Source organism: Elgaria multicarinata, chromosome 2 (genome assembly GCF_023053635.1).
Source record: "Elgaria multicarinata webbii isolate HBS135686 ecotype San Diego chromosome 2, rElgMul1.1.pri, whole genome shotgun sequence".
Lineage (NCBI taxonomy): Eukaryota > Metazoa > Chordata > Lepidosauria > Squamata > Anguidae > Elgaria > Elgaria multicarinata.
The window spans coordinates 80,899,419-81,043,597 of NC_086172.1; the positions used below are offsets into that span (position 1 = coordinate 80,899,419).

Consider the following 144,179-nt stretch of genomic DNA (forward strand, 5'->3'; position numbering starts at 1 on the left):
CACAATCTGCTGGACTTGGATTAGGAATCTGTCTGGCATATCTTACAGAACAGTATATTTTTAAAACGAAAGAAGGGTGACACAAGATGTTATCTAGTTTTACCACATATATGGCCAAAGGGTTTGAGAAAAAGAAATTGCTTTGTGTGGGCAGTGCTTAATTGGGTCTAACTGGTGATGGGCCCAGAAGAAATAGACACACAGGCATAGCTGGGATAATAAATTGGCCACGATCTTATTGACTCACTTGAATTGGCTTGGCAGCAGCATGGATGCTGTGATCACCCGCCTGCTGACTGATTCCTCTGGCCCGCATGCCAGGAGCTCTGATGGTGGTTGGAAGAGCCAGGGACACACCATGGTGCAGACAGCTAATGTGAACCCCTGGCCGCCACCACCACCATGGACAAGGTCAGCTCGCAACCCCCATGTTGGTCTGGTCTTACTGTCACGTCCCTGAGATCCCTTATGGGAATCCTCACCATGGGGGAGCAGGGAGCCCAATCCTGCTACCCCTTACCAAGGGGTCCAACCCAGTGCCTATCCCGCCTACATAAGTTGTGACAAATGTTATCAAATGAAGCATCCACAAAGAATTTACTGATAGTCCAGATCACCAATCGGTGTGCAGGTAAAATTGCTTCCCAGCCCTGTTAACTGGCGACTACTTCTGCCACAGTAAGGCATCTTGGTACCAGGAGTGGGTGAGTGGGGAAGTCAGCAACTGCAATCCTGGAGCTGCCTGGGAGGTCTGCCTTTGGGAGCCTCAGGTTGAACTGGAGGCAGAAGAAAGGAGAGATCTCACTCTGCTGGGTCCTCCTCTTTGGCCCCACCCCCATCATGACACTGATTGGCTCAGCAGTCCCCTCCTAGGAAGGAGAGGCTGCCGCTGGGCCTGTGCTGCTTCGGCTGCACAGCCATTCTTTACCAGACTTTCTGGCTTTGCTGCCGGCATGCTCACCTCCACAATTCATCGCTCCCCATTAAAGGGGAGGGGGAACTTGACTTCCACCTTTAAGGCCTAACTGTTCTTCATGGTGCCCACTTTTCAGAGGGGTGTGTGAACTTGCTGAAAGTGGGGCTTAATTAGGGTGACCATGGAAAGGAGGACAGGGCTCCTGTATCTTTAACAATTGTATTGAAAAGGGAATTTCAGCAGGTGTCATTTGTATGCATTCAGCACCTGGTGAAATTCCCTCTTCATCACAACAGTTAAAGCTGCAGGAGCCCTGCCCATTTTTGTATCTGGTCAGTCTAGCTATACTAGACTGACATTTTTCTGGCGCTGCCCACCACAACCCCAGGGTCTCTTTCTTGGTAGGTCAACAGCAGCTGACATCAGGTTATACTTGAAGTTGGGATTTTTTTGCCCCAACATGCATGGGAGAGGGGTGCATTGGCTTTTGTGTTGGTTGCAGAAAGAATTGGAGTTGTTGTTTTGGCGGAGGGGGAGACGGGGGTGTAAAGGTGGGCTTTATGTATTTGCTATGTAATCCCCCCCCCCCAGTTAAAATAATGTGGACCTCCATCAAAAAAAGTAAAAACAAAAAGAAGCACAGAGGCAGCAGAACTGAATTTACAACCATCCCTCCTACTTCTACCATGACACAAGTGCTACAAAGCAACATGTGGCACAAATCCATGTTACAAAGGCTGCACTACACCAGTACTTTTTTTAAAATAAGTATTGAAGTGCACTGATAACTCCTGAACTTAGAGTCTATTATTATCATGATGCCAATAGTCCAGATGCTACTAATGCATTTCAATAGCCCTGCTGTTTAGTGATTAAAACATTTTCTTCAGACTTGCAATCAAATACATTCTTTACCAGTTGATGGGAATTCCTGTGATTATATACTTCACAATGTGAAAAGGGAGTGTTTGAAGAGAGATTAACTCTGCATGCTTTGTGTTTGGATGCATGATTTACATCTATATTTGTGTTAAGATTCTATTAGGGAAGGAGGAGGAAGAGGTATTTTGAAATTGTTAAATAAACTTTGCATGGACGTCTCTGTGGACTTCTAGATAAGGTTGTAGAATCAGACCCGAACAGAGAATAGAAGGGGATACAAGTTTGTAACATGCTTATGCTCATATGGATTGTTTTATATGAGGTGTTTTAATATGCTGGGGGAGGGATTAAAGCATTTATTTGCTGCTTATTGATTCCAGCTTATATCCTGCTGAAACGGTTAGAATGTCACACAATACCACATAGGAACGGTAGTGCAAAGGCAGGCAGCAGCACATTATGCAGTACCTGTATAAAGTGCGGCCACCTGCCTCTGCACTACTAGTGGCATTGTGAGAAAGTTCATTATGAGCCAATTTAAAATGGAAAGATCGTAATCTTTCAATAATTTTTTTGCAGGGGAACATAATTAGTGGCCCAAATACAGTTGGAGAAGAGTGGAATCACAAATTTCCATGGAATTTACTTTCAATGGAATTCCTCTGAGCTTCTCTACGTTAAGCAAAAAAACCCACCAGGGCTTTCTGGTTTTAGTTTCTTTGTAGGATTCCGATGGGCTTCTTTACATGGCGAACACATGGTTTGAACTGAGGAAAGTCCTTCCTTGGGAAGTTCTATATGTTTGTGTTTCAATTTACAGCCACTAGATGGCACTGTTAGTGTAGAGCTACACTGGCATTTCACACAGCCAATATAGTAGAATCATGGGCCTTTTCATGTTATCTCTGATCTTTATGAAAACAGAATAAAGAGGGGAAGAGTGGGAGATGTCCTGGAGGTTGACAATGTCATGTAAGGGACCTAGTAACCTCCGTGAGTGACCAATAAATTGCAATAAATCGTTTATGCAGAAAAGCCCTAAGATATGAGTTTCAAGTTACTATCTTGGCAGCCATCCGTGTAGCTACATTTTTGATGTGACCCCATCTCATGGTTAATGAGGCAAGTGTCATGCCTCCCCCAGACTCCTCCTCATTAGAGGATGAAGGGGAAGGGCAAGCTCCAGCAGATCCTGGGGAAGGAACTAGCAGCAAGGTGGGACAAAACCCCTTACTTCCAGGGGGCAGGCAAGACTCGGCTGAAACCCCTTTAACAGAGACTGACAGTGATGATGGGGATCACAAGGGTCCTCCAACCCCAGTTGAGCACAGGCTAATGAGAGTCAGGGATCTGTGCTGCCAGGCTGCCAGAGCTTGGAAACTACCGGGCTAATTACCAGCGCCTGGTGTCAGGTTGTTTAGCGTTAAAAGGTTCTAAGCAGCCCAGGGAAGACACTGAAAACAACATGCAACCCCCAGTGTTTGGGCCATCCAACTTTCCTTCTGTCTGGATGCCCTGGTGAACCTAAACCCCTTGGACTGTGACCCCAACTCAGCCTGCATCTAAAGTCCTACTCTGTGACTGTGTTATTCAACTCTGCCGACGTCCCAACCAAGGAATTCCAGGTGCACTTTCTCTAGCTCGGCCTCCACATTTGATAAGGACAGCCATAAATCTCCGCTTGTAGCGGCAAACGCTGACAGTAAGCATGAATTAAAAATAAGTCACTTTCAGGGTCAGGTCTTGATAATCCCTCCCCCCCCCCAACTCCTGCCTCAGAAAGACAGGCACTGAGGTAAACTGGAGAAAGCTGTAGCTTTATTAAGGATGGGACTGTCTATGTTGTGGAGCGATTGGTCCAACACTCTGCTTGATGCAGGAAATCCTGCCGTGGCTTCGTGCTGCCCCAGAACGTGTCCAGGGTTCTTTGAAGAGCTCTCTCTTCAACTAAGATCTCATCCAAGCACAGCTGGTGCTCCTTCTCTCCAGTCCTATTTCTTCCCAGTAGCTCTGCCTGAATGCTTCCTTTGCCATCAACACAGGTGAAGGTAGGAAAGCAGATGGGAGCTCAGCAGGGGCTGCAACGGAATCTAATCTCTTGCTGTCAAGAAGGGTTGAAATGTGACCTGCAGGGATGACAAGGTGTGAATGGAGGGAAAGGCAAACTATGGGATAGGTACTCTTCTAGGCTCTATGTAGAGAATGGTTTCAGACCATTTAGATCTGGGGTGTGTGTGTGGGGAATCTACCAGTTTCATTGTACCTTTTCACTGCATGTACACACCTGAGTGCCACTCCATATATATCGCATAGGGGTATCTGTGAATTACAGTGCTAAATGCGTGAAGCGAGAGTGAAAACAGTGCTTTAGCCCAAGGCCCTTGGCTTTCATTCCCTGGTCAGTTCTGTAATACCCTGATGCATAATGCAGAACCCTCCACTTGCCCCATTCTGTCCTGAAATTGCATCTGGTTTCCAGAGACAAAACCATTGTAAGGCGATAGTTTTCATTAGGCCAGCTGGTTTTCAGATATGCAGTGTTCATTATTGGGCTTCTAGGCGTGTTTTTTTTTTACAGATAGACAGTATTCATTATTGGGACGCTGTGCATGCATGTTCAAATGGAATAGCCATACTATACAGAACAACAGAGGAGTTAAGTACACTGTAATCTACGAATTCCACCCCCACCCCACCCCCGAACACCATTTCCTATTGAAGAAGACAGGTTTTTATATAAAAATAATAATTTCTGAAAGGAGAACAGTGAAATTTCCTGGAATCCTTATAAAAAAGGCCCTAGTCTTTGTTGTGACCTGAAGAATGTCACATCATGGTAGTCCCCTTAGCCGAGCCTCCTTAGATGATATTAAAGCACAGGAGAGAACTTACGGGAGATGGTGCTCCTCCAAGCACTCAGGGCCTAGGCTATACAGGTTTTAACAAAACCATGACTTGCAATTCTGCCTAGTAACAAGTGCAGCTCTTATGATTATATTTTGGTCCCTTTGACTAGACTGCACATGAATCAGGAGGTCCAGCCCTACCATTAGGCAGAAGGAAGCAGCTGCCACAGGAACCTGATTTCAAGTGCCCTGAAAGAGCAGCAAATAGTTAATTATTTTGATTTAGCATTATTGTATATTTACTGCACAATTGTATATATTTACTGCCATGAAAGGAGAGAGTTGCTTGTGGGATTTTCTGTCTCAGGTGTCAACATAACCTGGGTGCTGTGCACAATGACTTAGGAGTGTGCGCGCCATTTTACTGCACTGTCTTTGGCAGCAAAAATATCTTGGCAGCAGCCTGGACGACTCTCAAGTGATCCATTCAGTCCAAGTAATCCCTCCTATTTCACTTGCCCACTTACATAACATGTTATTCCTGTTATCAGGCACTGCCTCAGCCAGAGTTAAGTCACATCAGGGCAGGGGTGGGTGGGAAGCTGCGTTCTGAACCAACTGTAGTTTTCAAACAGTTTTTTTTTAAGAGACAGGCTTTTACAGCAATATTACAGCAATCTTGATTAGAATGTAAGTGGCCTTCATTAAATCAAAGGTGTGGTTATCAATGCATTCCTGTACATGTTTCCTCAGAAGAAGCCGATCTTGTGAGTTCAATGGGGTTTACTCTTGGTATTACTGTATGACTTTTCTATTTCCTATCAATATCCACCTGGGTTCACATTCAGCCTTTCTCTTGAATTAGTATTATTTTTATCACTTACATAAGATTTCCAGTTTGAAAAGTGATATACAGTCTTTCGCTTGCTCAATTTCATAACTGCTCCTCTGAGCTGAGCCACTGCTGCACTACCGTATTTCTTCGATTGTAAGATGCCATCGATTTTAAGACGCACACTAATTTCAGTACCACCAACAGAAAAAACACCCTAAGACACACCTGTGATTCTAAGATGCACTCCGTTTTTAGAGATGTTTATATGGGGGGGGGAAGTGCATCTTAGAATTGAAGAAATACGGTATTTCCACATTATTTTTTCTATCCAGGGAAGGGTGAACAAGGCAGCAGCCTGTCCACATATATGAGGGTGCACACAGAACATGGTCTGAAAGTGTGTGGAGCCAGGACTTTGCTGAAGCTGAGCAGGCCTGGATCCAGTCAGTGCCTGGATGGGATACTGACTGGGAACCCTTTGTTGTCTTAAATGGAGGAAAGGCAAAGTAGACAAAATAATTACAAATTATTATGTTTGTGAGGCTGCCTTGCATCCTCTGAAGAAACCTACAATTTGGGACAGATAAATCAATCTATTTCCAGTTCAAGTCACTCTCAGATGTATGCACTTACAAGTCATTTCCATTCCATCCTGTTTCCACATTATTCCATAATTTAAAAAGAGAAAAACACTTCAAAATGTATATTTGAACATGTATTTTTAAACATATTTCCCTCAAAATAGGCATAGTAAATGCACTTTTATACATGTTTGAGCTACAAACTGCGTTGGAAAATTGGGCAGTGCAAAAACTGGTGAATTACCAAGTTATTATCTCGACATCAGCAAACCAGGAAGGGTGGAGCTGAGTGGGAACTCACAGGGCATAGCTCAGTGGTAGAGCATGTGTTTTGCATGCAGAAGGGCCCAGGTTCAGTGCCCAGCATCTCCAGGTAGGGCTGGAAAAACTCCTGCCTGAAACCCTGGAGAGCTGCTGCCAGTCAGTGTTGACAATACTGGGCTAGGTGGACCAAGGCGCTGACTCAGTATATGGCAGCTTGATAACCCTTTTTAGAGTACAATTTAGCACTGGCAGCAGCAGTCCTGCCCTGATATAGTGGAGAACCTGTTGTGGAGATGGGAAGGGACGTGGACTGGATGGAGGACAAGTACTGCCTTCCTCCTCACACTGCCTGGCAGGATCTACACTACTGCTTTAAAACAGTTTATAAGAGTAGTGACACTATTGGGCCCCAGGACATACTCCATATACTGCTTTCAAACCATTTTCAAAAGTGTCATATCCTGTTATTGAAAGTTATAAGGAATGGATAGAAGCCACACAATCACTCATTGCCTGAAATGGAGTAGACATGCTTAAGCTTGCTCATATTTGTCAATAAGGTGACCATACGGAAAGGAGGACAGGGCTCCTGTATCTTTAACAGCTGAATAGAAAAGGGAATTTTTCAGCCCTCTTGACCAGATACAAAAGAAGGCAGGGCTCCTGCAGCTTTAATTGTTGTGCTGAAGAGAGAATTTCCCAGGTGCTATACACGTACAAATAACACCTGCTGAAACTGTTAAAGATACAAAGCCCTGCCCTTTTCATATGGTCACCCTATCAAAACCTTTCAAGAGCAATGCTATAGATAATTGAATGGCTCCATCCTGGCAAATTGCCAGGTGAATGGCACAAAGCCCTTGGAGTTATTTCAGGGGGAAATATAATCACTAGTGCTGTGACTTTTTTGTCTGCTTATTTAGCCTGTCCAGTACTGCAGAGTCAAAATTCTCACGTGATAACTTAATGGCTCAGCTTTTCAGGGCAAAATATGGTCATGTTGCCTTTTGACTTCTAAAAGTTTAGCTTTGCTGAACCAAGCTGCTCAGGGTTTAAAAATCATTCAGTTTATTAACCAGCTCAACACACACACACACACACACACACACACACACCTTTTGTTGGGGAAAAGTATTGCTCTTCTACTCTTTCATTGTAGCCATGTCCAAATTTTTGTCAGAGAACAAAATGTCAATTTTGTTTTTAAAATTGTAAATTTTATAGCATTTTGGCATGACAAATTGAAAGATGATCTATCCCTTACTATGGTTTATACTGATGGGATGAATACATGTATGGGTGTATGTATTATATTACACACTTTCATACTTTTATGTTTTCCCCCTCACCTTAACTAATACATTTTATAACAGACTGTTCTTCTATTAACAACAACAACTCCTCAGGTAGTTCCTCAAAACTAGTTCTTCAACTCCATCAGCAAAAAGTGCAAAATGAGAGGCAAATGGGACGAAGAACCCATTCAAACAAGAAACTCCACTGAGCATGTGCAATGTTATTGTACTTTTCCCTTCTGTAACTGAAAGGCCCAAATATACCAAGGTTACATACAATTTATCCATTGTGCCTGAATACAAAAGAAGGAATATATTGATCACAGCTACCTGTTACGATATGTGTTTGTATTTGAATCAAAATTATATCCAAGTGCCAGACCTACACCAATCAGGATATAACACTTTGAAAATGGTTTGTTAACAAAATATGAAATGTGTCCTGGGCCCCAACAGTTGTCAATACCATTATAAACCATTTTAAACCAGTAGTGTAGATCCTGCCAAGAGCTGAATTTCAACTGGTGCCATGAATCTTTGCCTGCCCTCTCCCGCAGCAACATCTGAAACTTGAGATCATCATGCAATGTCATTTTGAATTCATATCAATTTAATTATTTTGGGTAGAGCAAAAGGCAAACTTCCTTTTATCACCCTCCAAACAAGCAAGTGCTTGTGTGTGTGCGTGCGTGCGTGCGTGCATAAAACCAATGTGTGCAAAGAGCACAGAAATTACTTATGAATCAATCCCTCCATTCACTCATGAACTGAACCCGCCTTTAGGGGTTCAATTTCACTAGTGTGAGCACTAACATATATGGGAGGGGCTTTGTAATATTTTGCCAAGAGTTCATTTCCTTGGATTTTTCTTCCCCAGTCATCTCAGCTATGACGACAGTGATGTTCATCCCCCCCAATGGAGGCCACTAAATCCAAACAATTCAAGGTATCCCTGCTACTGTTATTCAACCACCAGGGATGGTGCAATATGTCCAGTATGGAAGTCAGCAGTTTACAAGCCCCAGCAACCCATGAGAAAGGATGTTGGAGAAACTCCGTCGGGCAGAAAGACTCTGGGGGTAAGTGTGTTTTGATACCTGGTTACATTGCAGCCTTTGGGTCAAAAGGTACCCAGCAAATGATCATCTAGAATCAAAGTCATTCTCTGACTTCTCTCTCTCTCTCTCTCTCTCTCTCTCTCTCTCTCTCTCTCTCTCTCTCTCTCTCACTCACACACACACACACACACACACACACACACACACACCCCACTGATTGACTCACTTGTTGGGCTAAATTATTTGGGTACCCATTGATGAGCTGGAGCCCTGATACTTGGCAGTCTGAGACAGTCTGGTTATTAGAAGGATCTGAAAATGGTTTTCCTCTCCCTTGCCTCAAAGAATGCACCTCAAAATGTTTAAGTTGCCCTCACACTAGCTGGGAAGTTGAGGTTTGATATATACATAGCCCAAGAAGATACTCAGTGTATTCAAAGCCTGACAACTATATTTGTACATCTATTCATCAGAAGAAGGGAGAAATGGTTAAACTACTTCCAGACTACCCAAAATGCTTTAAATAATTAAGCAATTATTACCATAACAACCTAAAAGAATACAGACACCTGTCAATCTCTCCCTAGAAATGGTGGTGAGACAATTGTACCCCCAAATGTTTATGGCATGTCCACTCAGAAAGCTGACCATTTTGTACATACATATATACCCATGAGATTCTCATTGTTATACAGTCTGAAAAAGGGATATATTTATACTTGACAGTCAAAACTTGGGGGGTAAAGCCAAGCCTCATGTGGGAAGAATTCTGGCCTTTGAGGATTGTGTTCACTCACTTCAGTTCAAGCCTTGCTCTACATGACTCTTATCTTGTGGAAGCTTTAGATGTTGAGGATTCTGAACAGTCCCTTACCGACAAGCAAAGAAAGGTGAAGGGGACGGAAATCGCTCCCATGATGACTGTATTCTCTTGCCAACCATTTTCACTCTCCCCTGATTCTAGCTAGAGCTGACATTTTACTATTCGCCATATCCATCATGTATCCAACAATGATGATGTATATATTGTACTGGAACTGTGGAGGGGAAGACTTGCTCTGGGTAACATATGTGACACTGCGTGGGGTGTGAGACTCTGGCCCTAAGAGTTACTAGCCTGAAGACGTGAGGAGAGAATGCATTCCCTTGATCTCTGCTGGCCCTTGTCTGGGTCCCAGGCAGGTTGGTGTTGCTCCAGCTGGAGGAGGTGGAAGTTACCACTTAGCTAGGCAGACTGCCAGGCTGGCTGGCTGCACTCAAATCCCACCAGAGTGCCTCATTCCAGCTTCACAGTATCTGTTGCAGGCATCGAGGGACGGAGGGAAATCAAATGAGCTAAGAGTGCAGGCTGAAGCAAAGACTTCTCCTTCCCTTGTCCTCTGCCCAAAGGAGCAGCCAAACATTCCAGCGCTATTGCACACAGTTTTAGTAGGAAGAAAGTCCCGCTGACTCCAGCTAAATGTGCATAGGAATTGAGATAATAGTTTTTATTCATCATACATTTATGATACCCTTTCTCCAAGGAGCAGCAGAAGTTCCATTCGCACCTTCAATAGTTAAGTAATTAATTAATTAAAAAATTAATTAAATGCCTCATAAAATAATTTTTTCTCAGCATTTTACAAACTACCGCTTTGAGGTAGTTTAGTCCAGGGGTAGTTTAGTCCAACCTTTTTGGGCCCAAATGCCACCTGCTGGGAAACTGGGGGCTGCATATGTGCATAGACACATTGCCACTAGTTGGGCGGGGAACCTTTTTCTACACGCAAGTCAGCAGGCCTGAATCCCTCAGCAGTACTTTCAAACAGCATCCCATATATCAAGCCCCTGAATATCTACTCAGGAATAAACAGGACTGATTTGTCCATCTCCACTGAGTGATAGTATCTGATCCAGAATCGCCCCTTGGGCTTCATGGCTGAGTAGGAATTTGCAGCCAGCTCTTCACAAAGTCTGACACTTTATCTTCTATACCCTTGTGGGTACGGAAATAATATGAGCAATTGTTGTCATCTGTATGCTTCAGGTAGATTCTCTCACTTTAGGGCTCTGGTTTTTGTTTGTTAGAGATAAGGATGGAGTCTCTTATCACCATACACTTTATCAGCAGCAACAATTTCTCTCTCCCTGCAAATTCTCCCTCAAATAATAATGCTTGAATGCCCACACTTGCTCTGAAGCCTCAGCCCTCAGAGAAGGGTGCACCATTTTCTTTCTGTGTTCTGTTTTCCTGTGTGTGTATGGACAAATGAGCAGCCCCTTTCTCCGTGCTCAAAGAAACGTGTATGAATGATGTGTGTCTTGTAAGAGACAGACAGACGGACAGACAGACAGACAGACAGACAGACAGACAGACAGGGTTCAGATGATTGGGGGGAGGGAGTGAAGAAGCCACCGTGTCTTCTCTGCCCTGCCCTGCACCTGTGTCAGTGATTTAGACAATCACCTCTGCTGCAGTTCAGGTTGGTGAGTTGTTCAAACCCAGTGTGGGGCATGGGGGGTGGGGTGGGGTTCATGCCCACCCTACAACTCATGATGTGCAGTAGGATAGGTAGGGTGGGTATGAAGCCACCACTGCTGCTGGGTTTGGACCCCACTGAAATTGTCCAAACACAGAGTGAGAGAAATCTTCTATCTCTCTCTGCCCCCACCTGTTGCTGTTATTCTGGAACAGAACCTGGCCTTTCCAACCAAAAAATGTCTCCCATCCTTATTTCAGAGTGACTGTATGACAGTGTCACCAATGGGTCAGACATCCTTTTACGCTCAGAATATTTATTCTCAGAATGGATAATCATAGAATCATTATGGGGATAATCAGGCCTCCCAAAGTTTTCTTTGGTGGGTGGGTTGGTCATTTTTCAGCTATTCTATTTCACCTGTGTGAGGAGGATTAAAATGTGTTCTGGGTAAATCAAAGATTTTCCTTCAGTTTTCTATTGATCAAAGGCAATGGACCATATTAATTCGCTGGTAGTTTCTGAGTTTTAGTTTCTGACTGGTCAGAAAATCGAATATTTTGTCAGGATAGAGGGAATTGTTTTATCTTTGCTGTATTTTCTTTCCACAGGCCATCCAGATCATGATTGGACTGACACACATTGGCTTGGCCTTTCTGGGGAGGAATATTTTTGAATAGCAAATTCCTGTTCAGCTGTTGACTTTCCATATGTGAATAAGTATTGGCTAGTAAACAAGCCATGAGCTCTTTCACCCTCTGTTTCTATTCTGTAAAATGGAACCAGAATAAGTTTATTGTGCTGATGTCAGCAGCCTGTATCTGCACTAGTGCAACAAGCATCCATTCAGTAAACATGTACTTAAGAACATAACAGCCCTGCTGGATCAGACCAAGGGTCCATCTAGTCCAGCATTCTGTACACACAGTGGCCAACCAGCTGTCAACTGGGAACCCACAAGCATGACACGAGTGCAACAGCACCCTCCTGCCCATGTTCCCCAGCAACTATTGTACATAGGCATACTGCCTCTCTGATACAGGACTAGTAGCCATTGATAGCCTTGCACAGGACTGGCTTAGGACTTCCCTTATTACTGTTGCCTGGCACAGGAATGATGACCCTCTCCTTCATCTATTGCCAGTCCACGATCACCAATGGTTTCATCTAGCAAACTGCCTTTCTGGCTACTGCTGCTGCACCACTGGTAGTCTGATGGAAGTCAAACATCCCGAAACCTTTTGAACTTGTCAAAAGGAGGGGAAAGATTGGAGAGGTGTTTGCCAGAGGGACAGACTTCAATGTAAAATGATATTACATGTGCATGTCTGTGCACAAGCATGCAGACATACATGCACACATGTCCAAGCAAAAAGTCTCTCTCTCTCTCTCTCTTATACAAATACAAGGTCCATGCAATGTATGACTCTTTCCTCTACCTGCACCAGGGTTCCCCAACCTCTTGCCTTCCAGATTATTTGGACTGCAGCCTCAGTCAGCATCGTCAATGGCCAGTTATGATAGGAGTTTCAGGGCTTCTTCACACGAGTGGAGTAAGGCACTCTCGTGACTGGCCACTCATGGAAGTTTGTGGGTCCTTTTGATTATGTCAGCAACCTCCTGCACATCTCATGCACCTTCCCCAACAATTCCGTTTTTTTTTTAAAAAAAAAACTTGTGATATTCTGATTCTGCTGAAATATCTCGGGATTTCCTACTGTACAGGGGAAGTTGTGTTCCAAATCACCCACTATATGGCAATGTTCTATTCAGGGTGATGAGCAGTGAGTGGAGGAGAAGTTTTCCATTATACAGCACATCATCCCCCCTCTTCAGCCATGTAATGCATCCCCATTACAATTGTGCAAGAAAAGTGGGAAGTAAAACCCCAGTAAAGAAATGCGATTTCCCCTTATCTAAAGAAGCCCTCAGTCAAAAACTTCTGGAGGGTACCAGGTTGGGGAAGACTGGTCTTCATTTTACCCATCATGACAAGCAGTTTACCACTTCTAAATAAGCAAGCAGATTAACTAAAACTGGAAGCATCTTTCAAATGATGCCAGATCCAGACTGAATCCTCCATAGCTCAGTAGAGGCTGGTGGCTCTGATTTCACTGCGCTTGTGAATCCATTCAGTCAGAACAAGCCAGGACTCTAAAGGAGCTATCCAATGTGCTGAACACTATCCCTAGAATCAGCTCAGCACCTTTCAAGGTCCTTTAGCATTCTGGCTGGTTCTGATTGAAACCCAGAATGGATTTACAGCCCCAGTGAAATCAGAGCCACCAGCCTCCACTGCCACAGCTTTCTCAAAGAATGCAGAAATAAGTGCTTTGAATTTCACTTGTCCCCAGTGACAATTCATTTGCTGGAGAGAAACAAGCCCCCATTGAGGAGAGCCCAAGCAACACACTTCTGAACACACTTCTGTTGGAGAGAGGTAGAGGTAGAAGAAACGAAGGTCAATATTTCTCTTTCTTTAAGGATACATGACACTGTGGCGTTACACCCCGCAAGTCAGTTTGTAAGTCTGTGGGTTTTAGAATTTTGGCCTGAGTGGGTAGAGTTAGAACGTCTGAGGAGAGGGGAGGAGTGATATATAAGAGAAGGACTGATAGGATTGGGAGTTTTTAGTTAGGGCTCTCGGTTAGTTGGCACTCTCTGTATGTTAGCTCTTGGTGTTTAGAGTACTTGGGTCTGGAGAATTTGAGGTTCAGTGTAGAGAGTGGTGTCTTTGGAGTGTGGTGTGCACATAGTTGGTGTATATTAAACAATACTGATAATAAAGAAAGCTCAAGAGTGATTGTGTGAGAGAAAGGAAAGCGTGTATGTGAATGGGTGAAAGGATTGGATGAAAGGTTTCAAAAAAGTTTTTTTAATGTTTTAGTTTGAAACAAAACTTGTGAACTTTTTAAAATAAATTTTAATTATTTTGTTTTAACTACCACAAAAATCCCACGTGTCTGTTTGGCATATATTATCTGAAGATTATACATTTAGCACCCACTCTGACAATAATTCACCTCAGCACATATAACTCACAGTGTATTATTTTATTATTGAAATCTTTCTCCATTTAACTCCTTTCTCCACATAGTTTGGAAGAAGGCGGTGTTTGTCCCTCGCCTCAGGCATATCAAGCGGTGGTGCTTGGCTTGAGCAGGGAGTAGCCAAGGCCGGGTCTGTTGTTCAGAACCTGTGTCGTGGCAGACACCACTTGTCCTTCAAGGGGAAAAAATACGGTACTACTTGTCATCGCTCAAATTGCACCCAATTTTTCAGAGCACAGAGAATATTTCTGGACATTTTAAATGAATTGCAGTCAAATGTATTTTCCTCCTTGTTTTGGACAGTTCATTATTTCAGGATCCCTTACAGTTAGCTCAGAGAAACATCAAGGCGCCTCCTTGGTAAGACAGCGAATATTTCCTCCTCTTCTCTGCTATTCAGATCAGATCAGATCTATCTGTCTATCTATCTATCTATCTATCTATCTATCTATCTATCTATCTATCTGTCTATCTATCTATATCTCAATCAAAGCTACAACAACCTACAGAATGTCTGTCTATACAGTTGAAACATTTCTTAACCTCCTTGTATTCTTGAACCATTCATTTGAGGCTTGTCTCATATTGGAAGTCTTTCTAAGATTGTGGCCATGACATATGCATCATAATGCTACTTGCCTGTGAGTCTTTACCCCTACCCTCGTATGCCTGGGCATGAGAACAGGATTTGAAGAAGAACAATGGGAGGAATTTTGGAGGGCTTTGCTGAAAATCATGATCTGGATCAACATGCTTGCAACTCAATATAAGAGTTCAGATATAACAATACCAGGGTAAAGCCCTTGTCAATGTGGGCTCAAGCAGTCCTGCTCCTTTCCTGCTTTTTTGCCCCTTAGTCCCCTCACCACAGAGAGGCTCATGAATAATGCAGATGTGGCTCATGCATAGTGAATCCCCCTCCAAAATTTGCATGTGGCACAGCCCCGCCCCCTCCCTCACCTGCCCCGATTGGTTGCCTCCATCCTCTTCCTCTTCCCTGCTGGTGGTGACAGCCTGTGCGGCTGTGCTCTTCGCCCCGCTTTCATGCCACACTGATTGGCTGAGCAGGGCTGACTGTCATCCTGCTGGCAAAATGGCTGCCCTGCCTGTTTGGCATGGAGGAAATGAATTGCTATTAAAGCTCAAGCTTTGAACTTTTTCAAAGTTCCAAAATTTTCTGCAACTCTACACTGCTCAAGCTTCAGTTTAAAACAGAAAGGAGCAAAATTGGTCTGGTAGCTCTCGAGTAATAAGCTTACTGCCATGAAGGACATTGATGACACACAGAGTTTGCAGCATTGGAGCATTGCATTATTATTTCCTCTTCCCATATGTCTTTTTGGCAGTAGCACAGCAGTTCTTGTTGCTTCATTATTGCTTTTAAGCTTCTTTGTCATTACACTAATGTCATTTTACTTACATGGAAAAATCATTGCCCTAACAAACATAATGTGTGTTTTAAGCTAATGCTTATATCAGGCGTGTTGCAACTAGACAGTCTTTTTAGTGTAATTCTAAGGGTTGCTTTATTTCTTTAGAATTTTTTTTAAAAATTATTTGAAGCAAATCTGTGCAAAGGTATTTAACATCCTAATGTTAATGTTAACATTACTTATAAGACAAACAAGAATGTGAAGGTGTTAAGAAACCACCCAGACAGCTGGCCTTCGAGTTGTATTAGTCCTCCATCAGATGAAATGTAAATCCAAAGACAGAGAACAGGAAGCTGCAGATTTACAGATCCCTCCATGGTGCCCTGAGCTGCTTCAGATTTGTCTTTTGATTTACATCCCCCCTGAATATTGATTGAAATGTGGACTTCTTACCAAACATGTATTTTCTTTCACATTGATTGGGTGTGACGCCTAGGTCTTCAATTGCCAGGTGTTTGTATTCCACCTGGGGAACAAGGAGAGGCAGGTAGCCCTACCAAATCCATTTGTAGTGTAGCCAGAATGCAGCATGGCCTGCGGCCATGTGGCAGATGGGGTATAGTTCAATCAGTGATGCTGGTTGGTTTCTAGGAGTTGGCCTCTAAGGCACAGACCCAAGAGAGGAACCTCCCTTGTCTGGTCAACTCCTTGGCATATAACAAAGCCTCTCACATAGCTTTGGCCAATGGCATTGCTGGCTTCCTCTCCCTCCCTCCCAATATTCATTGTATTTTCTATTGCTATGGATGAAGGTGGCCACTAGTTACTGGGGCCTGTGGGATTGGGCTTATTACAGTGGGGGTTTGCCTTCCTTTTATAGGACTATTTTCTTTCGAGGGGACCTATGTGCTCTGTGTAATTTTTGCTAGCCTGAATTGCAGTGTGGTAATGAACATCACAAGTGCTGTAATATCATTAATTGGCATTATCCTATACTTCACACAGCTGAGTAGAAATGTATCTTATTATTACTATTATTTACATTATAACTATTTGATAAGTGAAAAAATCAACACAGAATGTTGAGTTTAGGGGGCAGGATCCATAGAACAAGGCTACATATGAATGGCAAGAAGCCTGCAAACTCCTTGATTATTATTTTTTGCTCCTTTTACTTCATCAGTTTCTAGTGTCAAAGAGACTAGCCATGTTTAGTTTGGAAGGTGGGTTATCTCTGAGAGCTCCATCACACCAGCGATTTATTGCACTCCCACCATGCCTGGTATGTGTTTTTGCAGCACGGTACTCACATGATGTTGTCCCTGTCCTGCGCTAATCTTGCCTCTTCCCCTTCTTTTTTCATCTTATTTTGCAGTGGGGAAAGTCTGTCCCCCCCCCCTCCCTGTGCAATAAAGCCGTTCCTCTGTCCTGTGTATTGTTGTCCTTGTGCTATATTGGACCATCCCCTTTTTGTTGGGGGCTGTGTGTTGGAGGGCGGTCTCACTGACAAAAGAGGCGGGGTGGTTCGCTGCTCAACTGTGAAGGGAGAGGGAGAGAGGGCGCCAGAACACCCAGCAGAAAAGGTGAGCCAGGCCACTGCCACCTGTGCCAGGACTAGGTCCCATTCGACTCTATGGTTCTTACTCCTGAGTAGGCATGTCTAGGTTTTCTGACCAGAACAATGTCAGCTTCCCTTTGCCATGCCAACATTGACCAGAAGCTTCAGCAAAAATTAATTGTAATATTTTCTCTTCACATATTATTTAATAGGGGTATGCGGAGTGGGTCCCCTCCACTCTGAAATTTGAAATAGAGCTCCGTTAACTGGCTTCTCTACTCTGGTTTTTGGAGTGGGGACCTTTGAAAAACCACTCTATTTTAGGATAACTGTTAAATTATGCCCATGGAAATTAACAAAAATGCTGGTTCCCTCAGGTCCCAAAAGGGTCCTCAGGGAATCAACAGATCTCTATTTTTCTGAACTGAAGATGCACATCTGCACATTATCAAAGTAAAGGAAAACAGATATTCCACAAATGCAAACAGGTGGAATTTCTCATTGGTGGAATATCAGGAGAATGGTTTGAGGGGGTATGGCTCTTAAGGAAGGATATAGGCATGCCAAGTCTGAAGCAGATCCTTTCATGCCTTGAGTTTTTAGGATTTTTAAAAAAGTTTGACAGCTCAGCAGTCAAAAGTTTGATAGTCAGCTGTTCCATTATAGTCTATGGAAATTAACAAAAATGCTTACATTTCCATCATTTTTAAAGATAAAGAGATGAAACAAGGCACCATGATAGCTCTTAAGTAGGGTTTTAGCCATGCCAAGTTTGAATCAGATTCCTTTATCCCTTGATTTTTAGGTTTTTTTTCTAATCCCCCCCTCAAACCATCCCCCCAATACACACCCCTACCACTCTGATTCTGTGTTAATTCACCTCTGCATTTATGAAGGGAGCTTTTATCCTTTACTTTGCTGATGCAAATGATCTGCCGCGTTCCCTGACCATTTGCTCTAATGGGGTGAAATTGGGATGAGGGTGCTCTTGACAGTGCTGGCATTGGGTATCCTGGTTGATCTTGTCAAATTTGTAAATCTGACATCTCCCAGACTATTGACACATTTATTTTATTTCATTTCATTTTTAAATGCCTATTTCAAAAAAGAACATTTACTCCCAGCTGCTCTCTTCATCTGCTTCCTTTGCACTGCTCCCAAGGTTCTAAAAGGACATGCTACAAATGACCCAGGAAGATTAATAATGAGGATACAAGGTTAAATTAGTTTTTTGTTGAATTGGTCTATCATACTGACATAAAAATCATCATCTAGAATGTATGTTTGACCATTCTTCTTTATTTATTATTTATTTATTTTATTACATTTATATACCGCCCCCCAGCCGAAGCTCTCTGGGCGGTTTACAACAATTCTGTGTTCTATTTGATATTGGGCCATGGTTAGGCCATGCAAAGGGTTAGTGAGGGCAGGGCCGGATTAAGGCCAGCTCATGACCTAAGCACAGCCCAATAATGGTGCCCCCTTGGCCCTTCCATTGTTTAGCCAGCAAGACATTAAGACTCAATAAGTGCTGAAGGTGAAATAAGACATTAAAAACTCAGTTTACTTCAAGGCCACCCCCCACGCCAGAACATACAACTACACTAAATATAAACTGTTTTTTATGATATTTATTTAACACTAAATATCAGCAAGCAATATAAGCCAATTACTTATAACTAGGGCAACAGAAAAAAATACAAATTTTCATCACTGTTTTAAGATTTTTTTAAAATAAAACTGTTATAAGAGAAAAATGGAAATGCAAAAATATATTGAAAATAGTTTTTAATCTGGAATTCCTTAAAATTAGATGGTTACAGCTATGGCACCGGTACTCCGTGGTGCCCCCTTCCCTTGGTGCACCAAGCACGAGCTTATATTGCTTAAAGGTTAATCCAGGGTTGAGTGAGCGTGTTTAAATCATGGTTATGTAGCCAACATGGTTAGGAACATTCACACATGACATGCTAAGCCATAATGTTTAGCTCAAAATGCTAAACCACCATGGCTCAGCATGTCATCTGAACAGGGTCATAAACAGCCTTCAGATTGGCAAAAAAAAAAAAAAAAAAACCATGAAAAAGATAGCCTTTTTGATGCATTCCAAGTATCATTGTCTATTAAATAATGTCAGTGATCCTTGCCTCGTAGTGCTCTGTTTCTGTGTCTAGCAGACCCCTTGACCAAATGATTCAAAATGGCAACGTTGCATCCAGCTCTTCCCAAGGAGAATTTTCCATTGATGTTTACACCCACAAGGGGGTTCTTGGAACTCTTTTCAATATGTTGTGATGCAACTGCTCAACTAATTTGCCAATACAATGAGGAATATAAGATTTCACCTGATTCTGTCATTCTGTCACCTGTCATTTCACCTGATTCTGACCCAATCAAGGGAGTCCTCTTTTGCTTATAAATACGTTTGAGTGTTGGCAACCTACACTGATAAGGACGGAGATTGCAACTGGCTCCCATCTAAAGGGCAACTGACCCCCATCTAAAAAGCCTAAAGAAATGGTGATGCCTTATAAACACCTGGGATCTTTCCATGGATAAATGTACACTGTCCAATAACAATAAACTTACACCATCCAATAAAAGTAAACTTGCACTGTCCAATAACAAGAGTTCTCTTCCCAACATACAAATTAAAAATCGCAATTGCAATGAGAAAATTAAGACAGAGAAAATCAGACAGCTATGAATTAGTTACGGCCGGGGTGTGTGTGTGGATAGTATTTTCTAAATGGTTTCAGCTTAATGGTTCTGGTAATAAGCAACATTTTTCCTTTTCCCAGACTGTGGAGACCATAATAGTGAAGGGATTGACAGATTGCATTAAAAGAGTTCTGCTTCAGAAGAACTTGGGAGCAATTACTATGATGATGGTGATCTTTAGAGAGAAGATGGCACTGAAATAGATCACCATGATGCGTCTGCCGTTCTTGCAGTGAATCATTTCTTCTGTATTTCAGGTCTCAAGTTTTGTGTCATATGGTGTGACTGTTGCAAATGTGGCTCCTCCTGTTGTAAGTGTGGGTCCTCCTCCAGACTGTAATAATGTGTCTCCTTCTCCCAAGACAGAGGCTTATTAGTGAAGAACTGAAGACATAAGTTATGGGTGGTGTCCCACCAGCCATCTCAGCAATCCCGCATCTCAGTTTTGGCAAATACACCCATCCTCCAAGGCCATCTGTGATGGAGCTGCAAATGTTAGTAGATCAATCAGATAGAAATAATCATTATGAAAACTGATCTACCTCAAAACAGAGGGAGGGTTGCATGGCAAGATGTGATTATTCTGCCCTCTCAGTTGGTTGATGAGAAGGGTATTTTTTTTGGCAAATCCATGCAGTAATCATCACAATTTTTTATACTTACATTTGAATAATAAAAAAGATCTTCTGCCTCCTTCTGTTCTTTTTATACTACCTGTTTTCTCCATCAGACCCATATATCTACATCTTAATCTTAATAAAAGCTTTTACATTTAGAGCAGAGGAGCATTTAAATTTGGAATTGGGCTAATTACTTGACTGCACCTTCAAATGATATGCTCTGACCAAGGGGTGGTAAAGGGGAAAGAGGATGAATTTGCACAGCAGTGGCTAGGCTTGCAGTGGAAACAGTGGACTGATAATATAGGAGCCAAGGCCCCTCCGTGCTTCACCCAGTGTCTGACAACTCCTACCAGCCACAAATCCTGTACTCCTGAAAAACTGGCACCCTCAATGCTGACAATCAAATAGTGGATCACTGAGGGTTCTACCCTTTGCATGTTTACACAGAAAAAAATTCACACAGCTTCCAGTATTCCCCCGCCAGCATGGCTGGCAGGGGAATCCTGGTTGTTGTAGGACTTCTGTCTGTATGAATATGCACAGGATTGCATCCTAAAAATATGAGCATGCAGCTGAGTTTTTGGAATTAACTGAAAAGGAATGGTTAGAGTTGGGCAAGGAACAGCTCCATCAGAGAAGTGCCCACTTGCGGATTTCAGCAGCTCCCTCTCACGTCATCGTCTGCCTCCTGCCCCTTCTAGCCTTCTTTGCCCAACAGAAAAACACCCCAGTAAGTCTGACTTATTTGTAAAGGCAGAAGTTGTCACTATCTCCTCCTGTATGCAGGAGAAGCAACGGGATCAAACCGGCCCACTGAATGGGCCACATGCACGTTGTTTACTTCCTCTTTTGAAGGAGACAAACATGCACAGCGCCAAGGATCGCTCCAGCCACCCTGCATTGGATAAGCAGCAGCCTCTAACTTTGGAGGCTGTCGACTATCTCCATAGTATTACATCCTTAATGTAATTCATACTTAATTAAATCTAAAGACTGTGCAACAATATATGAACCTTAAATTATTGCATTAGTCATAAAGTGCAAGTTTAAAAAATAAGTTCAGTTTTATATCTATAGTATATTAGAAGTTTAAACCCCCCAAAATTAAGATGTAGTGAGGTGCATTTTGAAAAGCAAAGCCAGGGTGAGTAGATGTTAGAAATAGGACTGGAGTGTTCTAGTGTCTCTTTTCTATTTTTATTTCTGCATACTATTTAAAATGTTCCCCTTCTTTTTTTAGCTATTCTCTCTGAAAAGCTAAGCCACTGTGTGCTCACTGAGTGAAATTTGTCCTTCTTAATTCTCTTCATACTTAGCTGTTCAGTTTCTCTCTGTTATTAAAAAATAAAAATAAAAAGCTATTTATCATTGTGTGTTCTGTCCTGTCCATGCCCAAATTGTGGTTAGTATAATATTGGAGGAACACATCCCAGATGAGTGAAGAAACACTTCTGATACTGGTGAAAGACTTGTGGTCCATACTGCAGTGAACGGGACAGTGACATGTGGAAGGCAGGGCCCGTTGATAAATGGGTAGCACCAACACCAAGGAAACAGACACACAAAAATAAATATGATACTCTTAAGACTGCTATCCTATATACACTCACCTGTGAGCATGTATATAGCATTCCTGCATTGAGCAGGGGGTTGGACTCGATGGCCTTGTAGGCCCCTTCCAACTCTGCTATTCTATGATTCTATTCTATGTCCTATTGAACTCAAAAGGGCTTACTTATGAGCAGACATTTGTAGAATTGCCCTGTTAGTGATTTGTTTAAATATTTTATAGCTTTAAAATGTTAAAATATATACACATAAAAATGTTTAAAACGTGAAACATTTTGGTATAAAACACCAGCTTAGGTCACAAACAAGACTGTTTGCAACTGCAGGTGATGTTTTATACCAAAATGTTTCACATTTTAAAATCTGTTTATATACGTATATGTTTAAAAAATTAAAGCTATAACATACATATATATATATATATATATATATATATATATATATATATATATATAGGATGTGCTACTAGTGGACATTTGTTTTCTATTTGGAGTGCTGTTTCATTTTGCGTCACAGGTTAGACCAAAATCCCCGAGCCCTTTCCAAGGAAAATTAAGGATCTCTGCTCATAAAAGCCAATCCTGAGTCAGAACTCGAACTGGAAGTAAAGATACAGAAGGTCATAGTACCATTGGGTGTACAGGAACCAAAGTCTGATCTTCATAAACCACCTGCATTGTTTTCACTTGTATTATTTCCTGGTGAGGTTGAAAAATACTTTTGGACGCAGAGAACAAGCAAATCAAGAGGTTATAATGTAAGTACTTTGGGAGTGAATTATGTTAATTTGGGGACAGTTCTTAATTGATCCATGGCTTAGCCCTAAAGGGATAACAGAGTGCTAGGGTGACCATATGAAAAGCAGGACAGAGTTTCTGTTTAACAGTTGTAAAGAAAAGGGAACGTCAGCAGGTGCCATTTGTATGCATGCCGAACCTGGTGAAATTTGGTCACCACTGAAACCTGGGCATCTAGGCTCAGGGCTGAATCCAGAAGTACACCCAAGTTGTGAACCTGTGTGGTAGAGGGAGTGGTAACCCATCCAGTATAAGGTGAATCCCTGTTCCCTGATCTGCCTTTCATCTGGCCAGGAGCACCTCTGTCTTGTCTAGATTAAGCTTCAATTTGTATGCCCTCATCCAGTCCATTACTGCCAACAGACACCAGTTTAGCACCAAAACAGCATCCTTGGAATTGGGTGGAAAGGAGAAGTAGAGTTGGGTGTCATCAGCATACTGGTGGCACTGCATCCCCAAACTCCGGACAACCTCTCCTAACAGTTTCAGGTATATGTTAAATAGCATGTGTGGGGGGGACAAAACAGAACCCCGGGGGACTCCACAGGCCAATGGCCAAGGAGTCGAACAGGAGTCCCTCTGCACCACTTTCTGGGTCCACCCCTTCAGGAAGGAATGGAGCCAATGTAAAACAGTGCCTCCAAGTCCCATCCCAGCAAGGCAGCCCAGAAGGATACCATGATCGATGGTATCAAAAACCGCTGAGAGGTCCATGAGGGAAGTGTCTGTCTATTCCTCCTTGTCTGTGCTTTCACTAAACACCTCAATGTGTATGAGCAGGGGCTTTATTGATTTGGGTGTGGAACCTACCTACCCCCTCTGTACTCCAACCGCGGACCTAGGAGTCTGAGTTCCCTGCCACTTCCTCCTCCCCCTCCTTGCTGGCATGGAGAGAACTATGCCATCTGCCTCTTCAAGGTCACAATAGTGCCTTCAGAGAGGAAGGAAAGGGGGCATGCCAGTGGGTGGGGAGGGGAGGGGATGGCTTATGCCTTATTCCCAGGCCTCCTCACCTTCCATCCTCCCCTTTTCCCAACACCTCATGCACAGTCGAGGTGAGGATCACTTCCGCCATGCCACTGGATATGAGTATTAAGGCCAGACCCGATAAGACTGCACCCATAGACGCTACCATTTATTTATTGATTCATTTATTACATTTCTATACCACCCAATAGCTGAAGCTCTCTAGGTGGATCACAACAATATGCCTGAAAGCTAGGCATTATTCACATCCATTTATTTCTCTTTGGGACAAGATGAGGAAAACTCTCTTGTCAACTCCCCTTTTCCTGTGTATGTGTGTGTAACTCCTACATTCAAAGAGCAGCACAGGAATTACTCACCAAGTGAATAATTACACCTTGAGGGGCTCTTGAGTCTTACGCCTTGAGGGTCTGCATGTCAAATTTCATTATGTGAGAGAGCCATTATAATATTCATCCCGATCTGAGGGTGGGTTGTTCATTACTGATTTGCTGTTCCAGAATACTTAGCTATGGAAAGGAATCCAGTGATTCTGGCAAATGGAACAATGTTTTTCATACAACCAAATGGTGCCAACACAGTTCAGGCAGGCCAGGTAATCCCTGGCATGGTACAAGCTGTTCAATATGGAGGTCAGCAGCCTGGGAACCCCAGCAACTATCCTCAACAGAACCGTCAAGTTTCAGAAATGGAGAAATTAATCATGGCGGAGACCAAAACTCTGGGGGTAAGTATATTTGATATCTCAGTTCGCATTCATAGGAAGTAGCTGCCTAATTCCAGGTCAAGTATTTGTCCAACTGGCCCAATATTCTCTACTCCAACAAGTACTCCTACTCTCTAGGGCAGCTTTCCCCAACTGATGCCTTCCAGGTGTTTTGAACTTCCATTTCCATTGATCATGCTGGCAGAGGCTTCTGGGAGTTGAAGTCCAAACTTCTGGAGGGTACCAGGTTGGGGACATCTGTTCTAGGGTCTCAGGCACAGTTCTTTCCCGTCACCTTCGGTCAGATTTTTTTTAACTGGAGATGACAGGGATTGAACCTGGGGCCTTCTGCAAGCAGTGTGTGTGCTTAACCACTGAGCAACGGTCCCTCTCCAGGCCCTCAAAGGTGCTTTCAATACTTTCCCTGCAGTGGACAGTGCTGTCAGGAAAGAAAGAAGATATCTGATCAACAGGGATTGGTTCAACTAAATTATTCTCTGATCTGAGGTGGATTCATATAAATATAGGTCACTAGCTAGGCTGAGCAAGCTTCTGAATAGAGAGATATGGAGGTGTTGAAATACAGGGAAAGAAACATGTGTTAAAGTTTATATCCTGCATGACAAATTGAAAATCAACTCTTTGAAAGTCAGTAACAATTACCTTATTCATCCTCCTCCTCCTATATTGTAGGCTAGCGAGTTGTCCTTTATGACTTCGAATGAGGTATAGAGGACAACCTTGTCTAGTGTTACTTCATGGAGTTGTTGTCCTATAAATGGCATCGCCTCCTGGATTTCATGCTTTGGGTCCTATGGATATTGACTGCAGCACAGCTAGTGGTTTGTTTGTTTTTGAGTTGGGGGGGGGTTACTTTGGTATTAATGTGTTTTAAACTTTAGGTTTTCCTGTATGTTTTAGTATGTTTTCAGTGTGGTTTGAAGTTTTATTTTGTAAACCTTAAAGTTATTGGTCGATATAGAAATGTAATAAGCAAAATATTGTAAGATTACTCGTGTCTAACATTTCTGATCTAGAGTGAAACGTGAATTTTCATAATCCTAGTCAAGTAAAACCATCGCAATTGTGATCTCTACATTCTGTTGCAGTGGGTGCTCCTCCACAGGGCCAAAGGAGATTCTCCCCACCATACAGAAAAAGAAAAGAAAAAAGAAGTGAAAATGCATTTAAAGATTTGATTTTTAACCAGGGTGGTGGTGGTGGTGGTGGTGGTGGAAATGGACTAAACAACTTTGCTTAATGTTCATGGGGATTTCTAGTGATGGTCCCAGATTTGGAACATGGCTCAAAATACATTTTAGAGGATGCAGGGAAGAACTGTTTTATGTTTATTTATATTGCATTTTATTCTTTAACCGTTTGTAACCTGCTCAGAGAACACCTGTCATTAGGGGGATTCAAAATACAATAAATAAGTAATCAATAAATCTTATTCTTGCAATTCCTCCCACAGGCCATCCAGATCATAATTGGACTGATAATCATTGGCTTTGGGGCTGTCCCAATTTACCTTTATGGAACTACCTATTTTTCTTTGACCGGCGCTATGTGTTACCAACTCTGGGCTGGGCTATTTGTAAGTAATTATTTATCTTTAAGAGCCAGGGTGTTTTAGGATCTATAGTTTTGAATTTAGATGTTGGAGATTTACATTTGAGATCCTGTTCAGCTGTTGCCTTTCTGCATGCAGAGAACTATCTCTGGCATGCACGCATGTCCCCCCCCCCATTTTATTCTAGCAAAATGTGGCTTTTTATGACGATGAAGGGAATAAACTACTTTGGCTTCCCCAGAGTTTTAAGAGTTGGCCATTTCTATTTGATAAAACAATTCTCTCTCCCCTCCACCCACCAACATTCCGTGACCTCCTAGCCTGATCAAGTCTGCAATTGCATACATACATATGTGGGAGTATATCCCATATTATTTCCACCATGCTTTTTTTAGTAGAGAAATCTTCTTCTGCAAATTTAAAGTGAATTGCAGTCAAAATTTTCTTCTTTGTATTTGGACAGTTTATTGCTTCTGGATCCCTGTCTGTGACTGCTGAGAAGTCCTTGAAAGATATTGTGGTGAGATATACGTATAAATGCATATAATGCTGGCTGTACCAACAAGTGGCCTTATTATACATCCAGGGCCATATCAAAAGTCTGCACCAGGGGTACTGTACCTCCTGGGGTCTCAGTCCAGCCCTCCCGAGTTCCCAGGTGGCCATGTCTCCTTTCTCCTGCCCTCCCTCATTTGTATCTGGTCAAGGGCGCAGGACTCCTGCAGCTTTAACTGTTGTGAAGTGGGAATTTCACCAGGGGCTGCATGTATACAAACGACACCTGCTGAAATTTTCTCCCCCTCCCCCCACGCAACTCTTAAAGATACAAGAGCCCTGTCTTCGTTTTCATATGGTCACCCTACTTATATGTCTGGTGCTCAGCCAATCTTGCAACCAGCTTAGAGCAGGGGGCACTCATGGTCCCATCACTCTTAGCTCCCAAACCCAGTGACATCCACTCCTGAGTCTCTGTGTCAAATTAAGTGTTTCCTTGAACAACCTGGCCTGGTACCTGACGTTACCTTCACGGAATGGGAGCTGCTGCCAAGCTGTGGCTTCTTCTCATTCGATACTAAAGATTTTCATCTGCCTGGAATCACGTGGGAAGAGTCCATAATGTGGCTCCTTTTCATGCTAGTGGTGCTCCAATTTCCAGCATGGGTTGCATTACTATGTTGTGTATCAGTGTAATGTTGCAGTATGGGAAGGAGCCAGGTTGAAGAGATTTGCATGCTGTGGAAGTAACGTCACAAGGAGTTTGCTGTTACAAAACTTTTTTCCTTAAGAAAGATGGTGAGACAGAAGTGGGTGTGCAAATCAGACTAGGGCAGGATCTACTACTGCTTTATAACAGTTTATGGTGGCATTGATACCTTTTGAGGACCACGACACATTCCATTTACCATTTTCAAACCACTTTCAAGTGTGCTCCACTGTTGTTGTTTTTAAAAATGGCAGCCGCAACGTCCTCCCAGACATTGTCATCCTCAGGTGCCTTTCCCAGTGTTTTTGAAGTTTATTCTGCTGAGATTTAACTCCTGTACCAAGTACTCCTGAAAAAAACCTGTAACAAATGTACACTGCTATGAAAGAGCTGGTGGTGTATTTCCTGAATAGCACAATGTTCCAGTACATTGCAGCAGGATCTGCTGGCTGTTTAAATGGAACTTATGGAACTTCCCCACCATGGGAACTGCCAAAAGGGGGGCAGAAAGGGGGAGGCATGTTTATTGTAACCATTGTAATCCCAGAATGACTGTGCAAGAAGAAAGTATTTGTTTTTTGCTTAATGTAGAGATGCCCCCCCCCTCTCTCTTTCAGGTGAAATGCAGTTTAGGAATGAACATCACAAGTGCTGTAATAGCATTCATTGGCACCATACTATATATAACAGAGCTGATTCTAAACAGTGTGTTTTATTATTATGATCTTCTAATTAGCTATCCTGATCAAAAAGGAAGGGTAAGTGAGGATACCATTTTGACTTTATGGGGCAGGATCGTAAGAAGAGGATACGTATCAATGGGAGAGAAATCTACACAATCCTAGAATTGGTTCCTGGTTTTACCGCAGTGCACTTTCCAATGGCAAAAAGACTAGGGAGGGACAGAGCAGTCCATTTCAGGTCCATGCCAGTTTCACGTGTGTTCATTCCCAAGTCTGTCCCATCCAGTTTTTGCATTAATCTGTAATTATTATTTTTTTAAAAAAATATTGCATGAAAATGCATATTTAAGTACTCATTTTTTAATGCTACATTGGAATGTTCTCACAAAATATACATTTTTAAACATACTTTCTTCCAAGGTACACTTTGCTAAATATATTTCATCCAAACTTATACATTTTAATACATATTTTGGAACATTTTTTGAACTCAGAACTGCATTGCAAAATTCAGAAAAGTGTACAATTGAAAGTGTAGAAGTCCAGGAGTTGCAGATCTAGGAGGTCTACTTCTAAATGTGGATTATATTAAATTCTTGAGCAACCCACTAGCCACTGACCGGTTCACACATAATGGTTGCAAATTGTGGGTTAATTAATTTGCTATGGCATGTGTACCACAGCTATTTTACAAATGCAACCTCCAATCATGTTGATTGCAAGTTGCTACATGATGTCCAAAACTAGACAGTATAGGTTAATTATGGGTTAAACAGCCTACAGTTAACCCACAATTATTTCTTAGGTCAACTGTGGGTTGTTTAACCCATGATTATCCTATAGTGTCTGGTTTCAGATGATATATAGAAAACTCCAATCAGCTGGAATGGAGGCTGCATAGGGGAAATAGCAGCTGCACTCTAGCAAAATGTGAGTTGATTAACCCACAATTTGCAGCTGTTAAATGTGAATGGGGCCACTGTTTAGTTGGAAAGATGGTTCGTCTCTTAGATGATGGGAAGTGCTGTGGTGAAAATGGGAAGCAAAACTTGTTGTACTCGTGGTTGTCCTAACTGGGATGGGACTCTAGCTCAGTAGTAGAACATGTGCTTTGCATGCAGTTGGTCTCAGGACCAATCGTTGGCAGCTCCAAGTGAAAGAAAGGGGCTGGAAGCAGGTGATGGAAAAGCCCTCTGCCTGAGATCTAGAGGCAATTCTGAGTCTGCAGTACTGACCTGGTACAAGGGAGCTTCCTATAGCCCTTATTTGTATATTGGTTCAGGGCTTTAAAAAAACTGGAATTCTGACAAACTCCAAAAGAAAAAAATTCTAGTCATTTGGTACAATCTTGGAATATATTGTAAAATGGCTTAATATCTGAATGATTTGAGTGCTATTTTTGGTAGAAAGGTGGGATATAAATCAAATGAATAAATAAATGAGGCATCGAAGCACATTTAGGCCTTAGCTAGACCCACCTGTTAGCCCGCGACGGTGGAGGGAAGTTCTTGCATTGTGTTTAACGCGAGATCCCTCCTCTGTTTACACGCGACAACCTCAGAAGGAGAGGCGTTACACCCACCATTTTTTTTATTAAAGGGCCAGCAGTGCATGAACGCTCATGCGTAAAAGGTCAGTAATTTTTAAAATTTAAATTATTTCCCCCACTCCCCCCCCACCCAACCCACGAAGAGCGGCTCCCAGCTCTTCGCGAGGAATTGCATGGAGCCGGTTCAACCCGCGGCGCCTGGCCACACGTTCCACGGTCTTGAGCTTAGCTTGAGACCGTGGAAAAACCAGGACTAAAGGGGAGGGTGAGATCCTGGGGCAAGGGAGGGATCATCCCTCCCTGATCCCGGGATCTGCTGTGCGTCATGTGGATGCACAGGGACGATCCTGGGGATCACCTCAGGATTTCGCCCCGTCTAGCTATGGCCTTAATTTCTGTGCTTCAGCCTTTCTTCATCATGATGCCAGTGTTGACTTGGTTGGAAGGGTGTCAGATATCTTTAAGTTGCTGCAGTGTCAAAACCAACATTTGAGCAGCCTGTACTCTTGCAAAACCCTTCTAGGGATTCTTAAGGGAAGTTGAAGCATTTTGTTTGCCACACTTATTCTATTGTAGTTTTAGCAAAGATTATATACATGAAAGAAGATAACCAAAGTAAGACAGTAGACCAGTTCAAAGGCTTGCGGAGGTCACAGGCCTGATCCTGGAGCACCTCAGGTGAATAGAGGAGTTTTGAGTCTGGCACATCCAAGGACACCTCCACCCTGCCTCTATCTGTGGGATGCCTCGTTTTGGGGGCTTCCATTGGTTACCACTGGTGGCAAACACACTGGTGGTAGATTCACACCCACAAAGTTCTCCCCAGGCATAGCAGAGGCTTCTGCAGCAGTGGAGATCCTGTTCGCCAGCATGTGTCAGTGGAGGAGTATCTCCATCCCTTTCAGCAAACTATATCTGGGGAATTACGATTGCTCCATAATTCTTTTCCAAACTGGATGCCTGAAGCCTTGTACTTCCTCCCAGCTCCATCACAGCTGACTGGAAGTACTGTGCTTCTGATTACACCCTTTCCTGCACCTGCCTCTGAGCCCTTCTGAACAATGTTTTTATGTTAGTGTGCTTTAGATCAGTGGTTCCCAATTAGCTAAGTACTGTGGACCCCTTGTTTTTCAAATGTCAAGCCATGGACCCCCTAACTTTTGAAAAAAAATGTTATCTCTATGGTAGTTACCTGTGCAAAGCATTTTTTTGGAGAAAATAAGGGGTAGCCCCTAATAAGCAAAGGATTTTAGGTAAAAAACAGACCATAAAATTTGTGATATTACTATGCAAAAATGACAATGATTTAGATAGGAATATAAAGACAAATTTAACTTTACTAACATCTAGTTTACAATTGAACAAATTATGACATGTCTAGCAGCTACTAAACCTAAATGTGATGGGAGAAAGCATACCTCTTTTGTCCCGAACAATCCCTTCCACATCTGGTTCAATATTTCCTACTTTTAATCTCAAATCTGGATCAACATCGAGCCGATTTCTATGCTTGTTCTTCATATAAGAAAATGTCGAAAATGTTTGTTCACAAAGATATGTGGAACAAAAGGGAACTAGATGTTTCAAAGCTTTTTCACCTAACTTCTTATAATGAAGAAAAACCTTCACCCAGAATTGGTCCAGTCTATATTCTTTGAAAAATGATTTCAATGAACCATCACAAGTCACGTCAACAAGTGCATCTTGCTCTTCCACAGATAGAGTTGTTAGTTGTACATCACCACATTCAAAAGGATTCCTTCTTCATGAGTTTTCAGGATTAGGTGCAGGGAAGTAATCTCTGAAGCTAGTCGCTAAATCACGCAGGTGCTCAGTGACGTTATATTTTACTTCTGGTAGGAATTCATCGTCAGTGGACTCCAGAAATGAATGGTGAATATGTGAATGGTGCCACAGACCCCCTGGGTGGGTTACGCGGACTCCCTGGGGTCCACGGACCCCCAATTGGGAACCACTGCTTTAGATGGTACCCATGAATGATTCTGAAGGACAGCTCCTTGGGATTCAGAGAAAAAGACTGAATTAGTTGAAAGGATTTAGATACAATTGGCAACGTTCACGTTAAAAGAAAAATAATGAAAATATTTATGCTTGTACCCCAATACATTTCTCTGATAAGGAAAGGAAGCAGCAGAGGCCTCCGTTGAAATGCAAACAGCAGCTTCTGACAGGCAATTTTCGTTGTGCCTGTGGCAGGCAGAGAAAGAATCAAATGCTTGCTCTCACATTCAAATGTTTAAATCACAAACTCTTCCTCTCCCGAATATGAAGAATATTGCAAATTTGGGAAATTCTAACCAAACTGAAATGATATTTTCACCCATCTGCACAAGCCAAATTCAAGAGCTACAGCTACTCCTAGCATGGAAAGGACCATCTTTGTCCTGCCCATCAGGACAAAGATGGGCAAACTGAACTTGTTTAAATACACAGGGATTCACACCTAGGCTTCTGAAGCCGTGGGCCAGGATGAACTAATCTGTCTATTTTGGTTTCTCTCGGTTTCATGTTTTTAAAATCTCAAGTTCTTTCTGTCCCAAATATAGAGAACTTTGCAAATGTTGGTAAATCCTTATCAAAAACAACCTGAAACAAAATTCTCACCCTTCCCTACTCCACATCAATCACAGACTCTTTGACCAAACAATTTAAAATTGTCACCACTGCCCTAACAGCGCATTTTGGGCTGATTCTGTTGTTACTTATTTCCTGATGTTTTTGATTCAGTCGCAATTAGAAGGTGACTACTGGGTAGGGTGACCACATGAAAAGGAGGACAGGGCTCCTGTATCTTAATAGTTGCATAGAAAAGGGAATTTCAGCAGGTGTCATTTGTATATATGGAGATCCTGATGAAATCCCCTCCATCACAACAGTTAAAGGTGCAGGTGGCCTGCCCTCTTTTAAATCTGGTCACTTGAGTATAGCTCCTACAGCTTTAACTGTTGTGATGAAGAGGGAGTTCCACCAGGTGCTGCATGCATACAAATGACAGCTGCTGAAATTCCCTTTTCTATGCAACTGTTAAAGATACAGGAGCCCTGTCCTCCTTTTCATATGGTCACCCTACTATTGGGACATTTTAAATGTTGAAATTAAACTAATTTGCCAGTACTGAGGGAGAGAGGGGAGAAGGAGAAGGAGAAAGAGAAGGAGAAGGAGAAGGAGACTTCTTTCTAAATGCCTCTGTGTTCTCCAGTCTGTAGGTATTGGGTTCAGTGTCCTGTTACTCCTTTTCAACATTCTGGAGTTCTGCATCACCATTTCAATAGCATATTTCAGGAGACACGGTGGCTGCTGCTGCTGCTGTAACAATGAACAGGTAAGCATTTGTTCCCTGGTTGCAGATCAGCCCAAGGAGAAGAAGGAAGGGGAGATGTTTCTTTCTAAGAGGAAAATAGTAAGGCTGTGCTCCGCTTCTCTTCAGTTTGGAGAAGCAATAGCGAAGCGGGGTGCTTTGCCTCTGTTATAGGTGGAGGAGAAGCGAGTTGGGGGCTAGCAAAGCATTGCAAAGAGAAGCAACCACAAGCGAATCGATTCGCTTTTTGCGAAGCACTCCACCCGCCATTTTGGATATTTTTCCCCATAGGATTGCATTGCGGAAAAGATTAGCGTATAACTTTTTTGATTTGAAACCCACATGAGTGAAACTTGCTGTGCTTAGAGAGTGGTGGTTGGGGTCATTTGTGGAGATGTTTAGACTTTGTCGTCCTGCTGTTTGCTTGCTATTAATTTGTTTAGAATGTTAAAAGCGGGAGGGGTAAGGGTTTTTTTAAGCGATGACAGGCAGATTCAACTCCCAATCGTGATGAGAAGTGATCACCTCATGTGAAGCATCCTCCAATCCCAATGTGGGAGGGGGGACTAAGGCAGAGCCAAGTCCCAAAGAGACCCTTTCCCTTTCTGTCTCTTTGTGGGATTGGTCTTAGTGGAGAGAGGACATAGTTCTGTGCTGCAGCTGTGTTTTGGAAGAGATATAGGATTAGGATTAGGATTTAGCTTGGGTTGTGTTTGTTTCTGACTGTTTGCTTAGTTTGCTCTGTGTTTTTCCCCTTACTTTGATTTATATAAACTTTAAATTTTTCATTTTTGGAGTGTTTGTTTGTTTTCCCACCCCCACCCCTTCCTCCTCTTTTAAACCCCTGTTCTGTGACTGTGTTTCATCTTCCTTCATTCTTCTATATATAAAAAAAAAACTTTACAAAAAATACCAAAAAAATATTATCTCTCTTTCTTCTGTTTCTTACTCTGTTTGTGTGTGTGTATTTCTTTGGACTGTGTGTTATTGTGTGAGTGTGTTTGCCGTGCACTGCTTGTTAAGTGTAAAAAGCAAATAAAGTTTGACCATTCAAATCCAGTTTGGGCAAAGCATACACACTTGTCCCATTTCCCCAAATAATAAATGCATTTTTTAAAATTATTATTATTATTATTATTATTATTATTATTATTAATAATAATAATAATAATAATAATTCATGAGAAAAGGGAGCAGGCGAACATCTGTGGCTGGGCGTGCTGAAAGCAGTAGTGGGCAAGGCAAGGCTGACACCAGTAAGCAGGCAGCCTCTCCTGCTGTGAAAATCAAACGGGCAAGTCCTTGTCTGGCTGCTCCTCAACGGAAGCAGGAGAAGAAGCAGGCAGACACACCCGCTTCTCCGACTTGCGCCCCGCATTCTCCAACTTGCGTCAGGCGTTCTCTTTTTGAGGGTGGGAAAAGTGCCCCTTTGCAAGAGGCAGGCGGCAGCAGCATTAATGCCATTGTAGGAGGAGGAGGAGTATCCCCAACTCCTTCATTATTTCTTGAGCCTGCAAGCCCGCTGATGGACCTGTCTCCAGACCTCATAGACGAGGTCCTCAGCACAGTAAAGGGGCAGGAGGAGGCGGTGGTGGTCCTCCAGGATGTGGGTGCTGAGGAGTAGCAGCAGGCCGAGGCTCTCTCCCCAGTCTCATAGAACCCCTCTTCCTCTGTAACCCCTGTTTCTGTGGCGACACCAGAGAGCTCAGGCGGGCAATTGGTGTCACCACGGAAGTGAAAGACAAGCATCGTGTGGGACCACTTTGAGGTGGGAGTGGATCCCCGCTTTGCTGTCTATCGCCACTGTAAGGTCACCTTAAGCAGGGGTTCAGCTACAGGGCATTATGGAACCAGCAGCCTGAACATGCATCTGCAGAGGCAGCACCATTCGGTCTTGCTGGGGAAAGAGGTGGGCACTTCCAAGGCGACTGGTTCCAGGGGAAAGCAGAAGGCTGCTGCTGCTGCTGCTGCTGCTGCTGCTGCTGCTGCTGGCACTGCCACTCTAAGCTCTCCATCTTCCATCCCCACGAGGGGTAGGCAGGCAACCCTCGAGGATGTGGGGTGGGGGAAGTATGGATCCACAAGATGGCGTTTCCAATGCCCACCCATCTCACCTGCATCGGTGAGATGGTGGCGTTGGACGACCAGCCATTCAGCCTCGTTGACAACGCAGGCTTCAAGAGGCTGATGGTGCTTGTAGTTCCATACTACAAGCTGCCGTGTCACACCACCATTAGCAGGCGGGTGGTGCCTTCCCTGTACCATTCCTGTAGGGAGTTAGTGCTGGGTCATCTGTGCCAGGCAGAGGCACGGATGGTGCACTTCACCTCGGACATTTGGTCCAGCGAGGGCGGAGAGCACACTTACCTGTCCCTGATGGCTCACTGGTGGGCAGCTGTGGGGCAGGAAGCATCCAGCACTAACTGGACTGGCAAGAAGGGCTACTGCTGGGCCCTCCTCCATTTGCAAGTGATGGACCAGTCCCACACGGCAGCGGACATTACGGAAGCCATGAACCGCATGGTGGATGGGTGGCTAGCTGGGCAACAGCTCACCCATGGTTACATGGTCATGGACGGGGAAGCCAACATGGTGAAGGCGGTGCGCGATGGCAGATTTGAGGGCGTCCGCTGCATCGCGCACATCTTGAACCTGGTGGTGAGGGATGGCCTTGGAACGGGCAGCAAGGCCAACCTCGGTCCCCTGGCCGGTATCCGTAACCTCCTGGAGAGCTGCAGAAAGGTGGCAGGGCATTTCCACCACAGCGTCAAGGGCAGTCGATTGCTGTGGGAGAAGCAGGAGGAGTTGAATCTCCCGCAGCACAGGCTAGTGCAAGACGTGGTGACACGCTGGAACTCCACCTACCTCATGCTGGAGCGTATGGTGGAGCAACAGCGTGCCATCCACGAGATGTTCAGGGTCAGGGACATTGGCATCCAGGTAGCAGTGGGCAAGCAGCAGTGGGCAAGCAGCAGTGGGACGCCATGTCCCAGCTGGTGGTGGTCGTCAAGCCGTTCCTTGAAGCTACCGAGACCCTGAGCACCAGCTCTGCCCTCCTCAGTCAGGTGATCCCTGGATGCAGGCATCTCCAGAAATAGACGGGCAAGTTTCTGGAGGCCAGGGATCCCGTCATCGGCAAGCGCTTTGAGCCCGAGGAACGCGAAGCGGTGACTAGGCTGAGGGATGGCCTGATGCGGAGGGTGGAGCCCATCCAGACAGACAGGGTCTACATGTTGGCCACTATGTGCGACCCTCATGTGAAGGATGGGCTTTGTGGGCCAAATACCAGGCAGCTCTGGGTGGAAATGCTCATGGGCCAAGTGCGGGCTCTTGGAACAGGCCACCACTCCCCGCAGCACCACCTGCAGCAGCCTCACCTGCATCCCTCCCAGCAGGAGCACAGGCCAGGGGTATTGGGCACAGGCTCTGCACGCCGTGGATGGGCAGAGACCCGCCCCAGGCACCGGCCAGGATGACGCTGCAACCACCATGCAGTGTTACCTGGCAGAGCCCATGGAGGACTGCTCCATGGACCCCCTGGCCTACTGGTCATCTCGCTGCCAGATTTGGCCAGACCTGGCGTGGGTGGCCAGTGGTCGACTCAGCTGCCCACCCACCAGTGTTCCAAGCGAGAGGGTGTTCTCTATGGCGGGCGACATAGTGACCCCTCACCGCTCTTGCTTGGAGCCGGACATGGTGGAGCAGATGGTCTTTCTCAAGGGCAATCTGCCCCTGCTGGGATACCCCACCCTCAAGCCCTCGGGGGAGTGACAGGCAGGCTCCCCTCCCTTTAATTCCACCCCTTCTTCGGTTGGCAGGCAGACTACAGTTCAGGCAAGCAGGCTTTTTCTTTTTAAAAGTTGTTGTTGTTGTTATTATTGTTATTATTACGATCATTATCCTTAGCATTTTTATTATTTAGTGGCTGCGTTTCAGTTCACAAAATCAACTCTGAATCATTCAATTCTTCTTTCAGAAAGGTGATGCCTTGCATCCCTCCCTTCTTCTTCTTACATACAGGCAGGCTGTTATAGTAACTAATCAGGCTGACTTTTCATTACTACTACCACAAGAGTCATAGGCAGGCTGAATCTTCCCCTAAAGCAGCACACTTCGTGCCTGGGAGGGCATCAGCATCATGAACCTCTGCAGAAGCTGTAGGCAGAGTTTGGGACTGTGTGTGTCTGTGTCTGTGTGACTGTGTTTGCTTTGCTCACACTGCAGAAGCATACAAAAAGTGAGGGCAAAGCACCACACTACACGCCCGTCACAACACAAACGTCATGTTTCTCATGGTCAGCTCTGTTGGGTGCTCCTGTCTGGGTCCTGGCTTTGAGAAGCTGCCTCACAATGCAACTCGTGCCAGTTATTGACTTCACCATTACTTTTGCTTTGCCACGTTGTTCAGCAATGGGAACAGGAGGTAGACTCCCACAGTCCACTGGTTTTCCTTTGGAAGTTTTGCAAGCTCTCTTGACACAAGACGAATGGCACGTCCACTGTCCACCATAGGCCTTGTGGCTGCTGCATCGCTGAGTGTAGTTCCTGACGGTCAGTTCAGTTGGGTGCTCCTGTCTGGGATCATGGCTTTGAGAAGCCACCTCACACTTCAATTCATGCAACTCATTGACTTCACCTGCGCTTTGGCATTGGGCTGCTGTTCTCCAGTGGGAACGGGACTTAGACTCCAGCAGTCCACCTTTGGATGGTGCTAGTTGAGGATCGATTTCACCAGATCATCCGACACTTCCACTTTGCAGTACTGGAATGCTATACAGGTGGATCATCCAGCAACGTTAATGCTCCAAGCCACAGTGTGGTAGATGGCTGCATCATCTTCCACACTCAAAGTAACTGCTTCAATAACCTGTGCAAGGTACCAGCTCCTTTGTGCCTGCCTCTGCCCGCCTGCCTGCCAATGCCCGCCTGTGCCCACCTGCCTGCCTGCCTGGAAGCCGTCCTTGTGGGGTAGCTGGATCTGCTGGGACTGACTTCCCCAGAGATCTTTGGCTTACCTGTGCAAAGTACCAGCTCCTTTGTGCCTGCCTGCCATTTTATAACATTAGTGAATATTTCCTTCTCTAAATTTAAAAATACTTTGGAAGTTGTGCAATACCTGTGTGGGAGCATACTTCTAGAGATTTTTTTAAAGTGGCATTGTCCAGAAACCCTGGATGACAGCCACTGTGTGAACAGAGTGCTGGACTAGATGAACCCTTGGTCTGATCCAGTATGGCTTTTATGTCTCCCCCCGCCCCCCAGCAGTGAGCACTTTTGAATAAACATGCATAGGATAGGGATTGCATTGAGAGATGGATTGAATCATAACCTGGTATATAATTGCTCCAGATGGATTGTGGCTGGGTGAGAGGGAATAGCACCCACCACAGGGCCATCTACCATCAACTGTCCCTTTTTTCTTCTTCTTTTTAAAACATACATACATGAATTTGTATATATCCGTTAACAACAAATACATATGAATTGCACACAGATCAAAATACAGCTTTCTAGCAATTACAGCTTTCTAGCAATTATATGTAGGCTTTAACAAAAGCAGAACAGATATCCAAATAAGTATCTATTTGAAGTTGGCATCTATATGCCACACCTTGAAATGGTGAAGGCATTGTAAGGTCCTCCAGGAAGATTACAAATGCACCACCTGCTAGCACTGCTGTTAACCCGGAGAGCGATCGCTGGCAGCAGTGGTGAAGCTTGGGGGCAAAGTCCAGGGCCTCGATCTAGAGGGAGAGGTGGGTAATAAATAATAATAATAATAATAATAATAATAATAATAATTGTTGTTGTTATTGTTATTATTACCATTAAGTCCAGTGTCTAAGGGCTTTTCTACATGATGCTGTTAATCCACTGTATCTTTTTCAGTTCCGTCACACAATTGAGATCCAAACGCTACACAAAGAACATTTTCTTTTCTGCTTTTCCACTACATAACCTCTAGATGGCACTTTAGTATAACAAAGTAGCACAAATACACAAGTGGAAAACATATTTTCTTTCAGTTTCATAAAGAATACCACATTTTTCTCTGCTCTAAAAAAAACAACCCTTGCTGAAAGTGCTCTTTTAAAAAAGAAGCAAAACTGGAGGGTTGTGTCATCATCTAAAGAACCTTTTAACATCCATGGATAGAGAATGATGAATGCACAATAAGTGCCCCATGTAGAAATGACCTAACTGCACCACTGACTGGCAAAGAGAAAAGTCACAAATCATGTAAACCAATCCTTACTGGGCTGTCTGAGCCAATACGAAATTGAGATGTGATTGGTTACAGAATAACTACCTGCATTTCTAAAGACTTAAGTAGTAGCAGGCAGATCTGACCCTTGCCTTCCAAACGTGATACTGTAATTATATAAATGGCTCTTGTAAGAAGAATCCTGTCTATTTTTCCTAAATTTTCTGGTCATTCAGTGTCAATAGAGAGAAAACATCCTTACAGCAGAAAAGGTATTGACAGACCCTATTTCTTATAAGTGATGATTAGGAGGCGTGGGCACTGAGGAATGTTACCATCATGATGCCAGGCTGATAATGGCACTGGTGATGCTGACAATGAAAATAATATTTCTTACAGTGAAAATAATATTTCTTACTCCTTGTGTTTCAGACCATGGTCATCGTGCCCTACATTACCACTGGAGCTGGTGTGGCTCCTGCTGAAGTTAATCCTCCTCTTCCTCCTCCTGCCTATGACAATACAGCCTTTTCTCCCATGGCTCAGTAGAGAATCTAAAACAGAACTGAAGATGGTATCTCACCAGAAATATCAAAAGTAAAACATTCTTGCAAATATATTCACCCATCCAGTCCAGTGAAAGTTGTTAGGGCTGCAACATTTAATAGATTAACGATTAGGCCTGAAAATTTAGTAGTGCTGTGATTTGCGGTACACCAAGTTTCATTGGTCTGAACTCAGATTCATTTAAGAGCAAGGCTGGAATCCTCCAGAGTTTGGATTGACCTGAAATAGATCTGGGTCTATTCCTACTGGACCCTCATCCATTACCCCTTCCCTTTCCTAAATGTATAAACAGCAGAGGAGCAAAAGGAAAGGAAGCAGAAACTCTGTTGCACCATAGACCACCACCACCCACAACCTTTTTGGATCAATAGGTTCATTTGAAATTTTGAGAGTGTCATGGATGCTCTCACAAAATGGCTGCCATGGGGCACCTTGCCCATTCAAAAAATGGCTGTCATAATGGCATGGATGCTCACAGAACATTTATTTCCCAGAAGCCAAGATGGGGGGACTAAAAGAAAAGGAACTTGCCCGAGAACCTAAGTGCAAGGCAAAACACAAAACCACTTATTGGTACCCAGGGCAGGATCTACACTACTGTTTATAACGGTTTATAATGGTTATGACAACTGTTCAGGCCCGGGACACATTACATATACAGTTTTCATACCATTTTAAAAGTGTTATATCCTGCTGGTGCAAAAGTCATACACTTAGAATTAAAGAATAGGATGCCTCTCAGCGTATTCGGAGCCCAGCGTCCTTTTTACACAAAAGTCCACTCCTGGTTACCTCCAGCTTTCATCATTTGAGCATCCTAATTTAGGTGGGAAAAATCATTTTGTTGCTGCTATTGTTAAACAACTGGGAGTTAGAAATCCTTGCTGATCTACTGCAAACCACCCAGAGACCTTCCTTCTGCTCATGCCTGGTGGATTTCACCTAAAACCTTTTTCTTCAGAAATACTGTTTTATTCATTTGCAAATAGAGATTCAATTAATTGAGTAATAATTGAACATTCATTTGAAAATCATATAATTAATTGACTAAGGGTTATTTAATAGTGTGACAGCCTTACACTGGGCCTCTGCAAAATGTTTCTCTACTCAGCTTTGTCAATAAAACTTTGCATTTGCTAACCTCTGAATCTGACTGTGTATAATGTCTAAGAATGTGATAATGCAGATGTTGGGTAGTATCTAATATTAGTCCTATGTAGAATAGACCCATTCAAATGAAAGAGACAAGTTAGTTGTAACTAACTTAAGATTCATTCATGCTAATGAATTTATGTAGGACTAACATTAGATACTATCCTTTGGCACTGACATTAGTCACAAACGTAAAGATAATGTGTACGTATTACACCATTGGTATTCTATAAGTACTGAAACCATAAAAATATAAAACTTTCTAAGTTCCAAACTACAGAAGAAGTATCCATGCAATACTTTTGCCACTTCTCTGCTCCTAATCACCCCCCCACACGCCAAAGCACACAGTTATCATCATCATCAACAGCAGCAAATTTCATTTCTATACCACCCCAGAGCCGAAGCTCTCTGTCTAGTTTATGGCAATTATCCCTGAATTGCAGAGGTGGAACTGAGGCAGAGAGGTTTGCCTAAGGCTGCATATAGAGTTCATTGCAGAGATCAGATGTGAACACACTGATTTCCAGGTTCACAATTACACTACAGTAGAGTAAGAACTCCCCAAACAACAACATAAGTGGGTCAACCCAACCTAGCAACTAACATGAAGTTACATGACCTCACAACTCTTCTACCAATACCAAAGCAATGCTTAATGGAAGAACATTTCACCTTAAAAGTGCTTCTGTTCCTCTAACTTAGTCCTGCCTTTTCCATACGTATATAACATTAGTGAACCGCCTAGAGAGCATCGGCTATTGGGTGGAATAAAAATGCAATAAATAAATAGATAGATATGAAACAAAATGTAGATATTTCTTTTTGCAATGATTCAACTCTCCTTTAATAAAGAGAAGGTAACAGCAGGAGCAATTAAAGGTTAAATTGTGAGTCTTTAGATTTTCAAGTTTCAGCTATTTTCCTAACAGTATTAATAGAAGTCTGAAGACTGTAAAAGAAGAGATTTTTTTAGCTTATAGGTCTCACTGGGTTAAAATGAAAAGGTTCTGTGAGACAAAGAGGATATTGAAAATCAAACGCTTTTTAAATCTTGCTGTAACTGAATATACATTTGGTCTTTGATTATACAGATGAAGGCCCAGAACTGTAACAGAGTCTTAACACCTGCTGTTTATTTAGAACATAATTTTTAAAGCCCATACCTCTGACAGCTTCTGAGAATGGTTACTTTCACATGAGGGGCTTAAAATCAATTTTCCAGTAAACATCGATAATATTTGCAAATTGCCGAACACATACTCGCATTCATCTTCTTCCCAATTCAATTTGAGCAAATTTCCTCATTAGATTAAATCAGCCCCGCTTTAGTTTATGAGGAAATGTGCACAAATTCAGAAATTTGTGCAAGTTTGGAGAGATTTGTGCAAATCTTACATTCAGTCCCTGCTCATTGCGCAAGTTTCCCACTCCTGCAAAGCAGGCAACAATTGCAAATGCCAACGGCAATCGAACACGAGACAAGTGGCAAGATGGTGCTTGAGGAATCCTAGCAATCTCAAAGTCAGCTGTTTGCCCCTCTATATTTCCACAATTTCAAAGTTGAAAATATAGGCACTCTTGAGTAAGAGTGGCTGACGTTAGGGGTGGAGTCTGACAGCACAGCAGCATTGCCTGCTGGGTAATGGTGGGGTGATGACAAACTGGCTTGGCTGTAGAGAGAAAGACCTAAAAATGCATCAAGCAGATGTCTCCAGCTGACAAAAGGAGTTAGGCAAGCCAGCCACACATAGCAGAGCATGTCAAATACATAAAATGGATTTATATCTGCAGTCGAAAGTTGGTCGCTGCTTATCACCACAGTTACGCTGACTAGAAGTAAAGAAGGGGAGGCCAGAGTGTAGTGCAGTCTGACAGTGTGCAGCCTTGCGTTTCTGCCCTCTCCCAGTCAATATTTAACCTACAAAGTAGGAAAGGCTGGAGAGTGGAGACAAGGCGAGTCAGGGCAGGAAAGAGGCCGAAGAAGCCTCATAGTTCTGGCAAAGGAATGGAGGAAGTGGTCACTGGACGACTGCAATAGAAGCATCAGCCCTCTAGAGGGTGCTCCAGTGTAAGACATGGATTTGCGTCGCAAGCATGATCACCGAAAACAAAAATAAAATGTAAAGCCCCAGTGTGTTTACTCTCCCTGTAATATGCCAGAATTCTTGTTCCCTAAGGTAAAATGGGATGTATTTGGGGATGTTGGAGGAATCCGTCTTTGGGGGATGGGGGGAGTCAAATCCACCAAGCTTTTAGCAAGAGCTGGCCCAACTTGACCTTTGAGATGCAGGACAATGCACAGATTTCTTCTGCTGCCATTGCACCACCGCAGGAAAGTGGGAGAGTTTCCCACAGCGGCAGGCAATAGTGGTGATGATAGCAGGGAGGGCAGGAGGCCGTGGTGTTGCCCCCACCCCAGCTGCTGCCGCCACTGTGCATAACTCCCTTGCTCCTCTTGCTGATGCCTGGCAGGGAGAATGAAAGATTTGTGCACAGCCGTGAGTGGTAGTAGTGGCGGCAGGGGAGGAAGAAGGCCTTGGTGCTGTTCACCCTTCCTGCTGTTGTCATCACCACACTGCCCAGAACAGTGTGGTGGCGGCACTGTTGCGCCAGTGTTGCCATGGTGTGGCAAGGTGGAAGGGAATCGCTTCACTCCCACCATTCCACTGCTGCACTGTGTGGTGGGGCAACACCTTGCCACACCATGGTCACAGTGGTGCAACATGCAGGGACAGAGGGAGTGTTGTGCAGCAGCATGTCAGTGGAAGCGTAGGAGGGTAGCAATCCTCTACCCAGCTCCCGCTGCATCACCTCTGTCCCTGCTGGTGCCAATACTAGCTGGGAGAGAAGGACAGTTGGGCTGTGGCAGCAGCAGGAACTTAGTCTCCCCACCCCCAACCTGAAATGTGTGCACATTCCCACGCAACAGACATCCCTAGATTTTTTGGGCCCTTTCAGGAGACACCTTAAACCATGGCTTTAACCATGGTTTAAGGTGTCTTCTGAACACGGCCCAGCTTTCTGGCTTAACCACCATTGAAACTAGGAATGTACGAGGATTCCATTTTGGTGATGAAAACTCATTCCAATTCTGCCCTGGCAGATTTCATTCTGTTCCCCCTGCTGGCATCGACTCTGTCTGCATCAATCTAATACACGGATTCTGTGTATATCCAATCACAAGTCCACGGGTCCACTAAGTATCCCCGGAAAGGCATATTTCCCTCTTGTATCCTTGTCATTTTCATCCTTTCTGCACACTACTTTGTTTAGCCCAGTGGAGCCATATTCTCACTTGTCAAAGAGTTGGTCAATTTCATCCCCCCACTTCAGGGCTTCCTGAGTAAAAGTGTGGCGGGGGGATGACAAATTCTGCAGGGCTATACATGGGGTAAGAGGACTTGCAATCATGTGTACTTTGGCAAAAATGGCAATTAAAAGAAAAACAACCCAGCCCATTTGCACAAAATTCAACATCCCCCCCCAATCCAATGTGTGCAAATTACCATTTGTGCAAATCACGAGACCCCGAGAAATACGCAAAACATTTCCAAAATCTGGGGGGGGGGGGGAATCACTACAGTCCTCAGCCATTTACTGGAATGGAAACGTTGCAGAATCCCATTGGGTTTAAACGGAACATTTATTCTCAACATTGCACATGGGTTGTGAAAAGCTAAAATATATCAAGAGCTTCATCCCACATACCTGTTTCCCTCAACTATCCCCTGCAGCGCTAAGCTGTCGCTATTGTTGTTGTTGCTACCGGGTGGCTAGATCCTTTGCATACCAGGAAATGGGTTTAAGGGGGGGAATGTAAAAAAATCATACAAAATCAACAGATGACCCAATCTGATTCAAATTTGGTGTGCTTAAAGCTCTCCTTAATACCTATTACTTTACCAATTTTGAAGTCTTTATCTTTAAAGCTTATGCAGATGTAAGCATTTGTTTAATTTTTCTTCAAATCCTGCTCCTGCACCTCAGAAAACAACAAATGATACGCTTGAAAACTAGTAGCAAAATATTGCACTTCTTTTGGTTAAGAAGTGCAATTAAAGCAGGATGCATGGGAGGACTTCACAATAAAAGCGGATTATAAGATGGAAAACTTCAGAGTCCTTTGCATGCAATTCACAGTGATTGCACAGTATAACGCTGGTGTGATAAAGCTGATAATATGCATTCTATTTTGTTTATACCATTTATGAGAGCTTGGCTCCATTGTACAGCTGAGGAACATAGAAACACAGAAATAAACAAACAAAGCTGCAGAAGTTGAATCATTCCAGCCATTATGAATGGTCTGAATGCTGTTATGGTAGGGCCAAAGAAGGTGTCTACTGCTATCTTATGGCTATTGGAAGATGAGCCTTTTCAGTGGTGTCCCCCAGATTGTAGCATGACCTGTCCTTAGAGATACAACAGGAACCTACAGAGCAGGTGTTCAGACAGTTAGTAAACACGTGCAAATCCAGGCCTTAGCTAGACCTAAGGTTTATCCTGGGATTGTCCCAGAATCATCCCTGTTCATGTAAATGACACATAGGGGATCCCGGAAGCAGGCAGGGATGAACCTGGGACGAACCCGGGATAAACCTTAGGTCTAGCTAAGGCCTCAGATTGGAAGGATGGAGTGCCTTGACTAGCAAAGATTTTTTTATTATTTTTATTCATTTATTTATTTATTTATTTATTACATTTTTATACTGCCCAATAGCCGAAGCTCTCTGGGCGGTTCCCAAAATTAAAACCATAATAAAACAACCAACATGTTAAAAGCACAATTACAAAATACAGTATAAAAAGCACAACCAGGATAAAACCACGCAACAAAATTGATATAAGATTAAAATACAGAGTTAGAACAATAAAATTTAAATTTAAGTTAAAATTAAGTGTTAAAATACTGAGAGAATAAAAAGGTCTTCAGCTGGCGACGAAAGCAGTACAGTGTAGGCACCAAGCAGACCACTCTGGGGAGCTCATTCCACAACCGGGGTGCCACAACAGAGAAAGCCCTCCTCCTAGTAGCCACCTGCCTCACTTCCTTTGGCAGTGGCTCCCGGAGAAGGGCCCCTGTAGATGATCTTAAGGTCCGGGCAAGTACATATGGGAGGAGGCGTTCCTTCAAATAACCTGGCCCCAAACTGTTTAGGGCTTTGAATGTTAATACCTGGTATTGGCCGCTCCGCCCGTCTCCCGCTGGTATTGACATTTAAAGCCCTAAACGGTTTGGGGCCAGGTTATCTGAAGGAACGCCTCCTCCCATATGTACCTACCCAGACGTTAAGATCATCTACAGGGGCCCTTCTCCGTGAGCCCCTGCCAAAGGAAGTGAGGCAGGCGGCTACTAGGAGGAGGGCTTTCTCCGCTGTGGCATCCCGGCTGTGGAACGAGCTCCCCAGAGAGGTCCGCCTGGCGCCTACACTGTACTGCTTTCGTCGCCAGCTGAAGACCTTTTTATTCACTCAGTATTTTAACACTTAATTTTAACTTAAATTTAAATTTTACTGTTTTAACTCTGTATTTTAATCTTATAATCAATTTTGCTGTGTGGTTTTATCCTGGTTGCGCTTTTTATACTGTATTTCGTAATTGTGTTTTTAACCTGTTGGATGTTTTTTGTGGTTTTAATTTTTGTGAACCGCCCAGAGAGCTTCGGCTATTGGGCGGTATAAAAATGTAATAAATAAATAAATAAATAAATAAAATACCAGCACTTTGAATTGGGCCCAGACCTGGACTGGCAGCCAATGAAGTTGTAAAAGGACTGGCGTAATGTGATCTCGCCGGCCAGATGCTCCATATTATCCTGGTCCTGCATTGCCTTATGGAGCATCTGAGCCTTACTGTATTGCTAGAGGTATCCTACTGCGAGGTGATTCATACCATTATTCTGTGACTTGACCTTTACTGAGGCCATTGCTAGACGAGGACTTAGCCCGGTGTGAGGCCCGAGATCCCTGCTGTGCGTGCAGACGATGCACAGGGGATCCCGGGGTCAAGCCGAGCTAAATCCTCCCTTGACCCAGGATAACCGGATCCGCTTATGGCCTGGCTTTTCCGCAGCCCAGGGCTGAGGAAGGTCTAGCTACTTCCGTGGCTTTTCCCAGCTGCTCGCTTACACGCGAGTAGCCAGGGGAAGCCGAGCACTGTGCCCATCGGGCTGGGGGGGGGGAAATCACTGGGGGGGGGAGATGGGGGCCGGGGGAAAGAGTAGACCTGGCAGTAGAGGTGGGGGGGAAGAGTGGAGCTAGGGTGGGGAGATCACGGATGGGGTGTGTGTGGAGGGGGCATTGGACATGGCAGGCGGGTGATCGGGTGGGCATGGCGAGTGGGTTGGCACGTGGGCAGGGGGGGCATCAGACATGGCGGATGGGGGAGGGGGAAGAAGAACGGGGCCAGGACAAGGAGATCGGGGACGGGCTAGCGAGGGGGGGCGTACATGGCGAGCAGTGATGGGCTAGCGAGCGGGGGGCAGACATGGCGAGCGGGGGGAGGATGGGCAAGCGAGCGGGCAAGGGGGGCATCAGACATTGGGGGAATCAGGGGCAGGGGGAGCGGGGAACCCTTTATTTTTAAAAAAGAAAACCTTACCTCCTGCGTACATGGCCCTTTAAAAAAATATGGAGGACGTGACGGGGCTTTCCCTTTCCCTGTCGCGTGTTACGTGTAGAAAAGGGCGACGGCCCACGCTAGCTGTAGCGCGGCCTTGCCCTGACTCCCCACCGGATTATCAGGTAGGTCTAGCAAGGCCCTGGGTGTGTGTTGATAGTGAGAAATGAGTAACTGTTTTAACTAGGGGTGTGCACGGACCCCCGCAATCCGCTTCGTGGCCCGATCCGGAAAATCCGGATCAGGCCCAATCCTCTTCGCGCCGCTCCGCCCGCTCCACTCTGCGGAGCGAGATCCGGCTTCGCCACCGTCATTATATGGGCGGCGGCGGCGGTGCAAGAGAAACCACCAACCCACCCCGCCGCCTTACCTTCCGCCGTCGCGGGATTCAATTGAGGCCCCGGTTGAAGCCGGAAGAGGCCTCGGCCTTCACTTCCAGCTTCAACCGGGGCCTCAATTGAAGCCGGCGACGGAGGAAGGTAAGCGTCCCTCCTCCCTGCTCCCTTACCTGGTGCTGCCGCCGCCGCTGCCGCATGGATGACGGCGCTGGCAGCACCAGATTAGTCCCCCTCCCCCCCCACTTACCTTCAGGCGAAGCTGCGGACTGAGGCGATCCTCTTCGCCTCGATCCGCTGGCCCCCCAATCCTCTTCGCCTCCGCCTTAAGGGTAGGCGAAGCCCCCTGCTCCACTCCTGCTTCTCCGGTTCGAGGAGAAGCACATCCCTAGTTTTAACTGCTTTTACTGCTTTTAAATTATATATTGTTTTAACTTGGTTCATGATTTAATTTGTTTTTAACTGTGAATATTTATTGTTTTATACCGTATGCTTTTATCTGTACGCCGCTCTGAGGTCTTAATGATATAGGGCGGGATATAAATGTTTTAAATAAATAAATAAATCTCCTTTAACGTAGCCAGGCTGAAAGCGGTACTGCTGTTAATAACAGTGTGTGGTACATGCAGCTGTATTTCCTAGTAATATTATGACTGATGATACTGTCAGTAATGGTGAGAAATGTGAAAGCGGGGGCGGTTTGTGGGGAGACTGTTTCAAAGATAAATAAGAGGCAACAAGAAAAAGTGCAACTTAGTAGTGCGGGGGTGGAGAACATAATGATTTTGAGCAGAAATTGGTTGCTAAATTTATTAAATTGATTTTTATTTTTTATTTTTTGTAAAACAGTGTCTTCTCCCTTCTAAAAAGTTTCTCACAGAGCCTTAAATAGAATATGAAGTTAGACTTTTGAGCTCACAAATCTGAACCCACAATTTTTTTCTGGAGTGAAGTGATGTTAGGAAGATGCTATTTGAAGTAAACAGGTAGTGTGCTGGAAGAGGATGTTCAAGCCTTCCACTTACCAGGTCTTTTAAAACTACAACATGATACAACCAAAACTGTTTTATCTTCACCAAGCAGCTCAAGATTCAAAGCAACCATGCAGGTTGGTCCTGCAGTATGCGTGCTGCTGGAAATCTCAATGTAGTAGAGAATTTATTTATTTATTTATTGCATTTCTCATTTCTACACTACCCAATAGTCGAAGCTCCCTGGGCGGTTCACAAAAATTAAAACCATTCAAAGTATAAAACTAACAGTATAAAAACATGATATACAATACAATATAAAAACACAAGCAGGATAAAAACAGCAGCAAAGAATGAATATTTTCCTTTCAAACTCCAAACCCATTTTATCACAACCAAACAGCTCATAATATCTTGCAGCAGGCCTGCTAGTGGAAATTTCCGTGTGGTGTTGAATGATTTTCCTCATTCATGATGAGGAATGTAAATATTAATATTACTAATAATAATAATATCCCCATCTGGATTTGGGAATGAAAGACCCTGGAAAAGTGTGAGTGCATAGAGGGTAAGTTGCAAACAAGCACAATTTGTGACATTGCACAACATCATGACACATCTCAGTGCATGTCAGATAAGGCTGTTTTGTAGCTCTGTGGACTTTGGAGCACTGTGAGACAGCCTTATCATCTGTTTTTTTAAAAAAAACCAGCAGGTTTTTTTTATTGAATTTCTATTTAAGTTATAGTTATTAGTTCTAAATGTGTTTCTAAACATATAAGTTAGGATATGCAGATTTTATGCAAAGTGGCATCCTCCTTTTTGGTTCTCTTTTTGGGTGATACATTTCCTCTTTTGGGGCAATTCATAAGTGGTTACCCCAACAGAGGATAAAAGTGAGTATTTACTTGAAAGATCCTTGTGGTGGGAGGGAAGAAGGAATACCTCAGGTTAAACAAAAGAGCCCTTGTGTGTGTACACACACACACAACACACACACACACTTTGTCTGCTGGTAAACACAGAAGAAACCAGAAAAATGTGCAGAGCTCCTTGGCAGGAATGAAAAAAATATGTGAAGTGTAAGAAGTCAAGAGCAACATAGCAGAAGGAGACAACAAACATAGGGGTGGGGTGGGAATTATGAAGGCAAGTGTTAAAGTCTGGTTTTGATAACACTCCTCCTATATTGCTTTTACTTCTCCTTACTTCCTGGTGAGATGATAGATACATTGCGAGACAGAGAACAGCACCTCAGAAAGTGTAATGTAAGTACTTTTGAAAGGGGTTAGGGAACAGTGTTTAATTTGATTCATGGCTCAGCACTGAAAGGCTTGCCGGAATAACAGGGTGCTTCTGAACATGAGTAAAGGGGTTTTCCCCTTACTACTGAATAACCAACCCACCTTTTAAGAACAGACAGCACCTGGCCTTGTGTGGACAGTCTGCGTTGTTTCTCTGAGAAATCAACCACTGGGTGAGAAAATTATCATTCTTGGACACCTCACTTTGGAGAGGTCTTCGTTCAGCAAAGAACAAGACAGGTGGGGTGGGGGGCAAAATAGACATTACTTTAAATCTGTATGTAGCAGCTACCTTTTTTGTTTGTTTGTTTGTTTTACTTTAGAGCAGGGGGGCAGATGCATATATTAAAAGCCTCCCATCCCTTACTCTAGGGTCCCACTCTGGATTGGGCCTCCTACATCTACTACATATTGCTTCATTTGAATATTTTACTAATGTTAGCGAGGGGTGTGCATTCATTTAAAAAGCAAACAAAAAAGCACCACCTGCTGAAATCTCCTCTTCTATCCCACTATTAAAAGACGCAGGAGTCCCATCCTCGTTTGCGTCTGTCCACCCTAGCTGACTCTGCTGTGCTTTGGAAAACTGAAACAATTCCACAGTGTAACTGGGAAGGCTAAGCGTCATTCAGCAGTTTATTTGGGCGGTGGGAGTCAAGAAAAGGCAAACCATCCCATTTCCTCTTGTCTAGCATTTTCCCAAGATTCTCTGCTTCTATGCAATCGCTAGGGTACAAAGAGCAGCGCAGAAATCACTCACAAACAATTGCTCTATTGGTCCTTTACTCATGAGGCCAGAAGCCCAGTTCCATAGATTCAGTTTTAGTATAGTCCAAAGATGTCTTTATGTGCATCTTGGTGAGGATTTGCAAGATTTGTCCAAATCTGAGAGAGTGTTTTTCATTTGTTCCTCTGATTTGTTTGTTTGCAGATAACTTAGCTGTGGCAATAGATTCAGTGAGAATGGCTAGTGGAACGATAGTGTTTATTCCCCCCAATGGTGGCAATGTAATCCAGGGAAGCCAGGGGGGGCCTGGTACTTTCGTTCAAGCACCAGGGATGGTACAATATGTACAATATGGAGGCAACCCACCTCAGCAGAACCCCCAAGTGGGGGCAATGGAGGATTTTCGCAAAGCAGAGCCCAAGACTCTGGGGGTAAGTGTGCTAGACTTCTTTTGCTCACGTTGATGCCCATGGCAATAACCATAGTTTCTGGATAGGAATGATATTGTTGCAGGAAGGACTAAAGATCAGTTGTTACTCTGATTGAAAGTGAGACGCTAATAGTCATCCATGGTGTACAATAGGCCCACAGGGTTGACAATTTGTCTCCCTCTCCCCTCCCCACCAAATGGTGGCACTCGTTCCCACTTCCCATATCAGGGTGCTGCCATTCCGTGGGGACGGGTGGAAGGGGGGAATGACGCCGCGCACCTTCTTGCTACGGCGATGGCTGTGACAAAAGATGCACCACAGTCATCACCATAGCAACAAGCAACAGAGTGATCTCATCTCCTGTCAGGAGCTAGGATCATGCCATCGCCTCCTTCTCGCTATGGCGACGGCTGCAACGAAAGAACCACCCAGAGAGCTTCAGCTATTGGGCGGTATAAAAATGTAATAAATAAATAAATAGCAGAGTGATTGCATCTCCTGACAGGAGATGGGATCACTGCACCTCACCACCTGTGCCATTTGTGGAGAGAGGGCAGATTGAGGGGGACACTGTCAGAATAACTCTTCTGGTAGCATCCCCTCCCTCTGTCCCCTCTCCACAAATGATGAACAGAGGGTGGAATGCGGAAGGATGCATGCCTCCTGCGCCCCGCACTCCATTCGCCCTCTGTGCATCTTGGGACAGCGTGAAGGAGAGAGTCTTCTCTCTCTGTGCCGTCACAACAGAGAGCGGGATGCAGGCAGACACTCTCAGTGGAAGGATATCTCCCACAGTTTGATGTTACACGTCAATCTGTGGGAGACATCCTTTTCCCTCCGCCTTGTGAACCATTGGGATATCAGCTGGAGGGGATGGAAGGAGCTCCTTCCATCCCCTCAAGCCAATATCCAGATGGATCGTGTGGCAGGGTGAGCAAGGGACATGCATGTTGCTGGTAACACATGAGGCACTGTGATTGGTGGTGCCCCACCCAGGGATGGCATGTGCCCATCCTGGGAAGTGCATAGAGAGCCTCCTATTGCAGCGTTCCACCAAGGGATGGCAGAATTGCCGGTTCCCAAGCACTTCCCGGGACGGGATTATTTCCCATGCCTATAGAGACCCACTGGGCAAGAGCGGCTGGGGTTTCTGCTGCTCTTGTCTCATGACTCTGTAGGCATGGGAAATAATCAATGGAGCCCACCACACGATACAATAACGGTTGTGCAGATAATCCACTCTGCACACTGTTGATTATTTGTGTTGGTTATTTCTTGGAAATAACAGGGGTATGTTTTTTCCTTGACAGACGTCACTAAAGTCAACAGTGGACAATTTAATCAACTGTTGACTATTGTGACGTCTGAGCCCAATCTGAGTAACAGGGATTGGCTCAAAAAGGGTATGCCAAAAAGTTCTTCCAAGATTATTCCCTGAATCAAAATGGATTTGTTATATAGGTAGATAGATAGTTGAGCCCCACTGGCTAAATGAATGAACAGCTGACTGGCTGACTCACTGGCAGTCGTTCATTCATGGGGCATTGGCATTTTAGAGTACTTCCTGATGAGCCAAAAGCCCAACAATTGGTAGTCTAAGGCTCTCGCTCTACAAGATAAATGTAAGAATATTTCCTCCCCTAAACAGGGGACTAAAAATGTATCCCCAAAGTGACTGAGACCGCTGTTCTATACCACTTAACTGACAGTAAGCCCCATGAAACACAATGGGACTTATTTATAGGATTGCACTGTTTCTCTCAGAGAAATATGTACAGGATTTCTGTGTACAGTACCTCGCATTATTATTATTATTATTATTATTATTATTATTATTATTTATTTATATAGCACCATCAATGTACATGGTGCTGTACAGAGTAAAACAGTAAATAGCAAGGCCCTACCGCATAGGCTTACAATCTAATAAAATCATAGTAAAACAATAAGGAGGGGAAGAGAATGCCAACAGGCACAGGGTAGGGTAAGCAGGCACAGGGTAGGGTAAAACTAACAGTATAAAGTCCGCACAACATCAAGTTTTAAAAGCTTTAGGAAAAAGAAAAGTTTTTAGTTGAGCTTTGTACTTATTTCACCCACATTTTCTACAGGGGTGTGAAAGCTAGGGTGATCATATGAAAAGGAGGACAGGGCTCCTGTATCTTTAACAGTTGCATAGAAAAAGGAAGTTCAGCAGGTGTCATTTGTATATATGGAGAACCTGCTGAAATTCCCTCTTTATCACACCAGTTAAAGCTGCAGGTGCCCTCCCCTCTTTTAAATCTGGTCACTCTAGTATAGCTCCTGCAGCTTTAACTGTTGTGATGAGGAGATTTCACCAGGTTCTCCATATATACAAATGACACCTGCTGAACTTCCCTTTTCTATGCAACTGTTAAAGATACAGGAGCCCTGTCCTCCTTTTCATATGCTCACCCTATGAAAGCTAATTCCAATTGTTGGCAAAAAAAAAATGGGCATAGATTTTCTGTAACTGGTACTGAGCATTCTGAGTAACATTTGCGTGGGAAATGTCATGAGGAGGGCTTTTAGTTCCTAACAACAAGGGGGCGGGACAAAATGTCTCAGTCATCAGGGTCTTTAAGATTTTAGGGACAGACGGAGCCTGCCAAGTGAGCAGTAGACACAGGTGCAGTCCCACCTGTTGTGTTCCCTTTCAACTAAGTTGCCAGGCACAGTGACCTGTGGTTTCTGGTGCACCGATTGTTAATAAGATGTTTACTGGAAATAGCAACAAGGAACTTCTTGTATAGTTTACTTAAAGTTCAGAGCAGCATGATCTTGAGCATTATATGAGGAACAGACCAGCAAATAATTAGCATTATTGGAATCGAACCTGCAAGGCTAACTTTGCTCTGCATGTAAATTCTAAAGATTTTTGTAATTTATATCAGTGTGAATGGGAAGGGGGGAAGCACCAATTAGTGGGTGTGGGTGGGAGACAAGCTCTGGTGCAATCAGACTTATGAAAGGCTTTTATTGGTATCCAAGAAGCTCAACATTTCAGATTGTTAAATCCTTCGTCAGGAGCTACAACAATTAAAAATTACACTGTTAAAATGAAGAAAAGAACAACACCCGAGATATTATTATCAATATATAAATAGTCAATACACACACCAAGGAAATTTTAAACAAGCAGGTTTGTTTATGGAAAGCCACTGCATGTGTTATTATTTATTGCATTTTTATACCGCCCAATAGCTGAAGCTTTTGTTGCTTTTAGCTTACTGTTGAGTCTGAGACCTTAGCTAGACCTACCTCATAGTTCGCGACGGAGGAGGGAAGATCTCATGTTGTGATTAATGCGAGATCCCTCCTCCGTTTAGACGTGAGGCGCGACCACTTCAGGAGGAGAGGCGTTGCGCCCACCATTTTTTAATTTTTAAAGAAACAGGAGCGCACGAACGCTCGTGCGCTAAAGGGAAGTTTTTTAAAAAATAATAATTACTTTTCCCACTCCCCCCACCCTACCCCCGATGAGTGCAGCTTCTGGCTCGTGCGGAGCCAGGTCAACCCGCGGCAACGGCCCACACGTTCCGTGGTCTTGGGTTCAGAAAAAGCAGGCCCAAAGTGAAGGGTGAGATCATGGGGCAAGGGAGGGATCATCCCTCCCTGATCCTGGGATCCCCTGTGCATCATGTGGATGCACAGGGACGATCCCAGGGTTCGCCCCAGCATTTCGCCCGGTCCAGCTAAGGCCTGAGATTTTATTTTTACGGCCGCTGAATCTTGTAATGCACTAAGCAAGCAAGGAACTTGTCCAGCTTGTAGATTTATCTCTTTTTATAAGTAGAATGCTGAAATTAGCTTGTGAGACTGATATATCACATAACTAATCCTGAGGTATTTGTATCATGCAAGAGGAAAACAATTTGACCTGGAATAAGTTGGTAAGCTGTCCAAAGCTGCTGTTGTATAAAAAGGGGATGTACTAAACCGAAGGACACTGAATGGCCATTGAAATGCATTGGTTCATTCCGAATGGCCATAGGAAATCATTGGAGGAGTTTAGGGATTATCTACAAATCAAAATACCTAAAGGAGTTAAACATTTAGGGCCTTGCTAGACCTACCTTAAAATCCGGGCGTGTGGAGGGGCCAGCCCGCGCTAGAAGTAGCACGGGCTGTCGCTTCTGTCTACACATACCACGCGACGGGATAAATGAAAGCCCCATCACATCAGCCATTTTTTTTTCAGTTGAAAGGGGCCATGTGCGCATACCAACGATAAAGGTAGGCTTTTTTAAAAAAGGTTTCCCCGCTCCCCCTGCCCCTGATTCCCCCCCCACAATGTCCAATGCCCCCCCCCGCCCGCCTGCCTGCCAAGTCCAATCCCCATCCCCCTTGGCTCTGTTTTCCCCCCATCTCCCCACCCTGCCTTGATGGCCGCAGTGCTCCTGCCCACCGCTTTTCCCGGCTACTCCTTCAGAATGGCCAGCAAAAACTCCTAGGATGCTTAGGGTCTTATTAGAAACCTCCATGAGAATTTTGGGGCTCCCCCTGTTTTCTGGGGCTGCCTGACAGCGCAGTGCTTTCCTATGGCCATTCTGAAGGAACCTAATGTAGCCATGTGCAAAGTGGGGACCATTCCAATGGAGCACGCCTCCAGCAAAAACTCTTTGGATGCTTAGGGTCTCAGTTCAAACCTCCACGAGAATTTTGGGGCTCCCCCTTTTTTTCTGGGGCTGCCAGATAGCCCCATGCTTTCCTATGGCCATTCTGAAGAAACTTAAACTGCCCGTGTGCAATGTGGGGTCATTCCATTGGAGCATGCCTCCAGCAGGGACTTTTAGGGTACTTACAATCTTATTACCAACCTCCCTGAACATTTTGGGGGCTCCTCCTCTTTTTTGTGGGGCTGCCTGACAGCCCAATGCTTTCCTATGGCCATTTTGAAATAGGCCTGTTGTAAGGTGTGGACGCTGTGGGGGGGCATATATAAATATTTAAATAATGTTTGGCATGATGGGACAAAATTCCTTTCTCATATTTGGGTGTTTTATAACTGGTGCTTATAAAGCAGTGTATAAAACTGTCATTACCCTCTTTTTATTACATTCTGATTTCTTCTTGAATTTGGGGGAACCACAGTGTTGGGGGGTCATAGTAGTTTTTTCCTAAAACCACACTGTTAGTTTGTATTTTGATTCTGTGTGGCTTTCTATGAAAACTAAATGTTTAACTCCTTTAGGTATTTTGATTTGTAGATGATCCCTAAACTCCTCCAATGATTTCCCAAGGCCATTTGGAATTTTTATTTATTTATTTATTTATTACATTTTTATACCGCCCAATAGCCAAAGCTCTCTGGGCGGTTCACAAAAATTAAAACCATCATAAAACAACCAACAGGTTAAAAGCACAAATACAAAATACAGTATAAAAAGCATAGTAAAGATTTCAATGGCCATTTGGTGTCCTTCGGTTTAGTACGTTCCTATAAAAAGTTCAAAGTTTCTTGCCAGCATTCTGCATTGGAGCTAAATTTGTCATTAATGATTTGTCCGTACTACCAGTTCGAAGTCATGTGCATTCTATTGGGCCTGATTAAATAGCTCCCGTGGAATGAGATAAATGATTCCAAAGAGATTCTATCTCAACTTAGCTTCAGTTGTAGAACTAGTCAGAGAGAGTTCGACATTGGGATTGCTGTGCCTTTAAAGTTTGTATGTGTTCAACTCCAAAGCATCGCTGAGTCCCTTTGGCGCTAAAGATTTCAAATGAAGGATCCAAAACAGTTCTCTTTTATGATTGAAAAAGTCAGGGGCAATGAAACAGCTTTGAGTAAAAGAGAACTGTTTTGGATCCTACATTTGGAATGTTTAGCGCCAAAGGGACTTAACGATTCTTTGGAGTGGAACACATACAAACCTTAAAGGCACAGCAATCCCAATGTCGAACCCGGTTAGAGAACAGAACTTGGTTAGAGAACAGAAAACAGAGAGTAGAAATAAACGGTCAATTCTCCCGATGGAGGGAAGGGTAAAGAGGAGATCATATTTCAATTTTGTATTAGCCAAGGGGAACAGATCGAACTCTACTGGGTCTTTCTGAATTTTCAAGTGACATTTTCAGTCTGTAATCATGAGCCAATATTAACATTTTCCCCAGGAATCAGGGAATTGTTTGATCTTGTTTGTCCATTTTCTTCCCACAGGCCATCCAGATTTTAATTGGATTGATACACATTGGCTTTTCATCGGTCTCAGCTGTTATTTCTGGGACAAACTACGTTGTTTTGGTTACTATATCAGGTTATCCATTTTGGGGAGCAATATTTGTAAGTAGTACTTTATATGCCTTTGCATGTTTATGGCAGGAGTAGGCAACGTGTGTCCCTCCAGAGTTGTTGGACTGTATTTCCCATCAGCCCTAGGCTAGCTAGCATAGCCAGTGAGGAAGGCTTATGAGAGGTGCAGCCCAATAACATCTGGAGAATCACAAGAAGGATGCAGACAAGCTGGAGAGGGTTCAGCGGAGAGCAACGAGGATGATCGGGGTCTGGAAACAAAGCCCTATATGGAGAGGCTGAAAGAACTGGGCATGTATAGCCTGGAGAAGCAAAGACTGAGGGGAGACATGATAGCACTCTTCAAATATATGAAAGGTTGTCATACAGAGGAGGGCCAGGATCTCTTCTTGGTCATCCCAGAATGCAGGACACAAAATAATGGGCTCAAGTTACAAGATGACAGCTTCCAGCTGGACATCAGGAAAAACCTCCTGACTGTTAGAGCAGTACAACAATGGAACCAATTACCTAGGGAGGTTGTGGGCTCTCCCACCCTAGAGGCATTCAGGAGGCAGCTGGACAACCATCTGTCAGATATGCTTTAAGGGGATTCCTGCATTGAGTAGGGGGTTGGACTTGATGCCTTATAGGCCCCTTCCAACTGTACTATTCTATGATTCTATGAAGTTGCCCATCCCTGGAATATGGTTTTGAATTTACACTTTGCAGTTCTACAAATTGCTGTTCAGACATTATTTTTTGTGGGGCAAAGAACCACTAATTGGTAAGGAAGCTTCTTTAGAATTAGTACAGGTTTGCTATAAAGAACAAGGATATTGAGCAGCCTTCTCTAATGCTGTGGCATGTTTTGGACTTTAGCTCCTAATCAGCCTTAGCCAGTGTGGCCAATGGTCAAGTATGTTGAGAGCTGTAGTCCAAAACATGAAGCGCACCAGGTTGGGGAAACCTGAAAGAAATGGTATCTGCTCTGAAGGAAAGGAAAGGAAAGGAACCTCTCGTGCAAGCACTGAGTCATTACTGACTCTTGGAGGGATGCCAGCTTTCGCTGACGTTTTCTTGGCAGGCCTTATAGTGGGGTGGTTTGCCATTGCCTTCCCTGGCCGTTATTACCTTTCCCCCAGCTAACTGTGTACTCATTTTACCGACTTTGGAAGGATGGAAGGCTGAGTCGACCCGAGCCAGCTGCCTGAAACCAGCTTCCACTGGGATCGAACTCTGGCCGTAGGGAGAGTTTCAGCTGCAGAAACTGTTGCTTTAAGTCAGTTGAGGCTGGTGGCTCTAATTTCGGTGGGGTTGTGGATCAATTCTGTGTTTTAGTCAAAATCAGACAAAATGCTAAAGAAGCTATCCAAGGTGCTGAACCCTATCTCCAAACTAGGTTCAGCAGTTTGGATAGCTCCTTTAGAATTCTAGTTAGTTTTGACTGAAACCCAGAATGAAAACATAGCTCCACTAAAATCAGAGCCACCAGCTACCAATGGATAAACCATAGGTATATTTATCTACTTGTGGATTGAGATTGTCATCTGCTCAAGGTGTGCCTTCTAATTGAGGCGAGGGCTTTTTCAGGTGGCACCCTGTTTGTGGAATGCTATCTCCAGAGAGGCTCACTTGGTGCCCACATTATGGATTTTTTTGGCACCAGGTGGAAACCTTTTTATTCTCTTAGGTGTTTGAAGAACTGTTTTTAGTGCTTTTAGTACTACTTATATATATATTAAACATCACAAACACACAATTTTTGCACCACATGTAATACATACAAACAAAGGTATACACAAAACAACTACACTAAAATACAATAAAAAATTTAAGGATAAGGTTAAGTATATTTTTGGCCCTCTTCATCCCAGAAATGCTAACTAACTTCTTAATTACTAATAATATGTTAATCAAATTCAATTCTTTCTTATGACTTATCTGAATCTCATACACTGGATTCCCAGAATCATATTCCATTTCTCTCTAATTCTTTAATTATGATTAATACATCAATCAAATTTACTTCTTCTCTTTTTTTCTTTTCTTTTTTTCCTCTTTTCTTTCCCCGTCTTAATACTAAAATCCACAAACAAATACATCATTTTCCTCTGTCTCTTGCAAATATTCTATCAAAGGTTTCCATTCTAACATAAACATAGTTGTTGATCTTTCTTTCATTATCGCTGTGAGTTTTGCCATCTCTGCCAATTCCAGTGGTTTTAGTACTGCTGATGGTTTTAGTCAGGTTTCATGATGTTATTTGTTTTTAATTTTTTGCTGCTCGTTTTATCTCTGTTTTATTCTGTGCTTCTTTTAATTTTTTGTTTTAATATTTGTACTGATTTTAATGTATGTACACTACCCTGAGAACCTTGGTTATTGGGTGGTTTAAAAGCACAGTAAAATAAATAAATAATAAAGCTTGAATCTTTTAGTCCATAATTTCCATCAGTAAGTGAGTAGCTGGGAAGAAAACTCCCATGAAGATTTGGAAGGGAGGAAAAATAATAATCTATTTTTGGGTGGAAGGTTTGGTTTTCTTTAATTAGACAAGGTGGTTGAGTCTTTCTAAATTCTTTTTTTCCCCCCACATGCAAAAAAGCCTTGCAGTTATTCATAGCAGCTGTAAAGATATAAACCACTTTCGTGGCTGTGTTTCCTAGGGACAAAACCAGAATGCTCAAGGGAACAAAACTCTTGAAAGCGGCTACAGTTTTCAGCACGCCTTTAGGGTATACACACAGAGAGATATCCCATATTGGGAAAGCTTCACCACATTCTAGCATGACCAAGAAACAGAACTTAGAGATGGACTATGAAGAAAGGCAACAGCATCCTTTTCAGTAACGGGAGTCACCAGGAACAGATATGGGGGCACTTCTGTCCCCATTCCAGTGGTGTTTATGCATGGATAAATCATTCAGTTTTGCTTTCTTTCACATTAGAATTTTTAAAATGTTAAGTTCTCTCCATCCTGCTTTGGTAAAGACTTTCAGTAAATTCTTATCAAAAGCCAAACCAAAATTAAATTTGTACTCATCTGCACCAGCCAAATACAGCAATTCCCAGCAAGGAGAGGATCATATTATGCTTGCCTGTCATATTGCTCTTAAAAATGAGGAGCCTGTCAGAAAAAAAAGGTGGCAGCCCTAATTCAGCACCACAAATATGGTCTGAGTACACCGGATTGAAACCCAGACCTTTAAGTTCCAAGAAAATCAAAGCCCTCACCATGGATGGATGAATCTGTTGATTTCCATTCTCCCACATTCAAATGTTTTCAATTTTACGATCATATTTATAGAGAAATTTGCGAATTTCAACAAATTTGCTCACAAATTTGCTGTTTTCCTGTGACAAAGAAAACAGGTAGCCTCAGGAACACTTCTAGGAACGAATGATTATGAGGTGTCCCCGAGAGCACCGTTTGCTTTTTCAGACGTGTGAAAATGACTGTCATTCATTGCTGCTGACACATTGTTAGATCTACCTTTCATACTAGGTGGCCTGATGTTCATTAACAGAGATCCCACAAAGGGCTGCCACACATTTTTGTGAGCAAAGTACTCCCTCCACACAAATAGACATGAGATCCCAGAATTGACACACATACTCCTTCCTGGTTCTAAATAAGCATGCAAACAAGACAGAAGGCTCCTCAGAATTATGAGGAGGCAAGATTCAATCGTACTTTTCCTCAAGGGCTTTCCTAATGAATGTAGAATCAGTATTTGAAGGTATTATATTATTATTATTATTATTATCATCATCATCTAATAGTATATGTCACTTGCCACAGCAAAACGTTTTTCTGAACAGAGAGAATTTTCCTGTGAATTTTAACTTTACTGCAGTCAAATGCATCTTTTTCTTCTTCTTTTGAACAGTTCATTGCTTCTGGATCCCTGTCTGTGTCAGCAGAGAAACATCCAACCTCTGGCTTGGTGAGAGAGAGAGAGAGATACATAACAGTTTTTGAGCTTCTCTATTTTGTTTTGTTTTTAAATCCTGCTGCCTTACTGGGGCTTTCTGCTTCCACTTTCTCCTGGGATTATGATCGGCTCAATTACAATGGGCAGCCACATGATTTGAATTAAATACTTCCTCTCCCTGAAGGCTCCATTCAATTTAATAAAACAGCATCATGCAGTGGCAGAATTATACCACAACGCCAAGTTTACATGGGGCTGGTTTTGCTTAAAAAGAAAAGAAAAGCTTATCTGTGTGTGTGTTTTTAAAATGGGATAAGGGGACGGGGAAGCACAGGAGACATCCCGTTGACAAAGCTGAGTAATGCAACTGCTGATCACATTCTGCCTAGCACCCTTCTTTCACTGGGTCCCTCCTAATGGTCCCTTGTGGTTTGAGAGCTGCTGCATTGCAGCTCATGGAGGCAATGAAGGTAATGTCAGAAGCCTTGAGTGGCAGATGACCACTGTGCATCGGCATTTTATGCCAGCATGTCCCTAGTTTCTGGGAGAGATGGCAGTGGGGATGGGCAAGGGAGCAATATTGTGAGGCCTTCAGATGTGACATAGGGGCTCTGACATTACTGTTGTGGGATGGAAATGAGCCACACTGCAGAAATGTCCGCTGGATCTGGAGTCTGGCATTACAAAATCCCAGTTAATGAGGATGAGGGCCAAATGACATGTTATACTTAATGGCTGTTGGAACCACATCATGTGGGAAGGAATGATTTACCCCTGCCCTCCCCAGCCAATATCTGGACTAGGGCTGTGCACAGCCCCCGATTAGCTTCAGAGGCCTTTTCGGTCCCCTCGGTGCCGAAGCCGAGGCGAGGTTCGGGTTCTCCAAGGCAAATTAGCATTTTCTGTGGAGCGCTGCAGCCCGTCCCCCGCTTTCCCCGCCTACTCAGGAGTAAATCCGGTAGCTGGGAAAAGCGGCGGACCTGGCTACATGCCTGTGGTCTTGGGCTCAGCCCGAGACCGCAGGAAAAACCGGGCCTAAAGTGGTGTCAGTTACCCCGGGCCCAGGGTTCACCCCTGCCTGAGCCCAGGATACCCTGTGTGTCATCTGGACACACAGGGGTGAGCCCGGGGCTTGCACCGGGCTAAAGCCCAGTCTAGCAAGGCCCTATGATTCACCGTCTCCTTTTAGCTACACTGCTATATTCATCTTTTTAAATCATGCTAACAGCATTACAGTCCCATGTTCATCTTTTGAAGGGGCTAAACATGATATGCCTTCAATATCAGGAAAGCAAACCTGCTGATAGTATAGGAGAAAATTTAATAATGTTGTAGAAACAATTAGAAAAACCTTGCTAGGGAGAAGGGAAATAGACACACACACACACACACACACACACACACACACAGAGAGACTTTTTTTTAGTGTGAGTCTATGACTCTGTGTGTGTGTGCGCGCGTGCGTGCACTAAACATTATTATTACTGGCAATCTGCTAAAATGTGTTTAATATTCTATTTTAATTATTACATTATATAGCTGACTGGGAAGAAGTGTCATGGATGCTCTCGCAAGACAGATTTTCTTTTCACACTTTAAATCAGCATTAAGGTACTCAGAAAAGTGTGAACCTTCCTATGAGGGAAATACTCCACTTCCATGGGTTTGGTGGAGGAAATATATTGACATTTAACCCAGGAGACAAAATTCCTTAACAATTCCTTTCCTTTCCTTAAGCATCAACAATTCATAGTAAGAGAAACATAACATACAACCAACAATGGATGATTTCAAGGCGCTTATTTTAGAAACTTATCGCAATTATTAGAACAAAAGATTAGGAAAGAAAGAACTGAAGGGTTCCTAACTTTTGTTTTCAGAGTCTAATGTTGATGCTACAAATTCTCATGATTTAGCAGAAAAATCATTAAAAGACATGTCCAGGTAACATTTTAAACAACAGACTATATTCTATGTTTCAAAAATGTCATGACCTAAGATGGTAATAGCATTTTCTTTTTTGAGTTATGCATGTTCCTGAACTAGATCATAATTGACATCTTTGTACCCTATATCATGACACAATTATCGATTTCTTCTTTCCATAACATTTTTTCTAGCTAAATAACATTGAAGGTTAAAAGGTTGCTAAATGGATTTCACACTTCTAAAGGGAGAACTGAGATCCAAAGATTAAAAAAAAGAAGGTTCATGTTGTTTGCTAACCTTTCCACAACGCCCCAAGCTGCTTCAGAGTTTTCTTTGGTTTTAAATTTCCCCTTGGTGGAGGGACCTCAGTAGATTGAAAATCAGGCTTCTTACTGAATATGCGTTTTGCTTCAGTTTGACTGGGTGAAACTCCTTTTATTCAACAATTTGAATAAATCTGTGCACTCTGTAGTTTTTGGCATCCTAATTGGTTGTCTCTCTCTTTCAGGTGAAATGCAGTGTGGGAATGAATATCACAAGTGCTGTAATGTCATTCATTGGAATAATTCTATATATAGTGGAGCTGGCTATAAATCCTGTAGATTATCTACATGGCTATTATTGGACAACAGTAAGTAAATAAATGTCACACAATACTTTGATTTTATGGGTTGGATCCAAAAGGGCTCTGTGTGTGTGTGTGTGTGTATGTATGTATATATATGAGAGAAAGAAACTTCATAGACTTGTGCTTAATATTTTCACTGCAGCAGTTCCCCCCAAGACTGGCTTGTCTCTGGGATGTTACTGTGGAGAAAACAGCACACAAACCTCAGGTTGCACACGTGGTTCTCCTACCCATACATATCCCTTCTTTTGGTTTCTGGCTTTCGAAACCTGAAATTCTGGCAGGTTCTGGCATTTCTATTTGGCACATAGCATTCTCATCCCAGAAAAAAAAAAGACTGATGTTTGAGTCCATTCAGTGCATCAATATTAGGCATTAATAATAAAACGTATTCCCTTTCTTGTACTTCTCATTTATATGGTGCTTTGGATGATATCAGTAATTCTTAAAACAGACCTTTAAAGTGGGCTAATATTATCTTTACTTGCAAATGCAGGAAGAATAACGCACTGGCTGTGGGACCATGAGGGTGATTTGAACCCACAGTTTCCTATTTTATAAAACTGGCCCTTTCTACACCTATGGGTGTAGAGGACCGGGGAGGGGGCGATCCCAGACTTACCTACTTCTGGGATCATTGCCCTGTGCCTACACGGCCGTGTGATGTCCTGGATGGGAGGAGGAATGTCGCACTTATTGCGGGCGCCATTTTTTTTAAAGGAAAAGGAGCTGGAGTGCACTTGTGCTCCAGTGAAAAATAATGTTAAAAAAAAAGCTCTGACCCTGCTCCCCACCCCACCAGCAATGGCCCTGGACTCCCCCTGTCCTGGCTCCTTCCCTCTGATGAACCTCGCTACTCGTGGGGAGGAAGGAAGAAGCCGGGACAGGTGGCCACACACTTCCCACGGTCTCGGGATGATCCCAAGACCGCGGGAGGAATTGGGTTTTCCCAGGGAGTACTTATCCCTGGTAAAAACCCGTGCTTGTCTCCCCCTGCTCCCGGGAGTCTCTGTGTTTCATTTGGACTCACAGGGACTCGGCCATGACCATCCTGGATTTTCGGGTTGGTGTAGAAACGGCCTTAGACTCGTTGATGGGAATTTTGGTATTGCTGCCTCCTGTTAAAAAGGCCATTAGCAGAGAAAAACAAAAGGCAAAACAGAATGAATGTTGACCAGTTTCACATGCACACAAAGGCTAATAAAAAGGACTTTGTGAGGAAAAGTAAAATAGTTTATTCGCAATATTCTTGCATGCAAGATGCTGAGGACAGACTGACAGAACTGGGCATGTTTAGCCTTGAGAACAGAAGACTGTGGGGAGACATGATAGCACTCTTCAAATACTTAAAAGGTTCTCCCACAGAGGAGGGCCAGGATCTCTTCTTTATCATCCCAGAGTGCAGGACACAGAATAATGGGCTGAAGTTACAGGAAGCCAGATTCTGTCTGCACATCAGAAAAAACAATGAGCTAGGGAGGTCATGGGCTCTCCCACACTAGAGGCATTCAAGAGGCAGTTGGACAGCCGTGAGAGATGATTTTAGGTGGATTCCTGCATTGAGCAGGGGGCTGGACTCAATGGCCTTATAGGCCCCTTCCAACTCTACTATTCTATGATTCTATGCAGGTTCAGCTTATAGTTTCAGAAGGGTTTGTTCAGCTCAACAACAGGAGCAAGATAGTAAGAGAGTAAGCCATGTGCTCCCAGCAATGGAGGAAGGCAGAGGAGACAGAGTGGAAGGGGAGGAGCAGGAAGCCACACTGTAGGCTATAGATGTCCTAAGGTATTCCCCAAATTTCCATGCATTAACTAGCTAACTGCAATACTGCCCCCTTCCTGTAACTCATAGGTTGCAATATTCCCAACACTCATAATCCTTAAATTAATGGGGAATCTTCTTAGAAGCTCCTACACATCTCTTTTGGACAAGTAGATGAGCACACACAGGGTTTTTTCCCAGGTGTGCAGCCTCTGGGGCTTAGTGTTGCAGGAACTATTCTGGGGAGATTGACTGCCGTCTTTTGCACAAGCGATTCACGAACTTGTCACTAAGGTATTAAACTGTAAAATATAGCTGACACACATTGTAGTTTAAAGTTAGTACTTAGGAAGGTGAGGTGTAAAGAGAGCTTCACCTCCATGGCTATACATGTCAATTGTGTGGGTTTGAAGAATTCCAGTTTTATTTGTACTGTTGCACTGGATCCATGCTGTAGCTCCGCTCAAATCAAGTTAGTCATGACGAACTTAAACCCCATTGATTTCTTTGGACTGAATCCAAAGATTAACCTAAGTTCCATTAATTTCACTGAGTCTACTTTAAGCATGAGTAAAGCTGGATCTAGCCCAATCGGTTTGACTGTAGCCCTTTCCCCGCTATATGGGGAAGTGTGGGGTGGCTGTGCAGTCTCCACCCCCAATCACAAGGTGTTCCTGACCACAGAGAGGAAATGAACCAAATTCATCTGCGTGCAGTTACTCTTCCTCTTCGGACTTTCCCCACCAACACAGTGAGTTCAAAGATGGAGGGGTGGGAACATCCCCATCTCTCAGCCACACTTATAGTGTTTAATGCATGAATAGGGCTTTTGTTCATCTCCATCCAATCCACTGACTTTCTCTAATGGTGTAATAGCCACTTCCCAAGTATTTCCTTTAGCTGCTTTCTTTGCACAGGAAGCTTGTGGCTTCTAAAATGAGGTGAAGCAAACGGCACAGGGTGGTGGGATCTTCATGGTGCTGAATTCGCTCCGCATTCTCGCTCCCCATGCTTTTGCTCCTGTGGGGTTGCACCCTGTTATCTCCACACAAAGGAGTGAGTGCAGGGTTTATATGGATCTAGGAAGGGGGGAGCCACTGCTGCCATCCCTCCCTGGCTTTGCCTCCCTTTACCTCACGGGGATTGAAGCCAGGGCAAGGGAGAACCTTCACCCCAGCAAAAGGGAGACTTTCCTCCCCATGGAAGCAGCGCAGAGGTGTTCTGGCGGCCATTCAGCTCGCTGACTCACCCCATCTCCCCTGCCTGAGTGGATGGCGACAAATCAGGGGTCATCATCTGCTTGGCCATGCCTCCAACAAGCCCCAGAGCAGTGGGGACAGAATGCAATGCGCTGTCCTTGCTGCGTGCCAGACAAAAAAGCCAGGGTAAATTCCCAACTATTTTGCTTTGGAGCTTCGGGGGAAAAGTCCTGGGATGCCTGCGTGGTGGCTTCTGCGTCATATAACTGACCCCCGCCACTGCGCACCCACCGCAGGGCTTTTGTCACATATAAACAGCCTCGGGAAGGTTGAAAATGAATGTATTTTCACATGTGAGGCTTAATCTCGAATTTCCTCCAGTTTCCTGGCCCCGTCTTTACGGCGGTACTTTGGCGCCGCGAGGCGCCGTGCTCCCACACTTGCATTCCCTCTTGGCATCTGCACTGGAAGGAATGCAAGTGCGAACTTTCCCAGTCTTTAAAAGTAAAAATAAAAAGGGGGGAATGGGGCCATTCCTCTCCCCCTTTTTATTTTATTGTCTGTATCTGCACAGCTGCATGGATAGAGATAATAAAGAAAACAATGGGGGAAGAAACGAGGCAGTCAGAGGAAGATGCAAGGGGGCAGGGACTCAGGGCGAACCATCTCTTCTCCCTCTGGCTGCCCATTCATCCCATTTTTTTTAAAAAAATATTACTGTATCTGCGCAGCTGCACAGATAAAAAATTTAAAAGGGGGGGAGGAATGGCCCTGCTTCTCTCTCCCCCTTGTGGTTTGTTTGTTACTTTTACAGGTGTGGGGCTAGCCATGGTGACCAATCAGGGGTGCTATGGGCTCTGCTGCCAAAAAAGTTGGGGTAAGTGTCCAACTTTTTGGGAGCAGAGTTTCCAGGGTTTGCCCCCGGATGGCTTCGCAATGGTGGCTGCATCATATAGATGACGTGCCACTACTGCGAAGCTGCCCCAGGGCAAACCCTTTGTGTAGACATGCCCCTGCAAATGAACTAGTTTGCTTATACTGAGAGGTATATAATAAGTGTCTTTCCGATACAGTCCGTAGGTACTGGTCTCTCTGTCCTGCTCCTTTTCTTCAGTATGCTGGAGTTCTGCATCGCTGTCTCTACTGCACATTTTGGGTGCCAAGCAGCCTGCTGTAAGAATGACCAGGTAAGCCTCTGATACTGTACTTGCTTGAAATTTAGGAATAACTTATTAAAATGTGTAAGGCAAGATTACTTTTTTATTTATTATGTTTATATCCCTGCTTTTATCTGCATAACAACTCTGAGAAGTATGTTAGGCTGAGAGAAAGGATGGGCCTAAGAGTCCCCCAGTGAGCTTCACATCTGAGTGGGGATTTAATAAGAAAGAAGGAAGAAAAAGCATTCCAGGGAAAGGTGTTAGAGGGAGAGCAATTTAGGAAAAAGGAGCTTATTATTAACAAGTGTTGCTGAAAATGCAACATCTCCCATATATATATATGATAATCCAGGGGCTCCATAAAAGAATTCAGGCTTGTTCAGTGCAAGTTTTGGTGCTGTCCCCCATTGGGAAGGCAAGAAGGCATCAGTTTCTGCTTGGGAGGTTAATTCGAAGTAACCACAAGAGTGGCAGACATTGATGGATGAAGACTGGGCAGGTTTCTCTGTCTCTAGTGTCTTTGGCCTTAGCTAGACCGGACGAATCCCGGGATCATCCCTGTGCATCCACATGACGCACAGGGGATCCCGAGATCAGGGAGGGATGATCCCTCCCTTGCCCTGGGATCTCGCTCTCCCCTTTGGGCCCACTTTTTCCACGGTCCCAGGCTGAGCGCCTTGCTGCGGTTTGACCTGGCTCCGCGCAATTCCTTGCACGGAACCGGGAGCTGCAGGCGGGGCGCAGCACTCCTCAGGAGCACTGCGCCCATTGGGGGTAGGGTGGGGGGAGCGGGAAAAGTAATTAAAATTTAAAAAAGCACCTACCTTTGCACACGACCGTTCGTGCGCTCCTGTGTCTTTAAAAATTATAAAAATGGCCTGCGTGATTCCTCTCCTCCTGAGGTCGTCACGCTTCACATGTAAACGTAGGAGGGATCTCGCGATAATCACATTGCAGGATCTTCCCTCCTCCATCGCGGACTATGAGGTAGGTCTAGCTAAGGCCTTTGTTGCTACTGGGAAGTTGCCTTCACAGTGACATTTTGCCACTGCTTTAGAGAAAACCCTGTGGTTTCACTGCTGTGGGTGAGTGCAGGAAATCCCATTACAGGAGGGAGTGTAAGTTTCCGGCAGCCATCTGGGTACTCGACCCCATCCCCTGCCCTTTGCCCAGCTTCTGGTGACCAGTAAGTGGTTGCCATCCACCCGGGAATAACTCCCCCCCTCCCAACTCAGTACCAGAGTGAGGTCACATGGTGGAAGGGCCATGGTGTTCTTGCTTCAAGGGAAAAAGTCGGGGTAAGTCTGATTTTTTAAATGCGAAGCTTTGGGAGAAAGCCCTGAGATGGCTGTAAGTTGGCAGCTGCATTGTATAACCGACGCAGCACCACTGCACATCCACCATGGGGCAAATAAGCCATATAGGCAGCCCCAGGCAAGTTAAGTTGCCTTGTCTCCCCTCCGCCTTCAGAGTATGGGGAATAAGGATTCCTTCCCTACCAGTATGTCTAGGTTGGATTTGGCCCTTGTACAAGAGTTCTGAGCAAAACATGAGATTGCTGAAGACTTCAAATTGATAATTTGCCAACACTTGCTATTACACATAGAGTGATTGTTGGAAGTGGAGAAAGTCTCAAATGACTTGATCCTTCACAGGGTTATCTGAGCCAACAGGAAGTAGAACAAAAGCCATTTTGAGTTCCTTGTTTATCTGGAACCAATGCAAATGTAATAATAAATAAAATAAATAACTGAAAACAAAAGGTATGCCAAACACTTTGATTAGGGAGTGACTGCCTTAGTTAAAAGAATGAAGCTGGCTGCAGGCAAAGCTAAACTCCTCTCTTCCGAATGGAAGATTATACTTTTAAAATGGTCTCAGCATAATGGCTCTACTAATAAGAAGCCCATTTCTCTTCTCCAACATCTCTGCTAATTCAGACTCTAAGCAGGTTCTGTTGCTCACAAGAAGGGGCTACAGGTGCTTTGGTAGAGTTCTCCTTCCAAGGAATTGGGGCAGTTACTTTATTAATGACTAGCTGATACACCCGGAGTTGCTTGGGCCCCCTGAGATATATGTCTATATATCATCTTAATGTAGTAGGCTGGTGCCAGGTTTGTGAGTTAACTTTTAAACCAATTATATTGCCCAAGGCATGCTGGGAGTTGTAGGCATAAGTTGAGGCTAGAATGGAATGGTGGGTGGGGTTAGTGGCAGTTGGAGAAAGTCAAGTAGAAGGTTTTTTTAATTATTAAATTCTATCAACATACTTAAAACCCTCTGGTACATTATACAACCAGACCTACCAGCATGCCAATTTCAAGTTTCTAACTCATCTGGAAGTGGGTAAACATTTCCGGACATACATTGCACACACATACTTTCCATTTAAGAGGTGGAGATGACTGAAGAGGTAGGAGGCCTCAAATGCCATCATGATGACAATGTTGTGTCAATGACAATGGTCATCATAAGGACACTGTTTCTTATATTGAATTCCTCTTTTATGTTACAGCAGGAAGTGGTTTTTGTGCCCTATACTGTCAATGGAGGTAATGTGGTCCCCACTGAAGGCATTCCTGCTTCTCCTCCACCCTATGAGCCTGTGAATGTTATTCACAAATGAAAGTGAAGAAGGCAAGGTTAAAGCTATGGCAAGTGTCACAATAGCAGTCTTGGCAAACCAGCTATCTCAGGAGGAGTGAAATGTTATTGATTTCCTTTTTATTTTATTTTTTGCAAATATAGCCATCTATCCAGAATATGTGCTAGAACTACAGCTTTTAGTCATTTCATCCATTCAATTAATCCGTTCAAAATGCTAGGGAGGTCTCCCTCCTTCTGTCTCACATGGCCAAAAATGGCTCTTCTGTGCTGAATTTTGGTATGACATGTGCATGGATAACTAAAAGGAAAGAAATGTTCCTTTTCTTCATAACTATTGTTTTATTAATATGCAAGTGTATTTAGCTGGCATTGACTGATAATCATTCCACTGCAAACCATACAAGTAATTCGTTATGAAATCTTCGCTAGAGTGATATCACAATTCTGTGCCCATCCAAGATTGCTTTGTCAATAAAACGTTGAAATGGAGTTCTTTCAATCTATTTGCCTTTTATTTCACTTTTGCATGTGTTCACCCTTAACTTTATTCCATCCTGTATCTGTATTTATCTGCATTTTTTTTTAAAAAAATCTGCATAAAAATGTGCTTAATGCATAAATCCATATATATTTACATATATTGAATAGGTTTAAAGCCTAGCAAATATGTCTATAGCATATTTAAATGCATATTTTAAATGAATTTATGCTCAAAATGCACATTTCTCAAAATATTAAATATATTTTGACACGCTGTTGAGAACTGTGCAATAAATTTCAGAAAAAACCATAAGTAGCTACATTCCAAGCTGTACATTAGTCCAAGAAATGAAAAACAGGACAGTTTATATCAGAATTCTCAAAGATTGTATTCCTCAAGGATCCCTAGTGTAGACCCCACACGGTGTATTATTGTGGTTATACGGACATTGGGGTCATCTTAACAACCACGGAAGGAAGGTGTGGTGTGTTATTATCCACAGTATTAGGAAATTGGATTTGGTCCATCTTTGTTCCACAGCGATGGACATCTCCCCCTCCCCAAATACAACATTTTAGCGCTTACATTTAAGCACTGAAATGCTGGTTTTTGAGGGGGTGGTCAGGCATAGCTCAAACATATGCATGCACATGCATGCGCACACACAATGAAGTGCAGCTGAGCTCCTTGGTGTCATGCCCCTACTTGAGGAGTCCTCCTCAAAGGAGGTGCTAGCGGCCCCAGAAGCCCAGGGTGCCCCCCAGAAGACGAAGCCACAGACCAGGGATTGCCATCAGACCCACAGGAGCCTGAGCCCTTGCCTGGAGAAAGGGACTCTGCCTGTGAGGCAGAGGCTGAGCAGCCCCCTAACCCCCTGGGAATATCGCTAGGGCTGTGCAGGGACCCCCAATGCATTTCGGAGGCCGGTTCGGAGCCCCCAAAGCAGCCCCGATTCGGCTTGGGGTGCTTCAGGGGTTGCCTGCCTCGCCTCGGTGCCGAAGCCAAGGTGAGATTCAGGCCCTCTGAGGCGACTCGGACTTTTCTAGGTGCTGGCTGCACAGCCAGCACCCAGAAAGCCTCCCTTTCCCCGCTCTCCTGCTGCCGCCTCCACCTCTGCTGCCACCTCCACCGCTGCATGTAAGAAGAACCAGGCTGCGGAATTTTAAGTTATTGCAGGAGCTCTGAGTGATTAGTACCTCCATGGCTACCATAGTTTGAATGCTCACCTGCAGAAAAGGTCTCCTCAGGAGAAAGTGAATCCTCAGGAGTAGGGTTCTGAAAGGAGAGTTCTGACTACTGCAGCTTAGCTCTGGGTAGGGTCCAGCAGGCTCTGGGCTTAAAAGCCTGCCTTAGAAATCAGCCAGCGGTGGAACAACTTTGGCCCATCCTGTCTTGTACCTTGTCTCTTGAACCGTGCTGCTGCTTGATGCCCTGTTTCCTGACCTTTTGGACTGCCTAACGACTCTGCCTCCAGACTGCGTAAGGTACTGCCTGTTTTATTGTGTTTTGACCTCTGCCAAATCTAGCCAGGCTACCCAAGGTGAATTATGAATTGGCCAGTCCAGGGCCCTGGAGGGGGAAAATGTACCACTCATGCTCCATGATTACCCATAAAGGATAGGAACCTATACCCAATGTCTATTTATGAAACCCATAAGAAAAGAACCCATTTTGTTCTTTTATCCTCAGATAATAATTCTTTTACAATTCCTCCACAATAGCCCAGGTTTTAAAGAGTTGCCCAAAGGAATGGTTGTGTTCATTGCTCGACTTCTTCCGAGCCAGTTCATCTTCAGCCAAGTAGCCAATCACTTCAATCTTTGACTAGGTTAGGGGAGGGTTCAAGTGGATCCCACGGTTTGCTTGTTTCTTTGCCCATTTCAATTGCCACAGTATGTGGAGCTCAAAGGGTCCTAAGAAGTTGCACCAACCTTGGGTCCTCCATCACAGCCTTTGTCTGCATGAGCACATAAACAACCTGCTGATTGTTTTCCTAGAAGCAAGTTAATTTCTTCCCATCATTGCTTCATGAACACTGTAGCCCAGGTGTTCCCTTTGATAAATTCCTGGATCACCATGAATCTTTGGGAAAGGTCCTCCTTAGACCACTTTCCTCTGAAACAGGTAAACTACTTCTATATTCCTTCTTTCCTTGTTCTCCGACTAAGTTCTGTCAACTCTTTGTTCACCCCTCACATTGCCGAACTCTGTGTGATCTACCTTCCAAGTGTGCCCCATTGCATCTAGGCCTCCAATAACACCTACTAAATCCCTAGCACCCTTTTGACTGCATTATTTGGTAATAGGAATTCTCACACCTCTGTTACTCGTTCTTTCCTTCCTTTTCCTGCTTTATATATTTAGAGTAATAGTTAATGGTCCACATTTAATTGTGTTAATCTAACCATCTTCTCCATTCTGTATTAAAGCCACATATTTAGTAATACTCTGTAAAAACAACAACCCTATATTCTTTCATTCAAGCCCTGGTTTGTATTCATTTGCTAATATCCCCATGGCATAAATTAGGAGTGTGAAATAGCTTTGGCTGAATCGGGCCACTTTAAACCAAGGGCATTTCTACATTGGGGGGGAAATGTACTGCCTTACTTACTGGTTCCTTTGTGCGATTGTGATGGGCTCCATTACATAGGCGGACAAGGGTGACCATCTGGTTTGAATTGCCAACCATGTGGTTTGTAATTAAAAACTTCCCTTCCTTTTGGTGCTCAGAAACTTGAAGAGGACAGCACCATCTAGTGGCTGCTTTATAGCACAACTTTGATTTTAAACGCTGGGGAAACCTGCCCTATTTCAAAAGAACCGGTTTTTTCTTAGAGTGAGATTTCCGGAGGAAGGAGTGGGAGATGTCCTGGAGGTTGACAGCATCATCTGAAGGATCCACAAACTTCTGTAAGTGATGTATATCACTGTTGTAGAGACGCTCCAGTTCTGTTTCTTCCCGAGGTGAAGCAGCCTTCCCTCCAAAGTGAATGGAACTGAATATGGGACTGAATCTGTCACCAAGCTTTGTGTGTGATTTGGCATTTGGGAAGGTTGCACAAAGTCTGTCCTTGAGGACTCCCTTGTGTGACGCTCCCCCTCCCAATGGATTGGGATTGGAGGAGTGGCAGCTTTGCCTGCCCTTCATCCTGTCCCAGTGGGAGAAAGCACAGGGCAGAGGAAGTGGTTTGCTGCAAAGGAGCCTTCTGCGCCAGAAGGTGCCAGTAGGCTGCTTATCCTCATGACACTGTGAGGCTCATGTGCCGTTGCTCAAAAAGCAGCGAGCGAGTGGCTGGATTCTGCACTTTGGGCGGATGAGCCCAACTATTAAGAAGTGACATTACTTCTTATTACTAGACCATCACAACAGTTAAAGTGCAGGAGCTATACTAGAGTGACCAGATTTAAAAGAGGGCAAGGCACCTGCAGCTTTAACTGTTGTGATGAAGAGGGAATTTCAGCAGGTTCTCCATATATGCAAATGACACCTGTTGAAATTTCCTTTTCAATACATCTGTTAAAGATACAGGAGCCCTGTCCTCCTTTTCATATGGTCACCCTACCCAAAAAGGAAGGAGAGTGGAGGATCACATGCCATTGCATTTACAATGCAACAGGAAATACAACGATAGAAGTCTGCACATTGAAAGCTAACAGTGGTGCAGAAGGGTTATAACGGTAAGGTAAAACGGAACATAATTCACCTATAAAACGTTATAACTAACGAGTCATGTGACCAGTGACGCAATCAAAGCCCTATGTACTGTTATAGGTACAATAGTGTAGATTCCCCCAGAATCGTCTTCTTGGCAAGAATTAAGAGAATTTCTGAAGTGGAACAAATCTACACCATCATAGCAGAATGAGTAAACACAGACAAGGGAGAAATAAGGAAGGAACAGCAATGTCGAGAAAACCCCTCCTTTATTACTTTCACTTCTCATTACTTCCTGTTGAAATCAGAGACGTGCTGAGAAGCTGAGAACGAGCACATCAAGGAGTGGAAGTATCCCTGAAAAGAGGTAAATTAATTTGGGCCTGGGGTTTTATTTGATCCAGAACGCAGTTCTGAAAGGCTTGAAGGAATAACAGGGTGCTCCTGAACACGAGCAGAGGGCTTTCCCCTCAGTATTGAATAAGGAGAAGGGCAGAAGGGCAGAGTGTAACAGCAGATGTGTGTTCCAGTTAAGGCTAATGCAACCCCCTCCATGGTCATTTCCCCCTCAAGGTGGGCTTCCCCGGTTTTGGATCCTGCTAAGGGCAGGGGAAGCTTAAAATCCAGGTCGGAGTGCATTTTTAGTGTGGAATTAGTGGACAAAGGAAGAGGAAAGTGCCAATTCTTCTATTAAATCCACCCATACAAAGACACCCTGCCCCTTAGTTTTATAGAATGATGAATTTTATTATGTGTGTACAGAGCAATTGCATAAAATCTACAGAGCTGAGCACAGAGATATATTTCAGATAACTTGCTGCTTTCTTGGAGTGAGTAAAATACCTGGATAAGGTTTACGTATTAGGCAATCACATAAACCTCTATAGAATTAGCCTGGAAAAATACATGCGTTGTATATTCCACCTCCTCATATCCTCAGAGACATTGATGTTATTCATCAGAAGCTCTTAGTGTACATTCATTGAAGAGAATAGATAGTTAGACATTAAATCTAAGCAATTAAGAACGCTCACCTAAAACTTGCCGCCATCAAGTTTAGCAGAAAGGATACTGGAAATGAGGAAGGAGGCCATGTATGGTTTTGTTGATGCCTGTTAGCATGAGGAGGGAGGCCACATGGCTGAGAGCCAGGCCTTTCTTTCTGCTAGTTCCAGTTGCCATGGTGCAACAGGCAGAGGCAAACTCTTCTCTTGTCCCAAGATAAAAGTTCTATATGGCATGTAAACAGAGTCCTTACTGGATCTTTACAACTGGGTTTAAAAACAAATGGGTTTTTTTCTTTCTTTCCCCGTGATGTCGCTGGAGAGGAAGTGGAAATAACTACTGTTGTGCTGAAACTTTCTTCAATCTTCTCCCCCCCCCACTTCCTCCCCCCCTTCCTCCTTCAATTTGATGAGAAAGAAAATCGCTTTGGAAAATTGCCTCATACCTGGAGGTCTGTGCGTCTAGCGCTGCTCCTAAAAATTTGAACAGAGCAAGAGAAAGCTAGTCTGCGCTCCTAGAAGAGAGTCCAGTTTCTGAAAACTGAAATCATTCTGCACTGTTACTGTGTAGGGAAATGTGATCCTAAATAGAGATTAAAGAGGAGGGAGAGAATGCCTCCTTGTACAGAATGGCACGGAACGTGGATATCGAGCATAGAAGTAGGACTGAGCAGCAAGGAAGTTCTGCTTTAGCAGTGGATTGGACTGTGGGGTGGTTTTTTTAGGGTGTCCCAGACAAGGCTTTTGCTGCCACATTCACAGAATATCATGGGCATCCAGACACCGTTGTCTTCCATTTTTGTAGCCCTCCCATGTTTCCCCTTCCTTCTTTTTTTTTCTTACCAGAAAAAAAATCTGTTAAAGAAGAAAAGATGGATTTTGATAGTTAGTGACAGGAGCCCTGCGTTTCGAAGCACCCTTAGGCTGCAACCCTTAACACACTTACTTCCCATAGGATATCAGTGTCAAAACATGATGGAGTCACTGCACTCTGTAGCACCCACTAAACGATTATGGTGACGTATAAGCTTCATTCATGTCCATTTATGTTTTTAATCAGTTTTAAGTAATTTTATATTTTTGTATTCAATGTTGTTCCCCACCTCGATCCAGACGGAGAGGCAGGTAAGAATCATCATCATTATTATTATTATTATTATTATTATTATTATTATTATTTATTTATATAGCACCATCAGTGTACATGGTGCTGTACAGAGTAAAACAGTAAATAGCAAGGCCCTGCCGCATAGGCTTACAATCTAATAAAATCATAGTAAAACAATAAGGAGGGGAAGAGAATGCCAACAGGCACAGGGTAGGGTAAGCAGGCACAGGGTAGGGTAAAACTAACAGTATAAAGTCCGCACAACATCAAGTTTTAAAAGCTTTAGGAAAAAGAAAAGTTTTTAGTTGAGCTTTAAAAGCTGCGATTGAACTTGTAGTTCTCAAATGTTCTGGAAGAGCGTTCCAGGCGTAAGGGGCAGCAGAAGAAAATGGACGAAGCCGAGCAAGGGAAGTAGAGGCCCTTGGGCAGGCGAGAAACATGGCATCAGAGGAGCGAAGAGCACGAGCGGCGCAATAGTGTGAGATGAGAGAGGAGAGATAGGAAGGAGCTAGACAGTGAAAAGCTTTGTAGGTCAACAGGAGAAGTTTATATTGGATTCTGAAGTGAATTGGAAGCCAATGAAGAGATTTCAGAAGTGGAGTAACATGGTCAGAGCGGCGAGCCAAGAAGATGATCTTTGCGGCAGAGTGGTGAACAGAAACCAACGGACTGATGTGAGAAGAAGGAAGGCCAGAGAGAAGAAGGTTGCAGTAGTCCAACCGTGAAATAACCAGTGCATGAACAAGCGTCATCATCATCATCATCATCATCATCATCATCATCTTTCTGGGGCAAAAAGAAGCCCTTGTCCAGCAATTTCCTTTGTTTTCCTGTGTTATGAGCACCTAGTACTTCAAAGAGCAGCACAGCAATTTTACTGGTGAGCAGTTACCCTATTGACTGCTTACATGTCAATCCATTAGGAGGAGACTTAGCCTAGGATATATCGTGCACGTGTGTAGGATGGTTGGGCTTTGTGTTGTCCAACTCTAAGAGAGGTTTTTTTCATTTGTTTCTCTGATTTGTTTGTTTGTGGCAATAGATTCAGTGAGAATGGCTAGCGGAACAGTAGTGTTCATTCCTCCCTATGGTGGCAATATAATCCAGACAGGGCCAGGGGCCCCTGGTACTTTCGTTCAACCACCAGGGATGGTACAATATGTACAGTATCTACAATCCGGAGGCCAGCAGCTTGGAGACTCCAGCAACCCCCCTCAGCAGAATCGTCAAGCAGGGCCACTGGAGAAACTCCTCAAAGTAGAGACCAAGACTCTGGGGGTAAGTGTGTTTGATATTTGTTTAAACAAGCCAGGGTTTGTAAACCAGGAACAAGCCTTGTTTTGTGATCCTGGTTTTCAAGGAGCACAACAAGCCAGGAACCCCTGGGTTGGACAACAGACTAAATTTTCCACTCCAGGTTAGTTTAGCTTAGAGGCAGGTAACCTTTTTGGGCCTGTGGGCACATTCAGCAATTTGGGAAACTGTCCTAAGCGTCACCACAAAATGGCTGTCATGGGAGGCTTGGCTAGACACATGTAGGATGACCATATGGAAAGGAGGACAGGGTTCCTGTACCTTTAACACTTATATTGAAAAGGGAATTTCAGCAGGTATCATTTGTATGCATGCAGCACCTGGTGAAATTCCCTCTTCATCACAACAGCTGCAGGAGCCCTGCCTTCTTTTGTATCTGGTCACTCTAGTATAGCTCCTGCAGCTTTAACTGTTGTGATGAAGAGGCAATTTCACCAAGTGGTGCATGCATACAGATGACACCTGCTGAAATTCCCTTTTCTATGCAACGGTTAAAGATACAGGAGTCTTGTCCTCCTTTTCATATGGTCACCCTAATCACATGCAGTGTACCAGCAGTGTGACCTCTCCCTGGGCAGCAGTAGCAGCAGCAGAAGGGGGATTTTGCATGTCCCAGCAGGCAGCTACTTATACCAAACCTCTGTCCCCAAGGAAGGAGGGGAAATCTCTGTTCAGTCCCACATTCATCTCCTAGAACCCAGATTTGTTCCTGGAGAGTGAATTTACATCTCAATCCCCCCACCCCACCTCTCTCTCTCTCTCTCTCTCTCTCTCTCTCTCTCTCTCTCTCTCTCTCTCTCTCTCTCACACACACACACACACACACACACACACACACACACACACACACACACTATTTGTTTAGGGAAAGAACTCAGAGGGACCATTTCCATTGGGGGGGGGTATTTTTAGAAATCCAGCTGTAGGGCAGATGAAATTTAGTGGAGAACCAGTTCCTGCAAATGTGCAGGGGATTCCCCACCCCAGAATGAGACAAAATGGGCTTGTGGGGAATTTCTAGGTTTTAAGATGACATTTCCAGACTTTGCTAACATTTCAGAATTCAGAATTTTTGCAGGGTTCCGGAAATTCTTTTATCTTCTTTGTGCATTTCCTTCCCGCAGGCCGTCCAGATCATAATTGGGCTGATACACATTGGCTTTGGTGCTGTCTCAATTGCTATTATTGGTCCATATTATTTCATACCTGTGGCTGCTTATGGAGGTTATCCATTCTGGGGTGGAATATTTGTAAGTAGTTTATTATTACTTGCCTTTGAGAGTTGATGTTTTTCAGTGTCTATAAGACTGCTAATCTACACCAAGCAGGATATTGCACTATGAAAGTGGTATGAAAGTGGTATATAAAAGGCACGAGCCACACCACTGCTTTATAGCAGTATTGAAGTGCACTGACAACTGTTGGGCCCCATTGACACATACAATATACTGCTTTCATAGTGCTATATCCTGCTTGGTGTGGCTCCTGCCTCTTATATACCGCTTTCATTCTGCTATATCCTACTTGGTGTGGCTCCTGCCTCTTATATACTGCTAACAACAAAAGGAATTAAGGAGGAACCCTCACTGGAAGAATGAAAGGAAGGGAAAGGATCCACCAACACTCCTAAAGTTAAGTGCACTATATCTGGGAAGCACAGTGTATTGTACTCCTACCAAAAGCCTCACTATGAATCACAGGTTACACATGTGTGCTTAAAAGCAAATATCTCACAGCTGTGAGATCATAATCCTCTAGTCTCTAAGCCACAGAAATATACATCGCCACATAATTGGCAACCATAACATACATGCACAAATGGAAATTTAAATTTAAAGAGTTACTGATAATTAACAAGTACAAAACATGTCATGGGCATGAGAGAATATAAACAAGCGGAGCTACGAAGAAATCATGCCAGACTTTGAAGCTCTGGGAAGGAAACTGAAGAACATTGGGGCCCAGGTAGTTTTCTCATCCATCCTCCCAGTTCTTGGAAGAGGATTAGAAAGGGAAAGAAAAATACTCCGGGTGAACGACTGGCTACGAAGGTGGTGCTGACGCGAGAGTTTTGGATTCTGGGACCACAAGCTACGCTACTTGGAAGATGGACTGCTGGCAAGGGATGGGTTGCACCTCACAAGGACTGGAAAGAATGTGTTTGGCCACAGCATGAAGAACTTGGTCAGGAGGGCTTTAAACTTAATCCTACGGGGGCGGGAGACGTAAACTTCGAGGCAACAATAGATGAAGGCCCATGCACCACAGTACAGAGAACAGCTCTATAATAGTGCCCAAAAATAGTGTCCGCAACAATGTAGGAACAAAGCCGGACTATAAAACGCATGGTCTTTGATGTCTATATACTAATGCCCAGAGTATGGGAAACAAACAGAACGAACTTGAACTCTTATTACTTGAAGGTAAATACGACTTGATAGGTATAACTGAAACGTGGGATGACTCCCATGACTGGAATATAGCAATTGAAGGATATAATTTGTTCAAAAAGAACAGAAGAAATAGAAAGGGAGGTGGAGTTGCACTATATGTTAAAAATACTTATCCCTGCACAGAAATACAGGCGGATGAGACTGGGAGCCCCATTGAGAGCATCTGGATTAAAATAAACGGGGCAAGGAATAAAAAGAACATGATAATCGGAGTCTACTACTGACCACCCAATCAAGGAGAAGACGAGGATGAAACTTTTGAGAAACAAATTGCCAGTGTTTCAAGGAAGTCTGATGTAGTAATGATGGGGGACTTCAATTACCCTGATATCTGTTGGGAGACAATACTGCCAAAAGCGCCCCTTCCAAGAAATTTCTGACGTGTGGGTGATAACTTTCTCCTACAGAAAGTGGAGGAAGGAACTAGAGGATCGGCAATCCTTGACTTACGGGAACTCTGGGGGAAAGTGACCACATCATACTTGAATTCTTGATTATTAAGGAAGCAAAAGTTGAGTGTAACCATACACGTACTCTGGATTTTAGGAAAGCTGATTTTTAATAAACTCAGAACTATGATAACTAAGGTCCCATGGCAAATGAGCCTAATGAGAAAAGGAGTGCAAGATAGGTAAGAGTATTTTAAAAAGGAAATTTTAAAGGCACAATTACAAACAATTCCAACAAGGAAAAAAGATTGAAGACCACGGAAGAAACCAATGTGGCTCCACAAAAAGTTTAGAGATGACCTGAAAACAAAAAAGGATACATATAGGAAGTGGAAGGAAGGCCAGGCTACAAAAGAAGAGTACAGAAGTGCCGAAATGGCGTCAGGAAGGCTAAAGCTGAGAATGAGCTGAGATTAGTGAAGAATGCTAAAAGCAATAAAAAGGCCTTCTTCAGATACGTGAGTAGTAAAAGACAGAGGAAAGAAATGGTGGTTCAACTGCTTAATGAGGATGGCAAATTGATAACAGATGACAAAGAAAAGGCTGAAGTGCTCAATTCCTACTTTGCCTCAAGTCTTCTCCCAAAAGCGGGTTTATGACCTCCCTGGAAAAAGTGAAGCACAAGTTGAGGGGGCAGGATTGCAGTTTGAGATTGATAAACAAATGGTCAAGGAACACCTAATTTCTTTGAATGAGTTCAAATCTCCAGGGCCTGATGAATTAGATCCTAGAGCAATGAAGGAGCTAGTGGAAGAACTCTCAGAACCGCTGTCGATTATCTTTGTGAAATCATGGAAGAAGGGTGAGGTGTCGGATGACTGGAGGAGGGCTAAGGTCCCTATCTTCAAAAAGGACAAAAAGGAGGAACCTGGGAACAACAGACCAGGCAGTCTGACATCCATCCCTGGGAAAATTTTGGAGCAGATTATAAAGAAGTCAGTCTGTAAGCACCTTGAAAACAATGCAGTGATTACTAGAAGCCAACATGGATTTGTCAGAAACAAATCCTGTCAGACTAATTTGATCTCACTTTTGATCGGGTAACCTCCCTTGTGGACTGTGGGAATGCTGTGGACGTAATGTATCTTGACTTCAGCAAAGCTTTTGACAAAGTGCCCCATGATATTCTGATTAACAAACTAGCTAAAAGTGGGCTAGATGGAACAACTATTAGGTGGATTCACAGTTGGCTACAGAATCGGACTCAAAGAGTGCTTATCAATGGCGGGAGGTAACAAGTGGGGTACCACAGGGCTCAGGCCTGGGCCCAGTGCTCTTCAACATTTTTATTAACGATTTGGATGAGGAGGTGCAGGGAACGCTTATCAAATTTGCAGATGACACAAAATTGGGTGGGATAGCTAATACAGAAGCTAAGACAGAAACAAACTTCAAAGTGATCTTGATAGGCTGGAGTGCTGGGCTGAAAACAACATAATGAAATTTAATAGAGATAAATGCCAAGTTCTACATCTAGGAAATAGAAACCAAATGCACAGTTACAAGATGGGGGATACTTGGCTCAGCAATACTACAAACGAGAAGGATCTTGGAATTGTTGTAGATCACAAGCTGAATATGAGCCAACAGCACAATATGGCTGCAAGAAAGGCAAATGCTATTTTGGGTTGCATTAATAGAAGTATACCTTCCAAATCGCATAAGGTACTGGTTCCTCTCTATTCGGCCCTGGTTAGGCCTCATCTAGAGTATTGCGTCCAGTTCTGGGCACCACACTTCAAGAAGGACGCAGACAAGCTGGAGCGTGTTCAGGGGTCTGGAAACAAAGTCCTATGAAGAGAGACTGAAAGAACTGGGCATGTTTAGCCTGGAGAAGAGAAGATTGAGGGGAGACATGATAGCACTCTTCAAATACTTAAAAGGTTGTCACACAGAGGAGGGCCAGGATCTCTTCTTGATCCTCCCAGAGTGCAGGACACGGAATAACGGGCTCAAGTTAAAAGAAACCAGATTCCAGCTGGACATCAGGAAAAACTTCCTGACTGTTAGAGCAGTGCAACAGTGGAATCAGTTGCCGGGGTGTGTGTGTGGTGGTTGTGGGCTCTCCCACACTAGAGGCCTTCAAGAGGCAGCTGGACAAGCATCTGTCAGGTATGCTTTATGGTGGATTACTGCATTGAGCCGGAGGTTGGACTCGATGGCCTTATAGGGCCTTTCCAACTCTACTATTCTATGATTCTATGATTCTAAGGGAAAACGTATAAATGTAGTATTAAATTATGGTCCCGGACTGTATACGCCGTTTCCACCTTCGTCAGCAATACATGTTTTCAATTTACAAAAGTTGAGAATTCACCATAACGTAAGACATATAGGCTTGGAATAATGGCTGTGAGTTCTAACCCCCGTGGTAGACTCTTTGCTGAAATACAAACAAATAAATGGATATTGGTAAGCATTAAGCTCCACTATAATTCCTATGGGATTTACCCTTTGTAAAAGTGAGAAGCAAACCCTAAGGAAGGAATGAAAATCGTTACCTTCCGGAAGAGAAATGTTGGACTCTATGTCCAAAAGTATATGGAGTGGATATCTAATCTGCAGGAATGAAAATAATAAATTCAGAATCACTGCTCACATTTTATGTCAGGGTCTAACAAACCATACAATTCAATGGGATGTAAATACTTGTAATTACCAGCTTCTAGAGATAACGTAAGTCTAAACTGACGAGGAGAAGGCAAGAAAATGGAGTGGGTAACAAACTTATTATAAAGTGCCTCATGGGAGGTAATTCCCCACTTAGGAGATAAGTAGTGAGTGTATCTAGTAGGCGGATCCTCATGAGAGTTTATGTATGACTGATAAGGGAAACAAATAAGCAATCAAATCAGGTAAATGGTGTGTGATACGATCAGAATTCAGGCTCTTTACAATGTAATATGTCTTTATATAAACTTTATTTAAATGTCTTATAGCTCCCTGACGAAGGATCTCCAGATCTGAAATGTTGAGCGTTGTACAAGTTTGGTTGAAAGTTTTTTGAATATTTTTTATATTTCGGATAAGAAAAATAAAGAAACTTCTTTTGACATTTTATAGCACCAGAGCTAGTCACCTCTTTTTTTCTAATAGCCTTAGTATTTTAAACACAGAAATAAGGAACAGTCAACAAACTGGGACCTACAACAAAATATTACAGTGTGGCGGGCTCCTGGTCGGTGTTCCACTCAGCAGGCCTTACTCCATTCCATTTCCCTCCCCTCCCTCCCGGTTTTCTGGTCTTTAGGGGGTGGGAACCCCAGGAGGATTCTTTATTACTTTTTTACATCCGCAAACCTGGGGGGGGGGACCCCAACCATGCTTATATCTCTCTCTAGTTCTCAGTTACCTAGTTTCATTCCACATACATGTCCATTTTTTCTTTCCCCAACTATCTGCCACCATTCTGTGATCACTGAGCCTGCTCAGTCCTCACTGGGTTGTTTTGAGCTTCCTCCTTAAGGGATTTTTTTTAGGGCTGTGCACGAACCCAACGTTCCACTTTGGAGACTGATCCGGAGCCCCTGGAGCAGCCCCGATCTGCCTCGGGGCTGCCTCGGGGGTTCCCGATCCGCCTTGGCACCGAAGCCGAGGCGAAATTCAGACCCTCCAAGGCAACTTGGAGTTTTCTGGGCGCCGGCTGCGCAGCTGGCACCCAGAAAACTCTCCCTACTTACCTGGTGCCTCCGGCATCCGCCACTGCAGACGGCGGAGGCATCAGGTAAGCGCCCCCCCTTCCCCACTTAACTGCGTCCGCCGCTGGCTTGCATCTAGCGCCTACTACTCTAGGATGCTGAAGGCTGGAAGCAGGCCTCGGGCTGCTTCTTGCCTTCAGCATCCTCGACTTGAAGCCGCCAGATGCAAGCGGCTGTAAATGCACTTCAAAGCTTTGATTTTAAAATCAATTAATCATTGGATCTGGCGTATGATCATTTGTAAACCGCCCAGAGAGCTTTGGCTATGGGGCGGTATATAAATTTAATAAATAAATAACGCTGGAGGCAGTGGACGCAGGTAAGTGGGGAAGGGGGAGGGGGCTTACCTGGGTCTGCTGCCGCTGGCTTGCATCTGGCAGCTTCTACGCGAGGACGCTGAAGGCCGGCAGCGGGAGACCGGCAGCGGTTGGGGCCAGCTGCAAAGCGCTGAGGAGGCCTGAAGCTTCGAGCCAATTGGCTTCGGTTTCAGACCGCCTTGGCTTTCGCCTGAACTGCCTCAGATCCGGTTTCGAAGGGTCTGAACCACCCTGATCCACTTTAGATTCGGGGTTTGGCTCCGAGGCAGTGCACATCCCTCTTTTTTTTTTGGTCCTTTTGTGAATCGTGGTGTTCTCTCTTCACTTTAGAAGGTGCCATTTTGGCTACATAGGGGCTGGTGTTTGGAGAATTGAATTCACTATGAGTAGATGATGCTTCTCTTCCTTTAAGGATGGTACAAGTTTGTCTTCAAAGGAGAAATATGCATTGTTCCTATAGAACCCAGTTTTTCTGAGTAGAGAGTTTTCCCCCATAATTTTGAAGTGAACTTCTATTAAGTGCATCTCTTTCCTTCTTTTCCACAGTTTATAGCATCTGGATCCCTTTCTGTGTCAGCTGAGAAACATCTAACCTCTGCTTTGGTGAGAGAGATAATTAATAGTTTTAATATCTATTTTAATGGAGACGACAACAAATAAGTTTATTTATTTATTTATTTTTATGGCATGTCTGAATAAGTCTACCCATAAGTCAGCGTTTTGGCACAGGGTGCTCACATGGTACCATCAACCCCCATTCCCATGTTCCCATCAACAATCAATGGTTGAACAAACCAAGCTTTGCGTGGCATCAGATGGGCATTTTACTGCATGCTTGTTATTGGGCACTCATGGTTTTTCATGGATGCTTTTGACAATGCCATCCGCCACCCGTGTGTCTCCTGCCCCTTCTGCTCATTTTCCCATCATAAAAAAAGACCTGGAAAATCCAACTTGTTTGCTTGCAGTGATAGGTGCCGCCATTTCCTGCTGTGTGCAGGAGAAGCAGCGGTATAAAATGGGCCACATGGTCGTTGTTTGCTTCCTCTTTCTTCCCCATGTAAAGAAAGAGGAAGTAGGGTGGGACAGAAGTGGGGGCGAAACCGACAGTAAGGAAATGCAATCCCCTCTTCCTAATGACGCTCTTTATCTCAAAATAAGACTTTCTTTAAACAATGCCAGCAAATTATTCAATAATTTTGCTTCAGAGACATCTTTTTCCAGTCTATATATCTGGTGGCCTGATGTTTTTGTCCATCTCTTTCAGGTGAAATGCAGTGTGGGAATGAATATCACAAGTGCTGCAATGGCATCAGTTGGTATCATCCTATATATAGCAGAACTGGCTTTAAATCGTCACAGCTATCGTTATTATGGCAATGAGTATAGCTATGATGGGCTAAAGGTAAGTTAACAAGTTACATGTAGAACTTTGACTATTCTACATGTAACTTGTATTAAAGTGGCAGGATCCAAGAAGAAGGATATGTATGAATAAGAGAGAAAACCTCCATACACAGGTTTTACTTGCTGCTTTTTAACAGCATTTCCTGTACCAGAGAGTCTATGTAGTTTGAAAGGTGGCTTCTCTCTTAGATAGCAGGAAGTGCTACAAAGAAAACAGCAAGCAAACGTCAAGTTGCACACATGGTTCTTATATCCATGCATGGCCCCTCTTTCCTTTCCCTTCTTTCATTCATATTGGACAGATTATATTTTCCCACTATGAGTACTGCAGTATTTTGTCTCTGGGGAAATGCTGCTTCTCCATACAGCTCGTATATCCACTGTGATTGTGGAACATTATTTGGAATGTTGTTGTGCAAAGTTCATGGACCGCTATTGGATAGTACCTGTGGCTCCATGGAAGATGAAAAGCCCATTTTCTTTCTTCGTCCCTTCCTTATGCTTGGAATGGAATACTACAATGAACATAGGATCTGACCAGTGAGGGTTACTTGAATCAGGGGCTTTGTTTCACAATTTAGTCTCATAACCATTATATGAGTGCAGAATTTTCTTAGAAGCTCCTGCTCATCTCTTTTGGACAAGTGGATGAGCAATCAGGGATGACTATAGCTCTTTCAGCCTATATGGGGTAGTGTGTGCTGGCCATGCCCCCTCCAACCCTGATTGTGCAGGGTTCTCATCCACAGGGAACACTCTAAAAGCATCAGGAAAACATGGTTGCAAATCCTCTGCAGACTTCACCCGTCAACGCAGGGAGGTCTCCACTTCTCCTTCACACTTAACATTTTTCATGCATACCTCTAACGGCAAAGTTGCCCCTGACACACAGGAGGCTTCTGGCTTAGAATCATAGAATCGTAGAGTTGGAAGGGGGCTATAAGGCCATCAATGCTCAGTGCAGGAATCCACCTGAAAGCATCCCTGACAGATGGTTCTAAAAGGAGGTGAAGCAAATGACACAGGAAGGTTGATAAATGAGTGTATTTTCACATGCGAGGCTTAAACTGAATTTTCCTTTAGTCTAATGCAAAATGTAAAGCCAGTTAATGGGAATGTGCACTGGATTACTCTTCTGTGGTCCAGCCCATATTAATAGCCCTTTACGCATGACATGCGTACCAAACAGTATCATTGCCTACCAAACAGTATCAAATATGTGAGGAGGCTTGCTGAAAGACATTGCTGAAGACAAAAATGCTCAGGAGGTTCCTGCCCACATTCTCCTGCTCGATATGATATGTTCTCCAATTCTTCTCTTCTAAGAGACATATATGTCAGGAAGGCTTCGTAAGAAAGCAATTTTAAATTGTCTACCCAAACCCCCACCCCCAGCTTTTCCTGTGATGTATATTTAATGTTTTGAAGTCCTACACACCTAGAAGGTGTTTACTAGGGGCCCTTTTTAATTCTGCAACTGAACTAATTTGCTAGTATTGAGAGGTATATAACAAGTGTCTTTCCCTATGCAGTCCGTAGGTACTGGTCTCTCTGTCCTGCTCCTCTTGTTCACTTTGTTGGAGTTCTGCATCACCGTTTCTGCAGCGCATTTTGGGTGTCAAGCAGCCTGCTGCAAGGGTGACCAGGTAAGCATTTGATCATGTCCATGGTTGGACTTCCGGAAGAACTTATTAGGAAGGATGATGGGAGATTACTTTTAAAAAAATGATTATATCCCCTGCTTTTATCCACCCAGCAATCCTATGTAGTAGATTAGGCTATTAAAGCGACAGGTCTTAGGATCTCCTATGGTGCTTCATAACAGTGGGAATTTAGGAAGTGAGTGTACAAAAAATTGAAGAATTACAAAGAACAAAAAATTGCAAGGATAGGTATAGTGTGGAAGTAACTTATGAAAAAGCCCCTTATTCACAAATGTTGCTAAACTGCAAGAATTCTTGTATATATGCTAATCCAGGGCCTCCATGGGAGAGAATTCAGGTTGGCTCAGTGCAAATCTCCAACATCTCTGGTTATTCAGCCACAAAGCAGAGGAGAAAAGATTACAACAGTAATAAGATAGACAGGTTCTGTTCTGCCCAAATGCGATACCTGCTTCTCTAGTAGAGTTCTTCTTACAAGGTATTGGGCCGCTCCTTTAATGGTGATGACTCTTCATGGCACCACCACGATGATGACGATGGTGGTAGTGGTGGTGACAAGGACAATATTTCTTATGGCGAATTTCTCTTTTGTGTTGCAGCCAACAATGATTTTTGTGCCCTACCCTGCCAGTGGAGTTAATACGACTTCCACTGAAGACAACCCTCCTCCTCCAGCCTATGGTGCTGCAGTCGCTTATCCCAAGGGAGAGTGAAGAACCCAAGGGAAAAGCTATGGCTAATGTCACACCAGCAATCTCTGCATCTCTCTCAGGAAGAACAAAATATTTTTGAGTTCCAATTTCCCCCCCAAATATAACTGCCTGCCTAGACTACATGCTGGGGTAGCATTGCACCTCCTGTTCTGCATTGCAGCTAGATGGGCGTTTTCACCTGTGTAGCGGGGGCTGTGCGGAGGGGGAGGGGAGGAGGCTGTGGATGGTTGGGGATAGCTCAGATCTCTGTGCCCCCCAGGCTTCTCCCTTCCCTGCCCACCAGCACACCCCCTTTCACCCCTCTATGAGCTCACATTTGCGTGCTCATTGAAGCCGTCCTGCCTCGTCCCAGCCAAAGTGGAGGAAGCGTCAGGGAGCTCGGTTTCTTGGCTACAAGCCCTGTCTCTGGCCTCAGATCCAGGAATCCAAAATACCCTGCTTCCCCCAGATGCTGTCTAGCGGTCACAGGATTGTTCTTTAATACATTCAATTAATACATTAAAAATAACTGAGAGGTGTCCATCCTTCTTTCTCAGATAGGAGAAAATGCCTCTCCTATCCTGGGGCTTGCTTTAACATGGCAATGTATCCCCTAAAAGCAAAGCAATGTTCTTTTTCTTCAGAACTATTTTTTTTTACTAATATACAATTGTATTCTGATCATATTATATAATAGGATTATTATAAAATTAACTGCCTGAGCATCCTTTGATAGGCTAGCATTCTTACTCTGCGTACATTCAAGATAGCTTTGTCAATAAAATTTTGAACTGTGGATCCTTCTTTGTCTGATGAGTGTATTTGATAAACTGTGAACATGAGGCTGCAGATGAGCAACTCAATCTATTTGGAGCCTGCTTCATTTCCACACATGTTCGTACATAAACCCATAGGTTCGTACATAAGCCTATGAAGAGGGACTGAAAGAACTGGGCATGTTTAGCCTGGAGAAGGGAAGATTGAGGGGAGACATGATAGCACTCTTCAAATACTTAAAAGGTCGTCACACAGAGGAGGGCCAGGATCTGATCATCCCAGAGTGCAGGGCACGGAATAATGGGCTCAAGTTACAGGAAGCCCGATTCTGGCTGGACATCAGGAAAAACTTCCTGACCTTTAGAGCAGTATGAAAATGGAAACAATTGCCTAGGGAGGTTGTGGGCTCTCCCACACTAGAGGCATTAAAGAAGCAGCTGGACAGCCACCTGTCAGGGATGCTTTAAGGTAGATTCCTGCAATGAACAGGGGGTTGGACTCAATGGTCTTATAGGCCCCTTCCAACTCTATGATTCTAATGTAACATAGAAGATAAAAGGCAAGCATCGTAGAAAACCAGAAAGAAACACACAGCCAAAAAGTGCAGTCCTCTATCTATACCATATATAGAAGAGCTTGGTTTCATTTAACAGCTGAGAAACACAGAAGCATAGTCAATATCTTAGCCAATATCCATTAGTGAATTCACAGCCATTTTGAGAGTTCTTTCCCTTCACCACTTGACCATACCATCAAGAATGTCCTTAGGCAGCAGGACTGAAAGGCAGGGGATGGAGGATTCCGATTTTTTCTCAATTTCCCAAACTCGCCTTCACATTGGAAAGAATACACTTGGCATAATGCACATTTTTGTTGATCTTTTTTAAAAAATGTATTCCAGAATGAGATTGAGAGGGCAAAATGAGCCCAGTAAAACTCCTACTGTTTTACTTTCACTTCTCATTACTTCCTGGTAAGATTTTTAGTTCCACTGGGAGGCTGAGAAGGAGCACATCAAGGAGTGGAACGTAAGTATTTTTGGAGGAAGTTAAATTGGAGGCTATATTTCATTCGATCCAGGGCCCAGCTCTGAAAGGCCTGGAGGAATAACAGGGTGGTAGGGCTCTGAAAGGAGAGTTCTGACAACTGCAGCTTAGCTCTGGGTAGGGTCCAGCAGGCTTTGGGCTTAAAAGCCTGCCTTAGAAATCAGCCAGCGGTGGAACAACTTTGGCCCATCCTGTCTTGTACCTTGTCTCTTGAACCGTGCTGCTGCTTGATGCCCTGTTTCCTGACCTTTTGGACTGCTTAACGACTCTGCCTCCGGACTGCGTAAGGTACTGCCTGTTTTATCGTGTTTTGACCTCTTCCAAATCTAGCCAGGCTACCCAAGGTGAATTATGAATTGGCCAGTCCAGGGCCCTGGAGGGGAAAAATGTACCACTCATGCTCCATGATTACCCATAAAGGATAGGAACCTATACCCAATGTCTATTTATGAAACCCATAAGAAAAGAACCCATTTTGTTCTTTTATCCTCAGATAAACATTCTTCTACAATCCCTCCGCAATAGCCCAGGTTTTAAAGAGTTGCCCAAAGGAATGGTTGTGTTCATTGCTCGACTTCTTCCAACCCAGTTCATCTTCAGCCAAGTAGCCAATCACTTCAATCTTTGACTAGGTTAGGAGAGGGTTCAAGTGGATCCCATGGTTTGCTTGTTTGATGAGTGCATTTGATAACCTGTGAACATGAGGCTGCAGATGAGCAAATCAATCTACTTGGAGCCTGCTTCATTTTCACATATGCTCGTACATAAACCCATTCTGTCCCATTTCCACGTTAACCAAAGCCAAAAACGAGGAGAGCATTCAGGTCAGGTCAGAAAAAAGGAGAAACAAAGGCCATGGCTAGACCTGCTGGAGGAGGGAGGATCTCGTGATATGGTTATCGTGAGATCTCCCCCTTGTCTACATGTGGCGCGCAATGTTCTAGGAGGAAGAGGGTGTCGTGCCTGCCATTTTGTTTATTTTTTTAAAGTAGACGGCGCGCTCAAGCGAAAAATTGGTTTGTTTGTGTTTTTTAAAAAAATCCCCGCTTCCCCCCACTCCACCCCCTACAGGCGTGCCCGGCTTCTTGTGGTTACTCACGAGGAGCCAGGACAACCAGCAATGCCCACCCACACGTTCTGAGGTTTTGGGATCATCCCGAGACTGCGGAAAAAGTGGGATAAAAGCTATGCCGATATCCTGGCGCAACGGAGGGATCATCCCTTCCTTCTCCTGGGATCCCCTGTGCATCATGTGAACGCACAGGGATGATTCTGGGGTGATCCCCGGGATATCGGCTGGTCTAGCTATGCCCAAATACTCAGGATGTAAACGTTTTTATTACAAAGCCCAACACGTTTTGGCCTCTCTGAGGAGCTCGTCCCACAGCCGGGGTGCCACAACAGAGAAAGTCCTCCTCCTAGTAGCCACCTTAACATACCAGCTAAAAGTGGACTAGATGGAACAACTATTAGGTGGATCCACAGTTGGCTACAGAATCGGACTCAAAGAGTGCTTATCAACGGAACCTTCTCAAACTGGGGGGAGGTAACAAGTGGGGTACCGCAGGGCTCAGTCTTAGGCCCAGTGCTCTTCAACAATTTTATTAATGGTTTTGACGAGGAAGTGCAGGGAATGCTTATCAAATTTGCAGATGATAGAAAATTGGGTTGTATAGCTCATAACTTAAAAGACAGAAACAAACTTCAAAGTGATCTTGATAGGCTGGAGCGCTGGGCTGAAAACAACAGGATGAAATTTAATAGGGATAAATGCCAAGTTCTACACCTAGGAAAAAGAAACCAAACGCACAGTTACAAGATGGGGATTACTTGGCTCAACAATACTACAAGGGAGAAGGATCTTGGAATTGTTGTAGATCACAAGCTGAATATGTGCCAACAGTGTGATGTGGCTGCAAAAAAAGCAAATGCTATTTTGCGCTGCATTAATAGTATAGCTTCCAAATCGTGCATGGTACTGGTTCCTCTATATTCGGCACTGGTTAGGCCTCAGCTTGAGTAATGCATCCAGTTCTCGGCACCACACTTCAAGAAGGATGCAGACAAGCTGGGGCGTGTTCGGAGTGGGGCAACGAGGATGATCAGAGGTCTGGAAACAAAGCCCTATGAAGAGAGATTGAAACAACTGGAGAAGAGAAGATTGAAGGGGAGGAATTAGTGAGTGGGAGATGGATTATGTTAGGGTGACCATATGAAAAGGAGGATAGGGCTCCTGTATCTTTAACAGTAATGTAGAAAAGGGAATTTCAGCAGGTATCAATTGAAGAGGGTGAAATTCCCTCTCGTCACAACAGTTAAAGCTACATTAGCTATAGTAGTGTGGCCAGATACAAAAGAGGGTACGGCTTCTGCAGCTTTAACTGTTGTGATGAAGAGGGAAATTCACCCTCTTCAATTAACACCTGCTTAAATTCCCATTTCTACATTACTGTTATAAACACAGGAGCCCTGTCCTCCTTTTCATGTGGTCACCCTAACATAATCCATCTCCCACTCACTAATTCCTTCCCTACAAATGCCCCCACCAGCCCTCTGCTCATGTTCAGAAATATATGGTCATATGGTGACCCCAATTAAGTGCCTCCCCTGCTACCAATTATTCTCTATAAGAGGCCCAAACATAGACGCCCTATTAGCAGCATAAGCAAAGCACCCAGCAGAGAGCCTTGTGTTTCACTTCCATCTGTCATAGTGTGGCAGAGCAGAGCAGGGGTGTGAGGGAATCTGTCATCCTGAAGCAACAGTTATAGTTCACATAGAAATAGAAGCTTTCCCGGAGGAGGCATCATCATCAGTGGGTCTCCTCCAACACTGTGGAGGAGGCAGAGACACCACTGTCACTAGGCGCCTCCTGCAATGCCCACTCCCACTCATCTGATGTCAACAGAGAGTTTCAGCAGTGGTTCTGGGTTGCTGGCAAAGAGGAAGAACATATTTTGGCATCACTTCGAAGCATCAGCAGATCCAATCTTTGCTTCCACCGCAGAAAATATCGGTACAAGGGTGGAACAACCAGGGTACTATACAATCCCAAGTCTGCAGGTGTAGTCTGCAAAATCCACAAGTTTGATTCACAGAAACCCAAACTGATTTTGATCTGTTGCGGAGTTCTCCAAGATCTCTAGTCAAAACGCAGAAGAAGCCAGAAAGCTAGAAAGAGTTTGTGGCAGGAATGAGGGGCATAGTGGACAACATCTAAAGAGTTAGAGCAGACTGAGATTGAGAGGGCAAAATGAGCCCAGTAAAACTCCTCCTATTTTACTTTCACTTCTCATTACTTCCTGGTAAGATTTTTAGTTCCACTGGGAGGCTGAGAAGGAGCACATCAAGGAGCGGAACGTAAGTACTTCTGGAGGGAGTTAAATTGGAGGCCGTATTTCATTCAATCCAGGGCTCAGCTCTGAAAGGCCTGGAGGAATAACAGGGTGTTTCTGAACATGAGCAGAGGGCTGGTGGGGGCGGAACTAGTGAGTGGGAGATGGATTATGTGCCTCCCCTGCTACCAATTATTCTTTATAAGAGGCCCAAACATAGACACACTATTAGCAGCATAAGCAAAGCAACCAGCAGAGAGCCTTGTGTTTCACGTCCATCTGTCATAGTGTGGTAGGGCAGAGCAGGGGTGTGAGGGAATCTGTCATCCTGAAGCAACAGTTATAGTTCGCATAGAAATAGAAGTTCGGAACCAGGCTGCAGAGTAAAATTTTTTTAAAAAAAACCTTGGGATATTAATTCCATGCTACTCTTGGCGAGAATGTGGGGAACACTTAACTAGTGCTATGCCCAAAATCCCTGTTTTTGTCGTGTCCATCCCGAAGTTTGTGTGCGGTGTGCCAGCCCCCCTCGTGAGGCTTTATTTTTTTATTTATTTGTTATATTTATATACCGCCCCATAGCTGAAGCTCTCTGGGTGGTTTACAACAGTTAAAAATGTAAACATGAAAAAGTATACAAAATTTAAAAAATGTGTTGCTGTTCGCTAGGAGTTCCGCTCTCAGTGAACAGCCAATCAGCTGTGTGCATGGGTATCAGTGAGTTATCGGTGAATATGTGCAGGAGTGCATATTTAATGGAGTTTATATCCCCCCCATGTGTTGCTGCGCATCTGCAGTTGTGTGCATCCCTCACGAGTCATTAAAAAACCCACCTCTGCCCCAGATCGCGGAAGCAGGGAAAATCGGAAGCATCCCTCTTCCGTTGCGAAAGGGCTGCAGGTGTAGATTAGCCCATAGTCTGCAGATCTCTTAGCTTTCCCAGAGGAGGCATCATCATCAGTGGGTCTTTGGTGAACACTATGGAGGAGGAGGCAGAGACATCATTGTCACCAGGTGCCCCCTGCAATGCCCACTCCCACTCCTCTGATGTCAACAGAGAGTTTCAGCAGTGGTTCTGGGTTGCTGGCAAAGAGGAAGAACATATTTTGGCATCACTTTGAAGTGTCAGCAGATCCAATCTTTGCTTCCACCACAGAAAATATCAGTGCAGGGGTGGAACAACCAGGGTACTATACAATCCCAAGTCTGCTCTTCCATTTGAGAAGGCAACATTAGTCTGTCCTGCTAGGAGAAGAGAACAAAGCTGGTGCATCAGGCCAGGCAGAACTTGTGGGTTCCCCCTATTAAGGTTTGGCTTGCCTAACCTTAATAGGGGGAACCCACAAGTTCTGCCTGTATAGTACCCTGGTTGTTCCACTATGTAGGAGGGCATGGGATGAGGCATGTACAGGGCCATAAATTAGCAGTTTCCACTGTTACCAAGGATCATCTACCACATAGTTGGCGCTGGATGACCAGCCATTCAGCATTGCTAGCTACTTCCATCATAAGTGAGCTGCTACAGGAGAAGCATACAGTGTTGGGTCTTCTGCAGCACTGGATGGTTCAGGATGTGGGGTGAAGGCACTACTCTGCCTACCTGGTGCTGCAATGCCTGGAAAAGCAAGAGAGAGCAGCACATGGATTAGCAATACTTGTGGATTTTGGTGTACACCAGATGGATGGCAGATCACAGGGGGTTGTGGTCTTAAAAGCCTTCCCAGACACCACCAAACCCCTCAGCTCCAGCATTGCCCTGCTCTCTCAGGTGATCCCTGTGGTCAAGCATCATAGGCAGGCATGGGTACCCTCCAGCGCACAGGCCAAATATGACCTGGGGGCATTCCCCATCCAGCCTGCCAGCTTCTTGCCTTTTCTCCCAGGCAAGGAAAAGTTCTTGTCTCCAGTCTGCCTCTGACTGGATATAAGAGCTTTTCCCTTCTGGTGAGTTTGGCAGGGCCTTGGGAGGAAGCTGCTGAGTAATTCAGACTTGCTTACATTCCTGCACAATGGCTTGGGTCAAGGCCCAGCAACACCTTGTTCGGTGAGGCAAAATAGCGTGTCACAATTGCAGTCTTTTTTGCTCTTTGTTTCCTATAGCCTTCCTTACCCAAGCAATGTCTTCCTGTCTTTGGTCAAGTCTTCCAAGTCTGATCTGCAATTCTAGCAGCTCTGGCTCTTTCTTCCCCCAAGCACTCTGGCCTTCTTTTTTCCTTCTCCCCCCTCCCCCCATTTTTCTTTCTCGTACTTAAATTATTTTGTTTCTCCCCAACTTCAACCAATACCGGGAATAGATTTTTATTCATTTCTGCCAAATAATTTCTGTTTCCTGAGCCAAATCTTTTTTTGCTTAACCTCCTGTTGAACTTTGCAACATCTTGCTTCCTAGCTTGACTGTTTGATCTTGGCTTCACCTTTCACTCCCCTGTTTCCTGGGGCAACACTTATATCCTAAACCAGGAGCAGTCAACTAGAATGGCCCTCAGCAGGCCAAATGCCATCTGGGGTGGGGCCGAGCCTCCTGATGTCATTTGGTCCCAACTAGTGTGTGTGTTGAGAGTTGGATCTTCCAGGTGCATCTGCTGGCTGTTGCTTACTTACTCATGAGTCAATCCACTGGTATGCAGCATAATTTCATGGGCTTGGTTTTAATACATTTCATGTATATGTGTCACGGTGTGGATCTGTAATATTTGTCCAAATCTGGGACAAAGGTTTTCATTTGTTTGTTTCTTGGATCTGTCTGTTTGCAGATAACAGAGGTGCACAAAGTATCCATTGAGAATGGCGAGTGGAACAGTAGTGTTCTTTCCCCTACATGGAAACCCCAACAACCAACTTCAGCAGAGCCCTCAAGTGGGGCCAATGGAGAAACTTCTCAAAGTAGAGACCAAGACCCTGGGGGTAAGTGCATTTGGGACCTGCTCACGTTCAGGACCATAACAATAACAGTGGTTTCCCTGTAGGTGTAGTTTCAGTGCAGGAAGAACTGAACCCAGATATTATTCAAGGTGGAGGAGAAATTTGGTTTCCAGTTTTAAAGGGAATTTGGCAAATTTTACACTTTCAAACCAATCTGTGAGTTCAGTTACTCTCTGAAATTTGTAATGGAATTTTCCAATAAAAAATGCTTACACACACACACTAGGAAGAAGTGCACACAACAATGCAAACATCAGCAAAAATAACCTTTAAAATGGTTTGATTTGAAAATTGCTTACAAAAGTGTGTATATTGGGGGAAATTGCATACAAAAATCCCTGTATTAGGAGAAATATGTACACAGGCGCATACAAATGTACATGTGAACTAAAAAAAAACAACAACCAAAAATATTCTCAAAACGTAGGATGAACCAAACCTACGTTTGGAAAAATTCTGAAAGCTCAAAACAATTGATAGACTCGTCTATGTCTAGTCAGTACTAGGGATGTATGAGAATTTCATTTCTGTTTGAAAATCGTGTGATCACGTCCCGTTCACAACCACGAACTTGAATATAAGCTGGAATGCAATTTCCTAAACTTCATATTTTCATGCTTTAGCCTAAATGCTTATTTTTCCTGATGGAAAAATAAAGATGCTTCAAGGAAGAATTTGAAGAATCTCAACAAACTCAAACATTGCAGTTAGAACATTAGTCACTATTCTAATCAATTTGGATTGGTTCAAAAACTTAGTGCTAAAAAGACTTACCTAGGTTCCTTATATATTTCTAAAGCTGCTTAGAGCGCACTGGCTGAATGAATGATTAACCAACTCACTCACTTACTCATGGAGAATAGAAATAGTTTGGATACTTCCTGAAGAGTCAAAAACAAGCAACTTCTAAAATGAATTCCGAATACGTTGCATTTAGTTCATAATAGAAAACATGTAGTTGTAGAAGATGAAAAAAGAAACTACAAACCTTCTCTCCATTTTGAAGGCTGGAACAGTGTGGGTGGATATTACAAGCAACTTATACTGCTACTTACCCTCAAGGTGTAGGCTTCAGGTGTAGGGAGGGGGTTTGTAGAGCTTATATATAAAATTCAAAATCAGGAGTTAGTCATCCCTTTTTGGCTGCCTTCCCATTAACCAGTCTCATGAAACACACTTCACTGGAAAGTTCTGGACACACAACTTACAGGAATAGCAACATTTTTCACTGTTATTCAAAGTCAGGACATAAGAACATAAGAAGAGCCATGCTGGATCATTCCAGGGGCCCATCTAGTCCAGCACTCTGTTCGCACAGTGGCCAACCAGCCATCAGCCAGGGATGAACAAGCAGGACTTGGTGCAACCACACCCTCCCACCCATGTTCCCCAGCAACTGGTGCACACAGGCTTATTGCCTCGAATACTGGAGATAGCACACAACCATCAGGGCTAGTAGCCATTGATAGCCTTTGCCTCCAGGAACTTATCCAACCCCCTTTTAAAGCCATCCAGATTAGTGGCCTTCACCACATCCTGTGGTAGTGAGTTCCATAACTTAACTGCGCTGTGTTTACTTATGCTCATAAAGCACTTTTTGAAAATATTTTTAAAAGAATTTTCTACAACTATGTACTATAAAGTTTTATTTTTAATCTCAAAAAGGTCAAGTATACATAATTAATTGCAAATTGGAGCAAAACAAAATATGAACACACAAGAAGTCTTTGTATTCCTTTATAAACACATATGCCAATAACATACGACCTGTAAGCAAATCATAAAGGGATTAAGAGACAATCATTCTCACACTACTGGCCCCCGTGGCAACACAGGGTTTACTCTAGTAATTGCAGAAAGAATCAGCCCCTAATAATTCTCCTTTGGTGAATGAGCTGAAGTCCTTTTCAGCCTTTGTATTTCAACTTTGTCAATGCCTTAAAAATGGTGAGGTCTGGGTAAAGAAGAGATCTTGTTTCAGTTTTGTTCTCACCAAAAGGAGTAGACCAAATCCTTTCGCTGGTGTTCCAGACTATGTCAATAAGTCCATCTATGTCTTTCCAGGACTCAAGGCATTGTTTTATCTTGTTGGTGCATTTCTCCCCACAGGCCATCCAGATCATGATTGGACTGATGCACATTGGCTTTGGGGTTGTGTTATTATGCATTGCTAACTACTTGTCCATTGCTACTCTTCTGCACTATCCAGTCTGGGGTGGACTATTTGTAAGTAGCCTTTTATTACTTGCTTTTGAGAGCCAGTGTGCTTCTGTATGCTATTGAATTTAAACCTTGGAGACAAGATGTACATTCAAATTCCTATTCAGCTGTGGACCTTTTGTGTACAGACTACCAGTGACTGGGAAGGAAGCATCTGAAAAATTGAATAATTATACAATAACTACGAAGATTAAGTAAATAAAGCAATATTGTTTGCTCTAAGGGCACACAGAGATGCATGTATGAATGCACATATGCGCACACATCTCATACTACGCTCATTGTAGTATGACCAAGAAACAGAAACTGGGGCCTTAGCCTAACCTACCTGTTATTGCGCGACGGAGGGGTGAAGATCTTGCAATGTTTTTATCGCGAGATCCCCCCTCTGTTTACACGTGGCGCGCGATGACCTCAGAGGGAGAGGTGTCGCGCCCGCCATTTTGTTTTTGTTTTTTATAGAGGAAGATGTGCACAAGCGCTTGTGTGCAAAAGGTAAGGATTTTTTTAAAAATATATGTTTTCCCTGCTCCCCCCACCCCACCCCTGATGGGCGCAGTGCTCCTGAGGAGCTCTGTGCCCCATGCGCGGGTCCCAGCTCCTTGCAAGTAACCACAAGGAGCTGGGACAAACTGCGACGCTCAGCCACACATTCCGCGGTCTTGGGCTCAGCCCAAGACCGCTAAAAAACTGGACCTAAAGGGTAGGGCAAGATCCTGGAGCAAGGGAGGGATCATCTCTCCATGATCCTGGGATCCCCTGTGCGTTATGTGGACACACAGGGGCGATCCCGGGGATCACTCTGAGATTTCACCCCATCTACCTAAGGCCTGGGCCAGATCTATGAACAAAAGCATTTGAGTCAGCAGGACCAGGGGGGGAACAGGTTCAGTTCTCCCACCCTGCTGGTGTCCCCAAGAGCACCCATTTTCTTTCTCTGATATGTGAATGGCTGCCATTCATTGTTATGGATGCAAAACCTGCCCTCTGACCTTGATACTAGGTGGCCTGACTGTCACTCACAGGGATGCCACAAAGGAGTGCCATGTGTTTTTGTGTGCAAAACACCAACCAACACACACACACACACACACACACACACATTTGGTCTGCACTATGGACAAGCCAACCCTCTACACATAACCTTTCTTAGTTCTAAATGAGTATGGAAGGCTCATTGAAATGATGATGTGCAAAGACTCAGTCATTCACTCCCTTCAGGGCTCTGCCAAGGAAAGTCGAGTCAGGTTATCAATGTTTCATTTGCCTTCCCAATGGCAAAGCTGTTGTTTGGGAGATACAATGCCACAGTGAGGAGAAGCCAGAAAATTCTCTTGCAGCAATGATGCTAACTCACCTGGATTAATTACCTTGGTGGAACATGTGATGGTTCAACATTTTTATTTTATTTCTTATGTCAGACCCACATGTACAAGTTCAAAAATAGGGAGGTGTTTGTTTTTTAAAAAGCACCAGTCTCTATGCCCTTATGAAATGACTTATGTTGGAATAAGAGAAAGAAATCTAAGATAATCAGAAGGCCTTAAGGAGGGCCTTAAACACAGCCTTACTCACATGTTCCTTCCTGTGTACTCCGGTCCACATCAGAGGTTCAGCTCTCTGTGCCTCCTCCCAAACTGAAGTACAACTGATCGGTACATTTCAGGGACATTCTCAGCTTTGGTACAAACATTCTCTCCCCCACCCCCCACCCCTCACTCTGGAATTCTGCCTGGCCACATCCTTATGTTGATTTCCTTTGCTGCTGTGATGGAGGTAGAACCTCCTTTATCTGCTCACTGCTATTCATTATTATTATTATTATTGCTTATTGTTTCACTAACACACATTATTTAAAAGGGCTCTCCTTTATTGTTTTCTGCTTTGAATTCTTTGAAGAAATGCAGGGCTTATATTTCAAGAATAGAAATAATTAATACACAACAAAACGTTGTAGTGTGAAGTGCTCCTTTTCAGTCTTCCATGCCCTTCCCCATGATACTCCATTCCATTCCTCTTCCCACACGGTATTCTGTCCTTTTCCCTCCCCAACAGTCCGTCAGCATTTTGTCGCTACCGAGCAGACTCAGTGCTGATTAGGCTGGTTTGGGGTTGTTATTGTTTTGTCCTCTGTCTTCTGCAAATCTGGGAGTTCCCTAAACTTCCCCAATCAGACTGATATCTCCTCCTTCTTTCGCACTACTCCTGCTGGCCAATAGTCTCCCTTCCTAAGTTAACTGGAGTGGTAATGAAACAAGTGGGATGATGACTAGAGCAATGTTGGTGGGAAACTTACAGCAAGTCTAATGGAATATGGGCTAGGGCCCACCTGAAGTCCTACTCCATGGCAATGATGGCAGAGAAGAAAGCATTACTCTGTGCAAACATTGCATCAGCACAGAGTGGCCAATGGAGCTCTCTTGGGTGATTAATGGCTATTGCAATCTGGATCACCAAAGAAAATACAGACCACTCAGTAGCCCATTGTGACCAATTTGCATGATGCTTTGGAAATAAAATCATTCCAATCAATGCTGGCTTGGATGCCATAGTTGATACAGGTTCAGGCAATGTAGTTTTGGCTTCTGCTTGTTCAGTTAGGCCACAGCTAGACCTAAGGTTTATCCTGGGATCATCCAGGGTTCGCCCCTGCCTGAGCACTAGATTCCCTGTGTGTCACCTAGATGAACAGGTTTGACCCCTGGATGATCCAGGGATAAAACTTAGGTCTAGCTATGGCCTTATACTAGTTTGTTTGTTTTTTAACTTTGTACAGCAGCAGTGGTTTCTGGATGAGGCAGATTATCTAGATCACTTTCCATTTGTTTTCAGATCTGGTTATGGGACACAGATGGATTTGGTTGCCTTGGTGGACAAGAAACTGAGTACACACACACACACAGAGAGAGAGAGAGAGAGAGAGAGAGAGAGAGAGAGAGAGAGATGGTTCTGCTGGACCTCTCAGCAGCTTTTGATATCAGTAACCATGGTATCCTTCTAAGGTGTCTGTCTAAGATAAGGCTAGGAGACACAGTTTTACCCTGGCTGAAGGATTCCTGTCTGACTCTGTAACCATTTGCCAGTGGTGTCTTTCAGGGTTCCATCTTGTCCCGCATTTAATTGATCATATACATGAAACCTGCTGGGAGAGGTTGCCCAGAGCTTTGGAATTTGGTGCCACCAGTATGCTGATGACATCCATCTCTATTTCTCCTTTCCATCTAAATCCAAGGAAGTTTTAGATTAGTGTCTCATATTGGTTAAGGACTGGATGAGGGCAAACAAATTAAATCTTAATTCAGAGAAGACAGAGGTCCACCTGACTAGTCAAAAGATAGATCAGGGAACATGTGCTGGTTGGGGTTATACTGCCCCTGACAGCTCAAGGCTCACAGTTTCAGGGTACTTCTGAATTCATCCCTGAACCTGGATGCTCAGGTTTTGGCAGTGGCCATGGACAGGAGTTCACTTGCACTACTGAGGTTAGTGTGTCAACTGTGCCTGTTCTTGGATCTGTCTGATCTAGCTATGCTCACACATGCCATTTGGAGTACACTCTACATAGGGCTGCCTTTGAAAATTGTTTAGAAACTTTGGACGGTCCAGAATGTGGTGGCCAGACTGTTGACTGAGGCTGGTTATAGGCGCCACATGACTCCTTTGTTTCCAGGCACAATTCAAAGTGCTGGTGAAGCCCTATAAAGCCAAATACAGCTTGGGACTAGGCTATTGAAAGACCACCTTCTCCCATATGAGCCTGCCCAGGTTTTAAGACCAGAGACAAGTTTGCTGGGGACATGAGAGAGGCTCTTGAACTCCCTGCTGATGTAGGCGAGGTTGACCACCCCTTGGTCCTCCTTCTTCCCATCAGGCAAAGGCATTTTTATTCAGGTAAGCCTTTGGCATATACAGTGGTGAGTTGCTGAAGGGCGTTTTAATAGTTGTGGATTAAGGGTGTTTTAAATGTTGTTTTACAAGTTAAGTTTCAATAAAGGTTTTGTTTTGATCTATATTTTATTGGTAGCTGCCTTGAGCACCATTGTTTGTTGTTGTTGTTTTGGTGGAAAGGTGGAAATAAATGAAATAGATAATAAACATAATGTGGCATTGTGGCATACGCTTGTATTCAAAGCTCCAGCTGGCAAACTCCAGGGTACTTCTCCAGGGTACAGCATTCTACCTAACCCCCATTTTTGATCAACCCCCACCCCCCTCACCAACAATCAGTGAGTATATTGTGGCCATGGTGGTTTCGGGTTCCCTCACCCTTCAGAGTTTTTCCCTCTGCAACCCCTTTTTTGTACCTCTGCAACCTTGGGGTTTTCCCAAACCAGCTCATACTCCTTCTTGCATGTGGATGGTGCCATTTGATTACATTTTGGCTGCCCTTCAATGATGATGATGATACCGATATTAGGATGATATAAAGAATGGTTCTCCTCCTTTAAGGGTGGCACTAGTTGGTCATCAAGGGGGAAATGTGCTATTAGTGAACATTGCTCCCATAGAACCCAGTTTTTCTGAGTGGAGAGGATGTTTCTATAAACAAGTGAACTGTTGTCCAATGCATCTTTTCTTCTTTTCTACAGTTCATAATTTCTGGATCCCTATCTGTGACAACTGAGAAACATCTAACCACCTGTTTGGTGAGAGAGATAATAGTTTTCATCTCTTCTATAATACTGAAGAACACAACAACAAATAATTAATTATTCATTTATTCATTTATTTTTTAAAAAATCTAGGATCTCTTTCAGGGCAGGAGCCTTTCCAAGGTGGTTTTCAATGATAAAATTCATGTAACAAAATGTGTTGATAAAAAGTAAAAACCATGGAAAACATTGAGGTAGTGTGTGTTTGCCACTTAGACCCCGGCCTGACACTTTGCCTCTAAGGCTCAGGTAGGCAACTGGGCATGCACTGGGCCCCTGCATGGTGCTGGAGCTCATACCTGAACCATTAACGTAATGTCAGAAGCACTGAGTGAACCTCCCACTTCCGTTACACTGGTGTATGCGATCTTTTTTTGTGGGTAATAGCATTCGATTGCCATCTCTTTAAGGGGGATGAATATTACACACCTTCACTATCAGAAAAGCAAACCTGCTGCTACTAGCAGAAAAAGATGAGTTGTGTTGGTAGAAGAAATGATGAAAACCTTGTCAGGGGGAATGAAAAGCACAGGCGTTGTTGTTGTAGTTTAGTCTTTTTATTCCTGTTTTCATGTATCATTTAGATTGCCATTAATCTGTTGGATGGTACTTAATGTTCTAGTTTAATTTGTATATTATAGAATTTCCTGTCTGTCTCTTTCAGGTGAAAAGCAGTGCAGGAATGAACATCATAAGTGCTTTAGCAGCATTAACCGGCATTGTACTATATGTCTTGGAGTTGGTTTTATGGCGCGGTCCTTATTTACTTGACCATTCAAACGGCTATCCACATGACTATCAGGACAACTACCACCATGAGTATCCACGGTACTCATGGCAGACATCTGGATACATTTCTAGAGTCAAACCATATGAAAATGTATGTCAAAGAATTCCACACAACTTTATGTGGACAGGATCCATATAAGAATCATAGAATCATAGAATAGTGGAGTTGGAAGGGCCTGTAAGGCCATCCCATTCCCCATATTGCTTGACTTTGGCCTGCTCCTTTCACTGCAGTGGTTCCCACTTCTACAGATATAAGCAGCTATTTAGGTTGAAAAGGGTTCTGGTCTCTTAGAGAGTGGAAAGTGCTATGGAGTAGGAGAGCATTAACTCACCTGGATCTGACTCATTGGATGCTTGCCCTGCCACCGCCGCTGTTCACCACTGCTCAAGCATCAGCGAGCGTCCGACTAGCACCCAGCAGCTGTCTGCCCCCATCTGGAGCCTCCACTGCTCCCCATCTGGAGGCTCTGGAAATTATGCAATTCCCCCCTTGTATAAATGGCGGCTGTAAATGCACCATTTACGCAGGAATAAAGGCGCAAGTGCGCCTATCGCACCAACTGAGAGTCCCAACTGCCACTCCAAGATTCACATTCCCTCCTACCACTCGGGGAATGTTCAGACGCAGGCATTATACTGAGGAGATTTTTTTTTTACTGAGACTTCAAGTCAGTCACACCTAGAAGATGGTTGTTAGGGAATTTTTAATGTTGCATCTGAACAAATATGCCAGTACTGGAAGTTATATAACGTGTGTCTTTCTACACACAGCTGATAGGTATTGGTCTCTGTGTCCTTCTCCTCTTGTTCACTATCCTGGAATTCTGCATTGCCGTTTCAGCAGCACATTTTGGGTGCAACGCGACCTGTTGCAACAATGAGCCAGTAAGCATTTGATACCATGCTTGGAATTTAAGATGATATTATTGAAAAGTGTGAGGAGAGTTCACCCTTTGCATTGATTATGGTTATATCGCTTCCACACACACCCTGCTTCTATCCACAAAACAACCCTGTGAAGTCGGTTAGACTAGGGATGTCGGAAAAATCCAAAATGGACTGAAATGAGCCCACATATCGTATAATCCAGTATGTGAATTTTACACTGGACCTGGATCTGCACAGCAGGCAAATTCCGTGGACATGCGATTTCAAAAAATATATATCCAAAGTTTTCATAAATATATTTGTAGGCAAAATCGCAAGTTAAATGAAGAACATGATGCAATTCACAATTATACATCCTGTGGAATGTTATATAAATACTCCCATAAGTTACTGTGAATTTACATAATTTTCTGGGTGGGGAAAAAAGATCTGAATTCATGAGTTTGCGAACGACAGATCTCAAAGCTCCACCCAAAAAAGAATGAAAGACAGAAGTTCAAGAGATAGAGATAAGTGCCAGTGTGGAAGCAACCAATGGAATAGGGTAGGGATGTATTGATTGTGTAAAATTGTTCCATCTGTATTTCACAGATTTCCAGGTGCATTTCGTTTCATCATCTGCTTATCAACAGAATTAAATTTTGTTTCATTTCTGATCTGGGTAAATTTGCATTTGTGCAATTTGCAGCTGCACAAATTTACACTTGCAAAATTACATCAATCCTACCCCCCCAAAATGTGCAAATCACAAAATGAACATTTTTATGCTTTAGCCTATGAGGGAAATGCACATTTTCAGCTGTTTTTTTATTAAAAAATAATAAGAATTGCATGCTTTTCTATTACTACATTTGCCCCAAATCAGGGAAAGTTAGAGAAACAATTAACAAGTCCATGGAATCCCTCCTACTGGAGAAAAGGCAGTCCATTGTGGAATCCCCAGATTGTATTTATAAATCATTTGATTCAACTGCAGTTTCTCTGATATCCACAAAAGAGGGGACTTTGGAGATACCTACATACAGCGAGAGAGAGAGAGAGAGCGCCAAATAGGCAAGAATGTTCATCGATGTCTGAGAATCCAGGAGAAATCAGTGCCAGTTTGCTCAGTGCCAGTTCTGGAACCAACCCTTTTGGAGAGGGGAACAAAAGAGAAGTTTCTGCAAGTGTCTTCCTACATTTGTGCAAGAGTCCTGAGCAAACCAAGAGCATACTGAGGCCCCAGTACAAATCGATAATCTGCTCACACTATGAACACTGTCATTACATATAGAGTGATTTCTAGGAGTGAGGAGTCTCTAATGATTTGATCCTTTACAGGATTGCCTGAGCCAATAGGAAGTATGAGAAGAATTGTGGCATGTATAACGAATTTAGGTGGTTGCAGGCAAAGCTGCACTCCTGTCTCCTAAATGGGGAGAAGGTTATGCTTTTAAAATGGCTTCAGCATAATGGCAATTGTATTAAAGAGCCTAGTACCCTTTTCCAACATCTCTGGTCATTCAGCCCCAAAGCAGCGGTGGGGGGACATATTCGGTTCCTCACAAGTGGGATAGCAGGAGCTCTGATAAAGTTCATCTCCTGAGTAATTGAGCAACTTACTTTAACAGTGATGGTTTGGGAGGTGGTGGCACTTCATGCTACCATAATGATGATGCCTTCAGTGCTATAAATTGCAATGCTAGTGACAAGGAAAATAATTCTTATAGTGGGCAGAATCCAACAGGTCCCTTATGCCCCATCTATTCCCTTCCGCAAGTAGTGGGGTCTCACCGATTCTGTTGCAAGGAAGATTTAACAGATTTAGCAGAAGCCCCCAATTGAGTGGAATCACTCATTTTTGGAAAGAGACACATTGGTGGAGCTCCTTTATGCGGACTCCACTGACCTGCTCCCTTCCAGAAATGATGTTTCTACTTGTTGCAGGTTGCCCCAGGCCACTTGCATAACAGAATCAGCAGGATGCAAAAGCATTGTCGGGCATGTAAGCACCATTGGATGCTACCCAATGAATTCTTCTTTTGTGTTACAGCAGAGAGTGGTTTTCCTGCCCTACACTGCCAGTGGAGCTGATGTGGCTCCCCCTGTAGGCTACGCTGCTCCTCCTCCAGCTTATGAATTTGTGGATTCTTATCCCAAGGGAGAGTGAAGAACCTAAGGGAAAAGCTACAGATAGTGTTGCACCAGAAATCTTGTCAAGCCGGCTATCCCTGTAGGAGTAAAATAACGATTTCATATTTCATTTAGCAAAAATACCCATCAACCCAGACTATGTACCAGGACAGCATCTGTTAGTAGATTATTCAATTAATGTGTTTAAAAAGCCATGAAAGGGTGCCCCTCCTTCTCTCCCAGATAAAGGAAAAGGCCTTATCTATGACGGGGTTTGCTGTAATATGAATGTATAGCATAAAATCAAAGACATTTTGTTTTTCTTCCAAGCTATTGTTTTATTAATATAAATATATATTCAGCTGACATTGACTAATAATCATCCAATTACAAATTATATAATTAATCAAATATGATCCCTTTGATAGGGCAGCACCCCTCCTCTGTGTCCATCCAAGACAGCTTTGTCAATAAAACTTTTAAAATGGAGTTCTTTCTTTGTCTGATGAGTGAATTTGCTAATCTGAGAATCTGAGACTAGGGATGGGCAAATCAGTCTATGTGCAGTCTTTTCCATCCCCTTTCCATATTAACCTGCAATGTTTACAGATCTGCATGGAGATTTGCACTTAAAAACATATTAAAATATATCTATTTTTAGATATACATGTTTCTAAATGTATTACCTCTCAGGAAACACATTTGAAATGTATTTTGACACATTCAATCTACTGAGCACTGCATTGCACCTTCTGGAGAAACAAAAGATCCCATGGATATTAAGTCCCAGTCTGCACGTTGGCTCTAGAGGTGTAGGTCAGGACCGTTTCTATTGAAATTCCCAAAGACCAGATTCCTCAGGGATGCCTAGTGTAGATCATATATAATACCCAAAGATCAAATTCACAAAAACAGAATATTTAATAGGGATGTATGAGTAGATCATTTCAATTCGTTATTGATCAGGATTTATCCAGTTCACACCTTCCAGACCAAACACAGATTCGGATGCAATCTGTGCAAGAAACAAATGCATACTTTTGAATAATGCACACAAACATGCTTTAATCAATTGTAGAAGAATGCATCCATTTCAAAGAGGCACAGAACTGAGGCGTACATTTGGAGAAATACAAATTATTTTTCATGTACAAAGAGAAAAATAAAGCTTGCAGCTTGTTACAGGCTCAAGTTGTTAAGCATCGGCAATTTCAAGGTTTTATTATTCCCAGGGTAACCGCTATGTACAAGCAGCCATTATGGTATATAAAGCTAAGGTGGCTACTCAAGCCCTGTATGGTATTCCAGTATGGGCCAAGGCATTGGGCCCAGCCTTGGAACGTGTTCAATCGGTCTTTCTACGGAAGATCCTAGGCATGCCGTGCTGTGTTCCGTATGCTGCTCTGTGCCTTGAAACTGGACTTGTAAGGCTAAACACGCAGGCCTGGTTGAGGATTGCGAAATATTGGATTGGCATCCTCTATAAAGCGGATAGTGGTAGCCTGATTTTTCAACTCCTCTCCAATTCAGTTATGTGTTCAGGGATGTTAGACTTCTATGCGAAATTAAACAAATCTGGGTATGTTAAACCAAACTGAAGCTTTCAGGGTCATTAGAGAAAGAACTTTAGATGTCGAGTATCAGGAACTCAACTGTGTAGCAAATACCTGGTAAAGCCTGGTAAAATGGCACCATACTTACAGCTGCTGTACAATCCGCAATTGAGAAGAGCATTTATGTTAGCTAGGTGCAATGCCCTTCCCTCTGCATTACTAACGGGGAGGTTCAGAGGTATACCATATTCAGCCAGGTTATGTTTATGTAGTGGGGGTTGCATTGAGACTCATGAACATATATTTTTACACTGCCCTCTCCATGTATCCCAATGGCAGAGATATCTGGAAAAGATCTTATTAAATTGTTAAGGATCCGCAGGGTCTGACACTCTACGGACCCTATTATCTGCGGAGGGCGGGGGGGAAATGCTTGAAAATGTTGCATTATTTGCCCATTATGTAATGACCTATCAAAGACCGGGAGCTACACCCAGAGGCATGGTGGAATAGTCAGCAGGGAGATTAGTACTGTCTACTATACTAGCAGGCTGTATTGCACAATGTAAGAGTACTAGTTTGTCTGGAGGATGTCATGATGTTTTTGTATGGTTTGTGGTTGTTTTATGCCAATAAAGGTACATTGAATTGAATTGAATTGACTCAAGTTGGAACAAACTTCAGGTTGGAATTCAGAGAACTTTTGCAAACTCAAGTTTGGCTGATTCACACATCCCTAATTCCCAAGGGATCCCTAGTGTAGCCCCACATAGTGCACAATACTATGTTGATGTCTGTCACTGCCTCCACGTTTTCTCCCCCTATTTGCCAGTTATCAATCAAGCTGGTTGCCATAATCTTTGTTTTTTTGAGGTTTAACTAGGGTGACCATATTTTGGAAACCAAAAAGGAGGACAACATGGTCGCCCCCCAAGGGGGCGTGTCCAGCACCAAGGGGGCGTGCCCATCCGAACATAGCCTTGGTCACATGTCTGATTTTACAGCACACATTTAAGACAAATCTGTTCTACATAACATCTTAATGTTACAATCACTGAAGTAAACAAGTGAGAGATTCAATGTATCTGAAATTAACTTCACTCACTCCTACTTTTGTAGGTTTTGCTGTACTTTGAAGCTTTTGCTGTACTCTGTGTGTTACATTCTCCCCTTCCCTCAAATATCTTTTCTGACTGTATCTTCACTCGTTGCAAGCTGCTGTTGTTAACAGGATTTGCTACTGGCCGGCCGGATGGATGGCTTTTTAAAATTTCCTTTTTTAAAAAAAGCTTGTGTATAATTGTCACACGTTTCTCTACTCTAACATTACTACTTTGCCCATTCACACTTCTCACTTATATACATTAGCTTCTCAAGGCTTGTGTGCTGGAACCACTTCGCACATCCAGACTTTGAACTCCTGTGTATTTCCTGCACAAACATGCAACTCTGAGACCACCTTCCTAATGCCCTGCATTTTATGCCAGCACCATGGGGCTAAGTTACAATAGCTGTCTCTGGGTTGTCTGTGCAGCCTCTGTTGTCTCTCACTCGAAGTCATTGCAGACAAACCAAAGCCTCCAGCCTCAAACAATCTCTCTCTCTCTCTCTCTCTCTCTCTCTCTCTCTCCCAAAGTCTCCTAATGGTCCAGCTAAGCTGCACACTTGTGGCTTGGGATATTGCTTATTGCAGGTTATTGCTTGGTCATGTCTGGTGACCCTTACATCATCATCATTATTATTATTATTATTATTATTATTATTATTATTATTATTATATCCCGCCTTTTGCCCAATACTTTAAAAACCTCTGCCACCAGCCACCTCCACCTCCTCTCCTCTTGCACAACTTTGATGCACTCTTGAAACACTCTGCATGGCAAGCCAGCCTCAGGACCAAGCTACAGGTGCATCTGGGTTGCCTTCAGCCTCTCTCTGCCTTATGCCAGCCTGCCAACATTTCCAGCCTCAAATAATCCCCCACCCCCTCTCTCTCTGCCAAAGTCTCCCAATGGTCCAGCCAGGCTCTGCACTTGTACCCTGTGGCTGGGGGTAGGGCAACAGCTTATGGCTTGGTTGCATCTGGTGACTCTTGTTTTTTTAAAAAACTCCACCGCCAGCTGCCTCTGCCTGCACCAAAACTAGGTTCTGAAACACTCTTAAAAAGGCTCTGTGTGGTACAGCAGCCTCTCAGGGCTCAGCTACAGCCATCTCTGAGTTGTGGCTTCAGTCTAACTCTGTCTCTAAGAGATATGCCAGCCAGCCAAAGCCACAAATCTATCTATTTTTCTCTGGTATGCATTTCAAATGTTCTGCATTGCATCCCAGCAGTGCAGTCGGAGCCTAGCTCACAAGTGTACAAAGTGAAGTGGAAGGGAAGTGGTAGCGAAGCAAAGCAATGATATGCCAGGTTCCAACATTTGCAGCAACAGGGCATCCGCAAAGAAGAGAGCCCCTCTCTCGACTGGCACCCTACTGTTGGTCGTGAGAGTTTTTCTCTAAAGATGACCCTTCATCGCCCATGATGTGGAAATTTGAGGAAAAGGCCTCTGGCCCATTCTGTTTTGCCCTGTGAGCAGCTTTGACTGACCTCTCCTTTCCCACATTTTGATTTGTGGATGCCTTGCCTCTGCTGAGCTCCAGGTACCCAACTGCACACCAAATCTGCAACAGGAAAGGTGCCTTGCTTGCCCAGGTCTTCTTACCTAAAGACTAGAGATCCCCTTAATGCCAAGGGCTGAAACTGCTCAGTGTGCAACACCCCAAAGAGGAGGTTTGACAACCTGAGTTTGAAGGATATGGCTCCAGCTGTTTTAAAACACAATAATTTTAAAACTTTAAAGTTTAAACTTTTTAAAAAATCCTAAAAAAATAATGGATGAACAGATCTGATTCAAACTTGGCATACTAAATCTCTCCTTAAGAGCTATCATGGTACCAGCTTTCAGCCCTTTATCTTTAAAAATGTCTTTAAAAAAAATTTAAAACCTCAAATTTTAAAAGAAAACCTAAAACTCAATGGATGAACAGATCTGTTTCAAACTTGGCATAGCTAAATTCCTTGTTAAGAGCAATCATGGTGCCAACTTTCAGCTCTTTATCTTTAAAAATGACAATTTTAAAAATAATAATTTTAAAACCTCAATTTTTAAAAAAATCTTAAAATATCAATGGATGAACAGATCTGTTTCAAATTTGGTGTGGCTAAAGCTCTACCTAAATACTATCATGGTGCGAAGTTTCATCTCTTTATCTTTAAAAATGACAATTTTAAAAATAATAATTTTCAAACTTCAATTTTTAAAAAATTCTTTAAAAATCAATGGATGAACGGATCTGTTTCAAATTTGGCATGACTAAAGCCCTTCTTAAGAGCTACCATCATGCCAAGTTTTATGTCTTTATCTTAAAAAATGACGGAGTTATAAGCATTTTTGTTAATTCCCATTAGAGCTGCTCTTTGAAAAAATCCGGATTTCCCTTCCCCCCTCCCAGATTTGTCATCAAAAACCTGGACAAATCTGGTCATATGGTCACCTGGTGCTACTGCAAATGTTCAAATTGTTTATGCAGTTAGACGAATAGACCACATCCTGAACAGGATCTGCTCCATCCCACTTCCTTTTTAGTCACACTTTGAGCACTGCTTTCGTTTCTTCTTGCACTGTGGTGAGTTTGTTGAATCTAGATCTATTGTTTGGCCCAGAACTAGCACATCAGGGAGTGTAACGTAAGTACTTTTGGAGGGGCTTAAATGAATTTGAGGGCAGGGCTTAATTTGATACTGAGCTTGGTTCCAACAGGCTTGAAAGAATATGCTTCTGTTCTGACAATGTCAATATTTTTTTTAAATGGTTTAATTAATTAAAAGGTGCCTCATGTTTTTGCCTCATGTTTGAGTAACCAGAATCCCTCTAAAGAAAGCACTTGTCCCTTGTCAAGAAAACTTGACCCTTTTGTTTGAGAAATCAACTACTCGGTGAGGATGATCATTCTTGAACAACTCCATCTGAAGAGAATCATGGGAAAAGCCCAGAGCCAGACTGTCTCAAGCTTATTTCTGATGTTATCATGCAATCTAAAAGAGCATTGCAGATGGAGATCCTTCCGTTTGTTTATTTTTAGGCTGCTTTTAGGGGTAAAATCCTCTCAAGGGAATGATAGCTTTTTTATTTTTTTGAAGCACTGAATGTTTATACTGAAGAGGATTTGATTGCAGCTAGTACAGAGGGGAGTGGTAAAAACATGGGGAGCAGTTTAAATGAAATGGCCAAACTAAATGTGACATGGAACTGGGAAGCCTGAAAAAGAAATTAACAAAAAAAGAAATGAATAGGATATGTGTTCATAAATATACACCCTATGTGCTACCAACTCCAGTTTTCTTTCTCTCTCTCTCTCTCTGGCTGGAGAATGCTGGCAGCTTTACGGCTTTTTCTGTCTAAACATGCATAGGATTTCAACTCTAGTTAGCTTAGTTTTGATTGGCCCCTTGAGTCATTACTCATGAGTCAATTTGATTTCATGGGGTTAAATCTAGTGTTAGTCCTACATAGAGTAGACCCAATTGAAATGAATGGGACTTACATTATTATTAAATCAAGCCCTATTCATGTCAATGTGTCTATTCTACAGAGAACTAAAGTTGGATTTATTCCATGTAGTGGTCGTTTGTAGTATTTACCCAGATCTGAACAAGTTACTGATCATTGATTTGTTTCTTGATTTGTTTGTTTGCAGATTGCTGAGTTGTGGCAATAGATCCAGCGAGAATGGCCAATAGGACAGCAATGTTCAGTCCCATAAATAGTGCCAACATAATGCAGGCAGGCCAGGAGGCGCCTACTATTGTTAATCAACCAGAAGGGATGGTACACTATGTGCAATATGCAGGCCAGCAATTTGGAAACCCCAGCAACCCACTTCAGCAGATCCCACAAACGGGGGTGATGGAGAAACTCCTCAAAGTAGAGACCAAGACTCTGGGGGTAAGTGCGTTTGACATCTGCTTATGTCATATCCATGGCAATAAAGGTGGTTGCCCTGCAAGGGTAATGTTTCCTCCAAACTCACATGGACCAATTATTTATTTTCTGGTTAAATTGTGAATTAACTCAGGGTAAATTCAGCCATTAGTAGTTAGGCCGAAGCCACGTATCCTCCCTGGCTTTTTATAATGACACAGATCTCACCAGGCGGCCTGCCTGCCTGCCTCCATCCTGCCCTCCTTTGGGTTTCACACTTCACAAGATCTAATGTAGCCATCGGAGGGGAAGTCAAATTTATTTATTTATTTATTTATTTATTTATTTATTTATTTATTACATTTCTATACCGCCCAATAGCCGAAGCTCTCTGGGCGGTTCACAAAATTAATTTTGAAAATATGCATCTGAAGCAACAGTTTCCACCATCCCCTCACATCTGCCTGCCCCCCAAGATTAGACAAATGTTCCTCCCCACACACAGATTTGCACCCTGATTTCATGCTAGGAAAAAAACCGAACTGACTTGAAGAGCTTCTCCACATGAGTGATTTATTGTACTCTTATTAGCTTCCCTTGGAAGTTTGCAAGTCTTTTACATGACACCATCAACCTCCAGGATGTCTCCTGTGCTTTTCCCAGGTAATCTCATTCAAAAGAGAGAGGGGCGGGGGAGAGAGAGAGACAATACAGAATTTAAATAATCCCAAAATATTCTCAGGGTAGTAATGCTGGCATAGAGTTATAATTCTGCCACTAGATGGTGCTGTTTCATTGAACTTAATAACATTGATGAGAGGGGAAGTTTTCAACTCAAAATCATGTGGCTGTCATCTAAAGAACCACATAGTGAACGTGGAAAGACTGCAAAAGATGAAACCCTGGTAAAGTTTCAAGTTTTTTACCTTAATGTAGAGACACCCCAAGTCATCGTACAATTTCAGCCTAATTTATAATGAATTACAGTCTTACTTATTATGGTGGTAGTGGGGGGATGATTTTCTGCCTTGAGCTCCTTGGATGAGAGTTGTGGTGATGGTGATGATGATGATGATGATGATGATGATGACGATGAGTGATTCACAAATAATAATAAAATAATAATAATGTGTTTTGAGGTAGATTGTATCTAGCCCTAGATTATCCATTGAGCTTTATGGTTAAGGAGGGATTAAACCCAGTTCTCTGTGATCAGTCCCTGATACTCTGTCCACTGGCATAGTTGCTCCCCCAAGCGCTAACAAAGAGATCAACCATTCCTGCCTTCCACCTAATGTGGGTAGTTTTGCATTCACACTATGGGTCTCTGACCTGCACCTTTGCTAATAAGGAGGTCATTTCTTTTCACAGCAGCACAGCAAAACTTTTTTCTCCCACACCAAATAAAGCAATATTAGGAGATCCTTAATCCTTTGCTTCCCGAAGACTGGATGAAGGAGAGCATGGCTAAAGATGAGATGACCTAAAATAAGAAGGATACACACAATGAATTGGCAGACAGCGAGAAACTGCGCTAAAGGACAATCTTTCTTACCCAACATAGGGACCTGAAGTGTTCTTTGTCTTTACTTTTTAGTGGTTATGTTGCAGTCAATGTTGAGTTTTTCTATTTCACCTGTACCAAAACTGAAGGAACTGCTTTAAATTGTTCGTTTAATTTCTCACACAGGCCATACAAATTATGATTGGATTGATACACATTGGCTTTGGGACTCTCTTACATTTTGTTGATGATAGAATGGACTTCCTGCGTTTTGCCACTTTTGGACAATATCCATTATGGGGTGGTCTACTAGTAAGTTGTGTATTATTTGTCTTTGAGAGCCAGCATGTTTCAGGGTCTATAGTTGTGAATTTTGACCTCCATTCAGATTCCTATTCAAGGGTTAACTATCTTTTGGGGCTGAAAGAGTTTGATCTTTAAAGACGATCAAACTGAAGAAGTCTAGGATTCACAGATCAGATCCACCCATGCCTATCCATCACAGCTACAACATTTTGACACACTCTGGCATGATTAAGAAATGGAACCCTGGACAGGGCTATGCAGAGACGTGCAATGGTTTTGTCCTCAGTAGCTAGTGTCAGCAAAATAACAGCTTTAGCCCTCAAGCTAGCGGTGTTCCCAAAAGCACCTCTTTCCTCTTTCATATAGTAGTAAATTCTGTGTCTTTGAACTCTGTAGGGGAAAAACAAATGTTGCAGTGGGTATAAAATCTATCTTTCAACCTTGACACTAGGTCGCCTGCCCCCCGCCCCTGGACAGGAATAATAAGAAATATTCAATATGTTATGTGCGCAAAGCATGTTATGATTCAGAATACACAACCTTTCCCTTATCTGGTATTGCTCCAAGAGTTCCATGTTGTTAGTAGTAGGGAGACATTTTCTGTTAAAAAAAATTAAGTTAAATTCATTTCTCCTTTCCCCTCCCCTGCAGTTCATTATTTCTGGATCCCTATCTGTACCTGTTGAGAAATACCTAAACGTCAACTTGGTGAGTTATATACCATTCCCCCCTCTTTAATGTTGGAGAGGGAAACAAGTAACTTTCCTTCTTATTATATATCCAGCTCCCTATCAGCAGTCTGCACTATTCAGATGTGCATTTGTCATAAATCAAGGTAGTGTGCAAGACTGAAGCTCATCAAGCAGAGGCAGCCATGACCCCATCAAGTCCCAACCCTCGATCCCATCAGCATCCATCCCCACCTGTAAGGTGCTATGGGACTCAAACCAGGGAATTAATCTGGCAACAGGGCCCAGATACCTTATTCCTGCACACCAGAGCAGCTCTCAAGAAAAGGAATCTATCAGGCACCATGCACCTCCCCGAAAAATAGCCCAACCCACCAGATCACAGGAGAAGTTGGGTTTCAGCAGTGGTATTCCACCCCACAGGCACTACAATTCTGAGTGGCAGCTGAACAGCTGAGCTTAGGGCTGTCCATCACTGGAAATCCGGCCCTTTTTGGGATGGCCGGAGTTCTACAACATGCCCAACTCGCCTTGCATTTGCAAACTCAGCGGTGGATTTTCCTCAAACTCCAGGGACATTTTGCATATCTTTTTGTGTCAGCTGTAATTTGCGCAGAGAGAGATTGGTGCAAATTGTGGCCGCAACTCGCTTTGTGTCTGCGAGCCAAGCTTCAGGCTGTTCCCCCAACTCTGGGAATTTTTTTGTGCATTTTTTTTTTTAGGAGAAGGTTCTGCAATTCACACAAATTCCCAAGCAATTTGTGCAAATTCAATTGTAATATCCATAATTGGCTGTGATGTGCACAAATAGCACAACCTCTCTCCCACCCCCCAAAAGTCCCAGAAGATCTGCTGCAGATTGAATTGGGTGTTGCAGCAAGAACCAAAACAAAGTCCAGGGAGCTCAGCCTGGGAAAACTCACTGAAGCTAGAAAAAGGAAGGAAGGAAAGGTGGGGAGTTGGGAGATGTGGTTGGAGAGGTAAGGAGGGAGGCTAAAGAGGGAAAGGTGGGGATTGGGGTAATCCCTGGGAAGGGGTGAGGAGCAAAGGGGGTTGAAAAGGCACAGGGGGGTGGGGAGGAGAGAAAGTCTGAGAAAGAGGGTGGAAATGGATTGGAAGCAGAGAAAGCCAGAGACTGCAAGCGGGAGATGGAGGCAGAGTGATCAAGAGTTTGGAGGTGGGGAACGAACCAGAGGACAGTGTGAGAGAAAAGAACACAGAGACTGGGAAAAAGGAAAAAAATGCAATCCAACTCCTGTTCAATGCAGGATCCGCCACTCAGGATGCAACTTCAGCCTCACTACCTAATAGCCATCCAGCCTCTGCTTAAATACTTCCAGCAATGAATTCTGTCTGTTCTCGTAGTGAACAGCTCTTGTCACAAAATGAGGAATTCCAGACCGTTTTTTAGTGTAAAATCACATTGCCTCGTTCATGGAATTTCATGGGGAATCCAGACAATGTCATCCATGTTCTGTGTTTTCCCAGTGCTTCTTCCATATTTTCTTTTCCCACAAAACAACTGTTCAGGAGGGAAAGATGGAATCGCTGCCCAGTGCTTTTTGATTGCTGGCACTAGCAGCTGTCCAACTGGAAGAACCCCATGAATGGAATTGTCTTTTCTCTTCCCCTTGGGTGTGCGCTTGTGAGACCCAAGTTTCCTTCCTTCTGCGACCCTGTTGGGTTCTCCAGCGGTCTTGAAAATCCTGGTGCAGTAAACCTGCAGGCACATGGAAGCAGAAAAACATTCAAGATCCATCTGACCTGACTGAGTCCAATTTGAAATCCTACCTAACCATCCCTAATGAGATTTCCACAGTTTGAAGCCAATAACAGCTCTGGCAGTTGAGGTCTATGGGTGGTTGGCCAGGCCTCCTGGGGCTTTTTTTATTGAACAGTTTGCTAAATGATGTATAACATCCTATTATTTACATTCTAAATTATATAATATAACTGTTTGGGATAAACAAGAGGAGGGTTTTCTTTAGCCAGAATGTTAAGGTGTAAAGAAATCTCACTAGCTTTCCATTTCTTCTTATACACGTGGCCTTAGCAAGCTGCATTCAGTTGGAAATACAAACAGAAAGAAGAGGAAACCACACAGTTTCACATGATTTATAGATCTTCCACCGCACCCTTAACGGCTTCATATTATGTTTAGATACATATTTCCCCCGGATCTTTTAGTACTGTTTCAAACTCTGGCTTCTTGCACAACATGTGCCTTGCTTCACCTTGACTCAGTATGCTTCTTGGACAGTTTGCCTGATTCATTTTGTCTTTCAGGTGAAATGCAGTGTGGGGATGAACATTGTAAGTGCTATAGCAACATTATTTGGCATCACTGCGTATATAGCAGAATTGGTTGTAAGACAAGGTTATTCAAACAGACTATCAGTAATAGTAAGTAACATTATGGGCATGACCCAAATAATGGGGAAAGAAAGTTGGACACACCTTGAGCTTTACTCACTGTTTTTATTGCAGCTGATTCAATTGTATCTTTAACAGTTGTGTGGAAAAGGGAATTCAGCCGATGTCATTTGTATGCATGCAACACCTGGGGAAATTCCCTGTTCATCACAACAGTTAAAGCTGTTAAAGTATAGCTAGAATGACCAGATACAAAAGAGGTCAGGGCTCCTGTAGCTTTAACTGTGGTGATACAGGAGCCTTGTCCTCCTTTTCATATGATCACCCTAAGTGTAGCCAAGGTGAAAACATGGGAGAGTAGTCAAGCAGAATTGCAGTTCAAGAAGCAGAATTAGGCAAGAGCCCAGAGGTCAATAGCATGGAGGTTCAATTCCCAGGCATGGTCAGGGATACAGTTACAGTTTGTTATAGTTCCTCTGGCAAATGATCTCCTTGCTCATGAGAAATCCTTTGCTCTTGGAATTCTCCTACCTTCTCAAAAGTGCTCTACTAGCCTGCCTTTTGAGGCGCTGTGGTTGCCCAGAGGTGGAACTGCTCTCCTCCTGTGGGAACAGAACCATGGCCATCCCCCTGAGGGCCCAGGCTCCTCCCCAAGTCACCTGACCTGGGTGGCTTGTTTGCATCATCTGTCTCTGGGAGCTCTAGTTCCGAGGAGGAGGAGGAGGAGGATTCCTCCAGTGGGGGCATGTTAAATGTATATTAAATGAATGCTAAACGTAATATCAAATAAATAATATACCCGAAATATTTTTGTGTTATGTTGCAAATTTCAAATACTAACTATATGTTTTGCAATGTTATGTTTAAGGAGGCATTTCTATGTCTGGAAGAAGCCTTGATCAAATGACTCAAATTTGCCACCACTGCCCCTATTTGTTCTTGAGAGGGGTTTCTCCACCCACACCCACCCACCACCCACCACCTAATGTTTTCAGATCAGTTGCACCTAGAGGAAGATGGCTAATCGGGCACTGTTTATTGAACTCATTCACTAGTATAATCCAAAGTATATAAGTTATGTGATTCCACTTGCTTCTCTACTCTGCAGTCTATGGACGCTGGTTTCTCCACCCTGCTCCTCTTGTTTAGCACACTGGAGTTCTGCATCACTGTTTCGGGGGCGCATTTTGGTTGCCAGGCCACCTGCTGTTCTAAGGAAGTGGTGAGCGGCCCATATTTTGCTTAGAGTTTTAGCAGATCGTGTCAAAAAGCTGGAGGAGAAAACAGAATAGGGATGATGTTTATTCATGGATGGGGAAAAAATGCCTACAGTGGGGTTCTTGCAGTTTTCTCTGACTAACAGGATGCAGGGTCTGGATGATGCTGAGTCTGGATCATGAGTCTGAAGAAGCCTAGGAAATCTTCTCTTCCTTATCTAGACAATGATAAGGAATTTGATTTCCCCCATTTCATCTAACTTCATCACAACACACACACACCAAACACCTCTAGGGTAGGGAGCAGTCCTTTGGCATGAAGGTGCCTACGTTAGGGACATGGCAGGAGCAATCTCTACTGCTGAGGACAAAATGTTGGGGAAGCCACTGACAAGTTAAAGACAGCAGGGTCGCTTCCACTTTTTCCAGGACATTGAATGCGTTCCTCAGCTGATTTGTGTATTCTGCAATAGATGTACATGCATGAAGCAAGCTGCAGGTCTTCTCTCAAGGTTACCGTTCATGTGCAAGGATCTAGCATTTCTCAGCTCCCAGGCTGCAGTAATGCAGTCTGGACATGGGGAAATGCTACTCTTTCTCCAGAAAATGCATTCATTCCAAATATAATTTGTGGGTAGACTAGTTGTCACAGGGCTCTCTGAGCCAAGAGAAAACTCAACACCAGATATGACAAGCATGACGATTACAAAGGAAACTGCTGTGTTCTGTTCCAGGTCAGACTACTGGGCCATCTAGCTTGGAGTTGCCTAGGTCTAGTTCAATTGGCAATAGCTCTGCAGGGGCTCAAGCAGAAAGGCATTTTCCAGCTATGCTATCTGTGATTCTCTTAACTGGATTGAACCTGGGACTGTCTGCATGCAAAGCATGTGCTCTCCCAAAGGGATGTTGGAGAAATCTGCAGCAGATTCAAGTGAGTTCAGTTTTCTATGAATCCTATCTGCAGATTCCACAATGGACTGGCTTTTGCTGAGTCATCTGGATTCCACGGACTTGTGGTCTGGTTTTTCCCGTTTGAGGAGGATTTGCACTGATTCACATTAACACAAATGTGCATTAGCACATTAATGCTAATGTGCACTTGTGCAGGTAGAACAAAATGCTGGTAAAAAAAAAATCCAATTCCGTTAATGAGTGGATGATGGAATGCAAGACACCAGTCAATCTATGAAACACAGATGGAATGAATTTAATAAATTCCATACATCCCTACCTTTCCTCTTAAATAGGGATGTTATAGGTATCCAACTGGCTCCAGGAGTCCAGAAGACTCTCCCACGTCGGCCTTCCTGGACCCAGCTCACTGAGTCATTGCTGCCACCCACCCCTGTTTATGGCACCGCACAAGCTTTCATGTGGCCCTGTGAACTCCCAATGATGCTGAGGGGCTACTTGCCCTCATCTGGAACCACTATTGTGTGCAACAGTGGGTGCTCGGAAAATTGCATATGTTCCATTGACACCTTTAATGTTGTGTAAATGGAGTCTTTACAGCTGCCATTTCCACAAATGTATTTCTGTAAAGGGGTTCACAGACCCCTTCACAGTTGTGAAGATTGGCAATTACACTAGTAACGCTCTGTTGCAGAGAAATTTGCTTTAATGGTGGGGGTGGGGGTGGCAAAGAAGAGAACAATGGTGTTGATAATTACAATGAAGCTGTTTCTTATTGCAAATTGTATGTTTGTGTTGCAGGGCATAGCTTTAGTGCCATACACTGTCATTGGAGGCAGTGTGAATCCTGCAGAAGGCAATCCTGGTCTTCCAGCCCATCACAATGTCACACCTTCTCCAAGTAGTGAGGCTTAATAAAGAACCCAAGGAGAGCTTATGGAAGATGCTATGCTAGCAACCTAGCCACTGTGGTTAGGAATGGTTCATGCGATATCCTAAGTCATAGTTCACATGTCATACAGCCCAGAAACTTTCCTTACCCATAATGTTGTAAAGATACACAAGGTTTAAGTGTCAAACTGCCATAATTAAAAAACAACAACTAATTGTACTGCCATCCCACTCACACTTAACTAGCTTGTTAACCAGAATGCACAACAGCATCCAGGAACACCAGTAGGTGTGTTTTAAAAACTATTTTAAACAAAATATGCCATATCTTCTCAGTGGTGGCCCCCCGACTGTGGAATGATCTTCCCGATGAAGCTCGCCTGGCGCCAACGTTGTTATCTTTTCGGCGCCAGGTCAAGACTTTTCTCTTCTCCCAGGCATTTTAACAGCATTTAACAACGTTAAGTTTGTTTTTAATGGACCCCAGAATTGTTGTTTTTAAATGGATACTGTTGTTTTTATACTGTTTTTATGTTTTTTTAAATTTTTGTATACTTTTAATGTTTACTATTTTTAATTGTTGTAAACAGCCCAGAGAGCTTCAGCTGTGGGGCGGTATATAAATGTAATAAAATAAATAAATAAATAAATAAATAAATATCTATAATCATTTACAGAAAACCCAATATTTAATACGACATAGGATAAACTTTTCATTGAAAGATGGAGATGATTTATGATGTATTGGAATAATAATAAAAAAAATGTCATACAGCCCGGAAACTTTCCTTATTCATAACGTTTTAAAGATACACAAAGTTTAAGTGTCAAACTGCCATAATTAAAGAACGCCTGCTTCCTCTCAGCTGCCCAGCGGTCTTCTTTGCTGCCAGAGAAAGGCGGCTCTCCTTCTGTCTCAGAGTCGGCCTTCCCCCAGATGCATTTCCTCCCACCCCCTCAGGCCTTGTAGAACAAAAGGCTATCTATTCAGGAATTACACTGTTGTGGGGTGAAGGTGGGGAATCTTCGATCTCTTTTATTCAGAGACATTGAGGTGTAAGGGATCCCTGGAGGTAATTTACACTAACCCCAAACACATAACAATATTTTGCCACAGATTGAATCAGACCTCTGATTTACAACCTGAGAAATCTTCTGTGGGAACTGAGCAGGAGGAGGACTCTCCAGAGACGGTGCTTTTAGGAGTGTGACCCTGGTTAAGGCATCACCTGAAAAGGGCAGAACAGAGACATCCGCTTCAATGTTCTGCTACTTATGGAGATTCCCCTGTCAAGATCAATTGTTGGAAGGGAAGGTATAGCAGCCCCTCCCCTGTAGTTAAGCAGGTGCAGCTGCTACAGATCCTCTGCTGAGAGAAATGTCCCAATTTGCCCCAAATGCTTTCTACCCTCGACTTTTTGTGAACTGATGTCTGCCTTGAATTGCCTGGAATATTTGTGAACGCTTGTTTGCCTTGAATCATGTACCTTTACTTTTGCTTGCCCTAAATGCTTTCTTGGATGGACTTATTGTGACTTTTGGGCATTTGTGTGCCTTGAAATCTGTACTGTAGAGAGCGCAACTGGAAATCTAATGTTAGCCTTGATCTCTGATACTGAGCTTCATCACACCAGCGTTATACTGTGCATTCACTGTGAAGTGCATGCAAAGGACTCCGATGTTTTCTACTTTATAATCTGCTTTTATTGTGAAGTACTCTGATGCATCCTGCTTTGATTGTGTTCCTTCCCCAAAGGAAGTGAAGTATTTTGGTGAGCGGAAAGTCTGGTTCTTCCGGGCATGTGAAAGCAACCCGCTCAAAGTGCAACATGTATTTTCATCCCTCGTTTTGAATCTGTGTGTTTTCAAGGGGCAGTACTGAGCTTCATCACACCAGCGTTATACCGTGCATTCACTGTGAAGTGCATGCAAAGGACTCCAATGTTTTCTACTTTATAATCTGCTTTTATTGTGAAGTACTCTGATGCATCCTGCTTTGATTGTGTTCCTTCCCCAAAGGAAGCGAAGTATTTTGGTGAGCGGAAAGTCCGGTTCTTCCAGGCATGTCCTTTTAAACTGAATAATGGAGGGAAGGAGCAGAAGACACACAAGAGGCTCACAATGTTATCAATATGACCCACTAACTTCCATGAGTGGCCAGTCACATAAATAGCTCATTTAAAGAAGCCCTATATTTGACAGCCAAGCTGTCACCTTTCTTTATTTCAAGGAACAACTCCTTATTTAGAGGGTTCCACCCTTTAAAGGCAGCTTAGAAATAATTTAAATAATTTAATAATTTGAATCATTTGAATAATAATTTTAATAAATTTATGGACTTTATTTGTGAGAAGATACATCGTGGTTGCAAAAATCAACTTTAATACATTACAAGGGTGGTTTATCTCATTTTCTGAGCTGGCTATATGTCAACCTTTGTATCATCCTGCTTTTCTTGATGTTCAACCATATTTCATACAGGTGAGTGAATAAATTTCACAAAGAACTTTGCCTACATGAGCAGGACCCTCAGAACAGGACATGTTTTAATAAGAAAGAAACTACTGTACACACTTTCAGCCCTGTTTTCACTGCAGTTTCCTACTGTGAAAGAGACTAGCCACTGTTTAGATCTTTAAGCTCTTTTCATAATGATATTTCCCTGACAGAAGTATTAGCAGCAGAAGATAGAATTCTGTAGGCAGAAGGAAGGAAGGAAGGAAGGAAGGAAGGAAGGAAGGAAGGAAGGAAGGAAGATTTGCCTGCACCCATTCTTAGATAAGACATCCAGAGACAAAAAAGATATTAAAAATGTGAATGATTTAATTTACCTTAACTGTGAATGCACACGTCCAGAAGCAAATGTCTGGAGGCTGATCAGTTTATTATTTGTTTACTACAAGATTTCTAAAGCCCAAACCTTTGACTATGGTAATTCTCACATGTGAGACTTTCAGACAAGCATTTTATCCCACACTCGCAACTACCCAGTCACTGAACTTTGCGGGTCATTTTGACACCGCAATGATCGTGCTGTGTATCTCCTGCTTCATTTCCTAGCTTTTGCATTTTAAAATAAGCCACAGAAAATCTGACTTCTTTGAAATAAGTCAGGATTTGTTGGAATTCGCTGCTGTGTGCAGGAAAGTTCTGCTATAAAGGGTGCTTTCCCCATTGTTCTGTAGGAGCCACGTAGTTTCTACACACTCCCCCATATAATTTGAACTTGTCCTCAATGCAGAAGTGAAGCAGGGAGCAAAGCAATGGTACGTGACAGTAAGGAAATGGAATCTCCCCCGCCCCCCAATCTAATGATCCTCTTTAAATCATTGGGAATTACTTTCAGGTAAACTTGCATAGGGTAGATATGCACATTTAGCAAATGCTGCAGCAATATCTGGCAGTGAGACCAGATCTACACCTTGTGTCAAATCATTATGAATGTGGAATAAAAGGCAGGGAACAACACTATGAAAGTGGTATATGGAATGTGGATTGTGCCACAACAATTATCAGGTCACTTCAGTAGTAGTGTAGATCTAGCCTGAGCAGAGAGGGATCCAGCTTATAAAATGGAGTCTGAGTGGGGACAGCCATCACACATACACACACGCCCCGGGGAATGGTGCTACATCAAAGGCATAGTGTTATTTCCATCAGGCCATTCTTAAGAAAGCTGCTGCTGCTGCTTATTGCAGCTCTATTGTTTATTGAAGTGGCAGCAATACCTTCAGAACAGTTAAAAGAAAGGCTAACTACAGCCTTATGTCACCTTGTATCTTTTAGGTAATACAAATCTCCAAAATAAATTGAGAAATTTTGCCTCCTCTAAAAGTCTCCAAATATCCCCCTTTTCTTGTGGAGGAAAATGGATGGATGGGGATTTTTATCTCAGCCTTACAATGCTGATCTATCTAGGATTACAACATGTTCTGAATACGTTTGCACTACAACTGAAAGATCAGGTTTGTGTTCCTAAACCCAGCATTGTTCCTAGATGGCCAGGTGGATGCTTTGGCTAAAAGCATCTTTGCTCAGTTTCTAGCCTGAGGGCTTTACTACTTGAGTGCTTCTTTTGCTGCTTTCCCACTTCATAACCTCTAGGTGGTGCTGTGGTATAGCGGAATAGCACAAATATACAAGTGGAAATTTGTTTTCTTTCGCTTTCATGAATAATACAGCATTTCCCCTGCTTTAAAAACACAAGTGAAACTAGAGGGTCATTGTCTTTAAGCTCCATCATACCAGGGGTTAACACGCTCCCTAAATTTGCTTCAAAAGAGGAAGTACACAACAAGCATGAGCCCCATTGAGTCCGCTGTTCTAATGGCGTTGCTTCTCCTGCACACATCAGGAGAGAGCAGCAATTCTGAGTTTAAAAAAAGATCAAACTTAATGAGTTTTTTTTTGTCATACAAGGAAGGCCAGAACGGGTGGAAGGCGTGAGGGAGGCAGACAACGTCATGTGAGGGACCTGAGCAAACTCTGTGAGTGCCCAGTAATGAGCATGCAATAAAACGCTCATTGGATGGAGCTTTAAAGAACCCATAAAAATGTGAGTACACAATAAATGTCTCATGTGGAAAAGCTCTGTCTCATTAGTTGGGTTGGTCCTCCACAAAATATTTCTAGGCCAGAAGATTATGTAGAACAATAAATGGGTAACATACATTGCTATGGCCACATTACACAGATCTTACAACTGCACTGGATGCCAGTTTGATTCAGGGCACAATTCAAAATGTCAGTGATTACCTTTAAAGCTGTAAAATAGCTTGCGTCCAGAATACTGTATAGGTCACATTCTCCAATATCAGCCTGCCCATCCCCTGAGATGTGGTAGAAGAAGTCACTTCTCTGTATCCTGACTATTATGAAAGCATGACTGGAACAAGAGAAAGGGCTTCATTGTGGGATACTTTGCCCCATGAGGCTCATTCCTCCTTATTCTTGTTCATTTAACTTTATTCTTGTTAAGGATGGGTGAGAGTAAAGTTTTCAATGTATATTTCCAATGGAAAGTTGCAAATAGTTTATGCAGTTAGGTATATGGATCGCACTCTAAACAGAATCTGCCCTAAGCCACCTCACTTCCTTTTTACACATACTTAGAGCTCTACTTTCATTTCTTATTGTCAAGCTGAGAACGAGCACATAAGCATAAGACTGTAAGTACTTTGTTTATTCACTTCACTACTGAACAACCAGAAGCCATCTAAAGAGCAGGAGGCAGTGTACGGAAGGCTTGAATCTGGTGGTTGAGAAATGTACCACTCGTGGAGGATTACTGCTCCTGAGCATTCCCATTGACTATAATGGAATGGTTAACTGAAAACAGATCAGAGCTCCAATGGGTAATCTAATGGTGCAAAGAGACAGAGCTGTTCCAAAATTCAGAGTGGGGAAGCACCTCATCCCAGCTCCCATTGAAGCAGGTCATCAAAATGGTACCAGCCGTCAGCGGTTTATCGCCAGGTCTTTGAGAGGTGTTGCCTCCAGGTATCCACACTGATAACTCTACTTCCTGAAATCTTCAAATGAAGTGGTACAGGACTGGAAGGATCCTGAAACTGTTTATAGTCAGATATATTGGCCTGTAAGGGCCTCCTAAAAGAGCATTCAGACCAATCCCACACCCATAACAATATGATTGTTGTACTTGCTGGGGCAGGAACTACAGACACTGATTTCTGTTGCTTGTTTTGTGGACGGCTTTGCTTTGTTTGCATGGCTGCAGATCCACTGAGAATGGCTAATACGACAGTGGAGTTTCCTCCAAATTGTGCCAACATAATCCAAGCAGGCCTGGGGTTCCCTAACACTAACGCGCAATATGTACAACATGAAGGTCAGCAGCATGGAAACTCCAACAACACACCTGAGCAGAGCCCTTATGTTAGGGCATTGGGGAAGTGCATTAAAATAGAGACCAAGACTCTGGGAGTAAGTATGTTTGGTATCGACTCAAGTTCCAGTCCATCATTATTTCAATGGTACGCCTGCAAGAATAGCGTCAGTGTGGGAAATAATAATCTGATCAACAGGGGCTGGATCCAAATGGTAGCATCGACAAAACGATAATCGAGATAACTTTCTGATCTGATGTAGAAGCTTGGGCTAATTGGCTGCCTGATTCACTCGCTGGGGTAATTAAATGGTCAGGTGCACTAGAAGCATGATAGTTTGGCTCATTTTAGATGTAAAACTAAACCACAGTTTAGCACAATGTGAATGAGCAGAAGTTAGAATCAGGCTCATATGCTTTTTTCTCCCTTCTCCTTCTTCAGAGCAGCTCCAAAGAGGAGATTGAAAATTTTCACTTCTTGTTAAACTAACCAGAAGTGTGATTAGTTGGAACTATGGTTTGTTGAAACAAGCCAGGATCAAGCCATTGTTTATATTCCTGGCTTGTTATCAAATCATAGCTTACATCAACCACACTTTCACCAGTTTGAATTAACAGTAAACTAGGGTGACCATATTTGGGAAACCAAAAAAGAGGACACCTAGTGTGTGTGTGGGGAAGCAGCTTTCTGAGTCCTACAGAAAGTACGTTATTCCCCCGCCACCTTAAAGAACCCGATTGGAGTGGAAAGGATTTCATTCTGCACCACCACCATCCACTCCAATTGGGGCCTTTTCTATAATGTCCAAGAATGACCCACTTTCCCCTTTAAGACCTCAATTGGAGCTCGGGGTGAGGGGAATGATGTGCCTCAAGAAAGCATGTCATTCCCTCCTGCCATGCTAATGGCAGCCTTAAAGGGGAAGGTGTGTCATTCCAGGACATTATTGAAAATTATAGAAAATCCCCCGACACCATGGAAAGAACAAAAACCAGGACAAATCCGGGGAAATCCTGACAGTTGGTCACCCTAAATAAACTCCAGATAGTTTGAAAACACCCACTCCTTCTTATACTCTCATCCTCATAGCTATGTGGGAGGAAGAGATGGAGAGGGAAGTGGGTAAATGTTGCACCACAACACTGACTTTTGCTTATTCACGTAACTCTATAATGTAATCTTATGTCTAAAACTGTAAACCCAAACAGATTAAGCTAGCCACTAGCTACAAACCTGAAATGTGGTGTACACATAGCCCAAAACACTTCTCTAGTAAGTGTTGTATCCAAAAAGAGGCAAGGTAAAAGTATAAATATAAGTCCTTTATTTAAAGTATGCCTTGCAAGGCCGGCAGCATAGCCGTATGCCTGACTAAGCCTTCTCAAAGCTATCCCCAATTTCCCCTTATAGATTGCCCAGCCTCCAGCTGGATCTAATCCTTGCTCTCTTAAAGATACACTACTATACCATCTCCACAGTAAGGTGTCAAAGATTGCTAAGCCCTCCTGCTGTGTAGTGAGGCTACAGAGACTCGAGGTGCAAGCAGGATATAACACTATGAAAGATCCATCCTTGACTCCTGGTTAGTCTTGGGGAATTTCCTCCCACACTTCCCTTTCTTGGCTGGGCTTCTTCTAGGTCTGCCACCAAAATCAGAATCAGAATCTGTAAACCAAATTAGAGAGCATGGGCCCAATCCTGACATCATGCTTGTAGATGGACACAGATAGGAGAACTGTTCTCCACAATAATAATAATAATAATAATAATAATAATAATAATAATAATAATAACAACAACAACAACTCGGTTTATTACTAGTTAAATCAGAACATGTCATATCGCCAATGCTGTCATCGAAAAGATCAGAGAGTCCAATCCTTCCCCAATGCCCAAGTGAGCCTTCAAGCCCCTCCCTTTCCATTATTGCCTCCACAACCCCCATTACCCCTACATCAAATCTGCCCATGAACCTACAAACTCCATCAGATCTACTCACCTGCCGCTAGCTCTAGTTTTGGCAGGAGATTTCTCCACCTCCACCCACTCCAGCACCTTCCCCCCAAGGGCTACTGAATTTCTCTTCTGCTGCTCCCAGACTGTGGAATGGCCTGCCGGAGGAGACTCGTCAGCTTAATAATCTTTTAGCATTTAAGAAGGCTAAAAAGACCAATCTCTTCTGGCAGGCCTATCCAGTGAAATTTTAGGATGTTTTTAGGATGTTTTAATAATGTATACTATATTTTTAATTCAGTTTAATGTATTTTATATTATTGTTCCCCACCTTGATCCAAATGGAGAGGGGGGTAAGAATTATTATTATTATTATTATTATTATTATTATTATTATTCTGCCTGGAAAACTACATTTCCTAAATCTACTTTCATGATTCCTCAGGGATTTGAATCCAGGTCAGCCCAGTCAAATGTCTGTTCTCTCACTGATAGAAGTGTCCCCTTATTTTGATAACAATATACAGTCTTCTCTCCCCAGACTTCCCCCTGCCCCCAAAATATAACGCAATAGATATAATGATATTTTTTAAAAGGGACTGTGTGGAGAAAGGCTTGAAAGGAGCAAGATGACTTTGCACCAGGGGGGGAAACAGGGCTGATACAGGATCTCTTATATGCAGCCTAGTGACAGGAGAAGTGCTAATATCATGATTAAACAGTCTTGAAAAGGGCACGTGCTTGGTGAGTTCTGGATGAAGAAAAGTTTCTGTTTAGGTTTTGTATTGAGCAAAGTCTAAATAACCTTGCTGGATTTCTCTTCATTTTTAAGTGGTGCTAGAAACTCATGCATTTCAAGGTCTGAGTGAATTGCTTTCTCCTCTGTGTGAATTTTCCCTCGACAGGCCATACAGATCATAAATGGATTGGTACATTTTGGTTTTGGAGCTATTCAAGCTGTTCTTAGCTACAGACACTACGTGACGATGTTCATTCTTAAAGGGTATCCATTCTGGAGCGGTCTGTTTGTAAGTACTGAATGGTTTGCCTTACAACAGCCAATATGCTTTGGTGTCTGATCATTTTGAATTTAGACGTTGAAAAATTTAAACGTCTAATATTCAAATTCCTGATCAGCTGGTAACTCTGCATAAGAGTACTAATGGCTAGTAAATAAACCACTATCTCTGTCATCTTCCATTGGATTTCTGAAAAGTAGAATAGAAATAAGATTATTGTGAAAATGAAGGATATTAAGTAATGTTGTTTGCCCTGAGGCTGAAGACTGGGCATTTCAGATATATATAAACTCAGTTCTTAAGAATCCATCTCCCTCTTGCATAACACACTAAAACAGGCATAAGCAACCTGGTGCTCACCAGATATTTTGGACTACAATTCTCATAATGCCTAACCTTCAATCAATCAATCAATCAATCAATCAATCAATCAATCAATCACTTTATTATGGTCCAAGACGAGCACAACATTAATCCAGCAACAACAACCATACAAAGTAGTGCAGATCCTTAGTTCCCAGCTCCCAGAGATTTAACAGTCCTCCAAGGTTAATAGGTTATGACGTGTCCTCATAGCCAAGTGGCAGAATTTAGCAACCTTATAAGTAATTGAGGGGTTTCTATTGGCAAGGAGAAACTTGGTATAAAATGCTTCAGTGTTACCTGGAAAGTCCTGTAGTAGAGGATGGATTAAACCTGACCGGGCCTCTGAGTAGAACGAGCAGTGTAAAAGCACGTGAGAGGATGTCTCTATCTCAACTGAATCACATGGGCATAACCTTTGGGGGACTGGAATTCCTTGATATATGCCTTATTATTATTATTATTATTATTATTATTATTATTATTATTATTATTATTATTTATATAGCACCATCAATGTACATGGTGCTGTACAGAGTAAAACAGTAAATAGCAAGGCCCTGCCGCATAGGCTTACAATCTAATAAAATCATAGTAAAACAATAAGGAGGGGAAGAGAATGCCAACAGGCACAGGGTAGGGTAAGCAGGCACAGGGTAGGGTAAAACTAACAGTATAAAGTCCGCACAACATCAAGTTTTAAAAGCTTTAGGAAAAAGAAAAGTTTTTAGTTGAGCTTTAAAAGCTGCGATTGAACTTGTAGTTCTCAAATGTTCTGGAAGAGCGTTCCAGGCGTAAGGGGCAGCAGAAGAAAATGGACGAAGCCGAGCAAGGGAAGTAGAGGCCCTTGGGCAGGCGAGAAACATGGCATCAGAGGAGCGAAGAGCACGAGCGGGGCAATAGTGTGAGATGAGAGAGGAGAGATAGGAAGGAGCTAGACCATGAAAAGCTTTGAAGGTTAACAGGAGAAGTTTATATTGGATTCTGAAGTGAATTGGAAGCCAATGAAGAGATTTCAGAAGCGGAGTAACATGGTACTTGGAAGGGAGAGCATTATAGCGAGCCCTAGTAAATGCCCACCTGTATTTATAATATGTAAGGGAGCTCAGATAGGCCGTGGGGCCACCGCCCTGTATATCTTGGGGAGAGCGGTAAATATATAGGATTTGACTTAGATCATTCTGCAGTTCAATATCCCATATATTGAGGAGGGCTTTCTCCGCTGTGGCACCCCGGTTGTGGAATGAGCTCCCCAGAGAGGTCCGCCTGGCGCCTACACTGTATTCCTTTCGTCACCAGCTGAAGACCTTTTTATTCACTCAGTATTTTAACACTTAATTTTAACTTAAATTTAAATTATACTGTTTTAACTCTGTATTTTAACCTTATATCAATTTTGCTGCGTGGTTTTATCCTGGTTGTGCTTTTTATATTGTATTTTGTATTTGTATTTTTAACTTGTTGGTTGTTTTATGATGATTTTAATTTTTGTGAACCGCCCAGAGAGCTTCGGCTATTGGGCGGTATAAAAATGTAATAAATAAATAAAATAAATAAATAAATATATGCTGCTTAACAAGGTCTTTGGCTTTTTCTAAACCTATGGTTAGTAGATGTTCTGTAGAGAGCCCATATGTGCATAATTTCTCTTTGATAATGTTCCACCATTCATAATGCCTAATCATTGGCCATGCTGGCTGGAACTTATGGGAATGGTAGTCCAAATCATCACAAATTCAAACATAGATTATCAAACATAATGGATTCATGGCTTCTGAATGCAATTCTACTTGAGTGAGAGGAAGAACTGTAGGGTAGTCAGTAGGCAAATACTGTTCTGTGTTGGAGCTTCTCTACCTTTTTTAAAAAAATTGCAGTGCCTTACTGTGACTTTCTGCATCCATGTTCCGATTGGTGCCATTACATGGGTGGCCATATGGTTTGAAAATGAATACTTCCTTTGTCTGCCTGCTCAATGTGCTCAACAAACATTAATGAGACAGTGCCATCTGGTGGCGTAATTATAGTGCAATGCTGAGATTACACAATGGGAGATGGTGCAATTTCCCAGATATTCGCACATTATCTCTGGGTTTATTTAAACCCACAATTTCCAGGGGATAGTGCCCTGGATGCTGACGACATCGTATTATGAAACTGCAAACCTCTGTGAGCTTGCTATAAATTGCTCATGTAGAGAACCTCTTGGTCTTCACAGGGAAAAAATAACCTATTTTTCAACAACAACCACATAGCTTCCAGGTGTTTGTTTGTTGGTTTAGTATAGGGAAATTTCCTTTAAATTTTAAATGAATTACAATTGTATGTACTTCTTTCCTCCCTTTCCTTTTTGACAGTACATTGCTTCAGGATCTTTGTCTGTGTCCACTGAAAATCACTTGAACACCAACTTGGTGAGATATATACTTTTTGCTCTAATTCTATAATGCTGGAGATGCCCTCAAATGAACATCTTCCTCCGTATTACATCCCAGGCAATTTCCATAGTCAATACCCTGCCGATGTGCATTTGCTCTAAGTCAAAGATGTCTGTATGACTGGTGCTTAGCAAAGTCTACAACCAACTGAGTGCTGAAGGCAGCCATGTGCTCATCAAGTCCCACTTGCTGCTCCCATTAAAATTCGCCCTTGACCAGAGCAAGTGCTGTCTCAAAGTAAGAGCTTCCTTGAGTAATCAAAGAAGTAGTGACAGCTTTGTGCTAGCCAATAAGACCCTGCCCCAGCATCCTGCGTTTGGGGCTCAGATAGGTGACTGGGAATTCACTAGCCCCATTCTGATGTTCCCTTGATCATATGGGAGCCACTCTGCTGCAGCTCTTTCCTAAAACTTGAAAGAAATATCAAAAGCCCCAAATCATGTGAGATGAGTTGACAATATGTCTCCTGTTTCAACATCAGCACTGCCCCATTTCCTGGAGGGGTGACAGAGTATAGGGAGGAACCCTTCTGTGATCTCCCTCCATGAAATGTTGGACTTCCCACATTACTTTTGTGGTGTGGGAAAGAGCCACACTACACTACTTTAAATGCTGTGAAAGCCATGTCAGAAGAGGCCCACTTTTCCAGAGACTGGTATTACAAAATCAAATCAAGCATACTATAGCTATTTGTTTGATTGATTTATGGTGACCATCTGTCTGGTTTCTCCCAGACAGCTCCAGAAATAGGGGGGCCAAACCAGGGTCCGGGGGGGATTTTTATTATTTTATAATTATCCGGAAAAGTTGTGCCTCGATCTGAGCTTTGTCACTGCCATGGAAACAGGCCTCTCCAGCCCCTCCCAATGCATATCCAGGCTACTTCTGGGTCATCACTATGGCGATGACCCAGAAGGAGCCTGGATGCCCATGTGGGAGGTGCTGGGAAGGCTTGGAAGTGTGGAAACAGGCACCCCCAGGCTCTCCCAGGGTCCATCTGGGCTTCTTCTGGGTTGTCACAATGGCGATGACCCAGAAGAAGCCCGGATTGCCACATGGGAGAAGCTGGAGAGACCCATTCGGGGGTTGTTTTTATCACACCGCTTTTCCTGCACAAAACAGGAAATGGCAGCACATTCTGATTTTTTTTTTTTAAAAAAAAAAAGTCAGAAGGGGTCTATTTTGTGATTAAAAAAAAAAAAAAGCAAGAGGGACCGGGAGGCATGTGGAAGGTGGACGTCGTCGTCTAAAGGACAAGCAAAAACCGTGAGTAGGCAGTAGTGAGCGTGCTGGCCTTCAAGCTATATTTACTTCTCCAACAGAGGAAACTGAGACCCAAGGAGAAAGGACAGGATACAGCACACTGCTGTGTGATTTACAAATTCCTCCACTGAGCCCTGAGATGCTTTAGATTTGCCTTTGGATATAAATTTTGACTGAGAAAAACTTCAATGCAGCTTCTTACCAAGCATGTGTTTTGCCTCACACTGAGTGGGTGTGGCATGTTTGTTGTTGTTGTTGTAGTTGTTTAAACTGGCTAGTTTGTCTTTAAGGAGCTCTGTATTCTCTCTGTACCTCTAGGTGGTCTGAATCTTTCTTTCTCTGTTTCAGGTGAATTGGAGTGTGGGAATGAACATCACAAGCGCTGCAATGGCATCAGTTGGAATCTTGGCATATATATTAGAGCTGGCCTTATATCCATCACTTACTCATTCATTTGGAGAAACTTCATCAAAAGTAAAGTGAACCAATTTCACAAAGAATGTTGATTACATTGGGAAATGATATGCATGAAAGGGAAAGACACATATACAGCCTTGAGCTTCGCTTGCTACTTCCCTGCAGCCGTTCCTGCTGCCAAAGAGACTAGCCACTGCTTAATTTGAAAAGTGTCTTATCTCTTTGTCAATGGGTAGAAAAAATATCAAGCAATTCTCAGACTGCGCACATCGTTCTCCAACACATGCGTGGCCCTACTTTGCATTTTGGTTCATGTCATTAGAAGCCTGGCTATCTGGCAAACATTGGAGCCTAGGCAAACATTTCTGAACACCCCATCCACCACATGTTTTCCTTCATTCAATAAATAGCCAATAGATGAGCCCCCATTCGCCATCAAATCTGTTCCTATTCTTCCACCATTACAACCTTTAAAAACCTTTGGGAAATGGTGTCCTCCTGAAAACTTAAGAAATGCAACAAAAGCCAGAAGATTTTTCATGTGTCATAAAAAAACATGAATGAGGCTCAAAGGCCATTTTTAGCCTTATGTGTTGATATGTATTGATTTAAAGTATCCTTGCCTATCAAACTGTTTTAAATAAGAGGTCTCCTTTGTTTTGCAACATTGCAAAGCAGGAACACGTTAAGAACGCTCTGCCAAGGCTATAATGACTATCACATCTTTTATAATTGTACATATTAAAAGAAGAAATTCTATGTAGAGCACACTATGTAGAGCACTCCAAGCTCTTCTAAAGATTTTTTTTTTTTACTATTTTCATGAGAACAGAGCTATGGAGGTACTTATTAGAGCAATTCTTTATGTTCTTGCGTTGCACACATGAATCAATATGCCTGTTTCTATATGTGTTCGATCTACATCTAGGCTCTGGAGTCTGTAGGTACGGGTCTTAGCATCCTGCTCCTCTTGTTCAGCTCACTGGAGTTCTGCATCACTGTTTTGATAGCGCATTTTGGGACTCAGGTGAGCTACTGTACCAATAGCACAGTAAGCATTTTGTGTTTTTCTCAGCGTTTAAGCAAATCAGGGGAGGCTGGCGGAGAATACATTCTGATTTAGTTACAACCAGCCAGAACTCTGAAGGAGCTATCCAAGGTGCTGAACCCTATTCCCAAAATGGCTTTATCACCTTAATAGTTCCTTTAGACTTCTGGCTAGTTGTAACTAAAACCCAGTTTGAATCTCCACCCCACTGCAATTGGAGCTACCGGCCTTTCCTGCATATTATGTTTAAAAACCACAACAGAAAACTACATGGAGGGGAAGTTTCACTTCTGCACACAAATAAATATGAGTAACAAACATCTTCAGTCCCGTCTTGCACACTGTCTTGTACATCTAACATCTGGAACCAGCAATGAAAAGGAATGTGATTGCCCTCATTGCAGTTACTCAATCATATGGTATCATTCTAAACAGACAGTTACTATGTTATGAAACATCCAAGAAATCAAAACAATTAAATCGTTTGCTAAAGACTGGTGAGGAAGCAATCCTATCTCCCCTAGAATTATATCTGTCAATATCCAAGTTGTCTCTAGCCCCCATAAAGACAATGAGTGCCAGATGTGTCTTTTGCTTGCCATCTCTTAAGAACATAAGTGGAGCCATACTTGATAAAACCAAGGATCTGTCTAGTCCAGCATTCTGTTCTCACAGCGGCCAACCAGCTGTTGACCAGAGACCCATGAGCAGTTGCTGCAACAACACCCTCCTGCCCATGTTCCCCAGTGACTGATGTATATAAGCTTACTGCCTCTGATAAATAGACATATTCAGTTAGCTTTGTCATCTCTGCAACCTTCCAGTCTTTACATAACCATTCTTTCAATGACGGGATAACATTATTCCTCCATTTTCTGGCAACCAACATCCTATCAGCAATCAATAGATTTTGAACTATTTGTTTAGCAATGAGAACTATCTGTTCAGCCACATAACCAAACAAGACTATTAGAGGGTCACAAGACATAGAAACATATGTAATTAATGATATTTCACATACAACTTCTTTCCAAAAACTAATTAATTAAAGGGCATTCCCACCAAATATGCATAAAATTAGTCTTTGTCATTTCTGCATTGCTATAGCAGTATTTTGGAATATAATGTGGCCCCTGATTTGACGTCAGCTCATCTGCGCCACAAGGCCTCGGATTCCCGCATTGGCGTTCCTTCTCGGCATCTGCACGGGAAGGAGCGCCAATATGGAGTTGTCACCGCCACCACCACCATAGGAGAATTCAGGCTTGCTCAGTACAACACTCCTAATTTTAGTTCAAACACTTCTTTGGAGGGCAACATCTTTGCAGTTCCTAGCATAGCCTCCCACTAGACCCAAGGAAGAGCACGACTGGGAGAAAATACTGGAGAGTTGGAGGAAACACTGCAGGTTTTCTCAGCTTTGGTGCTCTGGTTGCTTCAAAGCAGGGGTGATTTGCCATATGCCTTCTCTCTCTCCAGCAGAGAAGGTGCCTTTGCCTCTCCATTTGTTTAATGTAGCATTCCCCTCGTACAAGAGTACTAAGCAAAAAATAAGAATGTGAAACTGTGGCAATGATAATTTTGCAGTGCCAATAGTAACATATCAAGGGATTGTTCAGGTGGGAAAAAAGGCTAGACCTACACCAAGCAGGATATGACACTTTGAAAATGGTTCGAAAACTGCATACGGTGTGTGTCCTGGGCCCCAACAGATCACTACTGTTATAAGCCGTTTTAAAGTAGTAGTGTGGATCCTTCCTTCGATACAACAGTCCATAGAGAAAAAGACCTTTTGGGCAAATGTGCTGGTTACAGAGTGCCTGTCTTGGTAAAGAACACAGTATGCTGCTTTAGACTGTTGCGGGCTATTGGTCCATCTCGGCTACTATTGTGTAATCACTCTACTCTGGCTGGCAGTGGCTTAGCAAGACCTCAGGGAGAGAGATCTTTTCCAGCCCTGTTATGTATAATCTAACTGGAGATAAAACCTGAGACTTGTGCCTGCAAAGCATGTTCTTTTCCAATGGAGTATAGTCCCTCCCCTTAGCTACTAGATGCTAGATATATGTAGTATGTCATCCATTAGACCCTCTATACTGCTGGGAGCATGCACAACTTTTCAAGTAGAACACGTCAGTATAATTACATAATGGGATAGCATATTTAAAGGGACTAAGCGGGCACAAGCTCTTATAAAAAAGAAGAAAAGCCAGGGGTGGGGGAGAGAACCTATGTATTTCTCCAGCATGGCTGATGCTTAATCCTCAAAGGGGGGGGATTTAATTACAGCAAAACGCATAGATGGATCCTTTCCCTTACCATTCTGGCAGATAGTTCACTGGTAGAGTTCTGCTTGAAATTATCGCTTAGATGATGATGTGGAGATGTGGAAGCACCGAGCAATGTCATCACGATGCTGCCAATGATGTTGATTATGACAATAAAAATATTTGTTTGTTTCAGGCCCTTGCTGATGTGCCCCACAATGCCACTGAACATAATATAAATCCCACTGGAGGCAATCCTGCTCATCCAATCTATGGAAATATTTCTCCCCATACAGAAGTTTAATAAAGAGCCTGAACAATTACGGGAGATGTCATGCCAGCAATGTTGACAATCCCGCAATCTCAATTTTTTCTCTTGATATTTGCAGATATTTCTATCCTTCAGAACTATGCGCTAGGGCTGCAACTTTTTGTATATGATAAGGCAAGGCAAGTAGCTAGAAGAAAGCATCTTTTCAGTGGTAGTGCTCTGTCTGAGGAACACACACCGCAAAGAAGCTCACCTGGCACCTACACAATGGACCTTTAGGCATCAGAAGATCTTTTATTCTCCCAGACATTTTAAGTACTGTTTTGTGCTTTTAGATATTTTGCACTGCTTTATTTTTGCTGACAGTTTTACTTGGTTTTATTAGAAGCTACCTTGATTTTACCCCTTTGCCCTGGTTTTGTCCTATTGGTGTCATATGCTCTTTTCTAACCATTGTTTTATTGTTATTTTTTATTCCATGTTTTAATTTTCTGGAAATTCCCAGATATTATTAGGTGATCTAATACTGTAAGCAACCAAATAAATACTTTTTAAAAAAATTAAAAGCCAATGAGTAGAGCTTTAAAATGTGACATTCCATGGATGTATATAGCATGGAGCCCAGATCACAAATGATTCATTTTAGTCCCTGCTGCAATCCTCCCCACTTCCATTCTAAGCTTTTCAAATGCAAGGTATGGCAGAATGGAGATTCCATAGGCATTGTTTCCTTCATTAGGTGCTTAAGCTGTGTCTGGGCCCACCAGGAATCACAGGAAATATAGTTCCCATGGTGGCTACCATCCCTGGGGGCTGCTGCACTTGCATACTAGATGCCCTACCGCCTTCCATAGGGTGTGTGCAGAAGGTAGATCTCCAGATTTTTTGGTCTGCTACTCCCAACATTCCTGACCATTTACTATGCTGACAGGGGCTTCTAGGAATTGAAGTCCTCAGTCTCTGTAGATCTTGTCACACTGTGAATATTGTTTTGTTCTATTATGGACTCCCACACTGGTAATACTTTACTTATGGTTTGTGTGTTTTTAATTACAGTAGCTGTGTGAGTGATTTGGTGAATACTGATGCCAGCTTACCTAATTCTTTTGTTGAATATTGTGATTTATTTTGTAATATTTCTATATTGGCTGCATCTAAAAAGAACATTCCTGTTCCTTGCCATCTCATCCAGTCTCTTTTAACTCTTTTCTCAAGTTGGATTTTACTCAATATTCTTACCTATGAATCCCACCAAATGTAGTTAATCCCACAATAGGGGGAATATTGTGTAGTAGTAAAAGTATGACCATCAATCAAACTCTAAAACCACGCCCACTGACAGGTACTCCTCCCCCTTTAGAACCGGATGTCCCACCCTAGCTGGAAGTCCCACCACCGGAAAGAGAGGTCACCTGTCGGGGATCACATGACCCAGCGGGACCCCTCTGGACCAATAGGAAGGGGTTTTAGAGCCCTAACCCATACGGGGGTGCAGAAATCCCCCCTAAACTGGTATTTCCACCTGGATTGGCCCAGTGGTGTCATGTGACCCCTCTAGGAACTCGCCAGGCTATCCTGGACCAATAGGAAGGGGTTTTAGAGCCCTAACCCATACGGGGGTGCAGAAATCCCCCTAGATTGGTATTTCCACCCGGATTGGCCCTGTAGGGCGCACATGGTCCTGTAAGGCCACCCCTTCGCTCTAGGTGGTGTTTTACAAGTATTTGCTTCAAAATTGGCATGATCTTGGTGGAAGCTCTCAGGGTGCCCACTTATAGGTCTGTATCTGGAAAAATCCCTGAGATATTTCCATTTATGTAAATAAGGGTGGGGGGATATTTTTTTATAATTCTCCCCAAATCATCAGGGAATACTTGAATTTGCTTCAAACTTGGCATGAAAGTGGATCTAGGTGAAAGCTGGGATGGTGCCCATTTTCAAGTTTGTATCTGGAAAAATTATAGATATATTGGCATTTCTGAAAATGGGGTGTTTTTTTTTTACATATTCGCCAAAAATCACTGGGTGCTCAGATTTGCTTCAAGCTGGGCATGAATGTGGATACATGGATAAGCTCTCATGGTGCTGATTTTGAGGTTTCTAACATTAAAAGTAAAAAAGTTATAGGCATTTGATTTTCAATGCAAGTCTGTGGGGGGGGGGGGAACACTGAGCTCCAATTTAGATCCGGAGCCACGCAGCGGAGCGATGTGGGGCGAGGCGGACCCGATCTGGAAGTTGTGGATCGGGATACAGAGTGGATCGTGGGATTGGTGTACAGCCCTAGAAATAAGCAGCAGCAGCAGCCTTCTTGAGAATGGCCAGATCATGGAAACAACACTCTGCCTTGATGTAGCATCATTCTTTGGGGCTTTCTTGTCCATTAGTCCATTCTCAGGAAGACAGCTGCTGTTTATTGCAGCTCTATCATGAGGCCCTGTGCCAGACTATTTTGCGCCCTAGGCAAGGCGAGCTACTTGCACACACACACACACACACACACACACTGCCCTTAAAGGTCCACAGGAATGGTTTTAAATATGAACTCCCCTTGTTTTGCAACATTGCAGAGAAGTAACATGTTTAAAAGGCTCTACTAAGATTCTAATTTAATGGGGTATGGGAGTAGGGTCGGCACAAGCATTCGTTTGGGGCTCGAAGCCCAGTGAGAATCGCTGGATTGTGCTCCTGGTACCAAGTTCATGGATTTCCAGGCTTGCAGGATGTGTGATGAGTCTGGTAAAGTTGTGGTTTTCTGCCCCCGGCAACCCTCGCACTCTCCTTCCTTGCAAGGAGAGCACACAAAGGCTTGATGGGTGGCAGCAGGAGTCCTATGCTGCCAGTCAAGCCCTCGTTCTCTTGTTGCATGGAAAGGCAACATGAGGGCTGGATGGGAAGTCCCACACTACTGGTCAAGCCCTCATTCTCTCCTGCAAGAAGCTAGTGAGGGTTTGGTGGCTAGTGACGGGGACTCCAGTGGCATTCATTTTGGATAAAATGCAGGCTTGCTGTCTGTAAATCCCCATTTTGCACAAATGGTGGCCATAAAATTATAGGTGTAATTGGCCCAGTTAGATCATATGAGTGTAATTTTGCATAATTTAATGCCGCCAATTGTGCAAAATGAAGATTTTGCACGAAATGGGGGCTCGGCAAGGGATCAGGGGACCACGTGCTGCTCGTCAGGCACTCGCGGACCAGCCATCAGGTTGCAATGAGCAAGGTCAGTTGACCAGCAGGGATCCGGTGAGCAGCAAGTGGGGTGGGCAAAGGTAAGTTCGCTCATGCCTACATAGGAGTACCCTTTTAGTTAAGTACACTTTTTTAAAAATCCAGTATTATAAGCTTCAGTAACTGTGGTGCCTGGGTCCAGCAAAGATGTACCATGTTGTCCTAGTCCAGTATTGCCTTATGAAACATCTGAGTGTTACTGTATTGCCAGAGGAATCCTCCTGTGAGTTTACCCATGCCTGGTTGTTGCTGACATCAGTGGCTAGCAGGAAGAGGCAACTTTGCTGGTCCCAGGCACTCCATCCTCCCCATCTAATTTGGGCCTGGAAGACCAAGGAAATGTGTGGCTCATGGAGGATAAGTTGTAAGCAAGCACAATTTGTGACATTGCACAACATCATTATTGATCACAGAGCACATCTGTGAAGGCTCTGCCTTAGCTTCCAATTTCCTGGCTTTGTGGAGCTTGAGCCAACATTTATTAATTGTTTTATCATTACATTTACATCCTGCCTTTTTTCCTGTTGCACTCTGATTTTAAACCAGCAGATTTTTTTTTTCATGATTCAATTGCTGTCATAAGCTTTACCATTTTTAATATTAAAAGAAGAATTTCTGTATTGGTCAGATCCCTTGACGAAATTATTCAAAATTATAACCACTGCCCCCAGATCTTCTGTAGATAATTTTTTCACTGATGTTCTCAAGACAGTGCAGCCCTGAAGGTAGTTATTAGAGCACAACTGAATTAATTTCCCAGTACTGAGAGATAATGTGTTCCATCTGCTTCTCTGTTCAGCTTCCTTTTGTGTTTAATGCCCTGCTTCTGCTGGTCAACTCTCTGGAGTTCTGCCTCGCCGTTATGGTAACACATTTTGGATGTTGGGCAAACTGCTTTACCAATGACATAGTAAGCATTTCATATTTCGCTCATAGTTCAAGCAAATCATATTGGAAACCCAGAAGCAAAAATGGCATGGGTGAGATATATCATTTTTGCACAAGAGTAAACATGAGAGACAAATAACTGTCTTCAGTCTTTCAGTGTCTGCAGTCAGCAGTAATGAGGAGAGTGATTGCCCCACTTCAGCGGATTCCATCATATGACAAAATAAGTATCTCAGCTGTAACCTTTTCTTTTTTATAAAGGTGTGTGAATGGGGATAGGATCGAAGTTACTTGTGTTGCTGACTGCAACCAGGAATGCCCCATTCCTGAGTTATTTCATGACATCCAAACCCAGAAGCTCTGTGTTGCTTAGGGATTAAACAATCCCAAGGTAGACCAACAACAAACCATGGTTGATTGTTAGGTTAACCCTGGGTTGTTTAAGGGACCGGATGGGCCATTCCTGGGTTGTGGATTAAAAGCAGAAATGGCTTGTGTGGTCTGCTCACCTGTGGCAATTCCTCAGCTGACCACCCAGGAACTGTTGCCATGACATACAAAGTGGGTCCATGTATCTGATGATGAAAAGTAATCACAGCTGTTCTCTCACCACAGCCTCTATAACGTAACTCAAAGAAATGGTGATCACAAAAAGCACACTCTTAAAACACATATTTTCTTGTGGTTGAGTTATTCCATTCAGCTAAAATCAGCAGAGAAAGCCATCCTCTTGGTCTGAATGAAGAGTAATTGCCATCACCAGATCTTAAATGTCAGCTATTTTGGAGGTCTATGAAACAACTAGACCTGATCCAAAGTTCCATTTGGAATATTTTTTGGGCAAACTTGAGAGAAAGGACATTGGGGAGGGGAGAAAACTCTTCTGAAGTTGGGAGGGAAGGGGTGAACATTCTGGTGAGGGAGGAAAATGTTACATTTTAAAGGTGGTTGATGGGGACAGCCATCTTGTTTTTCTGTAATAATGCTTCAGGGAATGACACTGGCTAGAAAGAGAAACAGCCAGCCAACAAATTGGACTTTTTAAACTTATAGTTCAAAGCCATGGCCAACAGAATGTATGTAAGCAAGGATATCCATGGCTGGGTCAAGGATGCAAGGATGTCCTCCCACCAGTCT

The 144,179-nt window shown here is 43.3% G+C and overlaps 5 protein-coding genes across 8 annotated transcripts; all 5 read left to right on the forward strand.

Annotated features, from left to right (window-relative positions):
- The first annotated feature begins 24,328 nt into the window (after positions 1-24,328).
- LOC134393359 (membrane-spanning 4-domains subfamily A member 8-like) lies at positions 24,329-26,643 on the forward strand. Its single transcript, XM_063118387.1, has 3 exons — positions 24,329-24,544; positions 25,998-26,120; positions 26,560-26,643. The coding sequence occupies exons 1-3, from the start codon at positions 24,329-24,331 to the stop codon at positions 26,641-26,643; spliced, it is 423 nt and encodes a 140-aa protein (XP_062974457.1).
- A 23,076-nt stretch (positions 26,644-49,719) lies between these two features.
- Positions 49,720-71,065, forward strand: LOC134392560 (membrane-spanning 4-domains subfamily A member 8-like). Its single transcript, XM_063116981.1, has 7 exons — positions 49,720-49,970; positions 50,938-51,164; positions 57,346-57,468; positions 61,311-61,367; positions 63,793-63,915; positions 67,947-68,060; positions 70,549-71,065. The coding sequence occupies exons 2-7, from the start codon at positions 50,970-50,972 to the stop codon at positions 70,657-70,659; spliced, it is 723 nt and encodes a 240-aa protein (XP_062973051.1). The 5' UTR covers positions 49,720-49,970; positions 50,938-50,969; the 3' UTR covers positions 70,660-71,065.
- Positions 71,066-75,084: 4,019 nt separating this feature from the next.
- LOC134393360 (uncharacterized) lies at positions 75,085-107,773 on the forward strand. The gene is made up of 13 exons (XM_063118388.1): positions 75,085-75,146; positions 77,934-78,169; positions 79,330-79,455; positions 85,669-85,725; positions 86,390-86,527; positions 88,062-88,175; positions 88,793-88,902; positions 93,617-93,746; positions 96,797-96,947; positions 102,567-102,667; positions 104,502-104,717; positions 105,401-105,514; positions 107,550-107,773. Exons 2-13 carry the CDS (start codon positions 77,945-77,947, stop codon positions 107,664-107,666), a joined length of 1,599 nt encoding a protein of 532 aa, XP_062974458.1. The 5' UTR covers positions 75,085-75,146; positions 77,934-77,944; the 3' UTR covers positions 107,667-107,773.
- A 5,043-nt stretch (positions 107,774-112,816) lies between these two features.
- On the forward strand, positions 112,817-122,815 carry LOC134392558 (membrane-spanning 4-domains subfamily A member 12-like). 3 transcript variants are annotated; one of them, XM_063116976.1, is made up of 7 exons: positions 112,817-112,851; positions 113,923-114,170; positions 115,837-115,962; positions 116,608-116,664; positions 118,932-119,048; positions 120,127-120,240; positions 121,949-122,815. In XM_063116976.1, exons 2-7 carry the CDS (start codon positions 113,955-113,957, stop codon positions 122,060-122,062), a joined length of 744 nt encoding a protein of 247 aa, XP_062973046.1. In that variant the 5' UTR covers positions 112,817-112,851; positions 113,923-113,954; the 3' UTR covers positions 122,063-122,815. The 3 variants fall into 3 exon arrangements, with proteins under 3 accessions (XP_062973046.1, XP_062973045.1, XP_062973048.1); XM_063116975.1 differs by lacking the exon at positions 112,817-112,851 and adding an exon at positions 112,856-112,912; XM_063116978.1 differs by lacking the exon at positions 112,817-112,851 and adding an exon at positions 112,856-112,912 and having other exon boundaries at positions 118,932-118,958.
- Positions 122,816-127,752: 4,937 nt separating this feature from the next.
- LOC134392559 (membrane-spanning 4-domains subfamily A member 8-like) lies at positions 127,753-139,637 on the forward strand. Of its 2 annotated transcripts, XM_063116979.1 has the most exons (6): positions 127,753-127,981; positions 130,743-130,865; positions 133,577-133,633; positions 135,269-135,394; positions 136,266-136,364; positions 138,849-139,637. In XM_063116979.1, exons 1-6 carry the CDS (start codon positions 127,766-127,768, stop codon positions 138,954-138,956), a joined length of 729 nt encoding a protein of 242 aa, XP_062973049.1. In that variant the 5' UTR covers positions 127,753-127,765; the 3' UTR covers positions 138,957-139,637. The 2 variants fall into 2 exon arrangements, with proteins under 2 accessions (XP_062973049.1, XP_062973050.1); XM_063116980.1 differs by lacking the exon at positions 130,743-130,865.
- Positions 139,638-144,179: the final 4,542 nt, after the last annotated feature.

Coding starts and splice junctions, on each gene's coding strand:
- LOC134392560 (XM_063116981.1), top strand. CDS start 50,970: ATGGCTAGTGGAACGATAGTGTTTATTCCCCCCAATGGTGGCAATGTA. Junction 61,368..63,792: donor AACATCCAACCTCTGGCTTG/GTGAGAGAGAGA, acceptor TCTCTCTTTCAG/GTGAAATGCAGTGTGGGAAT. Junction 68,061..70,548: donor CCTGCTGTAAGAATGACCAG/GTAAGCCTCTGA, acceptor TTTATGTTACAG/CAGGAAGTGGTTTTTGTGCC.
- LOC134393360 (XM_063118388.1), top strand. CDS start 77,945: ATGGCTAGCGGAACAGTAGTGTTCATTCCTCCCTATGGTGGCAATATA. Junction 86,528..88,061: donor ATAGCTATGATGGGCTAAAG/GTAAGTTAACAA, acceptor TTCCCTATGCAG/TCCGTAGGTACTGGTCTCTC. Junction 88,176..88,792: donor CCTGCTGCAAGGGTGACCAG/GTAAGCATTTGA, acceptor TTTGTGTTGCAG/CCAACAATGATTTTTGTGCC.
- LOC134393359 (XM_063118387.1), top strand. CDS start 24,329: ATGGAAAGGAATCCAGTGATTCTGGCAAATGGAACAATGTTTTTCATA. Junction 24,545..25,997: donor CGGAGACCAAAACTCTGGGG/GTAAGTATATTT, acceptor TTCCTCCCACAG/GCCATCCAGATCATAATTGG. Junction 26,121..26,559: donor AACTCTGGGCTGGGCTATTT/GTAAGTAATTAT, acceptor GTATTTGGACAG/TTTATTGCTTCTGGATCCCT.
- LOC134392558 (XM_063116976.1), top strand. CDS start 113,955: ATGGCCAATAGGACAGCAATGTTCAGTCCCATAAATAGTGCCAACATA. Junction 115,963..116,607: donor CATTATGGGGTGGTCTACTA/GTAAGTTGTGTA, acceptor CCTCCCCTGCAG/TTCATTATTTCTGGATCCCT. Junction 119,049..120,126: donor CAAACAGACTATCAGTAATA/GTAAGTAACATT, acceptor TCTACTCTGCAG/TCTATGGACGCTGGTTTCTC.
- LOC134392559 (XM_063116979.1), top strand. CDS start 127,766: ATGGCTGCAGATCCACTGAGAATGGCTAATACGACAGTGGAGTTTCCT. Junction 133,634..135,268: donor ATCACTTGAACACCAACTTG/GTGAGATATATA, acceptor TCTCTGTTTCAG/GTGAATTGGAGTGTGGGAAT. Junction 136,365..138,848: donor TAGCGCATTTTGGGACTCAG/GTGAGCTACTGT, acceptor TGTTTGTTTCAG/GCCCTTGCTGATGTGCCCCA.